The sequence below is a fragment of the Schistocerca piceifrons genome, chromosome 10, assembly GCF_021461385.2.
Source record: "Schistocerca piceifrons isolate TAMUIC-IGC-003096 chromosome 10, iqSchPice1.1, whole genome shotgun sequence".
NCBI lineage: Eukaryota > Metazoa > Arthropoda > Insecta > Orthoptera > Acrididae > Schistocerca > Schistocerca piceifrons.
Window position 1 is genome coordinate 125634856 of NC_060147.1, and position 121896 is coordinate 125756751.

A 121896-nucleotide genomic window follows, 5' to 3' on the forward strand; every position below is an offset into this window, starting at 1 on the left:
CAGTAGGTATCGTTCCATTTAAAAAAAGTACATGTTTGTGTGAAAAAAATACACTTTCTAAGTATTATTACAATCCGTGTATTAGTTAACAGTATGAGTCCCTAACTACCAATCATTCTGTGAATACTGCACATCAATTGCACTTTCCATTTCCGCAATATTTGCGGTGCAAGCTTTAGGTGATTCACCCTGTACACAAACCTCCAACTATCTTTTGACCTCCACATGTCCCAATATCACAACGCCCTGCCATATATCTCAGAGATTTTAAAAGTCAGCATGCTCAATGGAAATGGAAGGAAAATGATGAAAATGGTGAATCCATTATAAACCTTTCAGAAGATAATGGCCCAGCCCAAAAAGGCCAAGGATAGAAACTTGAAATTCGGCGAAGGTGTGGATCTTATACTGCAGGAGTAGTTTAAGGAGAGATTTTTCGAAATCCTCACCCTAAGGGGATGAAATAAGTGTTTCACTATGAAGGCAATTTTGAAGCAAGACCTAAAAAAATGGTATTTCGTTTCCCAATCAGAAATAAAGAAATATGTGTTTCAGCATTTTTGGAAATATGACCCTATGGAGGTGAAATAGTAGATGAAATCTTTTTTTTTGGACTATTAAAGAACTACTAAAATATTTTAAGGTTACATCAATGAGCATTGCTATTTGATTTCTTGGTTACAAGTAAAAAATTCGTTTTTCAGTGATTATAGAAACTGAAACCCTAAAGGGGACGAGAATTTTTGTGATAATATTTTATTATGGAATCACTTTTAAAAACCTATGAAAATTTAGATTTAAATTCTCAGTCAGAAATAAAAAAAATATGTTTCTCTGTTTTGGAAATTTGACCCCTAAGGGGGTGAAATAGGTTAGACTGATTCACTGTCATCGCCCAGCCCAAACCGCTGAGAATTGAAACTTGAAGTTTGCTGACGGTGTGGATCTTGTACTGCAGACACCATTTAAGACGATATTGTCCGAAATTCCACTCCTAATGGGATGAAATAGGGGCTTTCTGAAAATATGTCGCCATTAAAGGAATTTTGAAGCTTTAAAGACGAATACTGGTATTTGCTTTCTCAGTCAGAAAATGAGAAAAAAAGTCTTTCGGGACTTTTGGAAATTCAGCCTCTAAGGGGTAAAATAGTGCATGAAAGCTTTTTGAAACTAAGTAATTGAAAATTGTAATGAACATTTTTAATAAAATATTTCATTACATTAAAAAATTTTTAAAGTAAAATGTACGAAAACTGATATTTCACTTCTCAGTTAAGTATAAAGAAATATTTGTTAGGGAAATAAAGTTGCTATGGAAATATCTCCACAAGAACGCAAAAGCCACAATTAACAAAAACTTTGGGCTCTAGTTACCAGACTCGCTTTTTGGCCATAAGTAAATTCCAAAAAGACCATGCTTATATGGCCTTAATTAGCGTGAAAAGCTTCGAAGCTGCTGCAGTTATGAACAACACAAAAATTCGATTAAATAAAATAAAAAAAAATCTCTGCAGGCCATACAGTCTGCGTGAATGAAGCAGCAGGTGTTAAGCTGGTAGCTTATATTTAGTATCTGATGCAAAGGACAAGGGAAAATCTGTATCAACAGCTTTGAGACAGGAGTATAATGACCGAGTGAGATGGCGCAGTGGTTAGCACTCTGGATTTGAATTCAGGAGGACAATGATTCAAACCCCATGTATGAGTGTCTTGAGGTTTTCTGTGATGAACGGGCACAGCCGACTTCCTTCCCCATCCTTCCCTAATTCAATGGGACCAATGACCTCACAGTTTGGTCTCCTTCCACAAAATCACCAACCAACTAGGTGTATGATCACGAAATGTGCTTTGTAACAACTGTAAGTAGCCTGTTTATATGTTTGTATGTTTACAGCAGTATAGACTGCAATTAATATCGCTGACAGCACTCTGCGCCCTCGGTAAGAGACTCTGTGGTTGGGTGGACTAGCAGTTAGTGAGCGAACGGTTTGGACATTTGTCCTTTGTGGAAATTCAGTGTTGGTAGGACATGCATTGTAAAACGGTGTTGGATGTACTTGGTAATGTTTGGGTAGTGGAATTATTGATGACTACGCAATTTTTGGAACTGGACATTACATGAATAAGGTAAAATCTGCTAAAGTGCTCTTAAGTAAAATCTTTCTCTTATGAACCATATGCCTCCTAGTAGTTAGAGCCTATAACAGTCAGAAACCTTTTATTTAGCTGGTTGTAGTTGCTGCTTGCTGTAGTTTGTGTTATGAAGATCTTCTTTGAGTTAAGTGACTTATGAAAAGTATGCGTTATTGTTAGGATTTTTTCCAATTCAGAGCCATTCTTTTGAGTTAATTGTCTGAAGTCATGCTGTCATTGTAGGACAGTCAGATTGCGTTGAGCTTGTATAGTGTGGGTAATAAATTAATAGGTTAAGTTTGTGTTGTCTTTGTCTGGGAAAATTCCATAGGTCAGTGTTGAAATGATAAAAATAAGTAACAAGACAGTAGGTTCAGTTGCACTCAGCAGTTTAAGTAAACATTAAGAAGTTTCAGTAAACATAAAGAACTTTCACAACTAACGAGAATAAATTACCTCTCCAAAGTTCGCAATTCATCTTACAAAACTTCCAACACAGCCAACATCAAACAGCCTTGTTTGAAACCGGGACAAGTATCTCACTGACAGCTTCGTTCCCATGACCTAGATGGGGCTTTAGAAAAGCAAAGTGTGATGTATTTGCTAAAAATCTGGACAAATATCTTGACTGCAAGAGCAAAAAACTATGAGAGCCTTGTTGGAGTGCAGCAAGGAAGGTATTTCCCCAGGTGCTACCGAAAACAATATATTCCAGGTCAGAATCAAACTTATGAGAAACAATATGATGAATTTCTAAAATGACGTGACTCGGAAATAGCAGATAACTCACTTTATAACCTCAATACAGCCACGTGTAGTAGGTGGAGAGATACTGCTGAGTCACTGTTTTAAAACATCAAGTACAGAAGCATGGCCATTACTAAGGAAGTTTCGTGGAAACAAAATTAAATTAAGAAAAACACTCAGACATCAGCTAATACGATTGTGCCACATTTACTGTCCACATCAAGAACACCAAGGAATAACACTTATACAGGGTACATGCAAACTTACTTTGCCCAAGAAGAACACTAATGAAAAATATGCGTTCTAAGAATTTTCTCTGTATCTGAAATTTATGCAGCTTTTAAAACTGCAAAACCTGGAAAGACGCCAATAAATGACGAAATTCATCCACAATTTCTTCTTCATAGTGGGAACTATGCAAAAAGATAGCTGGCGAATCTGTTCTCTGACATTATGATATCTGATTCAGACCCACAGAAAATGAACCAATCAAAAATCATATCGATACTCAAGACCAGCCTCACTATTGCCCAAACACACAGTGACCACTATTTATAAGTTCATTGAAAGAATTATATAAAATCTTTCAGAATCTTCCTATTGAGCAAGCTGGATTCCGTCCAGGATGGAACTATGCTGGTCATGTCTAATATTTAGCAACATTTGTTGAAGCAGGATACCAACTCAAGCAGAAAACATCAGTTGTTTTCATTGATCTCGGTGTAGTATATGGCATAGTTCAGAGGGATGGACTGTTTCATGAATGATAACTACTTGTCCCATGCAGACAGACAACTAAACTAATTGACAACATGTTAGCTGGAAGAACATTTACAGTAACTACAGAAAAGACACTAGCTGTTGAAAAGTATTGAATAACGGCTTACCACAGGGACCTATCCTTGCTCCTCTCTTGTTTAGTTTATATATAGCTGATATTTCTCCAACACATCACCCAACAAAAAACTTTTAAAATGATTGAAGAAATTCTAACTTCTAATCTAGATATCCTAAGCCAATATTTCTGTAAATGGAGTTCACAACCCAACTCAATTAAAACAGAAGTTGCATGTTATCATCTGTCCAGTATACTGACATGCAGATGCCTTCATGTCTATTTTGAGGGAGACAAACTTCATCACAACATGCATCCAAAACACCTTAGGATCATGTTAGATAGTACACTTTCTTTTAAGGAGCAGTTGTTACAAACATTTACTAAACTCAAAAGCAGAAGTAACATTCTCCATAAACTCTGTGGCACTTGTTAGGAGTCGTTATCAGACACTTTTGGAGTATCTGATTGATACATTAAACAGCAGAGTACCGTGCACCTGTCTAGCTTAATAACCACATGTAAAAAAAGACAGCCATGCAACTTAATGAACCCATGCCCAGTTAATAGGTCAATACGATCTACTCCCATATACTGATTACCTATCTTGAGCCACATTCCACCTCCTGATATTAGATGGAAGAGCATGGATACAAGAAGGCTGCTGATAACGATGAACGATGTATTCCCTGTGGAGCGAAAAAGACTAAGATCAAGACATCCAACTCTTATCACAGCCAGAACTCTCACAAAAATAAAAAAATTGATTTCAGTACCACTGATGAATCGAAATGCCTGAAACTGCCTTAAGGCCATCCAATATATGCAGACATCCTCCAGAAGTAGCGAAAATCTTCGTCACCATCAAGTGACTGTGGTGTGGAACGACAGACAATTGCTCATGTTGTATCAACATGACCTGCACCTACTTACAAGAGTCCTTTCAAAGATTTCCTGATTCTGAGAAAAGGTAACCTTACACTTCAAATGGTTCTGTAATAAACATGTGTGGTAAAAACAACTGAACTTCTAAACTGGTCTTCAATGAAGATTTTAATGAACATTTCTTCTTGCAGATTTTCGCGATGAAATTATTGGTGCCGATCATAGCCTGTTGCTTGATGGTAAATCAAAAAAGTTACTCAACTGAGAAACTTTAATTACTAGTACAGCCCGTTAGTTCCAGCTGTTGTGAACCTCTTCAGGGAATTTTGAGGACATTGCCTTAGACATGGCGCCATTAAAACTTAATAGTTTCTTTCTATGGAATGGTGACACGTTCGTTATTTGGTCCCATGGACGTGAGAAACTTGTCAGGTTTTTGGAACGCCTCCACAGCGTTATCAGTAACATTCAATTTACCACAGAGGTAGAAAAAGACAATGCATTGTCCTTCTTTGATATCCTCATCTGTCGAAAACAAAATGTGTGCCTTGCCCTCAAAATCTATAAAAAACCTACCCACACTCGTCTGTACCTGTACACCATCAGTTGTCATTACCTGGCGCAAAACTGCACTGCGTTACAAACATTGGCGTATCATACAGGAATGATATCAGATGGTGATAACATGCCCAATGAGTTAAGCCACCTATGCAAGATTTTGAGGAACAACAGCTATAAAGTTCATCAAACAAATGAAGAGATTTAAATCAAGAATTACAATAAGACCACCGGTGAGGAGCAGGAACAAAAACTTGCTTTCTTGTTGTTCTATTGTTTCTTGCTTGGCAAGATAAGCTCCCCAGTGAAAAGACACAAGATCAATTTGGTCTTTAGGCCTTCGACAAAAATTAGTAAATTACTGAGACCAATTAAGACACAGCTTGTCTCAGCACACCTGGCGTCTACAAGATGGCTTACAAGTGTGGCCAGTCTTACGTCAGACGAACAGTACACACTGTGGAAGAATGCTACTGCAAGAAATCTGCTTTACTGAGCATGCCTTAGGGAATGGTCACCGGGTAAAATCTGACGAAACCTCCATAGTGGTTCACACTAACTGCATCTGGGACTATGTAATTAAAGAAGCCACTGAAATAAAAATCACCAGTAACACCTTAAATAGAAACAGTGGCCTGCGGTTCAGTGTGGTGCGGTATCCAGCAAATGCACAGTTGAAGGAGGCACATCGAAACAACACCACTACCACCAGTGACGTCATAGTCAGTAGGTAGTGTATACAGGGTGTTTGGGGAGGAAAGGTCAATATTTTAAACAGTGATAATGTAAGTAAATCTGAACAAAAAATGTTATATGAACATAGGTCTGCAAATGCTTCGTTAGGGAGGTATCAGTATTGAAAGGAACTTTAATTCTACAAAATTGATGTGCACAGCGTGAACGTATGCGCAATACAACTGGACCGTTACGTGATTTTCTTGAAAACAATGTTACAGAGAAGTACAGTTATGTTACAACTTCTTACATGATGTTTATTTACCTTGAATGTAGTACATAATGCATTACAACATTCATGTTACTTGTATTCGGTTGAAAAAGACGTACCATGTCTTTTGCAAACAGCTTTAACACTTATCGTACAGATGTTGTACAGTCCACAGAAAAGGTTCGCATATCCCACCATGAACGTCAGCGCACTTTCGCGCTTTAGCGATAACATGTGTTGCTTCTTCAATTGCCTATGGCTGGTTCCTAATCAATTCAGCAGCGTCCGTGATGCAACGAAGCAGTTCATCTCATGTATTTATCTTCACTTTGTGCACCTCTGATTTCACCCATCCCTATAAACAGAAATCTAAAGGTGTAAGCTCAGATGGTCTAGGAGGCCAGTAAATAGCACCGCCACCACCAATCCAGCGATTAGGGTAGGTGCGGTTGAGATGGTCTCTCACATGTAAAGTAACATATGGAGGGGTACTGTCATGTTGAAAGTACATTCCAGTTCGCTTGGCTAAATGAACGTCTTCCAAAAGTACCACAAATAAATTTTGCAAAAAAATGCAGACACCTCTCTCCCATCAATCGTTGACTGATAATAAATGGAACTATCAAAAGGTTACCTATCATGCCGCACCAAACATTTACAGCAAAACGAACTTGTAAACTGATATCGACTGAAGCGTGTGTGTTTTCCCTAGACCACCGATGATCACTGCGTGTGTTGTTCATTCCATGTCATGAAAACTGGGCTTCATCAGTGAATAGTACGTGTGGAAGCACATGACTATTCTCAGTTACCCAGTGACAGAATTTAAGTCGTTGGGCATTGTCACCAACGTGGAGATTTTGGACACGCTGTATCTGAAATAGATACAGGTTTTCCACATGTAATGTTTCCCATACACATGTCTGTGGGACATTCAAACACAGGGACATTCTTTGTATGCTCATACTGGGACTTCGCTCAACACTTGGGCGATAATTTCTTCCTGTTCATGCAAAGTTGGTTGACGTCCACACTCGGACGACAAATGTGTACTTGGAAGAGAGCCTGTTGCACGCAAAGTGATAAACACTTTGGTAAACAGACTGCGCTCAGCTAATCACCGAGTCGGAAAGCGCCTGTGGTATTCTTCTCTTGCAGCAGTAGCACTACCGTCGCAGAAGCCACAAACATACACCATATCTGCGTATTCCTCATTACTGTAGACGTGCGGCATTGTTAGTCGCGCTTGTACGAACACAGTTAAGACCATACACTACACAGCTAACCGATCCGTCGCCGATACACTACACAATGCGGCTTACACGGCGCAACTGCGCAAACAACGGATGGTTGTTCTAACTACTACTTACGTTACAAGACCGTAATACGTGGTAGGTTGCATGGCGTAAACATGGCATGTACCCATGCATTGTTTGAAAGAAAATCACGTTATGGTCCAGTTGTATTGCATGTAAGTTTCTTTCAATACCCATACCTCCATAACGAAGCATTTGAGGAGGTATGTTCATATAACATTTTTTGTTGAGAATTACTTGTACTGTCACTGTTTAAAATATTGACCTTTCCTAACCAAACGCCCTGTATAAAAGCGTACCAGCAGCCCACTGGCAATCATACCGCATGACAATGACCAAGGACTGCTTAGCCGAAAGGTCACACAGTTTTAATCATTTGACACAGCTGGATATCCAATAACTCTGCATTTGTGCCTACTGACAGTTTAGTCCCTCTGATTGACTCACAGCATAAATATCGAGACTTGCTAAGAGATGTCCTAATATTCTCATGGGGCAGTCTAATTAGGATTCACCTGCAATTAATGTGCAACACACAATCACAACAATGCATGCATGAGCCAGATACCTTTTACAAGAAATTGTAGTGTAAGTGAAGCTTGAATTTTAAGAGATGATCAATTATGATGTATGTCAGAAGTTATTCTGTGGGCATTCAAATAGTTAAAATGGCTCTGAGCACTATGGGACTTAACTTCTGAGGTCATTAGTCCCCTAGAACTTAGAACTACTTAAACCTAACTAACCTAAGGACATCACACACATCCATGCTCGAGGCGGGATTCGAACCTGCGACCATAGCGGAGTTCCAGACTGAATCGCCTAGAACTGCTCGACCACACCGCACGGCCTGTGGGCATTGTGGCGCGAAGTAGGTCACTGATTACTTCGTTGATGATGTCAGTGACGACACTCCCATCTTCCACGTGCAGTCAAGGCCAATTACTTTGTGTATAAAATGGTGGGTATTCAAATTTTGGTGAGAAATTAAAAAACTAGCCCAATTGCGCTAGTGTGTTTCCTATGGAAGTAAGTCTGTTGTCCTTAGTATCAATAGGTGGGAAATTCAAAATGGTCATTGTCATTCTGGCTGATGTGGGATACTGGCCCTGGTTCAGTAACTTCGCAATTCGAGGCTTGGAGCACTAGCTCCAGCCAAACTATAACGTCAGAATTCAAAATGCCTGGAATACAAGATAGCGATCGACCATGGCGACCAAGCGGCATATTGGTGCAGCTCTATGATGTCACAATCCAGCTCAGAGCTGCCAGACTATTTATGACAGTGTGAAATTCTGGGATACTGGCTCAGACTTGAGATACTGGATTAGCTCTACTATGGTGTCAGGACCTGTGACGGGTGACGTGGAGTACAAAAAGGCGATCGAACATGGGTACTGGGGAACACAGGGACAGACTCTGTGTAGTCAGATTCTGAGTTCTGGAATATTGGCACTACCATATCAGAGTCAAAGACCTGCGTGCTGACCTACTTGCCATGTGTTTCTCAGCTACTGTTCACGTAGAGGTGTATGGTCACTGCTTTTGTTTCTTGTAAGTTTGACTCCCCTACGTTTAAATCCAAACTGTATGCTGTGTAGTTGGAACGCTTGCATCCTTGTTTAAACAGAAACCTTTTCATGGAAAGCTCCCTTTCCACAGTCAAAAAGTCCGCGCCGACGCCCCCCAGAAGATTGGGCAGACCTGTCAATTGCTAAGGTCACCTGAGGAGATTCTGGCAGCCAGTCACTGGTCCCACATGCATACTAGCGATTCAATAACCTAACACTACAGTGGACACTTCTGCAGTGGCTTTGAAGCCAAAAAATGTGATACAAGGGTGAATCAAATGAAAACCTTATATATTTTTTAAAATATTATTTATTGTGCAGAAGTGGTACAAAGCTGTATTACTTTTCAACATAATGTCCCCCATGCTCAATGCAAGTCCTCCAACGCTTTCAAAAGTGCATAAATTTCCTTAGAAAAAACTTCTTTTGGTAGTCCGAACAAGCACTCATGCACCACATGGCGTACCTCTTCATCAGAACGGAGCTTCCTTCCTCCCATTGCGTCTTAGAGTGGTCCAAACATATGGAAATCACTTGGGGCAAAGTCTAGTGAGTATGGCGGATGAAGAAGACACTCAAAATGCAGGACTGTGATTGTTGCAAATGTTGTACGGGCAGTGTGGGGCATTGCTTTGTCATGTTGCAAAAGGACACCTGCTGAAAGCAATCCACGTCTGCATGGTACCTCACTGTCAATGGGACGCAAGTATGCTGGTCACACCTTCAGAGGATTCACCTCGCAGACACCCTGTTGTGTGTCGACTGTGTTGTTATGGACACAAACGAGCACCACCTGTTGTGCGGATCGGCGAGAGGTGTCTGGTTCTTGCTGCGACAGATGTTGTCCCTAATTGCCTGTACGACTCCTCATCAGATACCTCCTCAACTGCTCCTCTTTCCAGACGCAGGATACTTCCCTCAAGCAAAGACGAACTCTGTAAGGTTGTATGGGCAGTGTGGGGCATTGCTTTGTCATGTTGCAAAAGGACACCTGCTGAAAGCAATCCACGTCGCTTTGATTTGACTGCTGGCCGCAGATGATTTTTTTTAGGGGATCTGTGTATGATGCACTGGTGACTGTGGTCCCTCTAGGCATGTAATGCTCCAAAATGACGCCATTTTCGTTCCAAAAGAGAATCGGCAAAACCTTCCCTGCTGATCGTTCTGCCCAAAACTTCTTTGGTTTTGGTGATGAGGAATGGCGACATTCCTTGCTCGCTCTCTTTGTTTCCGGTTGATGGAAGTGAACCCAGGTTTCGTCCCCAGTAACGATTCTTGCAAGGAAGCCATCACCTTCTCGTTCAAAGCACCGATGAAGTTCTTCACTAGTATCAACACATCGTTCTCTCATTTCAGGAGTCAGCTGCCGTGGCACCCATCTTGCAGACACTATGTGAAACTGGAGCAAATCATGCGCAATGTGGTGTGCTGACCCATGACTAATCTGTAAATACGCTGCAATGTCATTCAGTGTCACTCGGCGGTTTTCCTTCACTATGGCTTCAACTGCTGCAATGTTCTGTGGAGTCACAACTCGTTGTGCCTGGCCTGGACGAGGAGTATCTTCCACTAAAGTCACAACATTTGCTAACTTCCTACTCCATTCGTAGACTTGTTGCTGTGACAAACATGCATCACCGTACTGAACCTTCATTCGTCGATGAATTTCAATGGGTTTCACACCTTCACTACACAAAAACCGAATAACAGAATGCTGTTCATCCCTGGTGCAAGTCGCAAGTGGGGCGACCATCTTTATACTGATACTGCGACGGTATGTGTGCATCTGCACTATGCTGCCACTACAGGCCATTCTGCATGCTGTTTTAAGCACGCTTACCAACTTACAGGATAACGGCGCGAAATTTCGATTTGTTATTAGAAATTTAAGGTTTTCATTTGACTCATCCTCGTACATTAAGGATTTATGCTTGTAAAATTCGCTACAAAATAAAATAAATTGTTTGTGGATTAGAGAGGGGCTATTTACAATTTGTTTTTAATAGGAACCTTCCCGACGCCCAAAGGAAGGTGTGGGGGCAACAATGGCAGGCCGCGGTGTCCTGTTCCCACCCTCCACCCTCCAGGAACCAAGAGAAGCTTAGGGAACATGGAGTAGAGGCACAATGAACATCGTTTATTTATTTATTTATTTTTCGTCATTTTTTATTTTTATTCACTTATTTTTGTTATTAATACCACCGGGAATATCACGAATCTGGCGTCACGTGAGGAGGAGCAAGATGTCAGACTAAGAAGAACATTCCGATTACCAGTAAATATATCGGTTCTAAGTGTGGCAGAGGTGGGGATCAGCTCTTCATGACAGGAGCACCCCAGCTCTGGGGTGTGTTACGGAAGACACTGCAGAGGAAACTGGAGAAAAATTGTCTGTATTTTGGGTTGCGGGCAACTGCACAGTGGTGTTCATTAAGGAACTGCCAAAAGTCAAGGATACATTTCTCGCCATCAGCAAACAAGTAGTGTGCTGCGTGTCCACAAATCCACCTTACAGAGTTCGTCTTTGCTTGAGGGAAGTATCCTGCGTCTGGAAAGAGGAGCAGTTGAGGAGGTATCTGATGAGGAGTCGTACAGGCAATTAGGGACAACATCTGTCGCAGCAAGAACCAGACACCTCTCGCCGATCTGCACAACAGGTGGTGCTCGTTTGTGTCCATAACAACACAGTCGACACACAACAGGGTGTCTGCGAGGTGAATCCTCTGAAGGTGTGACCAGCATACTTGCGTCCCATTGACAGTGAGGTACCATGCAGACTGGATATCAGTGTCAACATAAGGAGCGCACACCGATCACCAAACGCCACGCCAGTCGACGTGGGGAAGCTTCCTTCAACCACATTCGGTGACCTGTGCTGCTGAAGGAAGCCATTGATCCCCTTCGTGAATGTCAACTACGTCGGCAGTATCACAGTACGGACGTAGCTCAGTGGCAGAAGTAAAAGAAGGGCGGCAGTGCTCCCGAAAGGTGGATGGATGCTTAGGGCCATTGATTTTTTTGTGTACATTAATGATCTCTCATCAGTTACACTGCCAGAAGCAGAGTTCGTTTTGTTTGCAGATGACACAAGTATTGCAATAAATAGTATGTCGAGTGTAGTTCTAGAAAGATCTGCTAATGACATTTTCATGGATATTAATAAATGGTTTAAAGCCAACTCACTGACATTAAACTTCGAAAAGACTCACTATATGCAATTCAGAACCTGTAAGAGGTTTCCACCCAGCATATGCATAAAGTACGAAGAAGAGCAGATAGAAGAGATCGACAGTCTTAAATTCCTGGGATTACAACTTGATAATAAATTCAGTTGGGAGGAGCACACCACAGAACTGCAGAAACGCCTTAACAAATCTGTATTTGCAGTTCGAGTGTTAGCAGACATGGGCGACATAAAAATGAAAAAGCTTGCATACTTTGCCTACTTTCATTCCATAATGTCATATGGTATAATATTTTGGGGTAACTCTTCAACTCAAACAAAAGTTTTCAGAGTCCAAAAGCGTGTAATACGTATTATTTGTGGAGTAAATTCACAGACGTCCTGTAGAAACCGGTTCAAAGAACTGGGTTTACTAACTACTGCCTCTCAGTATATTTACTCATTAATTAAATTTGTCCTAAATACTATATCTCTTTTTCCAACAAAGAGCTCAGTTCATACATACAATACCAGGAACAAAAATGATCTGCACAAGGACTTAAAAGCAGTTACTTTAGTTCAAAAAGGGATCCATTACTCAGGAACACTCATCTTCAATAATTTGCAAGCAAACATAAAAAATTTAGTTACAAATAAAGATCAGTTTAAAAGGAGCCTGAAAGACTTACTAGTGCCCAACTCCTTCTACTCCAGTGATGAATTTTTTAAGAGAAACAAATTATGTATTGTATATATTCATACTATGTTGTTGTTGTGGTCTTCAGTCCTGAGACTGGTTTGATGCAGCTCTCCATGCTACTCTATCCTGTGCAAGCTTTTTCATCTCCCAGTACCTGCTGCAACCTACATCCTTCTGAATCTGCTTAGTGTATTCATCTCTTGGTCTCCCTCTACGATTTTTACCCTCCACACTGCCCTCCAATACTAAATTGGTGATCCCTTGATGCCTCAGAACATGTCCTACCAACCGATCCCTTCTTCTGGTCAAGTTGTGCCACAAACTTTTCTTCTCCCCAATCCTATTCAATACTTCCTCATTAGTTATGTGATCTACCCATCTAATCTTCAGCATTCTTCTGTAGCACACATTTCGAAAGCTTCTATTCTCTTCTTGTCCAAACTATTTATCGTCCATGTTTCACTTCCATACATGGCTACACTCCATACAAATACTTTCAGAAACGACTTCCTGACACTTAAATCAATACTGGATGTTAACAAATTTCTCTTCTTCAGAAACGCTTTCCTTGCCATTGCCAGCCTACATTTTATATCCTCTCTACTTCGACCATCATCAGTTATTTTGCTCCCCAAATAGCAAAACTCCTTTACTACTTTAAGTGCCTCATTTCCTAATCTAATTCCCTCAGCATCACCCGACTTAATTAGACTACATTCCATTATCCTTGTTTTGCTTTTGTTGATGTTCATCTTATATCCTCCTTTCAAGACACTGTCCATTCCATTCAACTGCTCTTCCAAGTCCTTTGCTGACAGAATTACAATGTCATCGGCGAACCTCAAAGTTTTTATTTCTTCTCCATGAATTTTAAAACCTACTCCGAATTTTTCTTTTGTTTCCTTTACTGCTTGCTCAATATACAGATTGAACAACATTGGGGAGAGGCTACAACCCTGTCTCACTCCCTTCCCAACCCCTGCTTCCCTTTCATGTCCCTCGATTCTTATAACTGCCACCTGGTTTCTGTACAAATTGTAAATAGCCTTTAGCTCCCTGTATTTTACCCCTGCCTCCTTTAGAATTTGAAAGAGAATATTGCAGTCAACATTGTCAAAAGCTTTCTCTAAGTCTACAAATGCTAGAAACGTAGGTTTGCCTTTCCTTAATCTTTCTTCTAAGATAAGTCGTATTCATACTATTAGTATTGTTATTTCAGCTTAAAAAAAATTGACATGTTCCACATCCACGAGGATCTCCTCAGCACGGATCTATGGAACGAAAAACTAATCTAATCTAATCTAATGTAATGTAATCTAATAGGCTGGTGAGGCAGGTGAGCCATGGCGATTGGCGCTGGTTATGCTCCACTTGCGTCGCTGATATCGACACTCGTCTGGTCTTATATCTCTGACTGTTCCGCCTTTGGTTTTCCGGCTTGGCGTGTGGCCGAGCTCTCTCGCTGGTCAGCGTTCATCGAGCCAACATGTTTCGAAGGCCGGCCCTCGTCTCCATCCGCTGTGCCTGGGCCCCGCCATCCTCGCCGTTTTGCGGCGCGCCAGGTGTACAGTGCTGATCAGTCGACGCGTTTGCGTCCGAAACGGTGGCGAGTCTGTCATCTCAGGCTGGACATCTTCTCATCGCGTAACTGGAAGCGCTAAGTTACGTACGATTCATATGCTGCTGTTGACCTGTGAAGATTTGTGAAACTTATGGTGGCATCCTGTATCTGCTGGAGATCAGCTAAAGATGGTTCTGAATAAGAGACTGTTATACTGAACTTACCAAGTCTAAGGCTTCCGAGTGTTGTTTACTGCTTATTTTAAAAGTTCATTGTAATTCCAATTTGATGGAGTATGTTAATTGGTGTGCTTTCCGCCCAGTTTTGGTTTTAGACTTTCTCTCAATATGAAGGGCAGAGCTTTGTAAGTCAGTGTAATTTTAATTGTGCTTTTATTCGGTAAATGTCTCAGTTTGGCTGTCTGTTATGTTACAGGTACTCCTGTAGTTAGTAAGCCTTGCATGGACTTGAAAGATGAGTCACGAGTTGAGTTTGTCTGCAGCGTGAATTATTTGCTGTTGCAGAAATAGTCTGGTATGTGAGGAGGATGGGGTCCACCGCATTGGCGGGCAGGCTGAGATCGTGTGTGTGTGCGGCGTGTTTTCTGCCTGGTTTGCAGCCTGATCATCTTAGAAATTGCTTGGCGGTGCTTCCTACTCGTTTGTTCCGAGTACTACCGTGTATAAGCCGTGCTCCCATCGTTTAGTTAAGTATCCGGCCTGTCTGCCGGGATGGACGAGATCTTTTCATAAGTAACTCAAATGTTGCAATCAGATCTAATTATTATCTGTAAAATATTGTTGGTTATATTAATTCATGGCAGACAGTTAAAGTCAGTTGTATAAGGAAAAAGGTCCGAATTAAAATCTATGTTGTTATTCCAATTTTGTAACTCCGTAATAATGAAATTTGTTCTTTAGGGGAAATTAAAATTATGTGCCAACCACAAGTTGGTCCATAAGCAGAGATCTCTAGCTTCCTATCTCCTTTGAGTAGCTGTGGTTAAACTGCAATTTTGATTTTTCTAGCATGTAACTTGAGCAGTCAACAGCTCAGCAGGTACGACTGCGGCTCCACAACGTCATGTGAGAGGCAATGAAAAGGGCTACCGCTCTGTCAGGCACATGATACAGACCTAAACCGCCCCTGCACCGCGTCAGCGTGAGGGTTTCGTACCTTATCTTGAATAGCAAACCATGGCAAACAAACAAACCCAATGCCGCTAGCATGCAGTGGGCCATGGATGGTGGAATAGGAAGTGGCTGTGCCACTTGAAGGATACGTGAAGCCAAATATACAGGGCTATTACAAATGATTGAAGCGATTCCATAAATTCACTGTAGCTCCATTCATTGACATATGGTCACGACACACTACAGATACGTAGAAAAACTCATAAAGTTTTGTTCGGCTGAAGCCGCACTTCAGGTTTCTGCCGCCAGAGCGCTCGAGAGCGCAGTGAGACAAAATGGCGACAGGAGCCGAGAAACCGTATGTCGTGCTTGAAATGCACTCACATCAGTCAGTCATAACAGTGCAACGACACTTCAGGACGAAGTTCAGCAAAGATCCACCAACTGCTAACTCCATTCGGCGATGGTATGCGCAGTTTAAAGCTTCTGGATGCCTCTGTAAGGGAGAAATCAACGGGTCGGCCTGCAGTGAGCGAAGAAACGGTTGAACGCATGCGGGCAAGTTCCACGCGTAGCCCGCGGAAGTCGACGAATAAAGCAAGCAGGGAGCTAAGCGTACCACAGGACGGTGCTCCACCGCACTTCCATCATGATGTTCGGCATTTCTTAAACAGGAGATAGGAAAACCGATGGATGGTCGTGGTGGAGATCATGATCAGCAATTCATGTCATGGCCTCCACGCTCTCCCGACTTAACCCCATGCGATTTCTTTCTGTGGGGTTATGTGAAAGATTCAGTGTTTAAACCTCCTCTACCAAGAAACGTGCCAGAACTGCGAGCTCGCATCAACGATGCTTTCGAACTCATTGATGGGGACATGCTGCGCCGAGTGTGGGAGGAACTTGATTATGGACTTGATGTCTGCCGAATCACTAAAGGGGCACATATCGAACATTTGTGAATGCCTAAAAAAACCTTTTGAGTTTTTGTATGTGTGTGCAAAGCATTGTGAAAATATCTCAAATAATAAAGTTATTGTAGAGCTGTGAAATCGCTTCAATCATTTGTAATAACCCTGTACATTTACATATTGTGTACATTGCAGAAAATCGATTGCCTGTAAACGTTGATCTAAGAGCCCAGCTCGTAGTTGGGAAAGTAGATGTGGGCAGTTGAGGGCAGTTGGGCAGATCGCTTGCGAAATCGAGTCCTAAGCATCGGAGAGTATCAGCTACATGCGAAGGAGCAGCACTGTCTGCACAAAGTCCCACTCCTATAGACATGGCGCTCGATTTGCGGACATTAGCGACCAGAAGCTTCGCCATAGGTGGGAACCCATGCCAGTGACTCTCTGACCTCGGCACTGCTACACAGAACGGTGATGAGATCGTTTGTATATGCAGTGCAGCTGAATACATGGTCACCGAAAGACATCCGAGAGACGCGTTGATGGAGGCCGCATAGGAATGGTTCCATGACGAATGCATACAACAATGCAGAGAACGGGCAGTCTTGACGCACTGATCGATGGATCGAGATGGGAGGAGTAAGATGGCCGTTCTAGAGCACACGAGACGTAGCTCCACGAAGGAGACGCATCACGACGTGGACGGTAGTACCAGGGAGCCCCGTATTGCGGGGCACCCCTTCCAGGAAGTCGTGATCGACGCGATCGAACGCCTGGCTGAAGTCAAGAGCTGCCAAAGGTCCAGGCACACAACGTGTGTGCTCTAGTGCGATCATGTCCCGATCGCGGCAGAGGGCAGTGCGGATGTTATTGGTACCTCCCAAAGAAGTTTGATCGAGGGAAACCACATACCGAGCTGTATGTTTGTATCACTGTTGAGTGACGTCAAGGGGCGATAATTACAAATCCGTGGGGTACCCCGAGGCTTGTGGAGGGGAATGAGGAAACCATCGGGGAAACTGTCTGGAATCGGCATGAAATTCCAGTGGAAGACCGAAGGGGCCAGGCAACCTGTTCGTAGAACCCACCTGGATAAATGGTTCAAATGGCTCTGAGCACTATGGGACTTAACATCTGAGATCATCAGTCCCCTAGAACTTAGAACTACTTAAACCTAACTAACCTAAGGACATCACACACATCCATGCCTGATGCAGGATTCGAACCTGCGACCATAGCGGACGCGCAGTTCCAGAGTGTAGCACCTTGAACCGCCCGGCCACAGCTGCCAGCCCACCAGGATAGCGTCATGGACTTTGTCCTCCGTGAAGTTGGCAATCAGATCCATCGTCACATGCACAGGACCTGAGCCAAAGCAGAGTCTGAAGACCGCCGTAATGTTTTCAGGGCGGTGATGTTGTTCAGAGAACAGTGTAACATAATGTGCATGGAGGGCAGACCCCATATCCCGTTGTGTATCAAAATGCTGCCCATCATCAGTTGTAAGAACATTAATCAAATTCCTCCGATGGTGGCATCATTCCGCTATGACATGATACATAGATGGACGCTCTTGCGCTGACCCATTATGTGTGCATGCCCTGACCATATCTCCTTCAAGGTGGTGGCGAGAGAGGGACGTGAGCTGTGCCTTGGAACGATTCGCCATCGCCTGGTGCTCTGAGGCATCATGGTACATTTCTGGAAAATGTTGAAACAGAATTCCTGAGTCCATCGCCACCACGCCGCAACCTCCCTTCTCTAACCATTCGCGGCCTTGCAGAAAGCAGGCTTTGCACAGAGCACCCACCATGACAGGGAGGAATCATAGGCATCACTGCGTCGACGACAAGCTGGCCACATGGTCTTGATCACCTGCCGGCAGTCACGTGAGGTAAGGTGGATTGTGTTCCGTTTCCATGGTCCACGTCCGCGCCACACCCTTTGGCGCCAGAGATTGATGGCGTAGATATATGCGTCATGGTCAGAGAATGTAGTTGGCCAGACTTCAGCAGCCTGTATCCCACTGACAATATCATGGAAGATGTAAACACAGGAAGAATGGCTGGTGAAATGAGTAAACCCTGGGCGATCACCATGAACATGCTCCCAAGAATCCACTAGGCTGAGGTGCTGGAGAATTTCTAGCGTCATGCACAGAGAGGGACACTGACTTGGTTTTGGTCTTGGTCTTGGTGCAGTTGAAATCGCCTCCCATGATGAATGCATCCTGTTGACCCAGGAAGAGAGGCATGACTGTCTCTTAGAAGAAGGTGGAACGTTCACAGTGGTGACCTGAACCAGATGGCACATAGACATTGACGATCCTGATGCCACTAAAAGTGCCACCTTTGGCATCAGGGAGATAGGCAACTCCATCAGCGAGGATGCCGTCATGTAAGAGGAACGCCACCCCACTACCAGTAGGGGAAGCATGAGAGACTTGTGATGTAAAACCAGGGGGAGCATAGAAAGTTGCAACATGCACCTCTTGAAGGAGAGCTACGTCAATGTCTGTGGCATACAGCATGTCATGCAGTAAAGCCAGTATGTGGCCATTGCCAGAAGGACAGGCGATTCAAACACGAGAGGAGCACAGGGAACTCCCAGTTAGGCCCCTATGGAAGGGCACATCATTATGATGGGGAGAGACCAAAGGGGTTCCATCGTACTGCACACCTCCAGGATGTCCATCCTCAGCGTCGATGTCGGCCGCCCAGGAGACAGACATGTCACTGAGACGTTTCACAGGAACTTTATCAAAGGTGCACCCACAGGTAGCGTTAGACACAGAAAGGGTGGCAACCACATCAGACACAGGCGGGGAAAGGTCGGTGTCCGGAGGTTATAATGGTACTTGAATTACGTAACCATTACGGCACCTCACCTCAACCTCTCGATGCCAGCAATATTCTACTGTGTTTCGGTAAAATAGTTAACATATTTCTGTGACAACATTCAGATGATATGTATACAGGGTGTTACAAAAAGGTACGGCCAAACTTTCAGGAAACATTCCTCACACACAAAGAAAGAAAATATGTTATGTGGACATGTGTCTGGAAACGCTTACTTTCCATGTTAGAGCTCATTTTATTACTTCTCTTCAAATCACATTAATCATGGAATGGAAACACACAGCAATAGAACATTTGCGCTGAAATGAGGATTGACACATTGTTGGATGAACCATTCGCAGAAGTGTACCCGTGGAGGCCAATCAGCTGCTGGTAGTGCCTGCACAAGCTGTACATGGTACGGAAACAACTGGTTCTCCCGTAGCACTCTCCATACAGTGACGTGGTCAACGTTACCTTGTACAGCAGCAACTTCTCTGACGCTCACATTAGGGTTATCGTCAACTGCACGAAGAATTGCCTCGTCCATTGCAGGTGTCCTCGTCGTTCTAGGTCTTCCTCAGTCGCGAGTCATAGGATGGAATGTCCCGTGCTCCCTAAGACGCCGATCAATTGCTTCGAACGTCTTCCTGTCGGGACACCTTCGTTCCGGAAATCTGTCTCGATACAAACGTACCGCACCATAGCTATTAGCCTGTGCTAATCCATACATCAAATGGGCATCTGCCAACTCCGCATTTGTAAACATTGCACTGACTGCAAAACCACGTTTGTGATGAACACTAACCCGTTGATGCTACGTACTGATGTGCTTGATGCTAGTACTGTAGAGCAATGAGTCGCATGTCAACACAAGCACCGAAGTCAGCATTACCTTCCTTCAATTGGGCCAACTGGCGGTGAATCGAGGAGGTACAGTACATACTGACGAAACTAAAATGAGCTCTAACATGGAAATTAGGCGTTTCCGGACACATGTCCACATAACATCTTTTCTTTATTTGTGTGTGAGGAATGTTTCCTGAAAGTTTGGCCGTACCTTTTCGTAATACCCTGTATATTGCAGTGATATTATTCTTATGTGTGTTCTTTGTTTTGTCACTATGATCTTTGACGTACTTGAAACGCAGTGTCCGGAGCAAGTATGGTGGGTCTGACACACCGGTGTCAATGTGTTCTTTTTTCCATTTCCAGGAGTGTATTATGTGGCAGGTGTTATTAGAGCACAGTTAATAAAGTCATTTCTTGAAATAATGGATAAACTAGGCACTCATCTTTTCGTATTTCCCACACTGGTCTCGTTGTGAACTCATGGCTCAATCGTCGAAAATCTAGATAGTGACGATTCAAAGCTCGGATGCAAAGAGGCCTAGGTGTTATTCTGCGATATTCAAAAGTTTTATAGATGTGTTTCATAAACCATTCTTGAAGATTAAACTTTTGCAAGTTAGCACAATGGTGATGTAAAAAAGTAATCAGCACTCCGAATTTAAGTTACACTTCTTTTGTATTACTTTTGTTGCAATATCGCGTAACTCGTTCCAAAACATCGCTTCACGATATAAAACATACCTGAAAATACCTTCCTCATTGTTGAAGTTCACATTTCATAAACTGACTACAATTTGCGTCTTTTTAGCGTGACGACCAAAGCTTGACTCTCTAACAACCAAAAAAAAGGTTCAAATGGCTCTGAGCACTATGGGACTTAACATCTGAGGTCATCAGTCCCCTAGACTTAGAACTACTTAAACGTAACTAACCTAAGGACAGCACACACATCCATGCCCGAGGCAGGATTCGAACCTGCGACCGAAGCAGCAGCGCGGTTCGGGACTGAAGCGCCTAGAACCGCTCGACCACAACGGCCGCCCTTGGCGGGCGGCTATCGTCCGACATATGGTCAGATGGCAGAAAGGCAGGGGTAGGTACAGCTCCATGATCAACAACCGTGGGGTCGGGACAGACAGCTGGTGCCTGCTGACGATCGTAGTTCATTTGTACTGCCTCCGGCAGGGGTGTAGTAGAGACAGGCGACACGTCCATTGCATCATCGGGAGGAGCCGACACGGGTACCGACTGATTCAGAGGGGATGTAGCAGGCAGCACCGCCGCAGACGCATAAGACAGAGGTAATGCTCGGTTTACACTAGCAAGTTATTGCAGCAATTTACTTGCGCGGAGGAACTTGCCGCGCGATTTGCGAGTGTAAACATATCGCCAAGTCGACTTGCGACCGTAGCAATTTATTGCGGAGGTGACTTGCTGCACGTTTTCCGCTTCCAGTGTGAACACCACGCAAGAAGTATCTGCAAGTAACTTGCAGCTTTTACGATTTATTTCTATTTCCTGCAAGTAGGAAGTGCAAGTTATAGTAAGTATGCCGTCTGCGTAACACTCATATTTAGCATTTTACTTAATGTGGTGACTTAATTTTATGCAACCATCTTACGTATTATATGCAAACAAATTTCAGAAATGGAGGAGAAACGGGAATGGATGAAGCAGGATACAGAATATTTTATTGAAGCTGTGGAGAGCTACCCCAAAATACGGAACGTGCATAACCGAGACTTTAAGAATAGAGTGAAGAAGATGAGCGCATTAAATGAAATGTCGTCGATATTCGACACATCTATAAAAGACGTACATAAAAAGTAGCATAACTTGAAGACACAACCCCCTTGCCTCCTGCATCCACTCGCTTGTTGTTTTAGGAGTCTAGAAAAAGACGATGTGTAATTATTACATGTTCCATTTTCTTAGCTTTTCACTTCTCATTTTATGAGCATTAGAAAAAAAAAACATTTTTATAAGCATATCATTCTGTAAAATGCAGTTTATTTCAATAAAAATTTAATTTCATTGTTGTCTTTTCACATACCTTCAAATTATTTTCCCTTTTCAAGACGTTAAAAAGGCTCTACATACATCGGATACGATCAGAGAAATCATGCTGACGGGAATATGAAACAAGTACATTAAGGACTTGTATGAGTCTCCTACAAAGAAAAGATTTCAAAATTCAAACTTTTTTTGGTTATATGTTTCATATAAATAAATGAAATGCCTATTTTATTCGTAGTTCACCGGTAGCTATAAATCATATAGTGACTAGCAAACGTTCCTTTGCTAAAATAGCAGTACCGAAGTTTGTGTCTCGTTTTGATATGACGGGCTCTATTAACATCAACAAATACTCCAGATCATTTGAGGACATTCTGCAAAAGTTTTCAAAAGTATCCATGCTCTCGGTACTAAGTTTTTTGGAAAAATGTTATTGCAGGCACCATTTTGCGATCTTCTCATTATCTACTCTCTAACCCAAATACTTATCTTTTTTTTCACGTTTTGCATTACAGTTACAAGAGCTGCAGCATATCCCACCCGCCTTCTTGTCATTTTACACTTCGGCTGACACTCGTAGTGGTACTGAAAACATGTTGTTGTTGATTGTTGTTGTGGTCTTCAGTCCTGAGACTGGTTTGATGCAGCTCTCCATGCTACTCTATGCTGTGCAAGCTTCTTCATCTCCCAGTACCTACTGCAACCTACATCCTTCTGAATCTGCTTAGTGTATTCATCTCTTGGTCTCCCTCTACGATTTTTTCCCTCTACGCTGACCTCCAATACTAAATTGGTGATCCCTTGATGCCTCAGAACATGTCCTACCAACCGATCCCTTCTTCTGGTCAAGTTGTGCAACAAACTTCTCTTCTCACCAATCCTATTCAATACCTCCTCATTAGTTATGTGATCTACCCATCTAATCTTCAGCATTCTTCTGTAGCACCACATTTCAAAAGCTTCTATTCTCTTCTTGTCCAAACTATTTATCGTCCATGTTTCACTTCCATATATGGCTACACTCCATACAAATACTTTCAGAAATGACTTCCTGACACTTAAATCTATACTCGATGTTAACAAATTTTTCTTCTTCAGAAACGCTTTCCTTGCCATTGCCAGTCTACATTTTATATCCTCTCTACTTCGACCATCATCAGTTATTTTGCTCCCCAAATAGCAAAACTCCTTTACTACTTTAAGTGTCTCATTTCCTAATCTAATTCCCTCACCATCACCCGACTTAATTCGACTACATTTCATTATCCTCGTTTTGCTTTTATTGATGTTCATCTTCAAGACACTGTCCATTCCATTCAACTGCTCTTCCAAGTCCTTTGCTGTCTCTGACAGAATTACAATGTCATCGGCGAACCTCAAAGTTTTTATTTCTTCTCCATGGATTTTAATACCTACTCCGAATTTTTCTTTTGTTTCCTTTACTACTGAAAGCATATGTAAACAATAATAGCAAATTGTTGACGCAAGTTTCTTGCCAAAGAACTTGCGGAAGAAACTTGCTTAATTCTTGCGCTGCTGTGTAAACACAGCTGCAAGCGGCTAGCAATAACCTGCAGCAATAACTTCTGCAAGCGACTTGCTAGTGTAAACCCAGCTTAACACAGTGGGCGCCGCAGGAGGAGCGATGTCTCCCATCGGCCTCTGAACCAGTCTATGTCGGAGGCATTGAGAGCGGACATGGCCTTCCTGGCCACAACCTGAACAGGTGCGCCGCTGGCCATCGTACATGACCACAGCCCTACAGCCGGCAGTAACCAGGTAGGAAGGCACGTGTTTCCATAGTTCAATTTCAATTTGACGGACACCGTTGAGGACACGATACGTTTCGAACGTCTTCCACGTTTAAGACAAGTGACTGACGACGTTACCATGAGGTTTAAAAGCGGCCGCCACTGGGGTCCGACGGTACTTCAAACGGGAGTTCGAAAACCCGCAACGTTCAGAGGCCAAAACCGGCGTGATCAACCACTACGGTGTCTATATGTCCGTCAGAGTATCGAAATTTAAGATCGTTAGCTTGGCGCCGCACAACGTCGGCGCACAGTTCATCATTCGCGAGCTTTATGTTGAAAGGTGGCTGCACTGAGTCACAGCGCCAGAGATTGCGCCAAAGATTATTATTCCGCCGCCTCTACTGGTGCAGTAGTAGTTCAGAGGTTGTCGTGGGCAGTACTTGTTGAGAGGACGTCGAGAGCAGTACTAGTTCACAGGATGTCGTGTGCAGTTCAAATGGCTCTGAGCACTATGCGACTTAACTTCTGAGATCATCAGTCGCCTAGAACTTAGAACTAATTAAACCTAACTAACCTAAGGACATCACACACATCCATGCCCGAGGCAGGATTCGAACCTGCGACCGTAGCGGTAGCTCGGCTCCAGGCTGTAGCGCCTAGAACAGCACGGCCACTCCGGCCGGCCGTGTGCAGTTGTTCTGTCGGGCGAGAGAGTAGATGCAGTTCGGTTGGTGTAATGTATAGATGGAAGATGTTGCAATGATCACAGTGTATTTTTCGTCAATATATATGGAGGTAAAAAAAGAAAACATACTTCATATTTCATTATTAACAATGCCTCTTGGTCACAGGTTCAGTCAACAAAGCATCTGGCTCGTGTTCGTGTATTAGACTTGTAATTCTGGTTTCTATGTGCAATTATAGTATTTCTGGTTTTTCAATTAGTTCATTGTAAATGGTGTTTAAAATATCTTGTCGTATTGAGGAAGAACCGTGCCAGATACATGTACGTTGAATCACACTACCACACACAGAACAGTTACACTTGTGCTTTGTTGTTGCGTAGCTTTAATAGTTGCAGGAGACTTAATTAATCAATTGTGTTAACGGAAATTTCCCTTCATTCGTTATTGTTATTCTATGCAGTCAGATTGCGTACTAATACTAGTCAGGGCCAACCGGTTACGAGACGTCGTAACCAGACACACTGCTTCTAAAATTATTGCTTTTTAATTAAGCCCCTATGCAATGTACACAGTAGTAATAAGGACTGAAAAATGTATTCCGAGAACGTCGCCGGCCGGGGTGGCCGAGCGGTTCTAGGCGCTACAGTCTGGAACCGCGCGACCGCTGCGGTCGCAGGTTCGAATTCTGCCTCAACCATGGATGTGTGTGATGTCCTTAGGTTAGTTAGGTTTAAGTAGTTCTACGTTCTAGGGGAATGATGACCTTAGAAGTTAAGTCTCATAGTGCTCAGAGCCATTTGAACCATTTGATTACATTTTCATGCAATTTGGGTGAATAGATCCTGAGAAATCAGTACCCAGAACAACCACCTCTGGCCGTAGTAACGACCTTGATACGCCTGGGCATTGAGTTAAACCGAGCTTGAATGGCGTGACCAGGTACAGCTACCCATGCAGCTTCAACACGATACCACAGTTCATCAAGAGTAGAGACTGGCGTATTGTGACGAGCCAGTTGTTCAGCCACCATTGACCAGACGTTTTCAATTGGTGAGAGATCTGGAGAATGTGCTGGCCAGGGCAGCAGTCGAACATTTTCTGTATCCAGAAAGGCCTGTACAGGACCTGCAACATGCGGTCGTGCATTATCCTGCTGAAACGTAGGGTTTCGCAGGGATCGAATGAAGGGTAGAGCCACGGGTCGTAACACATCTGAAATGTAGCGTCCACTGTTCAAAGTGCCGTCAATGCGAACTAGAGGTGACCGAGACGTGTAACCAATGGCACCCCATACCAACACGCCGGGTGATACGCCAGTATGGCGATGACGAATACACGCTTCCAATGTGCGTTCACCGCGATGTCGCCAAACGCGGATGCGACCATCATGATGCTGTAAACAGAACCTGGATTCATCGGAAAAGTGACGTTTTGCCATTCGTGCACCCAGGTTCATCGTCGAGTACAACATGGCAGGCGCTCCTGTCTGTGATGCAGCGTCAAGGGTAACCGCAGCCACGGTCTCCGAGCTGATAGTCCATGCTGCTGCAAACGTCGTCGAACTGTTCGTGCAGATGGTTGATGTCTTGCAAACGTCCCTATCTGTTGACTCAGGGATCGAAACGTGGCTGCACGATCCGTTACAGCCATGTGGATCAGATGACTGTCATCTCGACTGTTAGTGTTACGAGGCCGTTGGAATCCAGCACCGCGTTGCATATTACCCTCCTGAACCCACCGATTCCATATTCTCTTAACAGTCATTGGATGTCAACCAACGCGAGCAGCAATGTCGCGATACGATAAACCACATGCGCGGTAGGCTACAATGCGACCTTTATCAAAGTCGGAAACGTGATGGTACGCATTTCTCGTCAAAACAACGTTTCACCAGGCAACACCGGTCAACTGCCGTTTGTGTATGAGAAATCGGTTGGAAACTTTCCTCATGTCAGCACGTTGCAGGTGTCGCCACCGGCGCCAACCTTGTGTGAATGCTCTGAAAAGTTAATCATGTGCATATCAGAGCATCTTCTTCCTGTCGATTAAATTTCGCGTCTGTAGCACGTCATCTTCGTGGTGTAGCAATTTTAATGGCCAGTAGTGTATTTAGTGGTAGTCATAAAAAACGTGGCAAATACAAATGACGGGAAAGTACGACATTTTCTACTAGAATAATGGTCAGTACCGAACCTGTAGTTGACATTTCAAGACGAAAAACTGAAGTACAATCACTGACAGAGCCCTGCACCATCTAGTGGGTGTAATATCCAGTCAACAGCCTCCACCATGCTCTCTCAGCATGGGGGGAAAGCTATGCTTTTCCACAAATAGACTACAGATTTATGATTCACAAACATGCTTCAGCAAATAGCTCAGAATGCTTGTGGGTAGGCACCAGCATCGCCCCTGTACATAAGCCGATCGAATTTTGTACCATGTCATGGTACTTTTACATCTAAGGGACAGCTATTCAGTTTTCGACTGATAGATGTTTGGTGAGAGGTAAATGTAGAACCTTATTAAAATATTGTTACTCGATCTAAATAGGTCGTACATCCTTCGAAGTTTACGGGTTATACTGCCTGGGCTAACCTCATGGTGTAATCTACGGTTTCGAAACGCCTGATGCTGTTGCCTTTGCCGTCTGTCTGTCTGCCTGCCTTCTTTGTCTGCCTGCCTGCCAGCCACTGTCGTCCATCCGCCGACGCCGCCGTCTGGTGCTCACTGCTGTCGCTATTGCCGTACGTCCATCTGCCTCCCAGTTAGCCGCCGCCCGGAGCTCGCCGTGGCCGCCGCCGCCGATCCTGGGCGACCCCCTTTTTCCGTCGCCGTCCAGCCGCTGTCCAGAGGGATTCGCCAGACAGCCTTCACCACCTGCCTGGACGGGGTGCCGCTCCCTCAGGGTGAGGGCTCCCTCGTCGTCGCCGCCGGCGCTGGCTTCACCACCGTCGCCATCCTTCGCCGCCTCTGTCCTCGCTGCCGCCGCCGTTTCTCGTCCCTGCCGCCGTCGCCGTCACCACCGTCACCGTCTTCACCCCCTAATTGCACACCACCATCATGTCCCACACCACCACCTCCATCATTTTCACCTCCCCCTCGGCTGCCCCAACCACCATCACATGGAGCTCATCCACTGCCCCATTCCTCCCTGTCTACCCCACTCCTGCGCCGTTTTCGGCTGTCACTTCCCCCCGGCTCTCCCTCAGCCTTAGCTGTCGCCCCATCGCCATCTTCAGACTTCCCACCACTTACTGCACATCCTACGACAGGCTCCCAGCCGGCACGGATTTCGGCTTGCCGCGCCACAGTCTCTGCGACACCTGTGCCCTCACCCCCTGCGTCACCCGCCACTCAGGGAGGACCTGCCCCTGACACCTGACCCTGCAACCCATCCCCCAACACCCTGCCCTGTCCAAGAAACCTGTTAAATGCCCTAATGTTGACCTCACCCCCACTGTCGCCACAAAGAAAACCCCTGATCCCCGCGACCCACCCACCCCCGTGGATGCGACAACCCCTACAACCCCTTCTACCCACACCTTCGTCCTCTCAAATCCTGACCCTCAATTCCTCAATGCCCGCACCCTCACCTCGGCCATTTGTAAATATGTCCCCAATACCCCCATCTTCCTTTTCATTCCTCGGAAGGACTCGGTCCTCATTAAACTCCCCAATGCTACCTTCCACACCGATCTCCTCTCCAAAATCCCACTGTCCAATTTGGCCCATGAGCCACCCTTACCCCCTACCACACCCCGTTCTCTCTCCAACAGCCTAAACCTCCCCGATGTCCGCTGACCTTCACAGCCGTGATCATGCCGTGTCACGGAAGCAGAAGTGTTGGCGGAACTAAATTCCCATACCGACATTGAAATCCACTCGGTCCATCACATCTTTAATGATGCTGGGCTGACTTACCTAATGCATCTCTTCACCGAATCCTCCTCCTCCATCGATCGTCTCCTTACAGTGGGAGCCCTAATCTACAATAGATGTCATAAAGTGGACCCCTCCCATTCCCCCCTCCAATCCTAACGCTGCCAATGCCGTCTAAAGTACAATGACCATGTCACTGCGCCGGCTAGAGCCCCCCTACCTGTCCCCATTGCAAAGCTTCCCAGTTCTTGTAATACCTTTAATGAAGCCCATCCTACCTACTCCTCGTAATGTAAAGCGAAACCGCCTCCCATTACCCCTGAGGTCACCGTCCCTGTCTGCCCCACTGATGAGCCAGCTGGAGTGGCCATGCGGTTCTAGGCGCTACAGTCTGGAGCCGAGCGACCGCTATGGTCGCAAGTTCGAATCCTGCCTTGGGCATGGATGTGTGTGATGTCCTTAGGTTAGTTAGGTTCAATTAGTTCTAAGTTCGAGGTGACTGATGACCTCAGAAGTTAAGTCACGTAGTGCTCAGAGCCATTTGAACCATTTGAACCCACTGATGACCCCATCCATCCCAAAAACTCGCTCTGCCCCCTACTGCAGAGGACGTCATCCCCTTTGTCACCATAGTCCTCCAAAACACCCACCCCTTCCAACGCCCCCACAGCCTTTCCCAAATCGCCTTGCTGCCTGCCCCATCTTCCACCTCATCATGTATGCCACCTACTCCCACAACCAGGCCCATTTCACCTTCCTCCCCCTCACCATCCTCATCTAAATCTCCCCTACCATGGTGTGACAACATTACAGCAATCACCCCAAATTAATGTGGAATGGATGCTGGCTATTTCAGCAGCTGTTATGAAATTATGATCGTAAATGACTGACATGGAGTGGGATTTTTGTTAGTAATGTCAGATATGCACACAACATTAATCATTCTGACATCTTCTCTGTTATTCCCTTTACAATATACACAGCATGGTCCACCTCCTTCCAGTATCATGATTCTGTGTTACAAGGACTGGACAAGTGCTTGATAGGTTGAAAGGAATGGAATACATGTTGTTGCTATTCTGTCTCCAGAAAGCGCTAGGACATTTCAAAAATAGTGCAGCCGACTACCGATAAAGACCTTTTGGTCGTGGGTATCAACTTGGCGATATTTCACAAAACATATTTTACATTTCTGCTATAACTTAAAACTCACAGGACAGGTGTAGTTTGACACATGGTAGTACTGTCCACTGAATTATCACATTAAAGTATATGCATTTTTACCATAGCCACGAAATCACAAGTTAGAAGCGGAATGTTCCATATACATTTCTAATGAGCAGTCCAGTTTTTGAACTGATAGACGATTTTTTAGTATTCTTGAGAATCAGATGTATGCACAAAAGATGGGAGTGCAGAGCACAGACATATGAAAATGCTGATGGTGATTTAACACCATCCAGTAGTCCGTAAACATACATCTATGTAGCAAGATCCACACACAGTTGTCACAAACTTTAAGAGGCTGAAATTAATACTGTGGACACCAAATACAAAACTGATTCTGTCTGACAGAAAACATTTACAGGTTCTCAAAGGCATGCGACAGCAGCTTTTTACGAAAGTCACATCCCTTAGTCTGTAAATTTTGGTATATTCGCATCATCCCCCATCAAATGACCATCAGTAATGGTAAACATATGTGACGAAACAGCGAAGTCTTACTGGAGTAACAGTCTGTTGCCTTCTTATCCATAACATTTCAACACAAAAAACAGTGTCCAGTGTTAGATGCTAGACCGCAACACTCCCTGTACTTAACACTAAACAAAAGTCAGGAATTTTAACTTTGTGTTCCAAAAAAATGCTTGACAACATAATTGAAGAGCAGCTAGAATATTTACACAATAGATGGTCTCTCTGCAGCAATCCAATTGCAGAGTACAAATTTCACAGGTTCACAACACTTGAATGCTTAAAGTTAGTTGTCAGAGACACATATTTGTTCCCTTGGGATTTTGCTATTGTGCTACATATATTGGACTACGGGAACAGGCTGTCTGTGATCGTAGTCGCTTCTACAGACATACAGAAGACCTGTCCAAAATTTGGTCGCTTCTACTGGATGAATGCCATGAAAGTCATGGAGTAGAGTTCACAGAGGAGATTTTTCATAAATACTGTACAGTAGAAGAAAGACATATTACTTACAGCAAGGGATGCAGCTAATATCAGACTTCAGGAATCTGTAGTGGTTGCTATTCCTAAAGCATCATGTGTATTGTCATCGGAACAGTAAGTGACTGTGAAGGGTATGAATCTTCTAAGTCTCTCTAATATAGTAACTGAACTGCTAAGTCTCATGCTATATGTGTATGACAGAGTAAAACATATTGCAACTTGTAAATGAAAACTATTATAATATTATATATGTAATACAACTTCTACACAGGGTGGTCCATTGATAGCGACTTGGCTAAATATCTCACGAAATAAGCGTCAAACGAAAAGAACGAAACTTGTCTAGCTTGAAGAGAGAAACGAGATGGTGCTATGGTTGGCCCACTAGATGGCGCTGCTATAGGTAAAACGGATATCAACAGCGTTTTTTTTAATAGGAACCCCCATTTTTTATTACATATTCGTGTAGTACGTAAAGAAATATAATGCTTTAGTTGGACCACTTTTTTCGCTTTGTGATGGATGGCACTGTAATAGTCACAAACGTATAAGTACGTGGTATCACGTAACATTCCGCCAGCTTCGTGATACATTACCCGTGTTAAAATGGACCGTTTACCAATTGCGGAAAAGGTCGACATCGTGTTGATGTATGGCTATTGTGATCAAAATGCCCAGCGGGCGTGTGCTATGTATGCTGCTCGGTATCCTGGACGACATCATCCAAGTGTCTGGACCGTTCGCCGGATAGTTACGTTATTTAAGGAAACAGGAAGTGTTCAGCCACATGTGAGACGTCATCCAGGACCTGCAAAAAATGATGATGCCCAAGTAGGTGCTTTAGCTGCTGTCTCGACTAATCCGCACATCAGTAGCAGACAAATTGCGCGAGAATCGGTAATCTCAAAATCGTCGCTATTGAGAATGCTACATCAACATCGACTGCACCAGTACCATATTTCTATGCACCAGGAATTGCATGGCGACGACTTTGAACGTCGTGTACAGTTCTGCCACTGGTCACAAGAGAAATTACGGGATGATGACAGATCTTTTGCACGCGTTCTATTTAGCTCTGGCTCTGAGCACTATGCGACTTAACTTCTAAGGTCATTAGTCTTCTATTTAGCGACGAAGCGTCATTCACCAACAGTGGTAACGTAAACCTGCATAATGTGCGCTATTGGCGGGTTAATGTATGGTGCGGAATTATGGGAGGAAGCATAATTGGCCCCCATTTTATCGATGGCAGTCTAAATGGTGCAATGTATGCTGATTTCATACGTAATGGTCTACAGATGTTACTACAAGATGTTTCACTGCATGACAGAATGGCGATGTACTTCCAACATGATGGATGTCCGGCACATAGCTTGCGTGCGGTTGAAGCGGTATTGAGTAGCATATTTCATGAAAGGTGGATTGGTCGTCTAAGCACCATACCATGGCCTGCAGGTTCACCGGAACTGACGTCCCCGGATTTATTTCTGTGGGGAAAGTTGAAATATATTTGGTATAGTGATCCAAGGACAACGCCTGACAACATGCGTCAGCGCACTGTCAATGCATGTGCGAACATTACAGAAGGCGAACTACTCGCTGTTGAGAGGAATGTCGTTACACGTATTGCCAAATGCATTGAGATTGACAGACATCATTTTGAGCACTTATTATGTGGTATTTACAGGTAATCTCGCTGTAACAGCATGCGTTCTCAGAAATGATAAGTTCACAAAGGTACAGGCATCACATTGGAACAACCAAAATAAAATGTTCAAACGTACCGGTACCTACGTTCTGTATTTTAATTTAAAACATCTGCCTGTTACCAACTGTTCATCTAAAATTGTGAGCCATATGTTTGTGACTATTAGAGCGCCAACTATCACAAAGTGAAAAAAGTGGTCCAACTAAAACATTCATATTTGTTTACGTACCACACGAATATGTAATAAAAAATGGGGGTTCCTATTTTAAAAAAAACGCAATTGATATCCGTTTGACCTACGGCAGCGCCATCTAGTGGGCCAACCATAGCGCCATCTGGTTTCTCCCTTCAAGCTAGACAAGTTTCATTCTTTGTAGTTTTTTCGTTTGACGCTTATTTCGTGAGATATTTGGCCCAGTCACGATCAATGGACCACCCTGTATATTGTTAATATACACTTGGTAATTTTTGAACTGTACGAAATAAATCACCATCGTTAGAAAACGCTGTCATTTTCTGTTTTGTACATCATTCTTATTTATTGGGATAGATGACCTCACAGACTGGTACCCTCCCCCAAATCAACCAACCAATCAACTTATTCATCACTGTGCAGTACTTTCCAAATAACTGTTTTTTATGCTTGAAATTCAGCACATATTTTACACAGTCCACCTGTAACATTAATAGGCCTAAGAATACCTTCCATAAATTCCACTTTTAAGGAATTTTTGTTTGTAGGAATAATACCAGTATACTTAGGTACAGAAAAAATACACACAGCTTTACACACAGTGAACTCCTCATCCTCATAGTGACCTTTATGTTCCAGTAAATACTCATCAATATCATCAAAGAGTGGCTCAACATACCTTCACCATAGACTGAGTCTCTCTGTTGGGATCTATACTGCATTGTACAGATCCTGCAGGTTTGTGACACTTGGTTGTTTTAAATATTCGCATTGTTATGTCTTGAGCTGTTAATTTCGTAGTACTATCTCCAAACATGAATATACTTTCTGTCGAAGATGCTGATGTCTCAAGGGAATGAATTGTTCCGATTGTCACGCAGTCATCAGTGTATTTCAGCTTGTTGCACTGTTAATCCCACTCCATATCACTGAACTGCACGATTGTACCTCTCTGCACATTCCCTATTTTCACCATAAGTTTTAAACTCTATGTCAGGTGCTAAATCAACACTAACATGCTTCGATCCATTTGTGGTCAGTTGATAAACGGTATTGAACAACAGCACTCCATAACAATATAGCTGAAGCACGACAAGTGGTGCAAGTGCTGGATATAGTGGGTATTCGGAGTCTGGAAACAATTGCCGTACTGCGGTCGTGAAGTGGGGCTGAGGCTGTTTCCCAGATAAGTCATTGCAATTTAACAATTTATTACTATATTGTAACTTTTAATTTTAGATGTTGTCCATTATGGACAAACTGTAGTTCCTTCTATTCTAAAGAAGGTTGCGTTATCCCAACTGAAACGTAGGTAAATCTAGGTAAACATTGCATCTGAGGCTGTTGTTAATTCAAAATTAAGCCTTTGTTTAACTTGTGCAAGAACACCAAGAGGAAGGATAACGAGCCTATTACACACAGCAACGAAGTAGACAAATCATTCAGGTAAATAAAAGAAGAGTTAGCTTTTGCAGATAATTTTGCTCATCCCTCGACAGATCTTCCCTTGAGTTTGATAGTTGATATTTTGGACTATGCTATAGGTCCCTCTCTGTACAGCCTGTCACCAACACACATTGTTACTATAGTACCTACGACCATGGATTGTTGGTACATATTTGACAGTCAAACATTCTCATTGTCTTTTGAAGGCAGAGAATTCACTATAGTTACAGGTCACAAGCAATTAACATCCGCCTTTACACAGCGCCCAAGAAAAGCAACACTTAGGGAACTACGCCATCTGGAATTTCTTAGTGAGTTCGCCAGAGATTTCAATACTTTCCTGGAGGAGAGAATATTCATGCTGATACAAGTCCCATAGCTGCAAACATTATGTTGCCAACCAGCATATCATATGAATATATTGTAAAGGCATAAAACCGTGATCCAAAAGTGGCTAAAGTGAAGTATTCAGGCACCTGTTCCTTAGCATTTCTAACAGTATTATCACCTGACAGAGCACAGTTACTTTGTAAAAATTCTACATGTAAGCTCAGGCCATATGTTTCTCGATCCTACCGCCAACAAATCCTCTATGCACTACATGACTTGGTTCACACTGGCATCAAGGGCACAGATGCCTCAAGGGCACAGATGCCTTGATTGGACAACACTTCGTTTGGCTTTCATTGAAACAAGATGTAAATTTGTGGGCAAAAAAATATGTTTGCTGCCACTGAGCAAACATTTAAAAACATACAACCAGTGTTTGTGGAGCTTTCAGGGAAGCTGATAGTCGGTTTTTGTGATGTTGATCTAGCTGCACCATTACCTTGCTCTCAAGGCTTCACCTAACTCTTAACAATGATCTACAGATGTACATGTTTGCCAGAGGCAGTTCCACTGGAGAACATCTCTGCAGGAAACGTTGCTATCTCTCCCAGAAATCGTCACCACTGACAGAGAACGTCAGTTTGAGTGTCAATTGCTCACTGACCTCACAGAGAGCTAGGTATACCACACCAATCACTGTATCAAGACAGCATTAAGAGCCCAACTTTCAGATAACTGGGTTGACAACTTATCCAAAATTTTCTAATTCTCTGTGTTTATGTGATTCTACCACAGAAACGAGTTGAAGAATGACAACTACACTTCCAACTGATTTCTTTGATCCTACACCAGTTTCACTGAAGTTTCAATTTCTACTTGAAAGAGAACATGGCGTTACTTAAACCAACAAATGTTCGATATCATGTTACACTGTCTGTTTTCATCCATCCTGAACTCATGATCTCTTCACATACATGCATAACGCATGACACACAGAAGAAATCGCTACAGTCTATCTATAATGGATCATACCTGGTAAATTCACATTCTAAAAACACTTTATTAATGAGAAAGCTCGTGGCCAGAAGACCATGTTGTCGACAGACTCAAGGTAGCCTTCCTACTGAAGACTATGGATTTCGGATCACCTATGGCAGCTCCCTGTAAAAAACCAGCTCCAGTATCATCAGCAAACCCAAAGAGTTACGAGTTCTGGACCTACAGTGCACGTTTTCACTAGGAAGCGAGTGATATGTGACTGTAATGGACACTGAAGTGTAAACTCTGTCAGAATATAGCTACATATTGGAGTATTTAGTCCTCTGGTTATCTTTTCCATTGCAACTGATATTAGAAAAACATATTTGTGTGCATTTACAGGAGCTTTCTTTGTATACTACTAAGAAAAAGTTATTTTTAATGGAACCCACAACACAATGTAGTGCCTCTCATATTGTTCAACAACTTGAAAAATAATCATTTTTTGGAGAGATGTTCATATGCCGAATACTATTATTACTGCTACTGCTACTACAACAACAACAAAAACTACTACTACTTCTACCACAACTACTAATTTTAATTGCATATGGAAGCTGTGATCGGATCAATTTTTTTTTATTAAGTGGTTTCCATCTATGTCGACCCACAGCTTCAAATGTTCAACCAAGTATCTTGTCACTTTCCTATGAGAGGTTTATTTATTTATTGTCTATCTTTAAGCACAAAAATGCTATCGATATCTCCTTTCGTGTACATACACACTTACATATACAGTATTTTCTATAACTTTTTTTACAAACAAAGAAGATACCTCATTAATTGCAAATAAGGCAAGGCTGATCCTTGTCGTATGTTTACACCCTGTAACACCGTGAAAATTCTTCAGTTAAACATACTTAAAACAGCATAATCAATATTAAAAGATTTCAAGACTCTTTCTGTTGTGTCGGTAGCTGGGCCGACACCGTGAAGTTGAGATGGCTGAAAATGAACTCTAGACTAACGCTGTAGCCGATAGGGCACGCAAGGCTAACGCCGACGGGCGTGAAGTCTGGAACATGAGAACTTATAAATGAATAAGAAGAAAAGTATGTAGATGCTTATTACTTATCTTTTTATTAGTCCTTGGAATACATCTCTCTTGAATACTCGTAAGCTATAGGCACTGATACAAATGGCTCCTTGCTAGTTCGTAGCCATTAACTTAGCTGATGGCTATTCTGTCTCTCGGCTAATGAGAGAGAAAGGCTTCGTACATCTGGTCGGTACCTAGGTTCTCGTACAACTGGGCGGTAGCTAGGTTTTCGTACAACTGGGGCGAGTGCTCTCTCGTATCACGAGACCTGCCTTGGTGGTGGCGCTAGGTCTGCGATTACACAGTGGCGACACGCGGGTCCGACATGTACTAAATGGACCGCGGCCGATTTAAGCTACCACCTAGCAAGTGTGGTGTCTGGCGGTGACACCACATTCCTCCCCCGCAAATCGGCGAACGGTCGTGTGATAAGGCTTCCGCCCGCCGTGGGGAGGACCACATGTTGACGTATGCGATGAGGTGGGGAGCCTAACAACAGGCGAGGCTGTGCCACCCGCACCCGGCCATTCGGTCCGAGGGGAGCTAGGAAACGCCTGCAAAACTAGTCCAGGGTGCACGTCAACATGCGGTGTATGCGCCCATAATGAGACAGGAGGGGCCGTAGGGTCGATCTCCATTGCGTCGGGGTACCCGACGCGCGATGACGTCATGTGGTCCGGAGCGGGCGGGAGTTCCATGGCGGAGGACAGCTGGCCACGGGAAGCGATCGGCGGCGCGTGACCCTGGGAGGCGCTTGGCGGCTGCAACGAAGCGTCGAATGCGGGCGGCGCCGGCGGGAGAACAAGCGGCGGCGGCGGCTGCTGCTGCTGCGGCGGCGGCGGCGCGTCGCCATGGGGCAAAATGGAAGGCATCGTCGGTAACACCTGGGGATGAGGCGAGCCAGTAGATGGGTCCCCAGGGCGCTGACCGGACGGCACCGTCGCTGAAAGCAGACGGGGAGCGGCAGAACCCGAGCGACGACAGAGGCGCAGCTGATTGAGATGCCGACGCACCTCACCAGAGGCCCCCAAAACCAAATACATCGCGCGGCCGAGGCAGCGAAGAATGCGCCCTGCGAGCCAACGCCGTGAACCTCGATAGTTGCGATAAAATACAACGTCGCCTGGAGCAAAAGCAGGAGTCTGCCGCTGCACAGGAACCTGATGCGGCGGATGCAGCAAAGAGATCAAGGTGCGATGAGGACGACCGTGGAGCAACTCAGCCGGCGAGCGACCATCTCGGGGCTGAGAGCGATACGAAGACAAAAAGAACAACAATGCGTCCTCCCGAGAATGCGACTCTTTCAATTTCAACATCTGTGACTTGAAAGTCCGGACCAATCGTTCAGCGGCACCGTTGGACTGAGGCGAAAACGGCGCGGATGTCAGATGTTGAATACCATTGGCCTGGCAGAATGACTGAAATTCTGCGGACATGAATTGTGGGCCATTGTCGGAAACAATAGTCTGCGGCAGACCTTCAATGCAAAAGATAGCAGACAACGCTTGGATGGTGGCGGAGGACGTCGTGGAAGACATCCGGACAACAAAAGGAAAATTACTGAAGGCGTCGACCAGAACCAACCATCGAGCATTCCAGAATGGACCAGCAAAATCAATGTGCAAGCGTTGCCAAGGGGAAGTGGCTTTTGGCCACGCAAAGACTTTCCGCGGCGGTGCGGACTGTTGTTCGGCACACGCCGGGCACGAAGAACACATATTCGTAATCGCAGCATCGATTCCGAACCAAGTACAGTGCTGACGAGCAAGTTGTTTCGTTCGCACTATACCCCAATGTCCTTGGTGAAGAAGCCGTAAAACAGAGGACTGTAACGAACGTGGGACCACGACTCTGGACTGATCATTATCAGAACGCAACAACAAAACACCACGTCGAACAAAAAGTCTCTCCTTGTGAGCAAAAAATCGGCGAACCAACGGATCCTCGATCCGAGACTTTGACAAAGGCCATTGCGTAGCAACAAAACGTAAAACAGTAGCAAGGACAGGGTCAGCAGCTGTGGCTGTAGCGACACGACGAAAATCAATCGGAAACGATTCGACCACTTCATCGGTTTCCGAATCAATGAACATGCAAGCAAGTTCGGAAGAATCGAATGCTTTATCCTCAGCAACAGGCAAACGGGACAACGCATCGGCGTTTCCGTGCTTAGCAGTGGACCGATACAAGATATCGTAGCGGTACTGCGAGAGGAAAATAGACCAGCGAATGAATTTCTGTGCTGTACGTGGAGGTACAGGCTTGGTCGGATGAAAAAGCGATGTCAAAGGTTTGTGGTCTGTGATGATGGTAAAGTGACGACCATACAAGAAATCATGGAACTTAGTAACACCAAACACGAGAGCCAAAGCTTCTTTCTCTATCTGTGAATAATTTCTTTGCGCAGACGAGAGCAATTTGGACGCAAAGGCAATAGGGCGATCATGTGAGCCAACTTTGTGCGCAAGCACAGCACCGATCCCGAAATCCGATGCATCTACCATCAACAAAAGGGGTTTCTGGGGATCGAATGGCGTAAGGCAAGTATTAGAAAGCAACGCCGATTTCAACTGGCGAAAGGCGCGTTCGCATTCCGTCGTCCAGACGAACGGAACACCTTTACGGCGTAAGCGATGAAGCGGAGCTGAAATGGAAGAGGCATTGCGCACATATTTATGGTAATAATTAATTTTACACAACACACTCTGTAGCTGTTTCACATTTTGAGGGGAAGGCAATTCTTGTATGGCACGGAGGTGCTCTGGACTCGGATGTATGCCTTGGGCATTAATGACATGTCCCAGGTATGGTAAGTCACGAGCAAAAAACACACATTTGTCCTTCCTCAAGCGAAGACCATTTTGCCGCAAGACCTGAAATAACGTTCGTAGGTTCGCAAGATGATCTTCTTCTGTCTGTCCGGAGATCACTATATCGTCCAGATAGTTTGCTGCAGTAGGGACCGACGCACAAATAATCTGTAAATATTGCTGAAACAAGGCAGGGGCGGATGCACACCCGAATGGCAGTCTTTTGAAGCGGTACAATCCAAGATGCGTGTTAACCACCAATACGCGCTGGGATTCGTCGTCCACCGGTATTTGCAAGTACGCATCGGCTAGGTCCAACTTTGAAAAATATTTTCCCGGGCACAGTTTAGCAAAAAGATCTTCCGGGCGGGGCAAAGGAAAAGTAGCAGTCACTAGCTGTGGATTCACTGTGGCCTTGAAGTCCACGCAAAGTCTCAATTTTCCGGAAGGTTTTGGCAAAATTACTAAGGGTGAGGCCCAGAGAGAAGCTTGCACACGTTCAATTACACCCTGTGATTCGAGATCGTGTAACGTTCTTGCGACCTCATCACGCAATGCGTGGGGAACATTGCGCGCCCTGAAAAATTTCGGTTGCACGTTTACCTTCAGTTCTAAATGTGCTTCATAGTTTTTAGCGCAACCTAAGCCCGGTGAAAAAATGTCTGCAAATTCGTCACACAGCCGAGAAACACTGTCTGTAGGCACAGTCTGATTCACTGATAGGACCTGATTTACAATAGACCTGTTAAACAACTGAAATAAATCTAGACCAAACAAGTTCACTGCAGAAGAAGAACGAAGAACGTAAAATGACACAAGTTTTGTTTGTCCCTTGTATGTTGCAAGAAGGCTGCACTGTCCTAACACAGGAATTTTCTGTCCGGAATATGTAGTTAGCTTAACATTTGCGAAACGCAACGGAGGTTTGCCCAGTTGTTTGTACGTGTCGTGATTGAGCAATGAAACTGCAGCTCCGGTATCGAGCTGGAATGGTATCACTTTGCCTTCAAAGTCTAAGTCCACAAAAAGTTTATTGTTCTGCTGACGACAAGAGTGACTGTTTTGTGCAATTGGAACAGACACTGGTACAGAATCACTTGCTAATTGACGTGATTTCCGGCGACGTCGACGCACAGTTTTTGTGGGACGAACACAGTCACTGTTAGAGAAAGTGTCACTGGACGAAGTGGAATTAACGACATGAATGTCCATAGGCGAAGGTCCACGAGCCTGAGTGTCCTTGGTTCGATTCTGGCGCGAAGCAAAGGGCCTGGAATGATTGTGATTGTCTGATCTGAGCTTTTTCTGGCAAACACTTTGAACATGTCCTTTCTTATTGCAGAAAAAGCAAATAGCTTGGCGTGACGGGCAATGTTCACGCGAATGTCTAGTAGCACACCGCGGGCATGATTTCACTGCATTTGTGGGCTGGCGCGGCACACCTGGCTTAGCACGCGGCGGCAGCTGTGCAGACGGCCGCGAGGGCAGTTGACCGGGCCGCGTTGCGCGAGCGCGCCCGGCGGGCCGGTTAATGTTACACACAGCCGGCGAAGTTTCAAAAGATTCCTGAGCACAGTCAAGTGTGTCCTGTCTATCCAATATGTCTATCACTTGTTGAAGGGAGGGATTAACTAGTTTCAAAATTTGCTCCCGTATGCGAACATCAGAAACGTTCTGTGCAATTGCATCACGCACCATTGTATCTGAATAAGAAAGACCACAGTCACATTCAAAGGCACAGTCCCTAGTAAGTCCTTGCAATGTTGCTACCCACTCCCTATTAGTTTGACCGGCCGTACGTTTTGTACGAAAGAACGTATACCGTTTTGCAACCACATTAACTGTTTCTTTGAAATAGGCATCTAATGCAGACAAAATTTCCTCGTAGGACAGAGTTGCTACGTCGCGTCTGGGAAACAATTTCACTATCACACGGTATGTGGACACACCGACACAAGAAAGCAAAAACGGCTGCCGCTCTTTACCTTGAATTCTGTAGGCTGCTAGATGAAAGTTGAACTGGCGAGACCACTCGTGCCAGGTCTCATCGGCTGCCACGTATGGTCGAAAGGGAGGTGCAACAGCGTTTAGTGGCAGCGGTAGCGAAGAAGCGGCGGCGGCCGCATCGGTGTGCAGCGCACGTTGACCCTGGACGAGCTGTCCAAGGGCATCCAGTAACGCCTGCGTCTGCTGATTCTGCAAGCGATAAAATTCGGACAGTACATCTGGAGAATGTGGCGAAGCCATGACACAATTAAATGTAAGCAATCAGAAAGAACACTTTAAATCGTCGCCAATGTTGCAAACGAATTAATACAAACTCTTTTGCTCGTCGCCAATAAATGTTGTGTCGGTAGCTGGGCCGACACCGTGAAGTTGAGATGGCTGAAAATGAACTCTAGACTAACGCTGTAGCCGATAGGGCACGCAAGGCTAACGCCGACGGGCGTGAAGCCTGGAACATGAGAACTTATAAATGAATAAGAAGAAAAGTATTTAGATGCTTATTACTTATCTTTTTATTGGTCCTTGGAATACATCTCTCTTGAATACTCGTAAGCTATAGGCACTGATACAAATGGCTCCTTGCTAGTTCGTAGCCATTAACTTAGCTGATGGCTATTCTGTCTCTCGGCTAATGAGAGAGAAAGGCTTCGTACATCTGGTCGGTACCTAGGTTCTCGTACAACTGGGCGGTAGCTAGGTTTTCGTACAACTGGGGCGAGTGCTCTCTCGTATCACGAGACCTGCCTTGGTGGTGGCGCTAGGTCTGCGATTACACAGTGGCGACACGCGGGTCCGACATGTACTAAATGGACCGCGGCCGATTTAAGCTACCACCTAGCAAGTGTGGTGTCTGGCGGTGACACCACACTTTCTTATTTATTTATGAGCAGCAGGTGAAACTTCACGCTTGTAACGTAAGTGCTGCTTATCACACGTGTTTTACCTCGTGTTTTACATTTGCAAGCGTGAACAGGAGCGACGAACTCAGTATCTCATTAATTACTGCTGTTAAAACACGAACGCCAGATGTGTAGCACCGGATGTGGAGAATAACGCTTAGTAACACATGTTGCAGGTGCCGAAAAGATGACGGTTCTTTCTGGAGAGAATGTATTGGGAGAGGGTAACAGCACTTTTAGAAGTATCAGATGACTGAAAGACAATTTTTACATGTTTTTGAAAATATGTGGCTCTTTTCAATTTCTACTAGGCAGACCAGTCATTGATATTCAACAGGAATAAAGTTGTTCATTAGTACTGCGTAATTCCTGTGAAGAAAAAAAAAGAACAAAAGGGAGTAGAAACGTGTGAACTGAAGCATTCATCAGCTACAGTTTCATGTGACACAGTTAGGCTGATCCTTGTCGTATGTTTACACCCTGTAACACCGTGAAAATCTTCAGTTAAACATAGTTAAAACAGTATAATCAATATTAAAAGATCTCAAGACTCTTTCTTATTTATTTATGAGCAGCAGGTAAAACTTCTTCAACGCACATTTCTCTCTGTATGAAGCTGATACAATTTTGTCAAAATGATTTGTAGAAAAATAAATAACATCTTGATGTAGCTGTCCCACCAAGGAGCAATGTAGATCGATATGGATAATTCAGATATTACTTAATACTTACGCTACACTAGCGCCAAAAATGAATCTCTTTGGACACAGATGTAAAATGGCGGACACCTGCTGAATATTGACAGTTTGATACCGGTGATATGTGTGATAATGGAAATAGTTGTAGTGTTTAAGAAGTTAATGTATTAAAAAGAACTTGTGATTTCCATGACTTCGTACACGCTTGTAACGTAAGTGCTGCTTATCACACGTGTTTTACCTCGTGTTTTACATTCGCAAGCGTGAACAGGAGCGACGAACTCAGTGTCTCATTAATCACTGCTGTTAAAACACGAACGCCAGATGTGTAGCATCGGATGTGGAGAATAACGCTTAGTAACACATGTTGCAGGTGCCGAAAAGATGACGGTTCTTTCTGGAGAGAATGTATTGGGAGAGGGTAACAGCACTCCACCTCGAAAGAAATTTCGTCTTTCTATGAAAACGCCTGGCTATCAGAATAGACAGACTCATGTTGCGAGAAGAAATCCGTTTGCAGCACACCAAAGCCAGCAGAGTAGTGTGTTAACTCCAAGAAACACCAATAGTGACTCAAAATTTGGTCAGTCCAGCTCTTCGAGAGAGAGATTAGATTCTGGTGAGTAGCGAATGTACAAGCATAAATGTGATTTTTTTGTACTTTTTTTTCATAATTGAAGGTCATCTGTCAGTGCCTTTAAGGATAGCACATAAAATATTAAAATAAACATAATGTAGGTCATGGTTAATTGATCCAATATTTTGGTGACAGTATAGTTACATTTCATTTTTAATGGTGTAATTGGTTGTAGTGTCTCTGCATCAAGATTATTGCCAATTTCATAGGTCCCAATGATTGTATACTGTTTATTATATGAACCATAAAGGTTGATATAATTTTTGTTCCTGTATGGACCTACCCATAAAAGTCGCAAAAGAGAGCATGAGAATAAATTGTAACTGTAGCTATATGTTACGTTTGATTTTTGGCTGGATTAACTGAAGTATTAGATATTGCTTTACCAGCTCACTACCTTTCAGCCTATCCTACACTTTGTGCCACACTACAAATCAGTCTGTCACCACAATGGACATTCCAAATACTGAAATAGATGAAAAAATTCTGTGTTCTGTCATTTCCATTTGTACGTATCTGACTTAGAGGATCATATCTCCATTACCTGGTGGGATGATAACCGAAATGTGGTTTCAGTAGGTTCAATTGATCTCTTTGGTCAGACATAATTACTACAGGTCGCCGTTTTACTACGCTCATTTACCCGTCATTCCTCTTGCTGCCATTGTTTATAAATAGTGTGCCCTTTATGCATAATTACATTTCTCAATTGAGTACGGCAATTTGTGTAATGTGGTGAGTCATACGTGCTGTTCAGCTGTTTTGTGAAGTTTTCTTTCTGCATAATATTTACATTAAAAAACTGACCTGTGATTTCTTAAAATTTCTCAAATTTGTTTCCTTTAGGAACTCTTGTCTACGACAGAGGGGTGTTTATGTTGCTGTCAAGTTTTATGCTATTTTCTGCCAACACTGTTACTACTTCTTGTTGTCAAATCTTGAAGTGCTCAATTTTCTTTATTAATACACAAGTTGCTTTTACTTCTTCTTGAAGAAAAGTTCTACCTGCTGAGTTGCAAAGAAAAATAAATGTTTCTTAAAACACATTGTAATGGTGGTGAACTTTGGAGGACTTAAACATTACTGTAACTATAATATGCTGGATAACAAATTACCACTAGGGCAACTAAAAAGTTGTGTGGGTTCAAACACACTAAAATGAAAGGTAGGTGTAAGAGCCACTGCCCCTCCTCATAGGCTCCTTAGTTGCTGTTTCTTTGTACTGGTAATATGTAGCAAAGCATTTACATAAATTTGTGGAATATATTAGCTTTCTATATACTCATAAAGTTAATTTGGTGTGGACGTTAGTGTTAACAAGAATTTATGTTCCAATGTCCAAATAGTATGATAAATTACAGGAGTGGCTTATAAGCTGTGCTTTTAGTTTACTTTTGAACATTTGGGAACATCTAAATTCCTGCCTGATGTCTGCCACCAGCCTATTATGGATGAGAATGTAAAGTGCCTCTCATAGCCCAAGGCAGAGATGCCCAATTTGTGTTTTCTGTGAATCTCAGCTCATTCTGAACTGTCACTGTTATCCACAAATACCATTAGCTAGTAAATGTACTGACAGGCAAATGTTGGAAACACATCTCTGAAGATGAAGATGTATGCATAAGATATTTAGTTAACAATACATTGTTGCTGGATGCTTCTGGGTAAAAGTTACGTATTGGAAACCCCCCTCCTCCTGCCTTTCCATTTTTCACTATGGCGTGGGTGTAAATGGTAGGCTTCACTACTGATAAATTTTTTATTACAGATTTTTTGTTTCCACGTTTGTTAACTTCGCCATTGTTACATTAAATGCTGTCGTGTTACACATAAGAATTCTGAGCTTTTTAGTGGCAGAGGGCTCAGAATGTTTATAATTTAACATGGCTCAAAACAATTCCGCATTGTTGAAAAACTAGAAAACCTGCTAAAACCTCATTAAAATCAGCTATATTTAATCTTGAAAGTCTAATGAACATACAAAATGTTAAAATTATCCTTACACAAATAAAAAAGGGACATCACATTTATTGAAGGAGGCCTTTTACTGTCACAAGAACTTCGTTTTATTACTATTGTGTCTTAACTTTTCTTGAAATGTGAGAAACACAGCTAAATTAGCTACACTTGTAGAAAAAATGAATGTGATGTATAATCATCATGACTGTTATCTACAATTTACTTCTTCCTGAAAGCATGCAGAAATTTACACCTCTTCACTAATTTCGCAGGTCTTCTCTCTCCTAAATTATTTCCTAATTTTGACGAAACAAATCTGTCGGTGGAAAGATTGTCAGTGGATGCAGTACTGGCAGGAGAAGAAATGATACACTTGTTTTTGTAATAATGGTTACTGTTTCGAATAAGTTATTCTTAGGAATTTAAATAAGGTTTCTCTTGACCCCCGAGAGGGTTGTAACGCGAGTCAGCGAAGTGGGGAAAGTTGACAGAGTAATACACTATGTTTATAAATTTCGCAGGCACGATGCTTAACGGCTATCTGCCAGGTGATTCGAAGAGCTCCCCTGAGGGCAGTGACGGCTCGTGCAGTTCTCCAGTGGCGACACTGGCTAACCTGGGCAACACGTGCTTCCTCAACAGCGTGCTCTACACTCTCCGCTTTGCTCCCTCGTTCCTCCACAATCTACACCACCTGGCGCTGGACCTGCAGCAGCATTCATCCAGCCTGAAGGTGAGTGGTGGGGAGCATGCGAGTATAAATGCTGCATTTGCCTTTCGTTATCAAACTATTTGTATCTAGGGACTTAAAATAGTAGGTTACACTTGCATCCCTGTTGTAATTGTGTGCTCGTAAGACGTTCTGAGGAGCAGCGTACTCTGTGCCACTCCAGCTGATCGTGGCATTCTGCCGCATCTGTAGTGAACGGTTCAGAGTGAGTGGGTTGTATTTACATAGCCACTACAGAGCTCATTGTGGTTGTCATAAAGCACGGTACCCTTTACCACTCCATGGTGAGAGATGCTAAACTTTGTGAATTTAGTTTTCCGTGGTGATGTTGTGCCTCATTAGACATTGTTTTTCGTAGTTATTATGTGCTCTGTTTACAAATCTGACTCTACTGGGAGATTTGACTAGACATCAATGCTGCTTAGTACTGCCATTTATGGAAGCCAGCGTAGACTTGCTGTCAAGCTACAGCAGTTGTATTGAGAGAGGTGTTGTAATACGTTATGAGGTTCAAGTTAGTTGGTACAAAATCGCTTGTCCTTTGCGCCCAGTCCTTTCTGAGGAGGTTGTAGAGCTTTTAGAAGAATGCTTAAGTGAAAATTAGAGTGATGGTAATGATTTTGATTAAGGCAGTGATTTATTGGTAAAAACAGTTAGTGGTCCACACCAAAGGATTTCATAAAATATCGCAGAAAAAAGTTTTGTATGCAAAGATAACAAGGCATAGAATACGCCCAAATATGATGGTGTACACTCTTTTGCCTTGCATAGTGCAGCAACTTCATGTGGAATGGATTCAAAAAGTTGTCGGAAGACCCTTGCAGAAATATTAAGCCATGCTGCCTCTATAGTTGCCCGTAATTGTGAAGCTGTTATCAGTGCAAGATTTTGAGCACAAGCTGACCTGCATTATGTCCGATAAATGTTCGATGGTATTTGTCAGACGACCTGGATGGCCAAATCGCTCACTAGAATTGTTCAAATTGTAATGCAAACCTATTGCGAACAGTTGGGATCCGGTGACATGTTTGTGAACATCCATTTCCAGTCAATGATCATTCAGTTGGACCACAGGACCCAGTCCACTCTGTCTGAACACAGCCCACGCCATTATGGAGCCACCACGAGGTTGCACATGCCTTGTTTGCAACTTGGGCTCGTGGCTGCGTGGAGTCTGCACCACTCTTGACCCCTACCATTAGCTCCTACTAACTGATTGCAGGACTCATCTGACCAGGCCATGGTTTCCCAGTTATCTAGGATCCAACTGATATGGTCACAAGTACAGAGAGGTGCTGCAGGCAATGTTGTGCTGACAGCAAAGGCACTCGTGTCATTCGTCTGCTGCCATTGCCCATTAACGCCAAATGTCGGCGTACTGTCGTAACGGACACGTTCGTCGTATGTCCCACACTGATTCCTGCTGTTATTTCACACAGTCTTGCTTTTCTGTTAGCACTGACAACCCTACGGGAATGATTATGCTCTGTCATTATGTGAATGTCGTTGGCCACTGTGTTGTCCATGGTGAGAGGTAATGTCTGACGTGAGAGATTCTTTGCGCACTCTTAACACTGTGGATCTTGGAATATTGAATTCCCTAATAATTTCGTAAATGGAAGGTCCTGTGCGTCTATCTCCAGCTACCATTCTGTGACCATAATCACGTCGGAAACCTTTTCATGTGATTCACCTGAGTACATGTGACAGCTCTGCTAAAGTACTATCGTGTTATACCTTATGTACATGATACTGCATCATCTGTGAATGTGCTTACTGCTATCCCATGACTTCTGTCACGTCAGTGTATATTATTGTGTAAGTTACACACATTCTCCTAATAATTCCGAACATCTTATTGAGCACTTCTTCTCAGTCAAGTCCTATGAAAGTGTCATGGCTTTTTGGTTTTCCTTCCAGTTTTAAGTGCAATCTCAGGACAGCCTCTTTGATGCCTTTACCTTGCCTAAAGCCGACTTATTGACATCTATCAGAGCCTCAGTTTTCTTTTCCTTTCTTCTGTGTATTACTCTTGTCGGTAGCTGGGATACATGAACCACTGATTTGATTCTGCAATAGGTTTTGCACTTACCTGCCCCTCCTTTCTTTGGATTTGTTTGGACGATACTTTCCTAAAAGTCTGATGGTACAAGAGTTGTCCCAGCATATCTAGCTGAATGTGTAGATGGCGTTTATATCAAATAAATTGCTATGGTAGAAAGTACCATTGCTGTTAAGCTTATTTTGGAGTTACAAAATTAAACATTTGCTTAGCGGCCATCAATAGTGAACGTTCTCAGCAAATTTGTAAACAAGAAAAAAACTGGCCACCATTACAGATTATTATTATTATTTTTTTTTTAATTATGGTTTTATGGCGCAAAACTGCTATGGTCATAAGTGCTCATCCTGTGGCTTAGTGAAGGGTAAAAACAGGAAATTAAATCAGCATCTATGGGACCGAAACTCGGGGAGGAGGGAAATGAAAAATGGAAGGAAAGCTGAGAAAAGTGCTATTGAAGGGTGGTTGTTTTCCCCAAAAAGGAGCTTCAAATGACTGATGTCATCTCACTAACACTTATAAACTCTGGGATGCGATCGGCGGAGTGCGCGTCATCTACTAAAGTGGAAGATATCAGGCGACAGATGTGAGCGGGCGTGTAGCGGATTAAAATAGGGGCACTGAAGGAATAGGTGTCCCACTGTCACAGTTGAGAACAGGGACAAAGGGGGGAGAGGATTGCCACTTGAAAAATGTCGATGACTACAAAGACAGTGCCCAGTCTGGAGTCTAGTTAAACTTACCTCCCGATGATGAGGGTGGGAGGAGGAGATCCAAGCACAGGGAAGTGGTTTTACGTCCCGTAATTTATTGTCCTGAAGTGCAGACCAATATGTGTGCCATAAAAGAGAAACACGACAACATAAAATGCTCTGTAGCTCGGCAAAGGGAACCGTGGGATCAGTGGGCCGAGGAAGAGAGACAGCAGCCTTTGCCGCTATATCGGCTGCCTCGTTTCCGTGTATACCAACATACCCTGGAATCCTGAGGAATGCCACAGATATGCCCCCTAAGTGGAGCATGTGGAGGCAGTCCTGAATCTGGTGGATGGGATAAAGAGCTTGGAAGTTGAGAAGAGAGCTGAACGAATCCGAGCATATAATATACTGGATCCACTGATGGCAATGGATGTATTGGATAGCTTGGAGAATAGTGTAAAGCTCCTCAGTAAAAACCGAACACTGGTTGGGAAGCTGAAATCGAATAGGGGTGTCATCAATAATATAGGCCCTACCAACACCAAAGGTGGTCTTGGAGCCATCAGTGCAAATAAATGTGGCATCTTCAGTTTGTGCACATAGACCAGCAAATGTCCGACGATAAATTATTGGGGGGGTACTATCCTTGGAAAGCTGACAAAGGTCATGGAGAAGGCAGGTTTGAGGCCAAAGCCAAGGTGTCGTCGTACCACCATTTGTCAAGAGGGTTTAGGAAATTGGAAGAAAAGGGGATGTAGCAGTTGATGAAAGTGGACTTCCTGTAGTAGTAGAGAGGAACGGCTGCCTGCATACCCTAAATCCAAGGAGGCATTGGAAAAAAAGGGCATGGGTTTTAGGGCATGGGTCAGATGAGCAGGCATGGATGTCAGATATTAGCGTAATGGCTCGGAAGGGCAATTGGACAGTGGAGATTCAGAAGTCTCAGCGTAAAGGCTATCCACAGGGCTAGTGTAAAAAGCTCCATATGCTAAACTCAATCCACGGTAGTGGGTAGAATCTAGACGCTGAAGAATAGATGGCCATACAGAGGAGTAAACTATGCTTCCATAGTCCAATTTCGAGCAAACCAAGATGTGATATAGGTGGAGGAAAACCACTCGGTCCGCTCCTCAGGAGGTACCTCTCAGAACATGGAGGGTGTTAAGGGATCGCAGACAGCGAGCTGAAAGAGATGAAACGTGGGAAGACCAGCACAGTTTTCTTTCAAATGTAAGTCCCAAGAAATTGGCGACCTCCATGAACGGGATGTCAACAGGGGCTAGATGTAGGGAAGGTGAATAAAACTCTGTACGATGCCAAAAATTTATGCAGGCAGTCTTACTGGGAGAAAATCAGAAGCCAGTTTCAAGGCTCCATGAGTGGAGGCGATTGAGATGTCCTTGAAGATGTCGTTCTAGAAGGCTGGTCCATTGAGAGCTGTAGTAGATTGTAAAATCTTCAACAAAGAGGGAGCCCAAGACATTGGGAAGGAGACAATCCATAATTGGAGTTATGGTGATGGCAAACAGTACAACACTTAGCATGGGGCCTTGGGGCACCCTGTTTTCTTGGTGGAAGTGTGGTATAGAGTAGTGTTCACCCACACCTTAAATGCGCGCTCTGTTGTAAATTCATGGATGAAAAGGGTTAGCTGATCTCGAAAGACCCTAGAGAATAGTGTGCAGAGGATGCCTGTCCTCAAACGTGTATCATATGCCCTTTCTAGCTCAAAAAATGGTCCACTCTCAGGTTTGACCTCCATATTTCCAAATTCTTCTGAAGAGCGAGCCAATTGGGGAAGGGCGCCTTATGTGGTGCATTGTGTCCATCATGCATTGAGACCTTTAGCCAGCTTTCTTGTCGTCGCATTGCCATCCCGCTCGTTCTCCATCTCTTGGGTGAGGATACATTCCTGGGTGCGATTTCTACCATGCACTGTGCAGTGTTGCTTTTTGCAGAGACGATGGCCATGGACTTCCTTGCACCAAATATCCAGTTCAGTAGCCAGTCCGTTTGTGGTGGGGCCATCATGTACACTGTTGGTTGTACCCGCTGACAACACAGGGATCACTCTGCAGATGCCTGCGCCGTTAACTCCCCACACACGCCAAGGAGTAGATGCCGGTCTCCCTGGGGCATCAGGACTCCCGGCAATGACCATCCTGCCAGGTGGCCCTTGCTGAGACTGGGTGGCACTGTGGGGAGGGCCCTTGGGTGGAGTGGGTGGCATCAGAGCCGATGACCCGCAATGAAGCGTGGTACATCATCTCTTGCTGGTGGCCAGCCGCCAGCAGTCTCTAAGCATTCTTGGGCTCAATTCAACACTCAGAAATACGATCCCAAATCGTTCCCCTCCATGGCCACACCGTGGAAGGAGCATAAGGCTCAGGATGGCAGTGACACTTATTTGTCCAGGTTCCTAGTTTGTACGAGAGCTGATGGGGAGTCTTTCATGTCAGCAAAGCCTCAATTCTTCGTAGAACATTTAGAGGACAAGTTCGGGGAGGTGGAGAGCTTGTCCAAAATGCGCTCTGGGTCAGTATTGATAAAAATGGCATCCTCTGCCCAGTCACAAAGGTTACTTGCTTGTGACAAGTTGGGGATGTTTCAGTTACCATTACACCCCATAAGAGTTTAAACATGGTCCAGGGTATTATTTTCCATAGGGACCTTCTTTTGCAGTCTGATGACGAGCTGCGTGCCAATTTAGAGCGTCGAGGTGTTCATTTCGTCCGGTGCATTCATCAGGATCCGAAGGATAATCAGATTGCTACTGGTTCCTTCATCTTAGCCTTCAAGGGTGATACATTACTGGAGAAGGTCAAGCTGATGGTCTACCGCTGTGATGTCAAGCCCTATATCCCTCCCCCGATGTGGTGCTTTTAAGTGCTGGAAGTTCGGCCATATGTCTTTCCGCTGTACTTCCAGCCTCACATGTCGAGACTGTGGATTCCATCACTTCCCAATACTCCACATGCCCCACCTCCCATCTGTGTCAGCTGCGGAGAGCATCATTCACCTTGCTTGCCAGACTACAGGATCTTACAGAAAGAGCGGAAAATCATGGAATATAAGACCCTCGACCGACTGACCTATACTGAGGCTAAGAGGAAATATGAACAATTGTGAATGACTTCATGTGCCACTGCTACGACAACCCTGATAGCCCCATCAGTTCTGTGAATTCCCGTCGGCTCTCAAGCCATACAACTCTGCATGCCCCCTTGCACATGGGGGGGGCACTACCCACCCTGTTGCCCCTGCGCCACCTACCTCGGGAACAACACCTCCCCTCGCACCCATCGTGGACGTCCGTCACCGCTTCCAAGCCGGAGAAGCGTCCATCTTCTTCGGCTCCTCTCGCTCGCAAGGGGTCCCTTGGGTCCCTCCCTCTGCAGGTTTCCACGAGTGGGAACGATGACGCCCGGCAGTGGTATAAGTGTCCACAGCAGCTGGTGGTAGGACTTCACGATTGTCCTCCGTCCTGGAGACTGAATCAGTGAAGCCCTCCCAACCAGTGAAACCCAAGGAGCAGCGAGAAAAGTCCAAGAAGAAGACCTGTAAGACGTCGGAACTTGCGGTGGCAACCACCCCACAGCAACCTACAGGCTCTGCGTCTGAGGGCGAGGTAGAGATTCTGGTGTCGGCTGAGGACCTAGATCTCACAGGACTCTGACACAATGGATGTCACTCGCACAGGTACTCAATCGCTGGTAGCAGGTGACCCAGCAGCGTAATCTGCCTCCTCAGTCCCTTCACGCCTTTCTCAGCCATGGACAATGTCATCCTCCAGTGGAACTGCAGCGTTTTTTTTCCACCATCTTGCTGAGCTCTCAGCCTTCACTCTTTCCTCTGCATTGCTCTTCAGGAAACTTGGTTTCCAGCGATGAGAACCCCCACCCTCCATGGCTATCGCGGTTATTATAGGAACCGGGCAGCTTATGAGAGGGTATGTGGTAGCGTCTGCATCTACGTCCTTCACTCCCTTTACAGCGAGCCTGTCCCTCTACGAACACCTTTAGAGGCTGTCGCTGTTCAGGTGTGGACGCCTCGGGCTGTTACTGTCTGCAGTCTCTATCTTCCACCGGATGGTGATGTCCCGCGGCATGTCTTGGCTGCTCTGATAGCCCAATTGCCACCACCTTTTCTGTTACTGGGCGACTTCAACGCCCATAACCCTCTGTGGGGTGGATCAGTGGCAGCAGGCCGAGGCAGCATCGTTGAGCAAGTATTGGCACAACTTGACCTTTCTCTTTTAAATAATGGTACCTTTGCACATTTCAGTGTGGCGCATGGCATGTACTCAGCCATTGACCTTTTGATCTGCAGCCCTAGCCCATTACCATCTGTGCAATGGAGTGTGCAAGACGACTTGTGCGGTAGTGACCACTTTCGGATCTTTCTGTCACTACCGTCCCTGCAGATGGGCTGTGAATAAGGCTGTCTAGGACTTGTTCACCTCCATTGCCACTATTGAGCCTCTTTCCAATGACGCCATTGATGAGGTGGTTCTCGGTCACCAACGGCATCGTTACTGCCGCAGAACCTGCCATTCCCTGTTCTTCTGGGCCCCCTCGGCAGAGGACTGTGCCTTGGTGGTCGCCCGAGATCGCTGAGGCGATCGCAGGTGGGCACTCCAGCATCACAAGCGGAATCTCTCATGGGAACATCTCATCGCCTTTAAACGGCTCCACACGTGAGCCCGCTGCCATATTCGCCAACGCAAGCAGGAGTGCTGGGAAAGGTATGTCTCCACCATTGGCCTCCATACCTCTCCACCACAGGTTTGGGCCAAGAGTAGGCGACTCTATGGCTATCAGACCCCCATCAGCATTCCTGTGCTTTCACTGAATGGAGCAGTCTGTACTGACTCCGACACAATTGCAAACTGCTTAGCAGGGCATTTTGCTCAGAGTTCCACTTCTGCGAATTACCCACTGGCCTTCCACTACCTGAAAGAGCGGTTGGAACGTCGGAGCCTTCCATTTCACACATGCCACCCTGAATCGTACATTGCTCTGTTCAGTGAGTGGGAATTCCAAAGTGCCCTAGCAGCTGGCCCTGATATGGTTCCCGGGCCAGGTTGCATCCACTGTCAGATGCTCAAACACCTCTCGGTGGACTGCCAGCGACGCTTCCTAGACCTTTTCAACCATATCTGGGTTGAGGGTGAGTTCCCATCATAGTGGTGGGAAAGTGTCGTAATCCCTTTGTTGAAACCTTGCAAGAACCCACTGGAGGTGGACGGCTACCGCCCCATTAACCTCACCAATGTTCTTTGCAAGTTGCTCGAACGCATGGTGAGCCGGAGGTTGAGTTGGCTACTTGAGTCTCGGGGCCTTCTGGCTCCGTCTCAGGCTGGATTCTGTAAGGGCCGCTCTGCCGCCGATAACCTGTTGTGCCTGGAGTCTGCCATCCGTACGGCCTTTGCCCGCCTTCAGCATGTGATCGCTGTCTTTTTTTGACATGCGGAAAGCATATGATATGACATGGCGACATCACATCCTCCCTACGCTTCATGGTTGGGGTCTTCGGGGTCCACTCCCGATTTTCATACAAAATTTTCTGTCACTTTGTTCCTTCCATTTGCAAGTTGCGGCCTCCCATAGTTCCTCATGAGTTCAGGAGAATGGGGTACCGTAAGGATCTGTCTTAAGTTTGTGCCTCTTTTTTATTGCAATTAATCGACTCGCTGCGGTGGTAGGAACGTCTGTCTCATTTTCCTTGTATGCTCACAACTTCTGCCTATACTATAGCTCCACTAACAATAATAATAATAATAATAATAATAATGGTGTGTGACGAGGGCTTTTCGTCGGGTAGACCGCTCGCCTGGTGCAAGTCTTTCGATTTGACGCCACTTCAGCGACTTGCGCGTCAATGGGGATGAAATGATGATGATTAGGACAACACAACACCCAGTCCCTGATCGGAGAAAATCTCAGACCCAGCCGGGAATCGAACCCGGGCCCCTAGGATTGACAGTCTGTCGCGCTGACCACTCAGCTACCAGGGGCGGACTATAGCTCCACTGGAAGCTGTTGCACGGCAGCTGTAGGGCGCTATCCGAAAGGCGCTGTCTTGGGCTGTAGCGAATGGCTTCCAGTTTTTGGCTGCCAAGACCTGCGTTATGCATTTTTGATGGCGACGCACTGTTCACCCTGAGCCACAGCCTTATCTTGACGGCGAACCTCTTGTTGTGGTGGAGGCGCAACGGTTTTTGGGATTGGTTTTCGATACCCGATTGACTTGACTGCTTCATATTCGGCAGCTGAAACAAACGTGCTGGCGGCATCGTAATGCTCTTCATTGCTTGAGTCACACCAGCTGGGGTGTCGATCGGTCTACCCTTCTACGGCTGTACCAAGCATTAATTCAGTGCCGTCTAGGTTATGGGAGCCTGGCTTACAGTTCGGCATCCCCTTCCGCATTGCGGTTGCTGGACCCCATCCTTCACAGCGGGATCCGACTCGCCACCGGAGCTTTCCGGACAAGCCCTGTCAACAGCATACTTGTGGAGGCAGGTGTTGCTCCATTGCGGTTCCAGTGCTCTCTTCTACATGTTTCTTGCACATCTGTTGTTTTCTTGTCCGATTTTGTCCGTTTTTAGTGTTTGTTGCGCTTCTGTCATTTTTGTGGTTTTCTCCTTTTTTCCAGCTATGTTTTGTATGCCTTGATTGTTTTACTCCCACCTTTGTGGAATTATTTTAATCGGAACAAGGGACTGATGACCTACCAGTTTGGTCCCCCTCCCCCCTCTTTTAAACCAATCAATTACTAGCTGCTTATGCTACACACATTTGTAGATTGCCCGCGCATCCCAATTATCGTCTCCTGTTCCCTCAGTCAGTTGTCCATCTTCTGAAACGGTGGCCCCGGTCAGGGTGTACAATCGTGGTTCGCGTCAGAGCTCTTCTCTCCGGACTTGAGGTTTTCCGTCTTCCACCTTTTTTCCGGGCCCCTCTGCGTGTACCCCCGTGGTGTGTGCCCCCCCCCCCCCCCCCCCCCCCCCCCCCCCGTGCCTTCGGCTCGATTTGTCACAAGGCCCGAAGGATTCAGTTCTTCCTGACGCCCTCTGCTGCCACTTTCTTTCAATCCTTTCCACGCTTCAAGGCTCTGATCTTGTCTATACTGACAGTTTGATGGTTGCTGGTCATGTCGGTTATGCTCTTACTCTAGGGGATCATTATGAACAACACTCTCAGAGAGTGACCTCAGGTCAGTTTTGCGGCAGAAAGTTCTTCGCGCCTGGGGTGAAGAATGGTGCATCCTGCCTTCACCTGGCAAACTTTGGGCCATCAAGAAGGCTACTGGTGCGTGGCGCTCCTACTTGCGGCCCTCCTGGCGGCCATATGTCGCGCTCTTGAGCACATCCGCTCGTGCCCTGGCGACTCATTTGTCCTGTCTACTGACTCCTTGAGCAGCCTACAAGCTGTCTACTAGTGCTACCCTCGCCATCCTTTGGTAGCATCCATTCAGGAGTCCATCTATGCCCTGGAATGGTCCCGTCATTCAGTGGTGTTTGTGTGGACCACAGGACCCGTCGGAATCCCAGGCAACAAACTTGCCGACAGGCTGGCCAGACAGGCTACGCGGAAACCGCTTCTGGAGAGGGGGCGTCTCCGAAACTGACCTGCGTTCTGTCGTACGTTACAGGGTTTTTTGGCTTTGGGAGACGGTATGGCATAACAGTATGCACAACAAACTGTGCGTCATTACGGAGACTACGAATGTGTGGAAGTCTTCCGTGTGGTCCTCTCGCAGGGAATCGGTTGTCTTCCGCCGGCTCCGCATTGGCCATACGTGGCTAACGCACGGTTATCTTCTCCGTCGTGAGGACCCACTTCGGTGTCGCTGTGGCTCACAAATGACTGTCGTCTCCACCTCTTGCTGGACTGCCCACTTTTAGCCGCTCTGCGGCAGATTTTTAACTTTCTCAGCACCCTGCTTTCGGTGTAGGGGGACAATGCCTCAACAGCAGTTTTATTTTTGCATTTTATTCATGAGTGTGGGTTTTATCATGTGATTCAAGTTTCAGCACATGTCCTTTGTCCCTGTGTGTCCTCCACCCTAGCACTTTTATGGTGGAGGTTTTAATGTGTTGCAGAGTGGCTGGATTCTCCTTTTTGTTCTCGTGGCTGGCCAGCCACTGTAATGTGCTTTCTTGTTTTACTCTCTTCTACATGTTTCTTGCACATCTGTTGTTTTCTTGTCCGATTTTGTCCGTTTTTAGTGTTTGTTGCGCTTCTGTCATTTTTGTGGTTTTCTCCTTTTTTCCAGCTATGTTTTGTATGCCTTGATTGTTTTACTCCCACCTTTGTGGAATTATTTTAATCGGAACAAGGGACTGATGACCTACCAGTTTGGTCCCCCTCCCCCCTCTTTTAAACCAATCAATCAACCTATCCATGATTTTCTTTCTTCCTCTCTAACCTCCATCAAATAGATGGCCAGTCATCTTCATTTGGACCCCTGGACATGACAGTATCTCAGGAAGTGAACATGCTGACCGGTTGGCAGAGTTGGCTACCAGGATGCCAATTTTGGAAGTGAGGGGGGGGTCCCCAGAATTGGACCTTTGATCGACTTTAAGCCATCAGTTGTTGGAGTTCTGGAAATTGGAAATGGCCAGACAGAGGGCAATAAAGGAGACCAAGATCACGTGGCATTCTTCACTTCACGCAGGGGATGCACTGTACTTTGTCGGCTATGCATCAGTTGAACTCCGCTCACACATGACCACATTCTCAGGCACGAGGACCCAACTTCCTGCCAATGTGGTGCCCATCGACTGCCCAAATTTGACTGCTTTTCAGCGCTATCTGAACCTTCCTGACATGCTACCTCTGGTGCTAGTGGGCGATGCCAAACTGGCTGACTTGGTTTTGTGTTTCACCCAAGAAGGTTGTTTCATTGACTGCCTGAGGGGCTGTAGGGGCTGCCCTTGCCTGCTCTGGCCCAGGGGCCCAATGGCAGCCCTTGCTCGGTAATCTGGCCTGGCTCTTACGCTTTCCACCTTTTTATTGTCCTGGCTCTTTTACTTTTGCTGTTTTTAATGTTTTATCTTTTCTAAAATTTTGTCTTACCTGTGCTACTCATTTTTGTGGGGTAACGGATAGTGAGGCAACATCTGGTGGGTTGCAGGGGGTGCATCTCCCACAGCATACTGCACTACAGGGACCTCAAAACTACATTCTGGGCAGAGAAGTTCATCCACCTTACCTCCCTAACACTCCCCTTATACTTCTCATTGATTTTCTCCCTATCTTATTGTATCTTGCTTACAGTCGGGCTTCCCATGATTTACCTTTCTTATCCTTCTTCCGAGGATTGTTACTGGTTCGATACATATAGGATGAAGGGATAGACGACCTCACAGTTTGGTCCCAACTGACCAGCAGCCTGAGTAGTTTTTGGGTGGATTCCCATGTTTGTTTTGGCAAATGCTGATCTAATCACAAAATTCCACTTAAGATATCGAGACAAACAAGCAGTTAAAATATACTAAAACACAGAATAAGGTGTGCATAATTCACAAGCAGGTGGAGCAAACATTTTCCCTCACTTACAGTATGTTGATAACTGTAGTGTCAGAAACAGCATTTGGTCACAAAGGTTAATAATTAGATTCAAAGTCCTGTATGCTAGAGAAAGGAAGAAGGTGTTTTGTTCACAGCTATTGTAGGGTACAGTTTACATCGTTAGGTTAACTACCTTAGTGCCCACTGCTTCAATCACATAGATTGTATGGTCTGCACAGATTTTGTTTTTGTTCAGTTGAATGTGTATGCTCATGTGTAAATCGGAACACTATAAAAAACATTAGTGACGCTTTGCATGGCTGCCAGTCTGCGCATAATTAGTGTTCCAATGGGTTAATTTTAATTTTGTATAGCAAGTCAAAAAAAGAAGCAAGGTAGGCAAGTGGTTCTATTGATATTAATATCGGTCTCTCACCCAGCACTGAATTCTCGTCTGAAACATGTATTAGTGTACAAGGAATCACATTTAAATGTGATATCTATTTTGTCGTCAGTAATGATTAGTTTGTGTAGTAATTACAACAAATGTAATTTGATAAACATGTATTAGGCTTCCTGAAAAATAATGTCTCGGAGATAAGTTTTTTTATAGGCAGTTGTAACCAAGCCAGGTTGTCGTCGTGACTGTTACAGCTTTCTTTGATTTAGTTCACAAATTGCAACGCCTAAACTTTCCATGCTAATTAAGGCTTTATTGTGGTCTTCTCTAAATGTGCTATTGACCAAAAAGCGGTTCTGTCATGAAATATTTTCATAAAACTTTTCAATCCCTATTTCACCATCCTTTTTTATTTTTATTGTTAAGCCTGTGAAATCTTTGACGTACAGTGGTGAAATTTATAGCTACAATTCACACTGCGCCTTAAGGATCCCACCAACCACATTGGAGAAAAATGGCAAATTTTTGATGACCAATATTATATGTGAAATCTTAGGTTCTCTTGTTGCTACACTGTGTGTATATTAACTTAAATAAATAAATTTGTGTGTTTGCTGTACTTAAGTGATATTGCTAGTGGGCTGACTTCATTATGTGTCATATTCTCAGAGTATCTGCTGTCATTGGTTGCTAAGATCACATGACATGAGTTATGATTGGCTGACGAAAGCACATCATGCAGTGCATCTTTATTTCATTGCCTTGGAAACTATCATGCTGTATTTCATGAAATTCTTGTTTATACTTTCGGAAATACACGATGCACATGCTGCCGCACTTCTTTCCAAAACAGGTTGTTCTTTATTGAGTTTAATTTCCTAGTGCTGGGAAGCTATACACTGGTGTATAAAACCTTTACCATTCCAAGATTTTGTAAGTTTTACAGCTCCAGTGGAAAGTATATTGTCACTTGACACTGAAAAATGTGCTTTCAATAAGGATATAGTGTATTTTCACCCAGAAAAAATTGTATTTTTAATCAGGAAATCCCAGAAAAATCTGTGAATTTTTTTGCCCGCATATACTCCCTGCGTAGTAAAAATTTTGGAGTAAGGTGGCCTGGCTGTTTGGCATTGTGATACCATCTTGGGCCCAAGCCAAAGGCATATATTGGATGTTTCGATACTTCAAATGTCCTTTAACCCTTGAGCAGAAGCACCTTTGTGTAATGTGTGCCAACCACAAATAACCTTGTCTTGTACCATTCTATTGTTTACAATTGCGAGCACATACCTACTCCTTCATTACTGTTTCACATAACACATATATTTAAAAACAAAGATGATGTGACTTACTATATGAAAGCGCTGGCAGGTCGATAGAAACACAAACACACATACATACACACAAAATTCAAGCTTTCGCAACAAACTGTTGCCTCATCAGGAAAGAGGGAAGGAGAGGGAAAGACGAAAGGATGTGGGTTTTAAGGGAGAGGGTAAGGAGTCATTCCAATCCTGGGAGCGGAAAGACTTACCTTAGGGGGAAAAAAGGACGGGTATACACTCGCGCGCACACACACACATATCCATCCACACATATACAGACACAAGCAGACATATTTTGGTCTTTAAATATGTCTGCTTGTGTCTGTATATGTGTGGATGGATATGGGTGTGTGTGCGAGTGTGTACCCGTCCTTTTTTCCCCCTAAGGTAAGTCTTTCCGCTCCTGGGATTGGAATGACTCCTTACCCTCTCCCTTAAAACCCACATCCTTTCGTCTTTCCCTCTCCTTCCCTCTTTCCTGATGAGGCAACAGTTTGTTGCGAAATCTTGAATTTTGTGTGTATGTATGTGTCTGTTTGTGTTTCTATCAACCTGCCAGCGCTTTCGTATGGTAAGTCACATCATCTTTGTTTTTAAATATATTTTTCCCGCATGGAATGTTTCCCTCTATTTTTTTTTTTTTTAATTCCGATTTTGGCCGTCTAGGGACCGCGTTAAACAACTATTTTTCAATGTACATTTCTCCTATTGCGCTCCTCCTCTTTTCTCTTCTGCCAATATGTCTTCATCCTCTCTCTGTGCTGCTCCCTTCGGTCTTCTGTCCACACTGTTCCTCCAGTTCTTCTCTTCTTCACTTCAAATCCTTCAAATTGTTGAATTTTGTCTCTCATTAAGTCTCTGTTGGTTATATCATCTTCTCCTATACCCATCTCCTCTAAGTCTGCTTTGACTTCTTTGAACCAGATAATTTGGGTTCTTGTCAAAAAACATGAATATTTTCTTTGTCAGCCTTTCATCATTCATTCTTTTCAAATGGACGTAGAAGCTTACTCTTCTCTTCCTCATAGTATCTCCCACTTTCTCAATTTTGTCATACATTTCTCTATTACTTCTAAGCTTCCAAGTCCCATTCTCAAACCTCGGCCCAAGTACTCTTCTAATGATTTTTCGCTCCTTTTTTGCTATAGCTTCCATTTCCTTGTTAGTGTTCATTGTTAAACATTCAGATGCATACAGACACTCTGGCTTAATCACAGTGTTGTAGTGCCTTATTTTTGCGTTAATTGATACTGACTTCTTGTTGTACACATTCTTTGTTAGCTGGAATGCCATTTCCATTTTTCTTGTTCTTGTTTTATTTCCTTCTTTATCTGAAGCATTGGGCTGGATGATTTCCCCTAAATGTTTGAAATTAGAAACCTTCTTTATCTGGCCATACTTTGTAATCATATTGTTCGGTGCCTCTTTTACATTGGTTAGGTACTCTGTCTTTTCAAAGGAGATTTTCAGTCCTGCTTTTTCTGCTGTTTCATTCAGAATATTGATCTGTTTGACTGCTTCTTCCAAACTTCCTGCCAGAATCGCTAAGTCATCAGCAAAAGCGAGGCAATCTATTTCTAATCCATCCTTTATTCTTCCTAATCTGATTTTTTTGTATTCCTTCTTCAGTCGTTTTCTTCCTCCACTCTCTAATAACTTTTTCTAACACACAGTTGAATAGGGTAGGTGACAACCCATCTCCTTGTCTTAATCCTGTTCTGATTTTGAATGGTCTGGATACCTCACCACGGAACTTTACTTTTGCATAGGTATCCGTAAGTGTTTCTTTGACGATTGCGACTGTTTTCTTGTCTGCTCCAAACTCACTAAGGATGTTAACCAAGGTTGTTCTGTCAACGGAGTCGTACGCCTTCTTGAAGTCAACAAACGTGATAAAGATGTCTTTTCCTCTTAATCGTCTATATTTATTAATTAACTTCAAATTTAAAATTTGCTCCATACAAGATCTTCCCTTCCTAAAGCCTGCTTGGTATTCACCAATTTCTTGATCAAGTTGTTTCTCCAATCTGTTTTGTAGGGCCTTAGATAGAATTTTATACGTTACCAGAAGTAAAGATATCCCTCTATTATATTGATAACAGTAATAATTTGTGTTGACATACATCCAAGTGAGAACCGTACTGTAATATAAAGTAAACATAGGCAGGTGAGAAAAAAGTTTTGTTCCAGGCAAGGAAATGACGCAGATTCTAAGCTAGCAGCACAATTCCACAATTACGCAATTACCTGTTATGTAATTAGTAAACAAATAATTTTTGGCAGGTTCAGATGCAGCTGCACTGTTTAATGCTTAGAGTAGGTCATTTCTATTTGGCAATAGTGACATAATGAAAGGTTTATTTTCTTACTGTTTACTTCAAACAGTGATTTAGGTCATGTAATGTAAGTTTATTTTATCATTGTTTAATCACATGGAGTAAACTGATGTTTTGCTCATAAGTGTTTACCTTGGTAACATAAAAACAGTTGTTCTTTGCATGGGTACGAAGTATGCTTGTTACGAAAAACGACGCACTGGCGTGAGGATTAACTTCAGAATTACCTTCATAAAATATTGTTATAACACATTCTTTAGCTTGGGTGTAGAAAGCTTAATGAATGTGGTCTGGATGCAGAGAGTCCTCTCTGTCACACAGACTTCCAGTTGCAACGATCTGCTCCCTTGTGCCGGCAGGTGAAATCGTCATCCCTGGGCCGCAATGTTGGCCTCGGGGGCCTGGGAGTGGGCGGTTCGGGGAAGAGCTGGAGCAGCAAAGATCTGCCGTCGCTGGGGGGCGGTTCAGGTGGCGGAGTGGGCAGCTCGGCACTGTCATCCGGCTCTGCCAACTGTGCACCCTTTGGCGTGGGGCCTGCGGACGGTCGGTCCCGCCTGCGGGCGGTGACGGAGCGGCTGCACGACCTGTACTGCAGCATGCGGCAGGCGGAGCAGCGCGACGGCCCCGAGCCCTTCCAGCCGGATGTCTTCCTGCATGCCCTCAGGTCAGCAGCTTGTGCTCGGTGTTGTGGTTGTCACTAGAGATCAGAGATCGAGTGAATACAATACTAATGTTGTGGGTTGCCTACATCATTTATGAAAGCTCTGATTTTTAAATAATGCTAACAGGCTTCCTTCCTTCTTTCCCGCTGTAGTTCTGAGAGTATGAAGAGTCTGATAACTGTGGTGCTGTTGTCAGTTCATATTGCTCAATTCATTGTCTCTTGCTGAAGCATGCAAGAGTTGAAAAGCTTGTTGTGACTTATTGTCAGCACGGATGATGAGTTCAGTTTTGTTGCTGTAAAATAGCACTGACAAAGTAAAATGACAGATTGTTGGGATCAGGTGGCCTTGTAAAGAAACAGTGTTTTGTGATATTTTTTTGTATGTGTGGATAGGGGGGGGGGGGGGTGAGGGAGGGGGGGGGGTGGTAAGATGAAAATTAATTGATGCAAAGCACACAATTGGAAATGTGTTCCTTTCAAGGAGGAACAATGTCTGGAATAAGTTTCACTAGATTGTCCACACTTCAGATGAAAACATACAAATTTTGTACAGTGCAAACAAAATGAATGTATTCATGTTTATTCCACTTCCAGCGTGAGAAAACATGAGTTCTATGTTGAATGAAAACTGGGCACAGAGCATTGTTAATGTTATATCCCTGAACCGTGGGTTCCTTTTTAAGGAATATTCTTAAGAATTTATTCTACTTACTAGCAGTTCATCAAGAACATGAACACATTTAATCACACTATGTGAGCGTGGAAGTAGTTGCCAGGCAGTAATTGATGAAATCATAATGAAATTGCTTTTAACAAATGGGAATTTTATTTACTTTACTAGCGTCTAAAAACATTTTTTAAAAGAAACATATTTAAAATTATAATCAGAAAGCACACTCTAAATATCAAGTTACAATTTATTCAGAGGCAGAAAGAAACAAATTTTTGACTGCATGAGCTTTCGGGCTGAGAACCTTGCCGCTCCCTTTTGACAGGGCCGTAGTTGCGACCGCTCACAACCACCTCTGAAAGAGTACCCTGGTGCCAATCTGCAACACAGATTACTTTAAACTAAAAGCTTTAACAATTCACACAAGCACACAAACTATGCACCCCGTAGGAGAGATGGAAATGGTACAAAACACTAAAATTAAAAAATTACTTTCCCATCAAAGATGCAACTTGATTTTAACTTCTAAGAAAAGTCTTACGGTGGGAGGGGTGGCAACTGTATGTACTAAAATGACCATTTAAATAAAAGCCCATGAAATGCAATCTTGTATAAAATTATACAAGGTGCCCAAACAAGTTAACATGCTCTACAGTACACAGATACCGCCTTTCAAGGTGATAGGCAAGATCAAAACATATTTCATAAATTAGGCCATTACACTCCAAGCAATAAATTCGTTAACACACCAAAACTGAGAAACATGACAGAGGCAGCTCCGAACGACAGACAGACACTAACTGCCTAACAAATGTGGACGATTTCTCAAGAAGACCTGGCGTAGCACCCCCAAATCGCTCTCCCGAACCGTCCACTGCCAGCCGCTTCAACGGATGCAGGAAGGCGCGCCGATCTCCCGTCTTTCCTGGTCCACACCAACCGACCGACTGCTCTGCTGCTTCGTCCGCGACAGCTGCTCCGTCGCGACTGCTCTGCTGGTGCATCTCCCACTCACTTCCAGACACACAACGGCGGAAATACTGGCTCGGACCCAGCCATGCAGAGGAAGCACGCCCACTGGCAAAACGACGTCCCTGCACCAGGAAAGGACCAAGCCAAGCTCCACAAGATGGTAATTGACCAAGGCCGCGGCGTGTAAATCACGAAGGTAGTCCTGAACTCGCTCGCTCGCTCAGACAAAATGCGTTTCTAAACCTGTTAACTTGCAGCTAGGCCTATAAGTACTAACGTGAATTGCATCATCCACTGGAATCTGCTGTTATGAAGTCTTACTGATTAACAGTACTACAGAAAAATTAAATTTAAGATCAATACTCGATAAAAATGGTATAACGGCTTGTTTACAGCATTCAGTCTCTTCTGCCTGACAGTACTCATTACATGCTGGAAGTGGTGCCTTATGCAACTGATAATCATTTTAGCATGATTTTATTTTATTGTACGCCAGTGCAGCCATAACTAATTATAAGTAGGCCCATGGAGTTCCCATCATTATGGGACTAATAACAGTAAGATTCCATAATAGCAGATTCCAGTAGAAGATTCAGTTTTCGTTTGTACTGGCACGCCTAGTTGCGAGTTAACAGAGGTGTAAAAACATAGTTTGCCTGTTGATCTGAGCGAGCGAGCGCAGGACTACCTTTGTGACGTACGCGCCGCGGCCTCTCTTTCTCGTAGGCCTCATAATGACAGGGCCCAGAAGCGCTCGGAGAACCAGTGACACCACGACGTCGCAGCTCGCACCGGCCAGACTGATGTCGTGGGTTGACTCCTGTTGCTGTCCTGTCGACCACGAGGTAGCTACCCCTCGCTATACAGCGTGGCTCACTGGACTCACATGTGCTGAGGCTCAAGGCGAACAAGTCATCCTGTGTCTCAGTGCGCAACTGACCAACCGATCGATCCAACCGCCAGTGAACATTGCCTGAGCAAATTGGAGCAGACTGGCGGCCTAATGCGCAGACTCAGATGCAGGAACTAAGCCCTGACGGGGCGACCACTCGCTGCATTCTCTCTCTGGCGGAGTGGAAAGACTCTCATTTTGCCGGCTTTAAAGGTTGTTCTGAACGACAAACATACTAGCACTGCGCACGACAGACACACTAACTGCCTCACAAATGCGGACGAGCGACAGACTAGCTAGCAGGGGATGGGAGACTGGCCCAGACTGACTGACTGACTGACTGACTGACTGACTGACCCACTCTGACCGACCCCAGACTGACTCACTCACTGACTCCCAGGCTGACCCCTTGGCGAGCTCATAGCACCCCTTAAATGCACGTGAACAGCAACCTTTCCCCCTTTCCCACCAGAGGGAGACACGAAAGCTGCAATTGCCACAGCAGCGCCACTGCCAGAAATGGAGGGCGACTGCCTCACACTACGTGCTGTGGCGTGCTCTTCAAAACAGCAATTTTTACCACAGCTCAATCCCTGTGACAAGAAAACCTTGCTATTTCTGTAGTCGTTTCACTGTCGCAACTTGTGTGTATGAACTAATGGCAAGTTGTGTAGCTTAGTATTCGTTTGTATTATTTATTTTAATAGTCACTGTTTAGAGATTGCACTTCATCCTTGTCCCATTTTCTCATACTGTCACTACACACTGGGTAATGCCTCAAAAGTGTGTGAATTGCAAAGTAATTGTTTGACATTCTCTCAATAGATTTCAATAAATTAGTAGCAGTCTTCAAAAAAGTTGCACCTGTATAAATGTACGTATAACTCTACAATGTTCACTGCTAATGGATCGATCATATGCTGGGATTAAATTGCTTCTGTCATTCAGGCAGGTTGGATGTTTGTGACATTTCAACTTGCTCTTGAGAATGGTTATAAAGGCAAAATCGTGATTGTGTGAAATAAATGAAGAATAATTTGCAGTTGAATGGTAGAAATTTCTTTCAAAACATGGAAGGAATGCTGTGAGTCTGCAGTTCTATTTGTGAACTCTGGTACTTGCTCTCGTTTTTGAGCAAGCTGAATCACACAGCAGACTTGGGTGTCGAGTTGACGGTAGTGGAGACTAGTGTCAAGTTTATGGGCACATGGAGACTGCAAGTTTGGAGATGACATTTTAGCACTCGCTGTCAGATTTAAAGCGAGTAGAGTGTTCATTTCTGATCTCTAGTTTCAGTGCCGTCAAAGATACTGCGTGAGTTGTGCACTTTTGTAACAGTAATAATAATCTTGTCATGTCTGTAACATGCTAATACGGTCTAGACACTGTATTTTGGCGGTCAATCTGGCCGCTGTCTTGAGGTGAGAGCAGTGTTTGCTACTTTTTACAGGGAATGATTATCACCGTGAATGGCAATCCTTCTGTATGCCGCAGAGAACAAAAAATGCCTTCGTGAGAAATCACTATTTCTGTCCCATTATGCAGAATGAAGCCACAGCGCTCCAGAGGGATTGGACGTGGATTGAGGAGTGCGATGGAGCTTGGAAGTGTCTTATTTGTCAGCTCTCGACCTGAACAGACATTACTTTCCTATCCTCTAGGAAACCACACTCAAGCATACTCAGTGCCTCCCGAGGCTCTGACGTCTCTTTTACTTGTGAAAGTTCGTGATGAATTCACAATGGACTGTAGCACAGTTTCATGTCGGACTAATTGTTTTTGTGGTGGTCATATAAGTGTAGATGATAATCAGATGAAAACCAAAACCTCAACAGAAGAATGAATTGTGAACCTTGCACAGACACTCCTGAAGGAGATTGCAGTGCAACTTGAGGAATTCTCTGAAGCCATGGGAATTCCTCCAGTGTCAGTATTTCGTATTCTGACAAATACTTTGAAGAAAAGAGAAATTTCTGCAAGATGGGTCCCACTCTGTGTGACTGAAGAGAAGCAGAAACACCTGGACATTGCAACTTTGCTCAGAGACTTGATAGTGAAAGTCAGTTTCTTGTGTCAAAGTGACACTATAGATGAAACATGGGTTAGAAACTTTGAACCAGAGTTGAAATCACAGCCAGATGAGTGGACAACTTTAGATTCTCCATGTAAAAAAAAAATGATGACTTTTTTCCTTATGGTCACCAAGGAATCATCGTGGCAGATAGTCCCATGTGGAACAGTGTCATAGCAGTGTATTATCTTAACATCATGCAAAACGTGCACAGAAAAATGCACAAAAAAACTGACCTCAGTTGCTCAAGGCTGGGCCACTCATCCTCCACAACAGTGCTAGTCCGCATATCGGCAGTGTTGTAACCTAAAAACTGGGAAGTGTTGCTGCATTCTCCTTACAGTGTGGACACGGGCCCTCCAGACTTCGGCGTGTTCCTGAAGTTGAAAAAGCCTTCATGTGGACATAATTGTCTTTCTGTGGAAGAGCTTTCTGCCACTGTTACCTGAGCCATTTGCAGACGACGTGGTGTCTTGGATGGAATAACATATCTTCTGAGACGTTGGGATTCAGTCGTAGAGAAGCAGGGAGACTATATCTAAGGACTGTAAAGAGGTATTGAAGAAAGAAAAAAAGTGTAAGTAAAAAATTGGTGTGCATTATTTATGAAATGCTCGTCTTAATTGACAGATTGGACCTTCTGTGCAGTGCTACTAGCCCATGCTACGTGATTCCCCCTTCTGTAGTTGGGTGAGTGCACTGAAAACGAACTCGGATCTATTTGAGCTATGAAAGATGTAAACCATTTTGTGACAACTCTCCTGTATTGTAATTGCATACTCTTATCTGTACAATTACTTTTACAGCTTTGAGTGATATGGAGTCCTAATATATTGTAGCTCACAATACGTTATAACATGCACTGCTGTACTGATTTTGACACTAGAGACTCGTGTGACAGTTCTGATATGTTTTTTGTTTGTTCGAGTATTTTCATTCTTGCCCACACCCTTTTCTCTGTGACTTCAAAAGTTCTGCCAAGCTGCAGTGCCAAAGCATAAGTGAGCCTCCACAGCTGGTGGAGATGCACATTTGCCATCGTGCCTCATCAACATGCTGAGATGACTTCCTTTTGTATCCATCTGGATATACTGGATTTGCTGTATTGGCCTCAGGTAATGTGGAGCTGCTTGTCCTAACCCTGCTGCAGAGAAAATTATTCTTGTAGCAGGAGTGGTCTCTGGTGATGTGGAGGTTAGCTTACCTCAGGCAGCTGCAGAGAAAATTATTCTCACAGTAGGTCAGGCCTACGTTGTTGTCCCTGGTGTGATTGATGGCGCAGTTCTACAATGAGATGATTGTGATATTGACAAAACTTTTTGTAGAAGGCACGTGTGCTCTTCTGGATTCTGTCCCACGAAGTGGGATTAGCATCTTTGCACCGCAGACGAGTTGAATACGGCCTCAGGAGGTGCAGAGTGAGTTTGAGGGCAGTTCTGCAGATCTGTTATGTACATCGGTGGCCTTCTCCCACACTACAGCGATGTACTCTTAATGCTGGTCGACAAGTGTTGGGTAGTGTAATGCTGTGATACGGCTGCAGTGACAACTGTGGATTAACCAGAAGCTGTGAGGTGCGGAGATGCCCCACTGCTCTGTTTCTGATGCCACGTATATACAGGGTGTTACAAAATGGTACGGCCAAACTTTCAGGAAACATTCCTCACACACAAAGAAAGAAAATATGTTATGTGGACATGTGTCCGGAAACGCTTACTTTCCATGTTAGAGCTCATTTTATTACTTCTCTTCAAATCACAGTAATCATGGAATGGAAACACACAGCAACAGAACGTACCATTGTGACTTCAAACACTTTGTTACAGGAAATGTTCAAAATGTCCTTCATTAGCGAGGATACATGCGTCCACCCTCCGTCGCATGAAATCCCTGATGCGCTGATGCAGCCCTGGAGAATGGCGTATTGTATCACAGTCGTCCACAATACGAGCACGAAGAGTCTCTAAATTTGGTTCCGGGGTTGCATAGACAAGAGCTTTCAAATGCCCCCATAAATGAAAGTCAAGAGGGTTGAGGTCAGGAGAGCGTGGAGGCCATGGAATTGGTCCGCCTCTACCAATCCATCGGTCACCGAATCTGTTGTTGAGAAGCGTACAAACACTTCGACTGAAATGTGCAAGAGCTCCGTCGTGCATGAACCACATGTTGTGTCGTACTTGCAAAGGCACATGTTCTAGCAGCACAGGTAGAGTATCCCATATGAAATCATGATAACGTGCTCCATTGAGCATAGGTGGAAGAACGTGGGGCCCAATCAAGACATTACCAACAATGCCTGCCCAAACGTTCACAGAAAATCTGTGTTGATGACGTGATTGCACAATTGCGTGCGGATTATCGTCAGCATACACATGTTGATTGTGAAAATTTACAATTTGATCACGTTGGAATGAAACCTCATCCGTAAAGAGAACATTTGCACTGAAATGCGGACTGACACATTGTTGGATGAACCATTCACAGAAGTGTACCCATGGAGGACAGTCAGCTGCTGATAGTGCCTGCACACGCTGTACATGGTACGGAAACAACTGGTTCTCCCGTAGCACTCTCCATACAGTGACGTGGTCAACATTACCTTGTACAGCAGCAACTTCTCTGATGCTGACATTAGGGTTATCATCAACTGCACGAAGAATTGCCTCGTCCATTGCAGGTGTCCTCGTCGTTCTAGGTCTTCCCCAGTCGCGAGTCATAGGCTGGAATGTTCCGTGCTCCCTAAGACGCCGATCAATTGCTTTGAACGTCTTCCTGTCGGGACACCTTCGTTCTGGAAATCTGTCTCGATACAAACGTACCACGCCACGGCTATTGCCCCGTGCTAATCCATACATCAAATGGGCATATGCCAACTCCGCATTTGTAAACATTGCACTGACTGCAAAACCACGTTCGTGATGAACACTAACCTGTTGGTGCTACGTACTGATGTGCTTGATGCTAGTACTGTAGAGCAATGAATCACATGTCAACACAAGCACCGAAGTCAACATTACCTTCCTTCGACTGGGCCAACTGGCAGTGAATCGAGGAATTACAGTACATACTGACGAAAATAAAATGAGCTCTTAACATGGATTAAGCGTTTCCGGACACATGTCCACATAACATCTTTCCTTTATTTGTGTGTGAGGAAAGTTTCCTGAAAGTTTGGCCGTACCTTTTTGTAACACCCTGTATATGTCTGGCACAGGTGAGCCGTTGGTCAAGGATCACCGCAAGACACTTTGTGTTCTTTACCCCTAGGATGGGGACTCCTTGGGTTTTACAGGCAGCAGCTTCCTTTGGGTGAAGACTGCTGCCTGGCTGTTGATGGTGTCGAGTTCAAGTTGGAGTAAAGGGGACCCCTCGCAGAACAGTAGTATTGAGTTGCTGACAGCCACACAAAAAAGGATCGAACTTGCTAACTTCTGAAAAAATTCCCGCCCTCCTCCCCACACACATCTCACATCCTGTTGCACGATAATGCCCATTTCCACACTGGCAATCAGGTGAGGACTATGCTTCATCAATTTTTTTGGAAAACTCTGAAACATCCTGTCTACAGCCTGGATTGTTCACCGTGTGATTTTTCACACATTTGCTGACCCAAAGAAAGATGTGTGGACATCGATTTGTCAGACAAGGAAGTGCAAGAGGGGTTGCGGTTGCGAATCAGTCAGCAGCTGAAACAGGAATTGATCATCTCCGCTTCCAGTAATGTAAATGTCTAAATATGTGTGGTGATTACTTTTGAGTGGAACAAGTCTGAGGGCACATTGTGGACGGTGTTCAGGAATGCACACTTCTAGCTCATCTTCCACTTGTGCCACAGCATCAAAGTGCCCAGCTTGACTGGTACTGTCAGATGATCACATGGAAGGTGGACTGGTGCACTGTGATCTTCAGCCATGAAAGCAGATTCTGCCTGCACGCAACTGATGGTTGTTTGCGTGTACAATGTAGACCTGGTGAGCGCTGTCTGGCAGAGTGCATTTGTCACACACACTGGCCTCACCTCGAGCCTTATAGTCGGGGGTGTGAGAAGCTCCAACTCTCGTTCACCTGTGGTCTCTCTGGAGCGGCAGTAACAAATGCTTGGTACGTGTCAGAATGTTGTTAGGCCCGTTCTTTTGATGTTCTTGCAACAGGAAGGTGGTGATGTTCCAGTGGGGAAAATACTTGCCCACTCACTGCCTGTGAAACTCCACGTGCTCTGCAAAAGATGCAGCAAGTTTCCTGCTTAGCACGATCTCTGGACTCTGTTACAATTAAATTTGCGTGGAACATGATGGGGGGACGAGAAGTGACTCGTCAACTGACAACTTGTTCAGAACTGTGTGAACAGCTAGAGCAGGTGTGGCATAACACAACCCAGGACAGTATTCGCCATCTGTGCAATCTGCTGGGTACCCGAATCAGGAGCTGCGTTGCTGCCCATAGAAGCTATGCCATGTACTGAAATGGGTGTTTCAGTTTGGATCGATACCAAATGTCTCAGAACTGCACGTGCTGTTGATCTGTAAATATAATAATTTCATGTACTCTTTATGCACTTTTGCAGTGATAAATCTTGAGTGAATTGGAAGCCTCTGACACGATGTTCTAAACTTTCATCCGGCAGTTTGCTTGTGATACGTGAAGTCAGTACTCAAATATCGATTGCACAAAGCAGTTTGATGCAACTCCCAGATTTTCTTGAGAAAATGACACTGAAAATTTTCCGATAGCATTTAATACAGTAAAGTAAGGTCAGTTTTTCGACAAGCTGTTTGGTTCGGTGGTAGACTGCTAGCCTGCCACATGGGTGCCTAGTGTTTGGTTACTGCCTGTGGTACATTTTTAAACGAAGGTGCCCATTCTATCAGTTCTGCAGTGAGTTTGATACGTAAATAAGAAAAAGTTAATGTGTAATGGTTTTTAAAATTTAAACAATCTTTTCGTTGCTGATCTTTTGTAAAAGGTCAGTAATTAAGAATTTATATTTGCAGTGAAAACTGGATTTTGTGTGCAATGTATAGTTAATATTAAGACAACGTCCAGTCATAAAAACAATTAGATATGCTTTAATTAGCATATTGACCTTTCTATATGGTACTGAAGACACTCTGAAGACTTAAAATCAGATTTTCTTGAATTTTTTAGTAGGAGCACCATTTAGTGAGACTGATAATAGTTCTGAACTTCACGTACTGTGAATATAAAAAATTCTAAGAATTGGACTGCCAATTGGTTTCTTAGTAAGATAAAGTAGGGTGGTGCCCCATCTATGTAGAGAACAGAGTTCTTAAGGCTTTGTAGACAGAGCCCGAGCATAACATGGACCAAAGCTGTTGTCATAAAAAGGCAATGCTTGAGTATAAGAAAGACCACAATTTTCTTGACATGAGAGCCACCTGTCACTTGATAAATGGACTCTTCGCATATGAAAACAGTGTACAAACCTTGCACTACCTGTCCCTTCGCTGGTGCCTTCCATTGTCAATTTCTTGAATTAGTTTGAAAGAAACATTAATGTACGTAACAGCTGCTGCTGCGAATGGCTGAGGCAGTATGTTCGCTTTGACATTTTCGTGCTTTTACTCACTAGGTTTTGCACTTTGCTGTAATTCTGCTACAGATAAGTCATGTTTCTTAAGAGAGCAAGATATTTTGGAAGCTCAAGAGGAAGTAATTGCTCAGCAACTCACCTCCCACTTTTTCCTTGGAAAGATAAATATGCTTGTCATTATTTTAAAATTTGTAATCTGAAATAAACGTGAAAAATAAATCTCGAAGCTTGGTCTTTTTTTAAATATATATTAATCTTCAAGGTACATCAAATACATGTGTGCCAGTAATGCTTTAAATGCTGGCATAAGTGGCCAGTTTCCTAGGCCGGATATTTTTCAAAGCGTTAATCACATCTTGTACCAAATGTACTTACATAAATATTTCAAACATGTTGGAAGTGACTGAGTCTGGTAGTTAGTTTCTTTGCAAACATAAATGATCCACAGGAGGTAGCCCCAGTCTTTTGTAACCATGCATTCACTTCAGGGTGCTCTCTTCACCACTCTCGCGGTGATTCCGGTTGCCAGTTTGCCCAGATTCTGTGACGGAGACTGTTTGCTGTAATGTGTGCTCCTCCTCAGGGAAGTGAACCCGATCTTCGAGGGCAACCAGCAGCACGACGCGCACGAGCTGCTCGTGTGCCTGCTGGACACGGTGCGCGAGACGTGCCGCCTGCTCGCACTCGTGCCGCGCCCCCCTCCGCCGCCGCCACCCCCCGCGGTCCCGCCCCCGGCCGCGGCGCCGTCCCCTCAGCCTGCCCCCGCCTCCAAGTCCAGCTGGGGAGTGCGCAAGTCCTGGAAGAAGAAGAGGCCGCAGCCACCCCAGCAGCAGCAGGGGAAGGCGACGTCGGGGTCCGTGTCCGCACTGCGCGGCAGCTCGCCCAGTCCTGTGCCGGAGAACTCTGCTGCGGAGGCGGTCAACGGAGTAGCCTCGCTGGCAGGTGAGACGATGCGTGAACTGTGTCCTAAGTGCCCATTGGCAGTGATAAATCTATGCTGATGATGTGATTCGCCTCGCGTCCCCCTCTTCTCCTATACTGGAATGAAGTTTACGCCTTGATGTCTTAAAAATGTGTGCTATCATCCTTTCCCTTCTTCTTGTCAACACTTTCTACAAATTCCTCTCCTCAGCAATTCTACAGGGAACCTCCTCATTCCTGATCGTTATGATCACTCAAAAAGAAACAAGCCGGAGGCTGAAAAATGAAAACTTCTTAGGCACCATAACAACATTGCTTTTGTCTGATTTCTTTCACAAAGATCTTTGATTAAAGTCGTTTGTCAAATCTTTGACAGCGTACGATGGAAGGTCTGATCAAATATATCTTTGATCAAAGTTCATTGTTCAGTGTTAGAGATCTGGCCTAACTTTCATCAAAGTTGGGCTCATTGTATACTCATTTCATTCCCTCCAGTTGATCCTAACCTGTAAAATGACTTTAAAAGTTTCCCGTACTATATGTTGATATGAAAACTAACCTTACATCCGCAGAAAGAACCGCTGTCCACCATCTAAAAACTGTTCCCGACCTTATTATCCTACATGCGGACAAAGTCTCTGCCACTGTTGTTTTGAACCACAAGGATTACCTGGCAGAAGGACTCCTCCAGCTGTCAGCTACTTCCGCCTCCAGAACCTCTCCCTGGAGTCCATCTTTTTACTAACCCCCACCACTCCTTGCAGCCCTACCTTCTACATGCTTTCTAAAGTCCGTAAACCTAACCACCCAGGATGCCCCGTTGTGGCCGGTTACCGTGCCCCCACTGAGAGAATGTCTGCTCTTGTAGATAAACATCTTCAACCTATTAACCGGAACCTACCGTCCTGTATGAAAGATATCAACCATTCACTCCACAGACTCCACAGTTCCTGTCCCTTTACCACACGGTGCCCTGCTCTTCACTATTGATGACACCTTCCTGTGCACTAACATTCCTAATGCTCATGGCCTTACCGCTATTGAGTACTACCTTTCCCAACGCCTGATAGATTCCAAACCAACTATCTCCTTCCTAATCGCCATGACCAACTATACCCTCACCCACAATTACTTCTCCTTCGAAGGCATTACCTAAAAACAAATCCAGGGTACGGTTACGGGCACCCGCATGGCACCATCCTATGCCAACCTATTCATGGACCATCTAGAGTAATCCTTCCTAAAAACCCAGAATCCTAAACCCCTCACTGGGATCAGATTCTTTGATGACATCATTGCTATCTGGGTGAGAACACCTTATCCACATTCCTCCAGAAACTCAACTACTTCTGCCCCCTTTTGTTTCAACTGGTCGTACGTAACGCAACAAGCCACCTTCTAATGTGTTGACCCCACCTCAAAGATGGCTACACCATTACCTCCGTCCATATCAAACATATTAACCACCCCCAAATGTCCACTTCGACAGCTGCCACCTGTTCCATACCAAGAAGTTTCTTCCGTACAGCTTAGCCATTCATGGTCGCTGCATCTGCAGTGATGAGCAGTCCCTCTCAAAATATACTGAGGGTCTCACTGAAGCCTTCACTGACTGCAGTTATCCTCCTAACCTTGTACAAAAGCAGATATCCCGTGACTTACCTTTCCAGTCTTCCACCACCTCGAAAAGTCCCACCGTCCAGCCACAGAGGAACGTTCCCATCATTACTCAGTACCACCCAGGACTGGAGCAACTGAATTACTTTCTCCGCCAGGGTTTCAATTACCTCTCGTCGTGCCCTGAAATCGGAAATGTCCTGCCCACTATCCTTCCCACCCTTCCCACAGTGGTAGTTCCACTGTCCACTGAACCTACACAATATACTCATCCATCCTTACACAACCCCTGAACACAGTCCCTTACCTCATGGCTCATACTCCTGTAATAGACCTAGATGCAAGACCTGTCCCATACACCCTCCCACCACCACCTACTCCAGTCTGGTTACTAACATCACCTATCCCATCAAAGGCAGGGCTGCCTGTGAAACCAGGCATGTAGTCTACAAGATAAGCTGCAACTACTGTGCTGCATTCTACGTAGGCGTCTGTCCACATGAATGGCCACTGACAAACTGCGGCCAAGAAACGAGCGGACCTCCCTGTTGCTGAACTCGCTGCCAAACATGATATCCTTCATTTCAATGACTACTTCACAGCCTGTGCAATATGGGTCCTTCCCACCAACACCAGCCTTTCTGAATTGTGCAGGTGGGAACTTTCCCTGGGATACATCCTACATTTCCGTAACCCTCCTGGCCTCAACCTTAGTCGCTATCCTCACCCATCCAGCCCGTTCCCTGTTACCAGTTCAGCACTACACAGCCATCATTCCACCACCACATCCAGTCTTTTTATTTCTCTCCTTTTCTGCTACTTCCCCCCCACCTCTCCCCTGCCCTCCGACTAACCTGCAGTACTTCACTGTCTGCCACCCCCACTGTACTATTCCTCTCCCTCCGTGCTCCAGTCTCCTCCTTGCCCCCACACAGTCCCATCATGCACTGGTGCTGCTGTTCGCAGTGTGGTTTCAGTTGCCCGAGACAACAGTTGTGTGTGTGTGTGTGTGTGTGTGTGTGTGTGTGTGTGTGTGCTGAAAGCTTTAATTGTGAGAATCTATTTGTTGTGCCTATCTGTGACTCAACATTTTTGCTATATGGTGAGTAGCAACTTTCCTTCTCATGATATTGTTACATTCCATCCTGGATTTTCCATTGTTTGATTTTTCCCGTGATGTGGTTTTTGCTTATTTTCTACTTTTAATTTTAATCTACCCCTTCCTCTGAAGAACAGCTTGCGTATCTGATTTAAGACATTTCTTGACATAACCTTTTTCCTCCCTGTACAATTCAGTAATCAAAAACTTTGCAGAACATTGATTTCAAACCTACAGCATACTTGAGACTGTCTTGTGGGCATTCATAGCTGGGTGACCCACACTAGAAAATACTACAGATGGTACCAACAGGGCACTTACAGTTCAAGTAAGAGGTCATGCTGAAAAGTAATGCTTCAAAATGTATGTGAACTTCGTAAATAAAACAAACATTATTAACAGTCAGTATCTAAAAAAAACCACAGCCTCACCTCTTTTTGGACTGCTTCATCATTCATAGTGAAGTCCTTGAAAGTGTTCCTTAAGTTCTGGAAACAGATGAAAATAAAAATTGAATGGGGCCAAGTTGGGACACTATGGAGGAGGACTGGTTGACAGTGAATGCAGGGCATCAGATTGTTGCAGATGTGGTCTGTCATTGTCTTGCTGAAGGAGAGGGTGCTCTGTGTGTGGAGGAACTCTTCAAATTCAAAACTAGATTACAGCATGCTGTGTCTCATGCGCCGACATAAGTTATGTTGAGTACTGCCGTGTTACACGCTATACTTCGGATTTCTCTGGCAGCAGAGGACTGCAAATATGTGGATATCAAACATAAAGGTGTAATATGTTAGTAATGTTAGTTTTATATAAAGCTTCGAGTTTTCACATTAAAAATTTCGAGCGTTTACATTCCAGCACGCCCCTGTAGAACTGAAAAATTTCTTTGCTTTACATGAAGACTCTCAGTGTGGGTGAGGGGATGAAATACGTTGACTGGTTTTGTTGGACTCGCAGCGCGTGTCTCACCACTACCACCACCGCCACCACCACCACCCCACCACCACCACCACCACCAAAACTGATAAGACTGGTGGTATGGGAGGGGTGAGGGGGTGGGGGTGGGGGTGGGGATGCAAATGACTTACACCTTTGTTATGCAAACCTGTGAAAGCAGAACTGACATGGGGTCATAAGCATTGCCAATCCCCTACACAGACCCCATTTCATTTCAAAGTAAGAGGAGGAGCAACACACAAACCAAAGCAAAGTGGGGTACACAAAGCATTTGGTAATGGCAGTGTCATAAACGAGGTACTGTATTTACTCGAATCCAAGCCGCACTTTTTTTTCCGGTTTTTGTAATCCAAAAAACCGCCTGCGGCTTAGAATCGAGTGCAAAGTATGCGGAAGTTCTGAAAAGTGTTGGTAGGTGTCGCCACAACTAACTTCTGCCGTCAAATACATGTAGCGCAACACAGGTATGCTTTGCAGGCACAAAGATAAATACTGGCGCCAAAACCTCTGCGTCAGTAAATAAATTAAAAGAAAAGGTAGAAGAATGTAAACATTATGCCATGTATTCTTTCGTGTTTGCTGCTATCTCATTTAAATCCTGTCTGTCTAATAAACTACGAAACTGGAGTGAGACAACAGCAAATGCGGAAGAATATACATATCGTGTCATGTTTATGTTCGTATTATTCTTATGCTGAATAGTGATACAGTCAGAAATGAAGCACGACAACTGACTAGATTTTTAAATAAAAGATGACTCTAATTTCTGTGCAGAATGTAATGTACTAAAGAGGTGTCTGCAAAGATTTTCAAACTTGTTTCGCTTATGAGACAATTCCTCTCTTTTTTTTATTGTAAGCCACGTGCGCGCACAAAAGCAAGCCATGCCCCATGCCGCGAGTGGCAACAGGTCGTGAACACTCATTATCAGAATGCGACAATCAATGCATGATACAGTACAATAATGCATTTTCAGCTTAGAGTGACATAAACACCTGTAACAAAAAGAACGGCACTTATCAGATCAAAGCAAAATAAGCAATTGATTCAAACCACATGAAGCACGTGAAAAAGGAAGGGTACCCGTATAAATACGGACGGTGCGCCTGACACACAGCATTGGCTACTTGGTAAAGCTTAACTATCAAGCTTTCGACTCGAACCAAACTACTGTAGCTGTATCTTCATCCATTCGACCTCAATTGTGTTTCACGTTACAATGGACCAACTTTGTTTTGATTTGGAGGGGTGGTCTAAAACTTTTCTCTTACCTTGAATTTCGAGTCCCAAATTTCAGGAGCGGCTTAGATTCGTGAAAAATTTTTTTCCTTGATTTCAAGTCTCATTTTTCACGTGCGGCTTGGATTCGAGTGCGGCTTAGATTCGAGTAAATACGGTAGTTATGGTCTGACCTCTGCTGTTACCTATGAAATAATAGTCCAGTACAACCCTCTCCTTTCTCCCCCCACCCGAATCTGTGACATCGAAGTGTCTGAATAGTAGCCGGCCACTGTGGCAGAGTGGTCCTAGGCGCTTCAGTCTGGAAGCGCACTGCTGCTATGGTCGCAGGTTCAAATCCTGCCTCGGGCATGGATGTGTGTGATGTCTTTAGGTTAGTTAGGTTTAAGTTGTACTAAGTCTAGGGGACTGATGACCTCGTATGCTAAGTCCCATAGTGCTCAGAGCCATTTGAACCATTTGTCTGAATAGTACAAACTTCAGCTATGAGACAACCGTATGTATTTCTTTGTTCTAATATGCAAGGTCTTGCAGCTGACTCCTATGTTGCCATATGTGGCGTATGTATTGGAGGGATTAATTTGCTGACCATACTAGGTATGGCACCAGTGGATAATTTATGAGAGCACTAATATATCGTTGTTCGTCCATAGATGTGGTCTTTTTTTTTTTTTTTTTTTTTTTTTTTTTTTTTTTTTTTTTTTTTTTTTTTTTTTTTTTCCAGATATACATCTATGCCCATTGTTTCTAAACTTGAATTCACTAGATGCACAGTACTAGTAACTGAAAACTCGTTATTTTATTGATACTTATGCGCAGAAAATAGTTATTTCAAACAGTATCCAATATGATAGTTCATCCCAATACTGTTCACTGTGAAATAGCAAAATAGCATTTGTTAGGTGCTAGCTGAGTACCCTCCATTGCCCTGCTATATATTTATCTCAGTTCTGTTGGTCCATCCCCCCCCCCCCCCCCCCCCCTCCCTCCGTTCATCTCTTGTTCCCCTCTCTCTGTGTTGCACAATGATAAAAGTTATGTAGTTAATAGTAAAGAAGTAATAAATAAAAATTTCGTGAGTGATGCAACAGTTTTACTGCATGAGTAGTGAAAATGTAGTAAGCGATAAACTTTTCCTTTTACCATTTTGTGTGAGTTGTCAGCAAGAAAAATTTTGGTGGAGGCTTGAAATTATGTGTAAAGAGTGCTGGAAGTTGTTGAGTGCTCTTTCTCAAGTACTGGAGGAACAAAATCTGAATATTTGTGCATCAAGGCCTACACATATTTTCCAACCCCACCTACATTTTTTTGATGGGTAGGTGGTTCTTACCCCCACAGCAGTTCTTCCTACACAGCGAGTGATATGTATACAAAGTTTGATAGGAATCGATCCAGTAGTTTTGGAGATTAGTGTGTTCAAAGCCACAGACAGATACAACAGTTTTACAGACTGCTTATTACTATATATATTTTCTCATTTTGAGATAGAATTTGAATGTCTCGAGTACAATTTTTTCAGGCCCCTACTGATTGGTAAAACTGGCAAGGTTTACTTAAAGCTTCTCATTATTTTGTGCAGGTATTGATAGTGTGCTATTTTTTTTATGGCCCTGTTCTGTAGTTTGAAAACTGTCTGGCAAAATGATAATAAATTACATACACACAAACTTTCCTTGCGAATCGTTGACAGTTAGTGGAGACTGTATCAAAATCCCTAGGGTGGTTTCTGAGATTAGTGTTCATATACAGATAGAAGAACATGGTGGAGAATTCAATTTCAACATGTATAGCTCTATCTGTAAGTGAGAGTATGTATATTGGCGTCATTCATACTTCTGGAGCCAGTGAGTAATATTCTGTACAAATGACTTAATGGTTTGGCAGTCTGAGGGAGGGTGTCTTTCTGAAACAAGTTAATGTCAGGGACTGAGAAGTAATTTTGTAAATAGGTTAGTAACTTGTAACTTGAGAAATAAAATTGAGAATGGTGGCCTGTACTAACACCTATGAGTTACTCGGTGAGTGTCACTTCCTGTTGTTAATGCGACTATGTTCCCGTGTCTTCAGGCATCAGCGAGTGCGTAGATGGCGAAGGCTGCGAGTCGTCGAGCACTGCCTCGCAACGTGACGCGTCCGGTGACGAAGCATCGACGGCAGCCAGTTCGCAGTGTTCGGACCTGAAGCAGCAGCAACAGCACCAGAGGTCTACGCCGGGGTACAACTTCGTCGCAGACGACTTCGAGGGGATCACCGTGCTGAGGACGACGTGCCTAGAATGTGAGACAGTCACTGAACGCAAGGAGACGTTCTGCGATATCTGCGTGCCCATAGCCACGGACCAAGACTCGGACGATGGTGGGTACCTGACAGTACTGGCCGAAGTAGTAGCTGTGTGTGCCGTGTTCTGAAGTTTTGTACTTTTCATTGTCTACTTTAAGGTCCTATTGGAGATCTGGCCCTTTAATGGATTGCAATACTTTCCAGCTAAATCTCCCAGTAGAGTGTGAGAGGGGGGCAGAGGGAATTGTGATATAGAAGGCTTGGAATGGGGCCATGCAGTTCTAGCATTTGTGTGATAACGGAGGGCGACCTCCCAAAAAACCTTGAGTCCTCACACGAAGGCAATAAAAATAAGCTGTACGTGGACTTGAATGCTGAAAGACTTAATTATTGGAAGTCATTCCGCCACCGTAACACTAGAATGGGCGCACCTATGCATGAAGTGCGCAAAACACAAATAACATTGGCTTGCACCGCTCCATTATTTTTCAGTTATGAGCCTGTACCCATTCCTCCAGTATTGCTTCAGCTAACACAATGATAAATTTTTTGTCATACATCCCAGTGAGCAGGTGAGAAAAAATTTGCTCTCTGCAAGAAAATGCCTCAGATTCTGAGCTAGCAGCAGAATCCCACAATGAGGCAGTTGGTGCACGTTTAGAGGGGATCTAATGCATCTGCACTGTTTAATGCTATGAGTGGGTCAGAATTGTGGGTAAATCTTTTATGTGGCAACAGTGATGCAATGAAAGTTTTCTATTATTGTGCAATTAAACAGTGGTTTAACTCAGTATATTATGTTTAATCTTATTTCAATTAAACAATGATAAAATAAACTGTGATTTTGCTCGTAAACATTTACCTTGGTAACATAAAGACAGCTATCCTTTGTATGTGTACGAAGTACGCTGCTTGTCCGCTCGTTCTACGAAAATTGTGTCCCTGCTCGAATGTTAATCTGGAAACACTTAGGGGCAAAGCATACAAGCATTCCACAGAAAATACTTTTTGTGTGCCAGCTAGTCGGCATTGCTTGGTCTTCAGTGTCTTGTCGTGGATCTCGTTAGGTTTGTACGTAGGTTGTTTGGCTGCTTATTTAGGTAGGTAGGTTGGTTGATTAGGTTGATTGGCTAAGCTGTACTGTAGATCCATCTCCAACAGGGGGGGCATATGTGGAGTGAGCAGATTAACGCATGGTTGCTGGAGAGGAGCAGCAGCCTCTCCAGTAGCTGCTGGAGCAACAGTTTGGACGTCTGACTGATTCGGCCTTGTAAAGTTAGCTAACGTGGCCGTGTTGTGCTGGTAACTGTGAATGGCTGAAAGCAGGGGGAGACTACAGCCATCATTTTCCTGGTGGCATGCAGCTCTTCTGTATGGATTAATGATGAAGGTAACCTCCTGGGTAAACATGTTCCCCTTCGGGTCTGCAGGTGGGGACTACTCAGGAAGATGTCATCAGGGAAAACAAAACTGGCATCCTAGGGGCTGGAGTCTGGAATGTTAGATCCCTTAATTAAGTAGATAAGTTAGAGAAGTTAAAAATGGTAATGGATAGTATGAAGGTACTTACACGTAGATGGAAAAAATGGCAGCACTGGGAGTTGTGTGAAATAAACGGAAGTTGGTAGAAATCTTTCTCCATCTGAAAGATGACGTCCATTCAGATTTTGAGCTAGTCGCATAAGAGTGGTGCAAGTAGTGCTACTTTGAGGATGCAAATCAGGTTTGTTTTAAGTATGCGCCATAACAGTTGCGAGCATAGTGCCTTCGAGATTGGACATGGCGAGTTGATGTTGATCAACAGTGCCTTTAAGGGGAATTAGAATGGAAAAATTTTTTTTTCACATTTTCAGATTTTTATCTCATAAAATTTGCAATTTTCCGAAGAAAATTATACAGGGTGAAGCGAAATTGGCACACTAGAGCATCGCAGCATGACTCCTCACGTGCCAGCGATGAAAAAATGTCTCTGACAAAATTTCGTCCAATGAGTACATATGCAGAAAAGGACGTTAAAGAGTGGCAATCTGACAACGCTGTAACCAAATGTGCAGTAAGTATCTTTGTCAGCAGTTGTCAGTTGTGCTGTACAGTTGGTGCAGTGGATAAATTTTTGGGTTAGCATGCAGGAGATCGAGGGTTCGATCCTTGGTTGGAGTGCATTTTTTTATTTGCTAATTTCATTCTGTATCCTAATTTTACAACATTTCGCAATGCTTAACATAACAAATACGTGATTAGACAGATAATAGACAGTTGAAACAAATGACCTTTCAAAGGACAGAATAACTGTAAAAACAATAGCTGTTTCAAGATGCTAAAGATGATAGCACAGTACAATAACACAACATCTTCTTGTCATTTATACTACATGTAATTTGAGCACTCAGATGTCGGACATTAGCAACCAGTGACAATAATAATGTCCATATTAATGATCATTTGACCTTCACAACAGAATATATTGTCCTCAGAACAACAGATGCTCAATGCGACCTCCCTGCACATCCAAACATTGCGCAACCCACCGGATCTTAGAGCTCTGGGCCCTTCGCAGCAAAGCTGTGTCCTCAGTAACTAGAGCAGCATGAACATGCGGCACCAATTCTTCCACATTCGTTGGCTGAGTAGAGTGCATGTGCTCCTGCAGTTGTCCCCAGAGGAAGAAATCCAGGGGAATTAGGCCAGGTGAACGCGGTGGCTATACAACTGGACCTCCATGTCCGAACCATTTTCCTGGAAATGTTCTGTCCAAATACTGTTGCACATTCCAGAGTGTGGAGGTGCACCATCATGTTGGAACCATATTCTCTGCCAAACATGTAGTGGAACATCTTCCAGCACATTAGACAGATAGTTTGATAGGAATGCATGATACCTTCGTGCAGGCAACCAGTCAGGCAACATGTAAAGGCTCAAACACCTGTCGCCCAATATTCTGGCTCAGACATTGATACCAAAGCGAACTTGATATCCACGATCGCAGGTGACTTGCGGGTTAACCTCACACCAATGGTGGGCATTGTGCAGATTGACGACACCCTCACGAGTGAATGCTGCTTCATCCAACCATATTATGGTGTTCACAAAGTCATCGTTGGCTTCCTGTTGTTGTTGGAACCATTCACAGAATTGTATCTGCTGATGGCCATCTGCAGGATGCAGGTGTTGTGTGAAAGCATAATGATAGGGGTGAAGCCCATGCACATGCACCACGTTAACAACCGTGTGTGTTGAGACACGCAGCTGCCTTACTATGCTACATGTACTTCGCTGAGGTTCTTGGTGTAAGACCTCCAGAATAGCTTCCTCAGTAGCTGGAGTACGGCGAGTCTGTGGATGACCTCTGTCATGCGATGGTGAAAGGAGAGAACCTGACTCCCAAAGGGGCAGCTCCAGCTGATGAAACACATTTTTATCTGGTTAGCATTGATGAGGATATCTAAGAGTATATTCACTAGCAGCAACACTAGCTCGGTTATCAGATGCACCAAGGACCAGAAGCATATCCACATATTCATTGTTTGTGTATGCCATACATCTGCCACACTGGTTTAGAAGTTTACAATGAGAAAATTCTATAAGTCTATACATGTACATTGGAGTCTGTCACAGGCTTGTTACTCTACTCGCAACTAGTCCCTGTCTGGTGGACAGCGCATGTAGTATAAACACGCTGTCAGTCCTGCGCGCTGTTCCACCTAACACACATTACACCTTTGACAAATATTGCTCTGCATGATTCATCCCGACACCGCTAATTGTGGAATGTTGGGTTTCGAATTATACTCTTTCCCTAATGGTAACAGACGTGATGTTTCCACAATCCCATTGATAGAATAATAATAATAATAATAATAATAATGTCTGAGAAAGGAAAGAAATAATAATAATAATAATAATAATAATAATAATAATAATAAAAAATTGAGATACGTACTAAACAGCATGCGGTTACCAGACTCGGCGTTGAAAGGCATAATTAGTGGGGCCATAGTGATAACACATACAAATAGTAATCGAGTTTGGACATGATTCATAAAGTATGTTCCCAGTCCTACTGGTAACATAAGGCACTAACGAAATGCAATGGGCCTGAACAAGGCAAGAATAGTAGTTGGTACTAATCTATGGTACCATTGGGGGAGGGTACAATGAAAGCAGGTCTCGCATCTGCTAGATGAAGTGGTGCGAATAAATTCACGCACATGATGGGAAAAGAGCTTCTTTCAAAGCTGACCAATCTTCCTTCCATTTCTACGATTGTAGTGTGTAACTGCAAATATTTTCCAGAGGACCTGCTCCAATCGCTGTTAACGATTAAGATGCCAGATGCCGTACTATCTGGACTAAATTTACCTAATAAAAAACATATACCTCAACCCAGGAGCAAACCCTCAACCTGCTGCATGCTAATCCAACGTGCCATGAAAGTACAGAACATTCTTATTGTGCCTTCATGGTTGGCATGCTTCATTATTTGAAGGATCACATAAAGAATTTAGACAATGTGCAGCATACAGTTAATTGTTGACAGCCATCTGAATTGGTCACTTTGTCAACTGCAATTGAAAATGGAGACAACAGTTTTGTGCTGGTATTAAACATTTTAATTTGAACAGTTGGACTGCCACACAAACCAAAACAGAATTGGATGTTCACATGGATTCTGCACCACAGTAAAAGACAATTTACTTTGGGATTAATTTAAATGTGGTTGGACAGTCACTGAAGACAAGGTGCACTCCATCCATCCAGTTGAGTCACCACAAAAGAAACAATTGACAAAATTCATGACATTGTAATGCAAGAGTGCTGAATAAAGATCTGTGTGTTTATTGAGAGACTGTTGACTTCTGAAAAGAGTAAGTGCATAATGTTACGTATGGAGAATTGGCTATGAAGCAGCTGTGTGCAAGGTGTGTGCCATGCTTACTGACAGTTGACCAAAAGCACATCTGGCACATTCCAACACAATGTCTGGTGATATTTAGTCATAGTCTGCAAGGCTTTTTGATTTTTAACTGCTGATGAAACTCGGATCCATTGTACACACCATCGTCACAATGATAGTTAAAACAATGGAGAAAGGCTGGCGAAAGTGAACCAAAGAAGCCAAAGACCATTTTGTCAGCCAAGGTGATTGCCACTGTTTTGGGATTCCCAACAAATAATTCGTGTAGACTTTTTGGAAAAAGGGAGATCCGTACTGGGACTCAATTATGCTTCAATGTTGGATCGCTTGAAAGTTGCATTGACCGAAAGAAAACCGAAGCTAGCAAGAAAAAAGTGCTCTTTTGTGAGGCTAATGTACCACCCCACACATCAGTGATTACAGTGATGAAAGTTCATGAATTGGTTCCTCCTGCGTCCTACTGACCATTCTTTACTGCAAGTGACACCTTCCTGACTTTGACGCACTGGGAAGAAATTTTCACCAAATGAGGAAGTGGTAGTTGCAGCCAACGAGTATTTTGCAGTGTTTGTCCAGTAATTTTCCAGGTATTTCATAAAGTTCTGCCAAAGTGTGTATCCTTCAAAAGAGACTATGAGGTGTGATCAAAAAGTAAAAGGATTTTTTAATTTCGCAGGGTTTATACATCAGATTTTCAAGATTTTTTATTTTGTTGATAAACACATTCTTGACGTTGCATTTTCAGCTGTTTTGAATATTTAATTCATTGTTGACAGTCAGAAGGTTATTCATGTTTTAGAGTGCTCAGTGAATTTTTGCTTTTGAGGGAAATGGATCAAAGAATCTGCATTAAATGTAGCTTGGAAAATGGAATGAAGTGCAGCACAGGTTGCTCCCAAATGTTGAAAGTGGCTTTTGGCAAATATATAGGAGCAGAACAAGAGTTTACAAGTGGTATAAACATTTCAAAGAGGATTCACGATGTTGAAGGCAGTGGCCACCCTGGACACGATAGCACATAAATTACTGATGTTAGTTTGGGAGAACTGAAGAAAATAGTGCTGGAAAATTGGTGAATCACCATCAGATAGGTTGCTGTTGATGTCTGCATATTCTTTTTCTCATGCCAAGCAATTTTTCAGACCTTTTGGGCATGAAACATTTAGCAACAAAGTTTGTTCATTTATTGTTGAATTTAGACCACAAACGACAACATTTGGGAATTGCTGAATGAAGTCTACAGTTATCCAGAACTTCTGAAGACGGTTGTAACAAATGAATAAACATGGGTAGACAGATACGACTTAGAAACAAAGGTTTGAAGAGCCAAGACTGAAAAAGATTACACATGTTTGATCATGTGTGAAGGTTCCTCTTACCATTTTGTTAGATTACAATGAGTGCGCAATCTTCATCTCTGCGAAACTACTGCAGCATACATCCATTTGAACCTGCTTATTGTTCAATTCTGTTGTACAACCGCAAGCAGGCAGTCTTTAGTGGTGAAGTGTAATTATGGTGTGGCGGTGTGATCTGTGTTCGTCTTTTTGACATAAGACACAGCCTCGAAGCTATCTTACTTGGACTGACTCGCAAACAAATTTCCAGCGTACATGCAGTGAGGTGATTGTAATGGGATGCCAATATGCCCATCTACACAGGGCTGTCAAATCACATACACAAGGTATAAAAGGGCAGTGCATTGCTGGAGCTGTCATTTGTACTCAGGTGAGTCATGAGAAAAAGTTTCAGACAAGATTGTGGTTGCACAATGGGAATTAAGATTCTGAACGTGGAATGGTAGTTGAAACCGTACGAATCGGACGTTCCATTTTGGAAATGGTTAGGGAATTCAGTATTCAGAAATCCACAGTGTCAAGTGTGCACCAAGAGTACCAGATTTCAGACATTCTCTCTCACCATGGACTAACACAGTGGCTTCCACTTAACAACTGAGAGAAGGTTATGTAGAGTTTCTGTCATAACAGACAAGCAACACTACATGAAATAACTGCAGAAATCAATTTGGGTCACACGACCCGTTAAGACTGTGCGGTGAAATTTAGCTTTTCTGGGCTATGGCAGCAGAGGGCTGATGAGTGCCTTTGGTAACAACACAACAGTGTCTACAGTGCATCTCCTGGGCTCATGACCAAGCTGATTGAACCGTAGATGACTGGAAAACAGTGGCCAGCCAGATGAGTCTAGAATTCAGTTAATAAGAGCTGAAGATAGGGTTCGAATGTGGCACAGATCTCACAAAGCAATGGACCCAAGTTGTCAACGAGGCACTGTGCAAGCTTGTGGTGTTCCATAATGTGGTTGGCTGTGTTCATATGGAATTGAGTAGGTCCTCCCTCTGGTCCAACTGAACCAATCATCGACTAGAAATCATTATTTTTATTAAAATGACAACTCCTCCAGCTGTACTTAAGATTTTATATTTATCTTAAGTACAGCTGGAGGAGTTGTCATTTTAATAAAAATTATACCAGCTGTTTGCCACCTTCATCCAATTTAAATATGGATATATGAAGAAGAAATGATTATGTTCGGCTTCTTGGAGACCATTTGTAGCCATCATAGACTTCATGTTCCCAAATGACAATAGAATTTTATGTATGACAGTGCGTCAAGTTATTTGTGATTGGTCTGAGGAGTGAATTATTTGGCCACCCAGATTGCCGAACATTAATCTCGTAAAACGTTTGTGGCACATAATCGAGGGGTCAGTTTGTGTACAAAAATCCTGCACCGGCAACATTTTCGCAGTTACGGACGGCCGTAGAGACAGTGTGTGTAGGGGACTTCCGACGACTCGAGTCTGTGCAACATCAGGCAAAAGGAGGTCTGAAATGATATCAGGAGATACCTTATGACTTATTTCACCTCAGTATAAGTCACTGCCACTCTCAGAACTTTCCACCTCTCCACATGTAGTTAACTTAATGTGATCTGGTAAGAAATTGCGAGGTGTGTACTTTGATTTACCCGGCTGTCATTTCCAGAGAGCTGTCCCGGAACGGCAGGCGTGTACCAGTCGGCGGTGGTCACGAGCGAGCATCTGCGCGACTTGAACAAGTACTGGTGCGAGCAGTGCTTGCGCTACAACGAGGCGAGACGGCAGGTGCGCTACGAGCGGCTGCCCCGGCTGCTCGTGCTGCAACTCAAGAGGTTCTCCTCCACCTTTGGGTGAGTGCTCCTCTATGGAGATGTAATATCCTTCACTGACAAAGAGAGGCCCCCAGTGTTGGTATTGACTCTTTGAAACAATCTGTTGGAATCAGAATGAGATTTTCACTCTGCAGCGGAGTGTGCGCCGGTATCAAACTTCCTGTCCCTAGTCCTGCAATGTTCTCAGGAGTGCTTCTGTAAAGTTTGGAAGGTAGGAGACGGGGTACTGGCAGAAGTAAAGCTGTGAGGACGGGGCGTGAGTCGTGCTTGGGTGTAGCTCAACTGGTAGAGCACTTTCCCGCGAAAGGCAAAGGTCGCGAGTTCAAGTCTTGGTCCGGCACACAGTTTTAATCTGCCAGAAAGTTTCAATCTGTTGGAATGTTTCCTTGGTCTTTATTTCCCCAATGGGTTGTAAGGAATAGGCTGTTGAAACAGTCAATTAGTCAATTTGTAACTTCCGTATCTTGCTAGGTTTTGTGTGTCTCTTAGTGTTTTCCTCATTGTTGCTGTGCAATACCAGTGCTGAAAGGGTCCTGCTATTCAGTACCCTTGAACTGTGACACAGCATCTCCCCTGTGAACTTCGATCTATTGTGTCGAAGATGCTGAAAGAGACTTTTTTGTTCCAGTAGAATAACACACTCAGAGAAATTGATCTCGATATGTTTTGTATAATGTAAAACAACAGTACATCAGAATCTGAACCCAAGTGCAGTGATGTTTTCTTTGCTGTCAGAGGTAACATTGCTCCGTGCTTTTCCTTCGCGATCTCACAGAGAAAACGACTCCACCCGGCAGAAGTGCCAGTGTGTGGCCCGCATTGCCGATAGCACAGGATTGGCACAATTCTGATCTGCACAAACCATCAGAAAACATCCCTAAAGTGGGTGCTTCCCTACTTACTACCTACCTTAACACATGAACATGTTCCGTTGGCCAGTGGATTTCAAGGACCTGGGGCATCTTACACTATACTGGTGTGTTACCTCACTGTATGGTGTTGTAGGTTAAGGTCTAAGGAATCGCACCCCACGGCCATTCACCCCAGTAGGTGCTCGTTTGCGAGTAACTGCAAAAATGTCGAAATTTCACTTGGTGCTCTATTGCTTGAAAAATGGTAACACTTTGCAGACTGGTTGCATAGTGCAATGGTTAAGGTACTGACCCGGTGCGGAAAGTTGTCGGTTTGAATTTTGTAAGGTGCTCTGAAATTTATTTTAAAATCTTTATCAACATGACTTTTGATCATTCTTCTTCTTCTTTCGATTTCGGCCATCTTTGGACCACGTTCAACAATTCACTTGCCCGGCTTTTTGATCTTTTTTTCTCTCTTCCCAATATTTCCTCATCATTTTCGAGTGGTTCCTCCTCCGCTCTTCCGACCATTTCCTGTTATTATTCTTTAGTTTTGTTTCTTCTGGAAAACACATAATTTCGTTCACTATTTGTCTAAACTTTTCCCTGTCCCTGATTGACTCACGGGTGACATTAAAATAGGCCAAATCCTTTTTCACCATCTGTATCCATTTATTGTTGGTTTTTTCGTTCCTGTTATTATGTTCAAACACTTTTCTTGTTAATCTGTTTCCATCCATCCTCGACAGGTGACCATAAAACGTTAGTCTGCGTTTACGCATTGCCTCACTCACTTTCTCAATAGTTTTGTATATTTCCTTATTACTCTTTAGCTTGTACTCTTCTCCAATCTTTCTCGGTCCTAATATTTTTCTCAAAATTTTCCTTTCTTTCTTTTCCATGTTTTCTATTTCCCCCTTTTTGTTAAGAGTTAGGCACTCCGATGCATACAGGCATTCTGGTCTAATGACAGTTTTATAATGTCTTAATTTAGCTTGAATCGAAATGTTTTTTTTGTTATATATGTCTTTGGTTTTTTGAAAAGCAAATTCCATTTTCCTTGCTCTCGCCTGGTTTGCACTCTTGTCTAAACCATTCACTTGAATCATTATTTTTATTGAATTCGTTGGTTTAAATGTAATTCTTTTCTAGTCCTTTGTTACATTGTACTAGTCATTATATGGAATACATCATTTGCTCCCATTTCTCTTCCTATCAGTCTTTTTCCACTTGGAATCCTCGGTCATGTGATTTTTGGCTATTGTTACATATTAATTTTGACATAATTTCTTCCATTTTATCATCTTACATTTTCGCCCATGTGATTGCATTCATTCTCTCATTTTGCTCGAACTTTTTCTTACTTATAATCCCTGTTTTAGTTTAAACGATCATCCACATTACTTTTACTGTAGTGCAATGAGGGTTTATATTTTATATGTTGGTATGAAGAGTGCCATTTAAAAGATGTACCTCTTCTAACAAAAAATTACATTGACACCAGTGCACAGTCGGTGTGTAAATAGACCATGGAATGAAATTTTCGCTCTGCAGTGGAGTGTGTACTGATATGAAACTTGGTTAGCTTAATTGGTAGAGCACTTGCCCTTAAAAAGCAAAGGTTCTGGTTTCAAGTCACAGTCCAGCACAGTTTCAATCGGCCAGGGTGTCTAATAAATTATTTTGTCTTTTTGTTTTCTTGGGCCTCAGGGGCTCTGCGTTTGTTTGCTGGGTGTGGGCTCGGCAACCCTGGGATTCCTGATGTGGGGACTGGCAAGTGGTGTCGGTCCTCTGTCACAGTAAGCTCTGGGCGTGCTTCAGTGACCACTGTGAGATGTAGTGTGGTGGTGGAACATTTGTGTCACAGGGTATGAGGATTTCACCTTGACCCCCCCCACCCCCATAGATGGTGGGGATGGTAAAAACCTCTGGTAGGAGGTGATATTTGGAAAAGTGTCCCCTTCTATATCAATAAAAGTTTTGAAGGGCTCCCTCGGATCTATCAAGCAGTTGTGAAATGGTTCCTTGCTGTTAAACTGGACAAAGCAGTGGAACTATTTAGGAGTTCACAAAAATTGTGATTATTACATTGTTGTGTTGCATAACTCCTTTAACTCCAGTGAGAGTGTGGTCACCTGCCGTGACAATATGGACATCGACATTGCCTAACTCAAACAAGGATGGGCGTCACAGGGGATGGTGGATGTGGAGCGAAGGACACCTAGGAATGATGGAGAAATTGAGGAGACTGCTGCTTTCATAGTGACCTTCAATTCTCTGACACTACCTGCCAAGTGTGTACCTGTGTACCAAAGCCTATGTGATGTTTCAGATGCCAGCTTTTTGGCCATACAATGTTGAGTTGAGGAGGTGAAGTGACCATTGGGAAGTGTGGAAAGGCAGTCCATGAAGCTGGGACTGACTCTACATCTCCAGCAGTCTATTGTAGACTGTTCTGGGAGCCACACAGTATGGAGCTGAGACAACTGTATTTTTGCAGAGGAATGCAGAATTCAGGAAATAAGTGACCAGGCGGATCCCCTATACAGAAGCAAAAAAGGAATATAAGATGACTAAACCCCTTACACTTCTGTGCTGCAGAAACCTGTTCCTAAAGTTTACACTTCGATGCAGTCGACATCTGGTGTACCACTGTCCACTGTCAGCACCTGTACTTGAATGAGTATGTGCCGAAGAAAAGTTAATAAAGATATAGCAATTCAGGCATCTATGACTTAAGAGACCAGCAATGCTTTTGCAGTGAGCATCATGAAGGCATCCCAAAAGCAGAGTGCCTGTCAGTGCCCACTTTCTTCGAAGAAAAATGCCTCTCCCTGCCCCCTTTTACCACCTCATCCTTGCTGGGAAAAGGACCAGGGAAAGGGTCTCAGCAATTGTGTTGAAAACTGTTCCATGGGCCATCGGATATCATTCTGGCACGTCTGACTGATGACGACATGGATTTTGATGTCACATCACCGGACCCAGGCAGCTCTCCACCCTACATTGTTCTACAAGTGGCCCACCATCCGAGTGCAAGGACAGGGGTAAATAAAGACCACACTGATGAAGTAGCTTTCATAAGTGGAATATGAATGAACACATGACTCGTGTGGAGGAATTGAGACTCCTTCTACAGGACAGATCCTTTTCTCCTTATCTTCAATATGCTCATTTTAAATAGAGTGACGCACCTGTACCTGAATATCACCTCTATAGAAAAGACTACCTTACTAGTGAAGAGATTGTTGTTCGGTAGTGGCCCATGTTGCTGTCACAGTGTGCTCTGCACACCTACTGCCCCATAAACGTCTTGGCAGTGGGTGTCCCCACTCATCTCATTGAACTCCATTCTTTTCTCCTTTTTGGGGACTTTAGCACACACAGTGTGCTATGGGGCTCTAGTACCACTTGCCCCAGAGGTCAGATACTTGAGTATCCAATCTACACTACAGATGTCATACTGATGAAAATTTGTCAAGCTACACACTTTATCACCGATACAGGTTCGTATACAGCCATAGACATCTCTTTCTGCTCACCTGCCCTTGTAGACTCCCCTCAATGGGGATTGTACGATGACTTTCACGATAGTGACCACTACCTTATTGTGATAGAGCAGATCCTGAAAGGAACCTCAGAGATGGTTGTTCAAAAAGGCTAACTGGCTACCTTACAGGCAGTTAGCTGTTTCCGGTGTCCAGGGCTGGATAGATCACACTGCAGCCACGATCCCCCATGCTGCTGTTGCATCCATCCCAAAATTAACGGGAACACCTAGGAGGTGACCTGTCCCTCGGTGAAATGAGTGTCGTTCTGCAATTGAGGACAGGAATGTGGCTATGAGCAAATTTCATCAATGCGCTACCAATGAGAATCTCACAGCCTTTTGAATGGCACATGCAGAGGTGAGGAGAATAATTTGGGAGAGTAAGAAGGCTCCATCATCTCTCCTAAGAGTGCCGAGAGACGTAACTCGGACAATAGCTGACTCTGGTAGGTCCCTTATGGCGGATTCTAGCATGTTCCTACTTTCAGTTGCTATTGGGAGACACAAGATAAAGATGATTTGATTTCCAGTCCACCAACATCTAGGAATACGACCAGACTTTCTCTCTCTGGGGAATTGGATTCTGCATTGTCAGTAGCTTGTGATGTGATGCCAGGAAACAACCTGATAACGTACAACACATTGAAACAATTCAATCCACGGTTAAGGTCCCCCTCCTCCGGCTCGTCGATGAAATTTGGATGATGGGAGACTTTCCCCAACTCGTGGAAAGAATTTATATTAATATCAATTTTAAAACCAGTGAAGGGTCGGGCAGATGCCTGTAGTTATCGTAGCATTAGCCGACAAGCTGTGTAGGAAAGACACCGGAGCGTATGGTCAGTCAGCCCCTAGTTTGAGTTCTCAAAACCAGGTCCCTACTGTCGTTCCCAGCGTGTGTTCTGCAGGTATCACTCCACACTTGATAACCTGGCTGTGCTCAAAGCAGCAATCTGACAAGCTTTCCTACGAAAGCAACACCTTATCGTTGTTTTCTACGATTTGGTAAAGGTATGCGATACTACATGGAGGCACAATATTTTGTCACAGCCCTCAGTGGGGGTACGGTCCTTTCCCTTGGTCAGATATTTTAGGTACAAGCTTGGGAATACCCTGTCTGAATGTTTTAACAAGGAGAATGGTGTCCCTCAAGAGTGTTCAAAGTGTCACAGCATTCGCTATTGCTGGCAACAGTATTACGTCCACAGTGCAACATTCTGCACTGTGCTCTGTATGTATGGAAGACTTCTCCATCTTCTGTGCATCCTCCAACCTCGCAACGGCTATTCGGCAATTGCAACTGACAACCAGGTAGTTGGAGGCATGATCTTACACCAAATGTTTTTAATTCTCTTTAGAAAAGACTGTAGATTTTATTTGCTCCTGCTCTCTTTTTAATTTATCTGATTCAAAACTGGGGGATACCGTCCTCACTTTTAATGAAGAAGTGGAGTATCTGGACCTTACTTTTGATGAAGCAGACATGATTGCCTCACTTTAAAGAACTGAAACTGAGATCTCTCAAGGCCTTAAACATCCTTAAATGCATCAGTCATAGGTCTTGGGAACAGACGGGGCATGTCTGCTTCAACTTTATAAGGCCTTTGTGTGAATGCAGCTTGAATATGGATGCCAGGATTATGAACCAGCAAGGGCTGCATAGCTCAAAATTCTGGCTGCAGTTCACCATGAGGGTATTAGGCTTCCTGCTGGGCCTTATTGCACGAATCCTGTTGCTAGTTTGTGTGCGGAGGCCGATCAGCCTCCACTGTGTGTCAGACGTACTCTTCTCGTTGTATGCCAAGCATATTACTGTTTTCACAGTGACCGGATTTGATGCTCTGTGACTTTTCATTAAAGGCAACATTTATGACCAATACTGATTGCCACAGAACGTAGAAGAGTTGAAGAACTGGATTCGTTCTGGCATAACATCAGTAATAGACATCTAAGTGTGGGAGGAATTACAGTATCAAAGTGATATTGTTTGTCCCGCTGGTGGAAGATATATTGGATATTTGTCATCGGAACTTGAGAGATTTGTAAATGTGTTCCAACTTTCATAATCGTATGTCATTCAGTTTAATAAATATATGTTTGAGCTACGTGTATTCTTCTTGAAATGCCCTGTAATTAAAAGTTCATCATCAAATGACCAGAACCATGGTAGTACTACATCTGGTAAAAATTATGTGATAGTCAGGTGACATTGGCAAACTGCCTCAACAATTGGTCAGTTCATCTTGTTTACTTTCCTTTATTGTTGTGTTTGGATCCTGAATACTGGATCTGAACTCCCCCTCCACCTCCCTCCTAGATCCTTTCTCCCAAGACATGATTCAACACCACATATATAGTTACCATAATCACAGCGATTGGCTTACATTAGAAAAGTTTTGCACGACATTACATGAAACCAAATTTCTGATGGCTGCAAACAGAGGTTTGCATTAATAGCCATGAACAGAGCGATCGTGATTTTAGTTCTGTCGCAGATTGTTTAGTGTCGTTTTCTCAGATACGTTTGCGCATTGCAAGGTTGTGGTTAGGTTAGGATCCAAATTCAAATTCCGGGCTACGATATGTGTCATCTGCTGCAGTTAAGTCATTGCTAGCTTAAAATCAGCTGTCAATAGAGCATATCGAATTTCCGTCGCACCTTGTAGCGGCCGCTTCACAAATGCTGGTAACGTGTAACACGGAGCAATGTTTGAAGTGACTCGCCATGTTTGTGTCACCTACAACAGAGTGGTAGCCAGCAGCCGATGTGATAGCACTACAGTAGCAAGTGACAGATGTCGACTATGAAGTAATTTTAATCAGATTACAGTGTACTGTCTTTAAGTGTTCTACTGGTAAAATAGAAAACTCGCACTTCTCAAGAGTAAATTGTCGTGCGGTGTTTCAGGTCGATGGTATGCGTGTCGAAGGTGAATGACTACATGCCGACTCCCCTCACACTCGGCTGCTTCTGTGAGACGTGTTGTCCGTTGGCGGAGGAAAACCGCCCCCACAGCTATCGTCTGTTCGGTGTAATAATGCACCTCGGAGCGACTATTGCCTCTGGTCACTACGTGGCGTATGTCCGGGCGGCAGACCCTTCTCCAGACTACAGGCGTTGCGACAGGCGGAGAGCGGCGTCCCTGGACGGGTGTCTCAGTAGTTCCGGCTCTGGTTCTACAGGTACGCAGTTGCATTTAGTGCGTATTCACATGTTCCTTTCAGGGCACAGTGGAGCTGTCCAGCCTGCCTAAACTCACTACCTCCGTCCATGCTGCTGCATACTACACAGTACTTTAAGTACAAAGCATGTTCAAAAAGCAAATCTACTGTGACCATAATGAGCTGGTGTTCGTTTTTTTTAAATGGTTGGCAACACTGAGTGGTAGAGGGTGCCCCTGAGCAGAGAGAGCATTGCAGGAACATGGCAGTACATAAACTCCCATTGGTAGCCCCAAGTTTCCAGTTCTACAGCTACATCTACACGTTTACTCTGCATTGTGTGCTTGGCAGGTGGTTCATCGAACAGTGCACTGGAAAAACAAACACTTCAATCTTTCCGTAGAAGCCCTGATTAGTGTTATATTATTATGATCATCGTTTTTCCCTGTGTAGATGGGTGCCAACAAAATATTTTCACTCTCTGGGGACAAAGTTACTGATTGAAATTTCATGAAAATATCTTGCCGCAAAGAAAATTTCCTCTGCTTTAATGATTGCCATGCCAATGGCACTCTCGCCTCTATTTTGCAATAATACGTAACAAGCTGCCCTTCTTTGAACTTTTTTGATATTGTTTGTCACTGCTATTAGATGCAGGTACTGCTCAGCAGTACTCCCGGAGAAGGCATATGGATGTTGTTGTTGTTGTTGTTGTATTCAGTCCAGAGACTGGTTTGATGCAGATGGAGCTCTGCATGCTACTCTATCCTGTGCAAGCTTCTTCATCTCCCAGTACCTACTGCAAACTACATCCTGTTTACTGTATTCATCTCTTGGGCTCCCTCCAAGATTTTTACCCTCTGCGCTGCTCTCCAGTACTAAATTGGTGATCCCTTGATGCCTCAGAATATGTCCTACCAACCGATCCCTTCTTCTAGTCAAGTTGTGCAACAAATGTCTCTTCTCCCAATTCTATTCAGTACCTCCTCATTAGTTATGTGATCTACCCATCTAATCTTCAGCATCCTTCTGTAGCACCACATTTCGGAAGCTTCTATTCTCTTTTTGTCTAAACTATTTATTGCCCACATTTCACTTCCATACATGGCTACACTCCATACAAATACCTTCAAAAAAGACATCCTGACACCTAAATCTATACTTGATGTTAGCAAATTTCTCTTCTTCAGAAATGCCTTCCTTACTGTTGCCGGGCTACATTTTATATCCTCTCTAGTTCGACCATCATCAGTTATTTTGCTCCCCAAATAGCAAAACTCATTTACTACTGTAAGCGTCTCATTTCCTAATCTAATTCCCTCAGTATCACCTGATTTAATTAAGAGTACATTCCATTATCATTGTTTTGCTTTTGTTGATGTTCATCTTACATCCTTCTTTCAAGACACTGTCCATTCCGTTCAGCTGCTCCTCCAGGTCCTTTGCTGTCTCTGACAGAATTACAATGTCATCGGCAAACCTCAAAGTTTTTATTTCTTCTCCATGGATTTTAATTCCTACTCCAAATTTTTATTTTGTTTCCTTTACTGCTTGCTCAATGTACAGATTGAATAACATCAGGGATTGGCTACAACCCTGTCTCACTCCCTTCCCAACCACTGCTTCCGTTTCATGCCCCTCGACTCTTATAACTGCAATCTGGTTTCTGTACAAATAGTAAATAGCCTTTCGCTCCCTGTATTTTACCCCTTCCACCTTCAGAATTTGAAAGAGAGTATTCCAGTCAACATTGTCAAAAGCTTTCTCTATGTCTACAAATGCTAGAAACATGGGTTTGCCTTTCCTTAATCTATTTTCTAAGATAAGTCGTAGGGTCAGTATTGCCTCACGTGTTCCAACATTTCTACAGAATCCAAACTGATCTTCCCCGGTGTTGCCTTCTACCAGTTTTTCCATTCGTCTGTAAAGGACTCGTGTCAGTATTTGACAGCCGTGGCTTATTAAACTGATAGTTCGGTAATTTTCACATCTGTCAACCCCTGCTTTCTTTGGGATTGGAATTATTATGTTCTTCTTGAAGTCTGAGGGTATTTCGCCTGCCTCGTACATCTTGCTCACCAGATGGTAGAGTTTTGTCAGGGCTGACTCTCCCAAGGCTATCAGTAGTTCTAATGGAATGTTGTCTACTCCATGCGCCTTGTTTCGACTTAGATCTTTCAGTGCTCTGTCAAACTCTTCATGCAGTATCACATCTCCCATTTCATCTTCATTTACTTTCTCTTTCATTTCCATAATATTGTCTTCAAGAACATCGCCCTTGTGTAGACCCTCTATATACTCCTTCCACCTTTCTGCTTTCCCTTCTTTGCTTAGAACTGGGTTTCCATTAGAGCTCTTGATATTCATGCAAGTGGTTCTCTTTTCTCCATAGGTATCTTTAATTTTTCTGCAGGCAGTATCTATCTTAGCCCTAGTGGTATACGTCTCTACATACTTAAATTTATCCTCTAACCAACCCTGCTTAGCCATTTTGCACTTCCTGTTGATCTCATTTTTGAGACGTTTGTATTCCCTTTTGCCTGCTTCATTTGATGCGTTTTTATATTTTCTCATTTCATCAATTAAATGCAGTATCCCTTCTGTTACCCAAGGATTTCTATTAGCCCTCATCTTTTTACCTACTTGATCCTATGCTGCCTTCACTATTTCATCTCTCAAGGCTACCCATTTCCCTTCTACTGTATTTATTTCCCCCATTCTTGTCAATCATTCCCTAATGCTCTCCCTGAAACTCTCTACCACCTCTGGTTCTATCAGTTTATCCAGGTCCCATCTCCTTAAATTCCCACCTTTTTGCAGTTTCTTTAGTTTTAATCTACAGTTCATAACCAATAGATTGTGGTCAGAGTCCACATCTGGCTCTGGAAATGTCTTACAATTTAAAACCTGGTTCCAAAACCTCTGTCTTACCATTATATAATCTATCTGAAACCTGTCAGTATCTCCAGGATTCTTCCATGTATACAACCTCCTTTTATGATTCTTGAACCGAGTGTTAGCTATGATTAAGTTATGCTCTGTGCAAAATTCTACCAGGCAGCTTCCTCTTTCATTCCTTACCCCCCTTTCATATTCACCTACTACATTGACTTCTCTTCCTTTTCCTATTATCGAATTCTAGTCACCCATGATTATTAAATTTTCATCTCCTTTCACTATCTGAATAATTTCTTTTATCTCATCATACATTTCATCAGTCTCTTCGTCATCCGCAGAGCTAGTCAGTTAGGCATGGGCTTTGTATCTATCATGGCCACAATAGTGCATTCACTATGCTGCTTGTAGTAGCTTATGCGCATTCCTATTTTTTATTCATTATTAAACCTACTCCTGCATTGCCCCTATTTGATTTTGTATTTATAACCCTGTATTCACCTGACCAGAAGTTTTGTTCCTCCTGCCACCAAAGTTCACTATTTCCCACTATATCTAACTTTAACCTACCCATTTCCCTTTTTAAATTTTCTAACCTACCTGCCCGATTAAGGGATCTGACATTCCACGCTCCGACCTGGAGAACGCCAGTTTTCTTTCTCCTGATAACAACGTCATCCTGAGTAGTCCCCAAATGGAGATGCGAATGGGGGACTATTTTACCTCTGGAATATTTTACCCAAGAGGACAAATCGTCATTTAACCGTGCAATAAAGATGCATGCCCTCGGGAAAAATTATAGCTGTAGTTTCCACTTGCTTTCAGCCGTTTGCAGTACCAGCACAGCAAGGCCATTTTGGTTAGTGTTAAAAGGCCAGATCAGTCAATCATCCAGACTGTTGCCCCTGCAGTAACCATACGTTTGTCTGGCCTCTTAACAGAGGCACGCAAGCCTCCCCACCAACGGCAAGGACCATGGTTCATGGGGGTGTAGTGTAAGCAGTCTCTTTATTAGATGTTTGCCTTTTCTTAGTGTTCTGCCAGTAAACAAGTCTTTTGTTTGTTTCCCCAACAAAATTATCTTTGTAATTGTTCCAATCTGAGTTGTTTGTAATTGTAATCCCGAAATATTAGTTGAGTTACCAGCATTTAGATTTTTGTGATTGATTGTGTAACCAAAAGTTTATGGATTCCTTTTAGTGTTCATGTGGATGACTTCACACTTTTCGTTACTTAGTCAATTGCCAATTTTTGTGCCTTACAGATCTCATGTCTGCGTTGTTTTGCAATTTGTTTTGGTCATCTGATGACTTTATATGGTGGTAAATAACAGCATTGTTTACAAACAGTCTAAGGGGGCTGTTCAGATTGTCTCCTAAGTCACTTCTGTAGATCAGAAATGGCTGAGAGCCTTAACACATCCTTAAGTTCATTGGATATCACTTCTGTTATACTCTTTCCGTCAGTTATTATGATCTGTGACCTTTCTGACTGCAAATCTTGAATCCAGTCGCACAACTGGGACAATACTCCATAGACTCCAGCTTGATTGGAAGTCATTTGTGAGGAAAGGCATCGAAAGCCGTGTGGAAATCAAAAAATAGGAAATCAATTTGACATCCCCTGTTTATAGCACTCATAAATTAATGAGAATAAAGAGCTAGTCGAATTTCACAAGAATGATATTTTCAGAATCCATGTTGGATGTTAGTCAAATTGTTCTCTTTGAGATAATCCATAATGTTTGAAAGAATTCTGTATAGCTTCCAAAATCCTACTGCAAATTGATGTTAGTGATATGGGTTTGTAATTTGGTGGATTACTCCTCTTTCCTTTCTTCAGTATTGGTGTGACTTAGACAACTTTCCACTGAATGGATCTTTAAATGAGTGAGCAATTTTGATGGATAAATATGTGGCTGTTCTATTGGCATACTCAGTTGCTGAAAGATGTCTGTAAGAAGTTTGACCAAGTGCAAGCCACAAACTGTGATCTGCTTCCTACTTGCAGAAGAAATGACACACGAGTGTTTAAGTGGTGTAGGGAGTTTAATGGAGGCAGAACAAATGTTCATGAGAGGAACAGAGGTGTGGAACACTTCCCAGGTAACTTGAGTTGGTGCAAAGAAAAGTTGGAAAACGGCTTGTGTAGACCAGCAGCTGCCAGTGGATGAAATTTCTGTGATATTTCCACAACTCTGTAGAACTGTTGCAGGAGACATGCACAGAATGGCTTGGATATTGGAAACTGTGCAAGATGGCCCCCAGAACAGTGGATAGAGCACCACAACAAAAATTGGGTCAGTAGTGCTTGCAAGTGTCTCGAGCGACTTGAATTGCAAGGTGTGGTTTTTCTGAGCTCCACTGTGACTTAGAAATGAAACGTGGGATGCTGGTTACACACCAGGGACAAAAAGATGGTTATCACAATGCCATTACACTAATTCCACTTCAACCAAAAACATGCAAACCCACAATGTTAGGCAACAAAAATCATGGCCTAAGTGTTTCATGACTGAAAAGGCATCAGTGTGCTAGAATTCCTGCCTCCTGGGGAGACCATCAGTGCATTAAGATGTAGAGACCATAAAAAAATTCAAAAGTAGCATTCAGATCAAAAGAGGGGAATGCTGACAAGAGAATTCTGCTATGTTGTATGCCAACACCTATCCTTACAAAGGGAGCCACTGAGGTACTCTTGAACTCATTTTGTTGGGATGTTTCGAACCACCCTCCTTACTGCCGTGACTTGGCACCCTCAGATTATTATCTTTGTGACTCCCTGAAGGTGCATAAGAGTGGAATTAAATTTTCAACTGGTGATCTGGTGGAGAAAGAGGTTGTGAAGTGGGTGAAGGAGCTGACAGGAGAGTTTCTAGAGGAGGGCATAAAGAAGCTTGTGCCACAGCTCACTACCTACATTGAATGGAATGGTGATTATATGAAAAAAGTCAGCAAGTGTGTCAACAAATATCCTGTAATTCTTTATCAGATATACTTCCTCAAAAAAATGTAGTGTGATTGAGTAGTTCTACAGAAGCAATGATTCTGTAATCAGAGTTAAACGTCTTTCACACAAAAAATTTGTCGGACACAGAGGTGCAGTCCCAGATCAAAGCACTATACTCTAGTGGGCTGCAGCATTTAGAAGTACTGGATCTGTGACGAAACAGAAACCACCTGGTCTTCCCCGTTCAGTTTGAACTCTAGAAAACAGTGACAACAGCACTTCTTGCTAGTCCAAAATGATCAGCTAGGTGACAGGCTGTGTACTGAGTATGTCACATTGTTTGTTTCATCACATCTTACATAATCTTGAATTTCACCCTTACAAAATAATGATCATCCGACAACTTAGTGAAATGGATTTTGTGCTGTACAGAGAATGTTGTGGCATAATGGGTGCTGTTTTATGGAATATGCAGGTGTGTCAATATTCAAGAATGGCAAAGCCCACTTTCCTCTGTGTGGTTATGTTAATGTACAGAGCTGTTGGTGCTGGGTGTTGGGGAACCCACATAATGTGCACAAAAAATCTCACCGCAGCTTAAAAGTAAGAGTGTGGTGCGGTATCCCCAATATACGTATTGTTGGATCTTACTTTTTTTTTTTGGGGGGGGGGGGGGGGGAGACCAAAGTTACTGTGATAGCATGCTACCCTGAAATGTTAAATAACTTCTTGTCCAAAACTTGAAAGGTGTCAGGTGAACGTGTGAAAAATGTGGCTCCAACAGGGTGGTACCATAACTCACATGAATGAGATTTTCACTCTGCAGTGGAGTGTGTGCTGATATGAAACTTCCTGGCAGATTAAAACTGTGTGCTGGACCGAGTTGGTAGAGTACTTGCCCGCGAAAGGCAAAGGTCCCGAGTTCGGGTCTCGGTCCGGCACACAGTTGTAATCTGCCAGGAAGTTTCATAACTCACATGGTCAGAGTATCATTGAAAGTGGTTTGACAAATCTTCCCAGGACATGTTATTTCACAATGTGGTGATGTTACTTGGCACCACACCCACACTGTGGACCTGTGACCTCACAATTTCCGTTTGTCAGGAAATTGAAGCTGGTGCTGAATGAAATTTGGAGAGAGAGCTGTGCGTAACTTTCAGGAGAGGATCCAAACTTCATCTCAAAGACATTATTTTCTGCACCTATTTAAGGTATATAGATTTCAGAAATGCAGTGAAAGTACTGTTACTGAATGCAAGATTTTGTAATAAAACCAGGTTTCAGCTCTTCATCGGAAAAATGTGCGTCTCGTCTGCTCTAGCGTCTACTGTATCTGTGTGTGAAAATGCTGTCGATGATACACAAATGCTGCCAATAGAAAGTGAAGCATACACTCTGGTGTGTACTGATGTGCAGTAAAGACATCTGCAATGCACTGACAAAGTGGTATTGAGAACAAAGGAGGTAGATGGTGGCAGCTTGGTGCAAGGAACATATGAGTGTTCAAATTTACAACAGGGCTAATAAACCCGAAGACAGCTATCGAGTATTTAAGGACTGACCTGTGTGCACTATCATAATGAGCACAGAATGTAGGGGTAAAGAGCCCCTAAAAACACAAGTCTTACTGGTTTGTCTTACAGGCTCATTAGCTGGAAATACTGGGAATCCCTACCATCTGTCTGTCAATACCCTCCCTCAGCAAAGAGTCCAGGAGTAATAATAGATGAAAATCTACATTGGACTCAGCACACAACTGCCATGTACAAGGAGGCATCAGCACCACTTCATGCACTATAAAAATATAAAAAGCCCTTTACCTCCTGACCTGAAAAAAAATCATGTGCAAAAACTTACACCTCCAGTTATTGATTACAGTGATGTTAGGCTGAAAGTCCTTTCTGAGGGATGTTCACAATGCCTGGAACTGGTTATGAATGCCTGTCTTTGTTATATCTGATTTTCAGCTCTTTGCTTGTATGTCACCACCATATGCATAGCTATCCGCAGACAAGCACAGAGATTTCCATACCCTCTGTCTCCTCTACTGTCGTACTAACAAACATTGTCTCTTATACCTCTCCTCGATGTTAATGCTCTTGTCTGAACAACATGGCAGAAACACCATCTGAGCGCAATCCTTTCTGTACCGCACCATTTCTCAGCCACTTTCTCAAAGTCCCTTTCAGTAACAGAAACCCAATTCTGGAATAACCTTCCCCCCCCCCCCGCCCCCCCCCTTCCCAATGATTGCTTACCTATTTCTTCATCCATGATAATGGTTTCCTTCTGTTGTCCATGGCATATAATGTGGTGGTGGCAGAGGAAACAGTGCTAATTTTTTTTAGCTCTAAATGATCCCTTGATAGTTTGCTTTCTGTGTGTGCAGTGCTGTGAGAGAGAGAGAGAGAGAGAGAGAGAGAGAGAGAGAGAGAGAGAGAGAGAATGTATTAATATATTAATGCATTGGTTATACTGAAGTGACAAAATTAATGGCATGGTGATATGCATGTATACAGAGCTGTAAAATGACACTGCATTAACGGACTGTCATTTATACTCGCATGATTCATGTGAAAAGGTTGTTGACGTGATTATGGTCATATAGCAGGAATTAAAACTCTGAACATGGAATGACAGTTACAGCTAGATGCATGGAACATTCCATTTCAGAAATCATTAAGGAATTCAATATTCAGAGATCCACAGTGTTGGGAGTGTGCCGAAAACAACAAATTTCATGAATTACCTCTTATCATGGACAGTGTAGGGGCTAATGGCTTCCGCTTAATGATAGATAGCAACGACGTTCGTGTATCGAGCTACCGGACAAGCGAGACTATGTGAAATAACCCCAGAAATCATTGTTGGACATACGAGGAATGTATCAGTAAGGCAATGTGGCAAAATTTGGTGTTACTGGGCCACAACAGCAGACGACAGATGCTAGTGCTCTTGCTAACAGCACGACATTGCCTGCAGTGTCTCTTCTGGCCTCGTGACCATACCTTTAGGACCTCAGATAACGGGAAAACCATAGCCAGGTCAGACTAGTCCAGATTTCAGTTGGTAAAAACTGATGGTAGTGTTAAAGTGTGGCACGGACCCAAAAAGCCCTGGACCCCATTGTCAACAAGGCACTGTGCAAGCTGGTGGTGGTTGTATAATGGTGTGCTGCGTCTTCTGGTCGAACTGAACTAATCGTTGACTAGAAATGGTCATGTTCGGCTAGTTGGAGACCATTTGCAGCCCTCTTGGATTTAGTTTCCAAACAATGATGGAATTTTTATGGATGATAATGCGCCATGTCACTGGGCCACAGTTGTTCGTAATTGGTTTGAAGAACATTCTGGACAGTTCGATATAATGCTTTGGTGAGGCAGATAACCTTATGTGAATCTCATCAATCAGTTATGGGACATAATCGAGCGGTCTGTTTTGGCACAACATTCTGCACCAGTAACACTTTCGCTACTACATGTTGCTATAGAGGCATCGTGGCTCAGTATTTCTAAAAGGGCTTCTGACAGTTTGCTGAGTCCATACCGTGTTGAGTTTCTGCACTACAAAAGGCACAGACACAATATTAGGAGATATCCCATAACTTACGTTGCCTCAGCGTAGATGAGAAGATACTGGTATCCTGCAAGGCCTCTTCATTTATTTTAGGTAGGTGTAATTGTGGTCTCCACTCCAAAAACAGGTGTGATGCACTAGTCCATCCTGTTGAAGCTTCTTAATCTCTGCATAATTACGGCACCCTAAATCCATTTAACTTTTGTGCTGTAGTCAAGACTGAAACTCCTATTAAAAATTTGAACTACCAACACTTCCCTCAATTACAAAATTATTTCTCGATGCCTCGGGATGTTTGCTGTCAAATGAGCCATTCTTTTAGTCAAGTTGTACCATACATTTTTCTGCCTAGTTACATTCAATCGTAAATGGATAGGAGGAAGTGGTGGGAGAGAATGGTTTAAATTTAATGCAAAGAAGTCTGGAGTGATGGTGACAACAAGGAATAAGAGCAGGTGGGGGGCAGCGGTGGCGGCGTGAGTCCTGCTTGGGTAGCTCAGACGGTAGAGCACTTGCCCGCAAAAGGCAAAGGTCTCAAGTTAGTGTCGGTCCGGCACACAGTTATAATCTCCCAGGAAGTTTCATTATCAGTCCACACTCCGCTGCAGAGTGAAAATTTCATTCTGGATTCATGATATTTGCTAGTTCTCGAGGTCTCTGATATGGATTGTTTGGTTTAAAACATTTAAACAATCTACATCATACCTCGAACGTCTTCCTGAACGTGGAGAGTCACTAATGTCAAAACAATCCTCCTTAAAACAAGAAAACTATTTTCTTGCCGTGCTCCATGTAATGGTGTTATTTCCGTACAGGGTGCAAATGTTTCTGGTTACATCTGCTGTTGTCACCCCTCTATTGAACCCAAACAGAAGAATGTCAGAAATGTTCAGTTTTCTCCACTTGGCACTTGAGCTTCTAGCATCCACAGCTCCGCTCACCGTCTCCAAATGACAATATGTAAACTAAAATGTCAACAGTGAACTACAAATAAAAAATAATCAATAAATAAACCCATAGAAAGCAGAACACCAACATGCAAAACAAAAACACTACGAACTTGTGCATTAACCTAATGTAAAACACCTTTAAACGTGTGATTACAAAAGAGGTAATGTGTTAATTATTTGCTTTAAGCATGTAAGTGAGAAAAAGTTCAGGAAAGGCTCGAAATTGTGCCTAGGTCTGTTAAACCACTTAGTGCTCTCGTGAAACATTGGTTGAATATAAATTGGATAATTTGCACTGCATTTTAAGCAAAAGCCGGTTTATCATGAATCTCAATGTTTGACATTGTGTCCGGGAAATAATGTCCTTCAGTGATATAATTTTGCAGCTACATTCAGGAAGACGTGCAGACACTGTCTGCGAAATGTGTTACCAGTGTAGTCAGTAATTAGTAGTAAAAAAGTAATAAAGTAAAATGTCATGCATGATGCTGCTGGTTTACTGTGCGAACAGTGGTAATTACTAAGTGATAAACTTTTTTCCTTGCATCATTTTGTGGGGAGTGTCAGCGACAGTGTGTCAAAGGTTTGAAATTGTGAAGAGTTTGTTGTAAGTCCCTAAGTGCTCTCATTGACAAATACTGAATAAATAATATCCAGGCATTTGCATGTCGTCAATTACGTTGTCTTGAGAGACTGTAGTACTTTTATTATTGTGTTGAACTTCTCACATGAGATTATACCTGTTAGAGTAGATTATGACAGTGTTACCAATTTTTAAACTTAGTCAATAGCTAAACGAAATAAATCAGATTTTTGTTGCATCTGGAAGCCATTCCGTAGGCATCCTTCAGACAGGTCATGCTACTGTGCCTCCATGTTCTGGGATAGTCATTTGGATGTCTGCTGTAGGAAGAGGTTTCCCAAGGGATTAGGGTTCATAACAAACTTCAGACCATGCATAAACATCCACATTTGTGGCCACTTCTGTGAAATGCTTCTTCAAGCACATGCAATAGTTGTTTAACAAAATTCGAAAAATGCTGAGGAAGCAAAGGCTGTTTGTTGCATTCTCTTTGATTCAAAAGAGAGCAGGCAAATCACAGGCAAAAGCTAATAGAAATTTGTACATCTATGAAAAGATCGATACAAATACTGCCGTTATACCTTAGCAGTAGAGCTTACCGAAAACCCGAGAAAATTCTGATGCTACATAAAATCATTAAGTGGGTCTAAGGCTTCTATCCATTCACTCAGTGATCAGTCTGATGTGGCAGTTGAAGGTAGCAAAATGAAAGCCAAAGATTTTAAATTTTATATTTAGGAAATGGTTCACACAGGAGAATTTTACAAACATACCATCGTTTGACCACTGCACAGACTTGTGTATGGAGGACAAAGTAATAAGCGTTGTTGGTGTACAGAACCACCTGAGAGAGTTTAAGGCAGATAAGTCATGGTATCTTGGTGGAATCCCAGCTCGGTTCTAAAAAGAGCACTCCACGGCATTCACCTCATACTTGCCTTGCATTTATCGCGAATCTCTCACTCGTTGCAAAGTCCCAAGTGACTGGGAAAAAGTGCAGGTGATTCCTGTGTATAAGAAGGATAAAAGAACAGGATAGGAATATTATAAATATCTTTAAAATCAGTTTGCTGCAGAATCATTGTACATATTCTCATATAAAAAAAATAAGAACCGTTGTTGAAAGACAATAGGATTCCAGATTCGTAGATTTCCGTAAAGCTTTTGACATGGCGCCACACTGCCAACTGTTACCAAAGATACGGAATACATTCCCAGGTGCGCGAGTGACTCAAAGACTTCTTAGGGAACAAATCCAGTATGTTGTCCTCGACGGCAAGTCTTAATCAGACAAGGGTATTGACAGGAGTTCCCCAGGGAACTGTGATAGGATTGCTGCTGCTGTTGTCTGTATATGTAAATGATCTAGCTGACATGGAAAGCACTGGTCTGCAGCTGTTTGCTAATGTTCTTTGTTGTACATGAAGGTGTCATCGTTGAGTGACTTCAGGAGGTTACAACATAACCTAGACTAATTTTCTAGTTGGTGTGATGAACAGCAACTAGCTCTAAATACAGAAAAATGAGAGTTGATGCAGATGAGTAGCAAAACAAATTCATAGAGTTTGAGTATAGTATTAGTATAGTGCTGCTTGATAGTCATGTCGATTAAATACACTCCTGGAAATGGAAAAAAGAACACATTGACACCGGTGTGTCAGACCCACCATACTTGCTCCGGACACTGCGAGAGGGCTGTACAAGCAATGATCACACGCACGGCACAGCGGACACACCAGGAACCGCGGTGTTGGCCGTCGAATGGCGCTAGCTGCGCAGCATTTGTGCACCGCCGCCGTCAGTGTCAGCCAGTTTGCCGTGGCATACGGAGCTCCATCGCAGTCTTTAACACTGGTAGCATGCCGCGACAGCGTGGACGTGAACCGTATGTGCAGTTGACGGACTTTGAGCGAGGGCGTATAGTGGGCATGCGGGAGGCCGGGTGGACGTACCGCCGAATTGATCAGCACGTGGGGCGTGAGGTCTCCACAGTACATCGATGTTGTCGCCAGTGGTCGGCGGAAGGTGCACGTGCCCGTCGACCTGGGACCGGACCGCAGCGACGCACGGATGCATGCCAAGACCGTAGGATCCTACGCAGTGCCGTAGGGGACCGCACCGCCACTTCCCAGCAAATTAGGGACACTGTTGCTCCTGGGGTATCGGCGAGGACCATTCGCAACCGCCTCCATGAAGCTGGGCTACGGTCCCGCACACCGTTAGGCCGTCTTCTGCTCACGCCCCAACATCGTGCAGCCAGCCTCCAGTGGTGCCGCGACAGGCGTGAATGGAGGGACGAATGGAGACGTGTCGTCTTCAGCGATGAGAGTCGCTTCTGCCTTGGTGCCAATGATGGTCGTATGCGTGTTTGGCGCCGTGCAGGTGAGCGCCACAATCAGGACTGCATACGACCGAGGCACACAGGGCCAACACCCGGCATCATGGTGTGGGGAGCGATCTCCTACACTGGCCGTACACCACTGGTGATCGTCGAGGGGACACTGAATAGTGCACGGTACATCCAAACCGTTATCGAACCCATCGTTCTACCATTCCTAGACCGGCAAGGGAACTTGCTGTTCCAACAGGACAATGCACGTCCGCATGTATCCCGTGCCACCCAACGTGCTCTAGAAGGTGTAAGTCAACTACCCTGGCCAGCAAGATCCCCGGATCGGTCCCCCATTGAGCATGTTTGGGACTGGATGAAGCGTCGTCTCACGCGGTCTGCACGTCCAGCACGAACGCTGGTCCAACTGAGGCGCCAGATGGAAATGGCATGGCAAGCCGTTCCACAGGACTACATCCAGCATCTCTACGATCGTCTCCATGGGAGAATAGCAGCCTGCATTGCTGCGAAAGGTGGATATACACTGTACTAGTGCCGACATTGTGCATGCTCTGTTGCCTGTGTCTATGTGCCTGTGGTTCTGTCAGTGTGATCATGTGATGTATCTGACCCCAGGAATGTGTCAATAAAGTTTCCCCTTCCTGGGACAATGAATTCACGGTGTTCTTATTTCAATTTCCAGGAGTGTATATAGGTGTAACATTGCAAAGGAATATCAAATGGAATGAGCATGTAACGATCTTAGGGAAGACAAATAGACCTCAATTTATTGGAAGAATTTTAGGAAAGTGTGGTTCATGTCTAAAGGACACTAATGAGTACTGTTAGTGTGTATTAAAGGAAGACACTGAATCGATTCAGGTGTGGGCCAGTTGCTTTGTTACCAGTCTTCTATGTTACCCTTTCTTGCAGCGGTGTACCATAGGTCTCTAGAAGAGTGTAGCATTCCAAAGGATTGGAAAAGGGCACAGGTCATCCCCGTTTTCAAGAAGGGACGTCGAACAGATGTGCAGAACTATAGACCTATATCTCTAACGTTGATCAGTTGTAGAACTTTGGAACACATCTTATGTTAGAGTATAATGACTTTTCTGGAGACTAGAAATCTACTCTGTAGGAATCAGCATGGGTTTTGAAAAAGATGATGGCGTGAAACCCAGATCGCGCTATTCGTCCACGAGACTGAGGGCCGTAGACACGGGTTCCTAGGTAGATGCCGTGTTTCTTGACTTCCGCAAGGTGTTAGATACAGTTCCCCACAGTCGTTTAATGAACAAAGTAAGAGCATATGGACTATCAGACCAATTGTTTGATTGGATTGAAGAGTTCCTAGATAACGGAACACAGCATGTCATTGTCAATGGAGAGAAGTCTTCCGAAGTAAGAGTGACTTCAGGTGTGCGGCAGGGGAGTGTCGTAGGACCGTTGCTATTCACAATTACATAAATGACCTTGTGGGTAACATCGGAAGTTCATTGAGGCTTTTTGCGGATGATTCTGTGGTATATCGAGAGGTTGTGACAATGGAAAATTGTACTGAAATGCAGGAGGATCTGCACCGAATTGACGCATGGTGCAGGGAATGGCAATTGAATCTCAATGTAGACACATGTAATGTGCTGCGAATACATAGAAAGAAAGATCCTTTATCATTCAGCTACAATATAGCAGGTCAGCAGCTGGAAGCAGTTAATTCCATAAATGATGTGGGAGTACGCATTAGGAGTGATTCAAAATAGAATGATCATATAAAATTGATCGTCGGTAAAGCAGATGCCAGACTGAGATTCATTGGAAGAATCCTAAGGAAAAGCAATCCGAAAACAAAGGAAGTAGGTTACAGTATGCTTGTTTGCCCACTGCTTGAATACTGCTCAGCAGTGTGGAATCTGTACCAGATAGGGTTGATAGAAGAGATAGAGAAGATCCACCGGAGAGCAGCGCACTTTGTTACAGGATCATTTACTAATCGCGAAAGCATTACGGAGATGATAGATAAACTCCAGTGGAAGACTTTGCAGGAGAGACGCTCAGTAGCTTGGTACAGGCTTTTGTTGAAGTTTCGACAACATACCTTCACTTAGGAGTCAAGCAGTATATTGCTCGCTCCTACGTATATCTTGCGAAGAGACCATGAGGCAAAAACAAGAGATTAGAGCCCACACAGAGGCATACCGACAACCTTTCTTTCCATGAACAATACGAGACTGGAATAGAAGGGAGGACCGATATAGGTACTCAAGGTACCCTCCACCACACCCCGTCAAGTGGCTTGTGGAGTATGGACCTAGATGTAGGTTCGAACATTACGCAGTTATTACAGAGATGCTTCTGGTTGTTGTTTTTTAGGAACACTGTTGACAAAATTTAGAGAACAGGCAGAGTGATTCTATTGCCACCAATGACCATGAAGATAAGATTAGAGAATTTAGGATTCGTATGGAGGCAGTCAGTTTTCCCTCACTCTGTTTGTGAGTGGAACAGGAAAAGCAGTGACTAATAGTGGTACAGGGAACCCTCTGCCATGCACCTGTGTAGCCTATGGGTCCACTCAACACTGTGTTGCCTGGACTACCATCGGTTAGTGTAGTAGTGTTTGATGCAAAAGATGTTGCTACTAATTCTACAGTTGTAATGTCTCCTGTAAATCCTGAATCTTAAGTGCATTCTCCTTGTAACTGCTCCCCAGCATTTAATTAAATGATTAGCCAGAAATTCCTCTTCTTTGGAACTCTGCCACATCTGTGAAGGTGTGGTTTTTATTTTATCGGTCATCAGTCTTGATGCAGCCCATCACAAATTCGTCTCCTGTGCCAACCTCTTCATCTCAGAGTAGCACTTGCAACCAAATTCTCAATTATTTGGTGGAGGTATTCCAGTCTCTATCTCACTACAGTTTTTACTCTCTACAGCTAGCTAGAGTCATGGAAGTTATTCCTTGAGGTCTTAACAGGTGTCTACAACTTGTTCCTTCTTCTCGTCAGTGTTCTTCATATATTGCCTTCTTCGCTGATTCTGTGGAGAACCTGAGCACTCCTTGCCTTATCAATCCACCTAATTTCCAACATTCTTCTGTAGCACCACATCTCAAGTGTTTAGACTCTCTTCTGTTTTGGTTTTCCCACAGTCTGTATTTTACTACTATACATTGTTGTGCTCCGACGAATGTTCAATGAGAGGCAAAAAGATTGCCCAGCCTGAATAATTTAGTCAAAGAACAGAGCATGGCACATGCCGAAGTTCAGAAGTGCCAGTGTTCGTAACTCTAGTGTTATGTGAAGCTTCAGCTTGGTGTTTCTGTCATCAGACAGAAGCAATATAATACTTAAGATGCAGTAAATGATGAGATTCTGTGCAGTTTCGCTCATTGTGTCATTTATTTTCAAAATAATAATACAGCGGAGATGTTGAGTCGCGATAGGCACAATAAAAAGATTCACACAAACATAGCTTTCGGCCATTAAGGCCTTTGTCAGCAGTACACACACACACACACACACACACACACACACACACACACACAGAGAGACAGAGACAGAGAGAGAGAGAGAGAGAAATGCAACTTGCACACATGTCTGCAGTCTCAGAGAGCTGAAACTATTGTTACATTCCATCCTGGATTTTCCATTGTTTGATTATTTTCAAAATAATTATTTGAGCCTGTAGAAATGATTGATGTACAAGTAGTGCACACTGGCAGAATTACAATGAGCATTTCACATCTGTTTCAATGGCTGAGTGGAAAGGCACACAATTTACAAACATAAAGGAAGATTGTTAAAATCTAACTAGAGTCAATTGTAACTTTTAATTTTTTATACCTATGCAGGTAATATTTTAAACCTTAAATCGCTAAAAATTGTGCAGCTGTAGGCTGCAGTAGTTCCACATTCTTTCAAAAGATTCCATTTTCTAATAGTCTAATCTTTAGACAGACAAATTGTAATTGTAAAAATATTGAGAATGGATTTATTTATCTGTAATTACTTCAACTGCTACCTGGTGTGTCTCTATTTTTGAGCTAAGAGAAAGGGATCAGCTGAGTGGCATATGTCATAGGTCTGCTTCAAAACAGCTGATGTGAATATTTGCAAGCGAACGATTGCTTTCGTTGGAAATGTTGCTTATGCATCTGAGGCAGGATGTTGTTATGGTGTTGATTTTTCCGTAGCAGGGAGATAGATTACATGATTTAGAGATAATGGTGAGGTTGTGAGATGTCCAATAACTGGAAGACTAAGAGCCTCTACACAGAGATAAGATGGAAATATTGGTCAGGGTGGCCCAGAATGTTCCTTTGTCACTCATCCGGCAACTAAAGAGAGCTTCACATTTCCTGGGCTCGTCGAGAACTGCTCTCACGAGATGGAAGGATTGTATGAGTTACTGTTTTGCTCTTACCAGAGAACCATTGTCTGACAAATAATCTGTGGTTAGCTATCAGTTGAGAGTTCCTGGGAAGGACATATCCAAGGCACATTCAGTTCAGCAAGCTATGAACATTTCTGTGAAAATGTAATCTTCCCTGGAGCTCGACTTTGGTACCCTGAAGGATGTCTCACTCACAAACATAATTGTCCATAATACACTAGCATTAAGATTTAGAGCTGGTTTCAAAGGAGGGAGAATATTATTCAGTGCTTTCTGTGGCCTATATAGTCACCTGGTCTCAACCCCATGGAGCATGTATGGGCTCAACTTAAGAAGACTCTGCAGGAAAATTTGCTAGACCCTCCTCTGGAACTGTGAATGTCCTATGGGACTTGGTTCATTCTTCATGGAAGAGAATTGCCATGGATGAGAACGTTTTACACAGACTTGTCAATCCAAGATACTATTGATGCCAATGGCATGTGGACACAATACTGAAGCTATACGTAGCCTACTCTTCATTTTATTTTATTTCATATTTCCATATAAGGTCAACAATATTAATTTCAAAATACATACCTATTTTTTTTTTATACTTGCTACTAATTATTTGTATTTTTATGGGAGATCAGATGAATATCACCCTTAAAGGCAGATCATTTATTTTTATGTGAGGTCAGATGAATATGACAATTCAAGGATGATTATTTTTATTATGGTTGGTAAGATAAATATTGCCTCCCCAAGGAAGATTGTGTTTAGATATCAAATTCCCCAAACAATAATTATTGATTTACTGAGGAGAATATTGAAAAGAAAAAAAAGAAAACATAATTTAACAACAAAAAGTAAATAAAGGAAGAAACATTTGCGACATGATAAAAAAAAAGCTGTGACAAGATTCGATAAGACACACATTGCAGCTGCCATTGCAGAAACAAGTTACTAAGGAGCTTACGATCTCCTCTTTTTAACATAATGGTCAAATAGGTCTACCACAGTTAAAGAACGAATATTAAATTGGCGACAACAGATAGTGGAAGGCACATCCGCTCACTCATGTAAACTGCAGGTAAGGACTTAACAAAAATATGCCAATCAGCTGATATGTTTCTCTTAGTTGAAACCAATACACACACCAGGGGGTGGTCGAGGTAATTACAAATAAATACATCCGTTTTCAATGTTTTTACTATACCTGTGTCTGTCTGTCTAAAGATTAGACTATTATAAAATGGAGTCTTTTGAAAAACCTAGAAGAGCTGCTCAATTTGTAGCAAGTTAAGGTTTAAAATATTACCTGCACAGGTCTAAATAAAAAAAGACAATTGACTCCAATTGGATTCGAACACTCGTCTTTTACATTTGTGAACCATCAGCCCATCCACTCAGCCATTAAAACAGATGCGAAATGCTCGTTGTTGTAGTAATTCTACTGATGTTAAGTTCTTATATTTTGACTGTTTCTGCAGGCTCGAATAATGATTTTTCAAAAGAAATGATACAGAGAGTAAAATTGCAATGAATCTTGACATTGACTGTACCCTAACTATTGTATTGCTTCTATTTGATGATGTAAATGACAAGCTGAAGCTCCATAGACCGCTATAGTTGTGAACACTAGCACTCCTGAACTTGGGCATGCGCAATGCTCTGTTCTTGGACTCTAAATTATTCAGGCCGGAAAATCTTTTTGCCTCTCGTACATTCTCAGAAATTCCTTTCTCAAATTATGGCGTATGCTTGATACTAGTTGTCTTCTCTTGCTCAGGAGTGCCTTTTCTGCGAGTACTAGTCTGCTTTTGATGTCCCATGCTCCATCCGTCAAGTGTTAGTTTGCTGCCTAGGTAGAATTCCTTAACTTTATGTACCCTGTGATCATCAATCCTGATAAGTTTCTTGCTGTTCTCATTTCTGTTACTTCTCCTTACGTTAGTCTGACTTCAATTTACTCTCAGTCCATATTCTGTACTCATTATACTTCATTCCATTCAGCAGATCCTGTAATTCTTCTTCACTTTCATGGAGGATAGCTGTGTCATCAGTGAGTATTATCATTGACATCCTTTCACCTTGAATTTTAATTTCACTTGAACCTTTCTTTGATGGATAGATGGAACAGTAAGGGTGGAAGACTACATTCCTGTCTTACCCCCTTTTTAATTCAAGCACTTCATTCTTAGTCTTCAACTCTTATTGTTACCTCTTGGTTCTTGTACATATTATTATTACCTGTCTTTCTCTATAGCTCACCTATATTTTTCTCAGTATTTCAAATGTCTTGCATCGTTCGAGATTGTAAATGCTTCTGCTGGGTCTATAAATCCAATGAACATGTCTTATTTCTTCTTATAGTTGTAGAATTAATATTCACCAATATATGTATGAGCCCTCTAACTATAAAAGTGAACAAAAAGGGAGTAATCAATATGACTGTCACATTAAAATGTGTGTGTGTGTGTGTGTGTGTGTGTGAGAGAGAGAGAGAGAGAGAGAGAGAGAGAGAGAGAGAACTGTTTTCATTGTGTTGCATATTCTTAGTAGTCATTCTACATGTGCACTCAGGAGATAATATAAATTATCCCAGGGGGTAAAATTTTTGTGATCATTTGTGAAACAATATTCTCTACAATGTTCATGGTTAATTAGAAACGGCATTTTGCAGCACATAATCACTAAAATTGGATGTAACTAGGAATTGTATTCACAGGAAAATGTTTACTTGCAATATGGAAGAAAGCTAGCGGTGAATATGCTTACAAAAGACTCTCATGTTGATTTTATACGTTATACTGCAAGAAATATCAGCATGAATTGAACTTACTGTTGTTCATGTCCAAAGAGTAAATCCACAGATGGCAAATGCTACTTGAACACAAAACCAACTCTTAAGAAGTGTCTCAAAGGCTTAGGTAGATAAAAATGTTCATTCTCATCAGGAGAAGTTTACTGAATATATTAACATCAGTATCAATACAATCATTTTTAATGAATAAACAGCATTGAAGACAAAGGCTGTTTATATTTCAAATGTCTCTCATGGTGTTAAGACGGTTTGGGCATGTTAAAAGAATGGGAGTTGGCAGGATGGTGAGACAGTCTTAAGAAATGGCAGTAGGATGCAAGGAAGTAGAGGAAGACAAACAAATAGATCATTGGAATGAAAGAACGTGTGAAATAGTAAAGAAGACTTGGACAGTATGTAGAGAGGTCAGCAAAAGATGAAGAGGCTTCTGCTGTTGTAAACAGACCCAGCTGGGAGGTGTAGATGATTACCATGGGAATGACTGTGAGGATGAAGTGGAAGGTATGATGATGGGGTAATGGCGATGAAATGGAAGGTACGATTGTTATGTGGATGATTGGAAGGTACGGTCATAGTGTGAATGGATGATCGGGATGAAATGGAAGCAGTGGTTGTGATGAGGATGGAAATGGAGTCTATGATGACCTTCTCTATTAATTGCCCTTAATTTGAGTTTGCAATAAATGTAAATGTGAATTCTGCATCAAAGGGCGAAATTGTCTGATAAATGCTATTTCATTGTGAATTGTATCGACATGAACTATTTTATCAGAGAGAGCTTGAAATAACTTTATTTTTTGCAAATAAATATCAAAAAGTAACAAACTTTCAGTTTCTGGCAGTGCACAATATCCGTCAGAGCTTAATTTGGAAGGAGATTGTGCGTAAGAATGCATTGGCAAAATAGAGAGCACCTGTATACAAATGCAAGTATGTATCAGTGCACAAGCAGGCTACGCTATGGAGCCGCTTCAACTGTAGGCAGTCAGATGGTTGCTTAGGTAAATGCTGTGTATGACAACTCAGGAGAAGCTGTGGGACGTAGCTTAAGGAACACATCTGTTTGCTTGCAAAAGTTAGTGTTATCAGGACTCTCTCACATAGCAGTTTTAAAAGATGTGTGTTTTGAACTACATTTTGTGTAAGATACCTGTAGAACTACGTTTACGATTCTGTCAACTTCAGCAAATGTTTGTGTTGTAACCATCACCAAATGATTTGTGCACTCTACTTTGTTTGTGTGTTGCTCGTTGATTTATTTCTTGATTTGAAATGAGTGAAAAAGGCTGATCCTGCTCAGTCAGGGGGTTTGAGGATGACACGACCACCAGAAGGGATCAGTGAAGCCTTAATACCGTATATATCAGTCCTGCTTTTCCCAATGCATGGAGTGCTGATGTAAGCTGCAAAGTGCAAATAGTTTCTAGTCTAAATACCTCATCAGTTCTGTCTGCAGCGTTTTCAGATATTAGTTTCACAGTTACGAATGTCCACGAATGGGTTGTGTAACTTGCTAATCGGGGCTTATGTGCTGCAGGTTAGAAATAAGTTCCGATGGTAATTACTGAATCTGGCAGAAGTAGAAAGTTAAAAGAAAAATAGTTGCTCATTTCATCAAAAATAGACCTTACAGTTTTAGGTATCTAGTTACCAGATACCCCCACATAATCTTCAGCATTGAGAAAGCTGCTATTGTGTTCTAGTCTGAATTAGCGTCTATGTGACCTGAGGCAGAAGATATGAAAATTTCATTGAAATGTGCTCATTGTATGCCTAGTCTGTGTAAATTATATCTGCCAAGCCTCCCGATTCAGGGAGGAGACTTACAATTTTCTATCTTTCCCCCCCCCCCCCCCCCCCCCTCCCCCCAAATCACCACCTCACCTCGCCGCACCCCCACCCACCGTCCCATTCAGCCGTCTTAATAGTAATGTCAGTTACGATGATAGGAAAGTAAGGATGACACAACACCCAATCTCCAACCTGGCTGGGGACACTTTGCGTAGCAATCTGCCAAGGTGGACAATTTTCCACTTTTTCTTGTACTCCTGATTATTCCACATGTGTCCTGATTTGTACTAATTATCATCAGACCTTAGATGTGTATTCTGAAAACCTGGCATTTTGATTTTTTGCCAGTGGTCAGAATTTGGTTGCTCATTAGTTGATATTAATAGATATATGTATCCAGGGTGGCAGTTCGTCAGGAAAACCTGGAATTCTCAGGGAACTAAATTTCACCTGGAAAAGTTGCGGAAATCTCACGGAATTCCAGGAAATTTAATAAATTCTCAGGAAATTCGGTTTTTAATGTAGCACTGAAGTTCAGTTTTTATTGACTTTTGTAAATCACAAATTTCAAAATACATTATATTTCAAAGTGTGTTAATTATATGAATATTATTCCATAACAGTTATTGCTGCTTAAAAGCTGGGGTTAGTATAGCTCAACTGAGAAGAAAGAAACGCCATTTTTCTGGTATGACATCATCCACCACCACCACCACCACCACCACCACAAATTTATCAGGATCTTATCGACACTACCTTCATTCTCACACCTGGCATTTTTTTTTTTTTTTTTTGAGAAGGAGCTGTCTTGGTACTGAAGTTCATTGAAATCAGAAAATCATGTGCAACCTGTATTTCAATAGTTGTGTGTCCTTTGAGTGTTTCCATTTCTGTTTTTATAGATATTGCATATTGGTAGCTTTGTGACATCATACAAAAAACTTGTATCAGTTGTCTTGGGTTATAAAAAAAAGATCCATGGCTTTTTGATCATTCATATCTCCTGATCCTTAAACAGATTTTTCTAATTTTTGGTTTTTGAAAATTGGCAGGTACTGTAATGTCTCTCAGCAGGTGGTCACGGTTTTGCAGGGTCGACAAGTAGCAGCAGCAGTGGGGAAAAGATGGGCAGCATCTTAAAGTTCTTCCGGCCGCGCTCCTCGGCGTCCGTGGCCGTCTCCTCGTCGAGTGCCTCTGGCCACGGTCCGACTGTCGGTGACACGGGCTCGGCCGGTGGGCCGTGCCGCGGCACAGAGTGCTGCGGCGTGCGGTTGCAGCTGCCGGCGCCCGTGGGCGACACCACTGCCGTGCCGGATGCGCCGTGGCTCGAGTGCGATGATGAGACGGTGAGGGTGCTGACCCGGAAGGAGTTTGAGGACGTTCTCGGCCCCAAGCAGTCGAAGACTTCATCCCTCACACCGTATCTACTCTTCTACGTCCGGGTGTAGCTGTACCACACACGTACAGTAGTAGGTCTCGTGTCATCTCGAGGGAAGAGTTGTTAATAGTGGTGGAGCCAAAGCAGCAAGACGATGTTCCAGGGAACTTCTGTTGAGTGAAGTACCCTGTGACTGAGCACTGTTACTTACTGAGGTTGCTTCAAATTTTGTGGCTTTTGAGATCTGAGAGGCACTATGTATTAAGTTTGTGTTTATTTTACTCAGTTTAGCTTGTCGGGTGTGGGTGACATCCTTAATACTTTGCATACACTTCAAAATTTTGAAATTATGATGGTAATATAATACTGAGGCATCCTTGTGTGGAATAGAAATAATGAATGAGTAAAGGTAACAACTCGCGTGTAGTTAGTGTTGAATGGTCAACATGCACTTGAAAGAGATTGAAATTGGGGGCAAAAATCATATTTTTTACCCACTTGTTCCAGCAATTATAATTGTAAAAATATAACTAACAAAGAATTCATCAAAGTGGCCATATTTGTTGCAGGAATTATCTGTAATCATTATTTATGCAAAATAGGCTTATTTTATGTCTGTGGATTGCTCTTTATTTCAAAGTGATTGGTTTTGGGTGATGTGCCTATCCTTATATTATCTCGTATTTACAGTAACCAGTCTTTACAGAACTGTTACTTCACTATCATATACTATCGATCATTGGTTTGTTGAGAGTTGGTTTGTCCTCTTCTGATCCTGGATGTGAGTGTGAACTCTTAGTTCTGTTAAGACTAGTTACTCTGTGACTAAGAGATATACTCTGAAAGTGGTCACAATTATCCGAAACTGAACATTTTGTGAAGAAAGGCAACAGATTGATGGGTAATAAAACCATTTTGTAAAGAATATACAATCTTTAGCTTCTCATGGGTGTCTCGATCCATTGCTGTGGCAACTCAGTTGTGCTTTTCTAAGCTGAACATGTGACTGGGGTGCGATCTGATCTTTAGTGATACATAAGGACTTTTGCAGCCAATATCACGTGTAGAAATACTTTTATTTCCTTGAGGAATAAAAATATTTCATTGTGTGATCTTGGCTGCAAGAATTCTTGTCACTAAAGATCAGATCATACCCAGC

At 43.4% G+C, this 121896-nt stretch overlaps 1 protein-coding gene across 1 annotated transcript; it reads left to right on the top strand.

The window, feature by feature from the left end:
- Positions 1-42912: 42912 nt before the first annotated feature.
- Positions 42913-121203, top strand: LOC124718756 (ubiquitin carboxyl-terminal hydrolase 1). The gene is made up of 10 exons (XM_047244370.1): positions 42913-43041; positions 43203-43448; positions 45947-46158; positions 62860-63164; positions 73904-74006; positions 74076-74262; positions 81221-81508; positions 89357-89540; positions 96835-97109; positions 120452-121203. Exons 2-10 carry the CDS (start codon positions 43214-43216, stop codon positions 120805-120807), a joined length of 2145 nt encoding a protein of 714 aa, XP_047100326.1. The 5' UTR covers positions 42913-43041; positions 43203-43213; the 3' UTR covers positions 120808-121203.
- Positions 121204-121896: the final 693 nt, after the last annotated feature.

Bases quoted from the DNA above. Each gene is read 5' to 3' on its own strand.
- LOC124718756 (XM_047244370.1), top strand. From the start codon at position 43,214: ATGACGGTTCTTTCTGGAGAGAATGTATTGGGAGAGGGTAACAGCACT. The intron at 46,159-62,859 runs GTGAGTGGTGGG...TTGTGCCGGCAG, and splicing joins AGCATTCATCCAGCCTGAAG to GTGAAATCGTCATCCCTGGG. The intron at 97,110-120,451 runs GTACGCAGTTGC...ACGGTTTTGCAG, and splicing joins TTCCGGCTCTGGTTCTACAG to GGTCGACAAGTAGCAGCAGC.